Genomic DNA, 121,896 nt, shown 5'->3' on the forward strand with positions numbered 1-121,896 from the left:
TGTTTTAAGTTCAAAATCCCCTGTTCTGGGAAGGATGTTCTGAATCTTGAAAGAGTTCAGACAAGATTGACAAAGACTTTGCCAGGGTTGGAGGATTTGGGCTACGGAGAGGCTGGGGGTAATTTCCCTGGAGAGTCAAAGATTGAGAGGTGACTTCATGTAGATTTGTAAAATCATGAGGGGCATGGATAAGGTGAACAGCCAGGGTCTTTCCCCCCCAGGTTAGGTGGTTCCAAAACAAGATCACATGGGCTTAAGTCAAGAGAGCAAAGATTTAAAAGGGATCTGAGAAGCAAAGTTTTCAAGCTGTGTGTGGTGTGTGTATTGGATGAGCTGCCAGATGAAGTAGTGGAGGCTGATACAATTACAACATTTGAAAGGCATCTGATTGGGTACATGAATAGGAAGGGTTTCGAGGGATACGGATCAATAGCTGGGAATAGGATTCCATTAGTTTAGGATTCCTAGTTGGCATGGACAAATTGGACCAAAGGTCTGATTCTGTGCTGTACATCTCTATGACACGAATAAATGAAAATAAGATGTGTTCCTCTTTTGTAGAGAGCTAGCAGAAGCACAGATAATTGTCCTTGGAGCTGAGACGGTTAAGCAGTGAGTTTGACCAGTTGCAAATTTGTGTCTTGGATATTTAATTTGCAGAGAGAAGGGAATTGTGAACAATGCCACAATTTTAGTAACTATTTTCAGGTAATTGGCAAATAATATGTGAACATGTGAACATTATTTTATTCAGTAAAGTCTGAGCATCTGGAACTGTCTGATTGACAGCTGGACACAGACTCAGCAGTTATTCATAAACAGATCTGGAATTTTACTTTTTAGGGGATGATTTGGGGGGCTATGGGCAAATGGGAAGGGGATTAGGACAGATTTGCAGCATCTCCAGAGGGAGAGAGTACAGTCCCAATGGGCTGAATAGCCCCCAGCCCCTGTGCTCTGAGATACTGCCCCATTCACTGTGAATGATGAAGCTCATCACAGGGCAGAGAGAGGGAGGATCCCACCACTCACCTCACAATGGTTCTCGTGTGATTGATGTCAGCGCAGGCCAATAGGGGGCAGAGGGCAGTACTAGAGGACCAGGTCGTACCAGTTTGTCTTCCAACCAATCGGAGTGAATGAGGGCATCCTCAAGGCTGGAACTAAAGAAAGGCACATGTAGCAGAGATCTGAGAAACTGGAGGACATGAGATAGGGAGCGTTCTGTGGCTGGTGAGGAATTATATAAATAAGGAAGAGTTGTGAGGCTGGATGAGGTGACAATGATCAGGAGAGTTGAGGATGGAGGAATTTAGAGTTAGTGAGGATTAAAGTCATAATGTTATACAGCAAGGAAACAGGCCCTGTGGTGCAACCAGTCCATGCCAACCATAATTCCAAACTGAACTAAGTGTACGTGCCTCCGCTTGGTCCACATCCATCCAAATATTTCCTATTTATGTACTTATCTGAATGTATTTTAAATATTGTAATTGTATTCACAGCTACCACTTCCTCTGGAAATTCATTCCACACGTATGTTTTTTTTTAAAAACCCTTATGTCTTTTCTCAAACCTTTCTCATTTCTTCTCAAAATGAATGCACCCGAGTTTTGAATCCCCCTCTCCCCCGGCTATTCACCTTATCTGCACTCTTTTTCTGATTTTATAAACCTCTAATAAGGTCACCCCTCAACCTCAAGCTCTGCAGTGGAAAACATTCCCAGCCTATCCAGCCTCTCCTTAGAACACAATCCCTCCATTCATGGCAACATGCTGGTAAATCTCTTCTGAACCTGTTCCAATTTAATAATATCCTTCCTATAACAGCACAACCAGAACTGGACAGAGTATTCCAGAAAAGGCCTCTCCAACATCCTGTACATCCTCAACATAACGTCCCAACTCCTGTATTCAAAGGTCTGAACAATGAAGGTAAGTGTGCTAAGCACCTTAACCACCCTGTCTACATGTGACACAAACTTCCAAGACGTGAAGCCCTCTGTCTCTTCGTTCCCATATCACTACTCAAGGTCCTACTTTTATTGAGTGTCAGTCCTACCCTGGATTGTTTTATCAAGATGTAATATTTTGCATTTATTCCAATCCAAAACATTTTCAAGTATAAAGGCAGTAGGAGTATAATTAAGAGGGAAATCAGGAGACAAAAAGGGGACGTGAGATAGCTTTGGCGAATAGGGTTAAGGATAATCCAAAGGGCTTTTGTAAATACATTAAGAACAAAAGGCTAACTAGGAGAAAATAGAGATCAGCAAGGCAGTCTTTGTGTGGGGCTTCAGGTGATGGGTGAGATAGGGAAACAAGTACTTTGCATCAGTGTTTACTGTGAAGAAGTACATGGGAGATATAGAATGTGGTGAAATAAATGGTGATATCTTGAAAAATGTCCATATTACAGAAGAGGAGGTGGTGCTGGAAGGAGCTGGTGCAGGGGAAAATGATTCACATTTTTGCATCATTGTGATCTCCTCTGGAGTAGAGTTGACCTGCATAAGAAGGATGGATTGTACCTGATTTGGAAGGTGTCTAATATCTGGGCAGGGAGATTTGTTAATGCTACTCAGGAGGCATTAAACCAGTGAGGGAGTGGGTGTGATTGCAAATAGATAGTGAGAAAAGAGGTATGTCTGAGGCTGGTACAGTTCTGAGGTCAAATACTCAAGGCAGGCAAGGGCAAAGCAGAGAATGAGGTCAGACTGAGTAGTTACACTGCATTTATTTCAATGCAAGAGGCCTGACAGGGTAGGCAGGTGGGCTTAGGGTATGGTTTTGAACATAGCACTGGGATATCATGGGTATTACAGAAACGTGGCTTAGGGATGGATAGGACTGGCAGCTTAATGTTTCAGAGTATAGATGCTATAGGAAGAATAGAAACGGGGCCAAGAGAGGAGGGGGAGTAGTGTTTTTGATTAGGGATAGCATTATGTTTGTGCTTAGGGAGGATATTCATGGGAGTCCGCCCAGTGAAGTTATTTGTGTGGAACTGAATTTTTGCTAAGATTAAGAGACTGTAGAGTTCCATATTGTTTGCATCAGTTGATGTATTGAGCCATAGCTCCACATCTACAGCTGGAGATGTTGGATTTCAACAATGATTACCGATTAGACATTGAAAATAATTAGTTTTAAAATGGTTGATAACAAATTTAAGAATGATGAGAAATCCCTTATTGCAATGTAATTGTGCAATATGTTGTGAAAATATGAAATATTTATGTGAAAAATAGTTAACCATCTCTTAATTGATAAAACTGATTAATGATCCTTGCATTAATATGAGAATTCAAATGAAAGAGAATGAGATAGTTACTATGAGTGTTGGGTGAGAAAACGTTGGTTGATTGCAGGTGTGTTGACCTGAAAAGAATGTTAATATTTCATTATGATACTGGCACTAAGAAATAATGGATTCAACTAAAATGTGAATCTCATGATGGTGTGTGAATTGAAATAACAATTAAATAATAATTAATGTTAGAACTCAACGCTTAAAATGATTCAATGTATTCAAAGCAGTTTGTCCTGCATATTAATTAAGATCAGTAAACTGAGAATTAAAACATTGGGTTAATTTATAACCAAAAAAATCACACCTTAGAAGATTATTCATCAGAATTGTTGTGTCATTGAAAAAACCTAATTTCTTCAAGAATTCTGCATTTCCCTCATTTTCTGTCTTTTTTCCACAGGTATCTGTACTGGAACCCTTTTGTTTGTGATACAAATATATTGAAGTGAAACGGAATAAAATCTAATTGGGGGAGTTAATAAGATTGTAGATGATATAGCGTTCAGTGCAGTTGGGGACAATGTAGAGGGTTGTCAAATAATGCAGCAGGAAAAAGATAAATTGCAGATATGGGCAGATAAATTAAAGGTGAGGTTTAATCCATACAAGTGTGAGGTGTCTCACTTTGGAAGCTCAAATGTTAAGGAAAAGTAGATAGTTAATGGCAGGACCCGAACAGCTTTATTATTCAAAGGGATCTTGGCGTTCAAGACCATGGCTCCTTGAAAGTGACCATGCAAGTAATTAGGTGGTTAGGAAGGCAAATGGCGTGCTTGCCTTTATTGGTCAGGGAACTGGTTACAAGAGGCAGGAAGTCATGTTGTAACTTTATAAGACTTTGGTTAAGGCATACTTGAAGAATTGTATTCACTTTTATTCGTCACATTACAGGATGCATATGGAGGCTTTGGAGAGGGTACAGGATGCTGCCTGGATTCGGAGAGGCGAGAAAAACTCAGATTGTTTTTTGTGGAGTGGCGGAGACTGAGGGAAGACTTGATGGATATCTGTACAATCATGAGATACATAGTTAGGGTTGATGATCAGAAAGTTTTTCCCAGAGTTGAAACGTCAAAATCTATGTGACATGCGTTTTAGGTTTAGGGGGAATGTTCAAGGGGCACATAAGGGGCAATTTGTTTTTACACAGGGAGTGGTAGGTGACTGGAATGAACTTCCAGGGTTGAGGTGGAGGAAGATACATTAAGGCTCTTTAATGTTCATTTCGATAATTTGGAAGGAAATGGACCAAGAGTAGGCAGAAGGGATGAGTTTCTTTTGCATTACGTTCAGCACAACGTTACGTGCCAAATGACCAATTCCTGTGAATGAATACTGATTAGTTTTCATTTGAGTAATCACAATTGATTATAATCCCACCCTTCCTTGTTCTGAACATAATGAAAGACGCTTGTGGATCTCTAGTAGTGTCACTCCTATGAGACCAGGAGGTGTGGGTTCAGTTCCCTTCTCCAACAGAGGTACTCCAGAGCAGTTTAGAATGGTGATTAGAAAATATCTAGGCAGAGTTTGAATTGATTTTCAATCCAGGTTTGGATCAGCTTCTGCATGTTGTTCATTCCAATAATCTCTCAATCTGCAATTTATTATCTTAAGGTCATTAATACCATTATGTATCACATTACATTATATCTACATTTTAGATTTGAGGACACTGCAGTTTTTAACATTTTAAAGTATGTAAGTAATGAAATTCATTTTATTTAATCAAAATACATTCGGGTATTGTTCATATGGTGGGCAACAGGATTTTACTTCCAGTCAGCTCATGAATGATCAAATTTGGTTTATTCTGGAACTTAATGCTGCAGAAAAGTTTCAATAAACATTTAAAACATCATTATTGTGCATTTCAACACCTCACCTACACCAATCCTTATTCTTTTGTCTGAGCAGATGAAGAGATGAAGATTGCCTGATGAAGAGGCAGTACCTTGAAAGCTAATGCTTCCCAATAAACCTGGTGTCATGAGATTTTTTAACTTTGCTCACCCCAGTCCAACTCCAGCATCTCTAAACCATTGTTTCACAAAGGAATTCCCATAATTTTAAAAAAGAAAATATGACTTTAATTAAGAACATTAACACGCGATTATTATTCCCTTCCGATATTAGTAAAATATCTCAATGTCAGTGAAATCAATGCTCACACAAAAGGGCACTTACAGCCACACAAATGTTTTCCTTGTCATCTAATTACTGCTCAGGAGAAAACCGGAGTAAGTATCTTATCGTTCCTGAGAACAAGAGCCACAATAAACATTTGATGACCAGTTCCATCCAATAGATGCATTTGATTTCTTACAGTTTGGTTCAGTAATTGCACACAAAATATTTAGCTAAAACCAATGACCATGCTTTATTATAAATGACAGAGGATGCTAATATCAACATATGTAGCAGCTTGCCAATCAAGGTTCCAGTTGATGTATCGCGCGATAAAATAAATTAATTTCGGCTTAGTACAACTGTAGATGAAAACATGTTGATTTTGCGCAATAAAACCTTTATCTGCTTATTCAGAGAAAATAACGAAAGGTGGCACTGTAAATTTAATTTATTTTGAGTTTCTTTCACGAAAACAATCATGTGAATTGCTTCTCATTTTCTTTCTAGTTCTGATACAAATGTCAAAATATTTACGATATTAACTCTTTCTGCATAATGAAAGAGTTTTCTCTGCAAGAACGACATGAAGATTTCAAGGTCCTCTAATTCTAATTCTAAGCAGAATACTCTTCATAAGGGTCTTATTATCTTGAACCAATGCTTTTTATGACCTTGATTTTATTTCTGACTGGTGTTTTTGCGACTGATGTGTTTTCAAACCATGTGCAACGCATAAGGATTTCTTTCAATTTGTTATAAGAAAAAAGCTGCTTTGAACATGTTGATTTCTAACTATTTTCTACTCCCAAGTTATTTATCGATGTACAATACTCACAAAATTATGGAAGATCCCTGTATCTTATGTTCACTGCAATGTGCACTTTCACTATCTACTTATTTACTTCCTACGTCTGACATGAATGTCTAAGCATTGGTCATGAACAAAAAGTTGTAAATTAAAGTAACATCTCAATAAGCAATCCAATGGATGGAAACATGTAATTCTTGTAATCCTGTATTTTTGAACCAAAAGCAATTCTGCTGAATAATCACTGAATGGCTCATTTTTGTGAATCCATAAAGCTAGCTACCATATTATATTTCTCAGTTTACCGAGTTTAATGAATATCCAATCGTCATCACAACAAAGTGCTTTTAAAATATTGAATCAATTTGTTTTTTTAGATTACAACGTAATTTTCCAGTCACTGCCATGACAATAATTGCACAATTATTGGAGTTAGTCGTTCTAACACATATAGTGCGATTCGCATTTTAATTGCATCAATTGTTTCTTAGTACGAACACTACAATGTATAAATCAATTTACTTTTCAGGTGAACGATCCTATATTGGAACCAATGACTTCCCATTCGATGTCTCATTGTTAAATATCTGATGATTGCTCATTTGAATGATCGCGGTAATCTCAGCCTGAAGGGTTCAGAGAACTGCAATTATTTTCATCAGAACAATTCCTGGTCGTTTCTCCACATTGCTCAGTTAAATAATTAACTGAGATTTCTCAGTATTCTTAAACGAAATGATATAATTTTGACAATTCAATTGTTACTATTACCTAATCGTTGCTCAATATAGTTCAGGGCATGACTACGAAATTATGGCTTATAAATTAAATAATGTAAAGATTTCGCAGTGGGCATTGTGGATATCAATTTTTTATTTTAACCGTGGTAACAGTTGAATTGATTTAATTATGTTTAACTTCAATGTTAACATTTACTGTATTTATAAACGCAATACAAGTTAATCACTTTTCATGGAACAAAATCATTTAAAATTTTTGTGACTATTTGAAGGACAACAGAAGGAACTAACATCTCTTTATTGTTTCATGAAATAGTCACAGTACATTTTGGGAACTTTGGGAAGTTGAACATTTCTGGAAAGAAGGGAAGTTGTCTTCAGATGAGGAACCGGATTGAGTGACTAATTTATTTTCCTAATCATTTATGTTGCAAATGCATGTTAATGTTCTTTTCATTCTGTGACAAACTGCATTGAACATATGGAACTAATTGATAGATTGAGTTTCGTTCATTCGTGTACACTGATCAAATGTTTAGATTTTTTCTTATCATAAATAATCACGAGATTCATATTTAATTAAAGTCATTATCGCTTTGTTACATCATTACTGTAAATTACTAATTCGTTTTGTCAGTTAATTACACACAGGAAATACGCAATTAATTCTCATTCAAATAATTACAAGAAACATCTGATTAATATTCATTTGAGTTGCCGCCATAAGCATGTGACTATACACCTGCCCTTCCCGGATGGTAACGTTATGACGGGTCCTAGTGGAGCTCCGACAGTGTCTCTACGACAAGATCAGGAGGAATGATTTCAATTTCCACCTTCAGCGGAGATGTGTCAGAGCAGCTCTGAAATTTCATTAGAAAATATCTGCATATTGATTGAACTGCTTTTCAAAACAACATTAGATATCCTTCAATCTGTTCTGCATTTCAATTATCACCATATTTCCTATTTATTTTCTTCAGTTCACTAATAAAATGATGCATCTAATTCTGCTGGTTCTACATTCCTTGGAAAGTAGTTGAAGATGTTGCAAACTTTAAGTTGGAAGAGTCTAAGACATGGTAATCATGATTTGTTTTACTGTTCAAAGGAACCTAGTTCAAACATTTCAAGCACATAAATCCTTATTCTCCGGTATTATAAAGATGAAAATATTAACAGTCGAAATTCCTCTTTAGCAAAATAACCAAATGCAACTTCATGTTGTTCATTGATCAGCTGATCACCTACATTTGTAACTAAATATTTCAATTCATCTAAATAATGGTATGTTCTTTGATCAAATTTATCTTCTAATTATTACTTATTCATGAATTGTCAGGAATTTATTTTTATTTTCCATTCAACTATTCATATTGAATGTAAGATTGATATGCTGTGAAACTATTGGCATGTTTTCATTTGAACATTTAATTTGTCTCTCTCTCTCGCACACACTAATCTCACATCATGCATGATGGCTTCAATGTACCTTGCTAAACCTAAAAGATTTTGTTGACTTTAAGTAGTGTCTTTAGCACTCACTTATCAATTTAATCCATAATCATAGAATCATAGAGTCATAGAATCCCTACAATGTTGAAACAGGCTATTTGGCCCAACAGTCCACACTGACCATCCAAAGAGTAACCCACCCAGACACTCCCTTGCTCTATTACTCGACATTTCCCCTGACTAATGCACCTAACCTAGGTAAAAACAATGACTGCAGATACTGGAAACCAGAGTTTAGATTAGAGTGGTGCTGGAAAAGCACAGCAGTTCAGGTAGCATCCGAGGAGCAGTAAAGTCAACGTTTTGGGCAAAAGCCCTTCATGAGGAATGCAGGCTGTATTCCTCATGAAGGGCTTTTGTCTGAAACGTCGATTTCACTGCTCCTCGGATGCTGCCTGAACTGCTGTGCTTTTCCAGCACTACTCTAACAAAGTCTAAAGTACCTAACCTGAAACATCCATGCATCATGGGCAATTTAGCATGGCCAACTCACCTCCGCTGCACACTTGTACACTATCACAATGTTATTGAAATCAATGCTCACACAAAGCACGATACATAAAGCCACACAATGGTCTTCATGACCGTCTAATTACTGTTCAGGAAATAATCTGAGTAATTGTCTTATTGTTCCTGAGATTAATCACCACAGTAAGCATCTGGTCATCATTTCCTCCAATAAATACAATGGGTGTCCTCTGAAATTTCTGTTCAGTAATTATCCATGATACTTGTTGCTCAAAGCAGTGTTTATTCTTCATTCCGAATGGCCAATGATTCTAACAGCCATTGATCTTGATCTTATTATTACTGAGTGCAGTAACCACAGTAACCATCTGGTTATCATTCTTGCCAATAAATGCAAGAGCTATCCTCTTACTTTTCAGTTCAGTAATTACACATGATACTTGTTGCTGAAAGTGGTATTTATTCTTTATGACAATTAGCCGAGGACACTGACAGCAAGACATGTTGATAGTCCTGATTTGTTCATGTTTTCAAACAGGTTTTAAGGCCATGTATTTCAAAAAGAAGTAAGTTGAGTTCGTTCAAAATTAAATGTAAACATTTTCAGATATTTTCCATTCAAAATGTTTATTTGCTTATTCAGATCAAATTTGAATCTTGCTTCTGTAAAGTGTGCTTTCCATTCATGGAAGTACTCATTAATTGGTCCTCATTTTCATCTTAGATCCGATGGAAATTTGAATTACAAATTACAGTGAAAAATATATGAATTATACATGAGTGTTCTCTAAAAGAAAATCACGGAAGGCTAGATAGAATTCTTGAACAGTCTGTATATTTGAATAAAAGAAAACATTCCTTCCAAAAAACAAAGTTAAAAATCACACAACACCAGGCTATAGACCAACATGTTTATTTGGAAGCACTGGCTTTTTGAGCGCTGCTCCTTCAACCACCTGAAGAACGAGCAGCACTCTGAAAGCTAGTTCTTCTAAATAAACATGTTGGTTAATAACCTGGTGCTGTTTGATTTATAACTTTGCACAGCCCAGTCCAACACTGGCGCCTTCAAATTCATTCCAAAAATACTCTTAAATCTGTGGTTTAACAATTCAATAATCCTGCAACTAGATTATAATTCTCAGTTTATCTATCTTAATAAATATCTAATCAATGTCAGTATATATTTCTGGAAAACATCAAATCGTTTTGTTTGTTAAAACACAAACTTTAATTGAAAATTCATTGTTTTCACAATATGTGAATTATATTTTAACTCTACAGTGATGTGAAGTGACCCTTGGACAGAAATTGAACGTTCTAAATTCACCTACAGGCAGAGAAATCGGGGCAAATACAAAATTAATCCAACTAAGTCAAACAGCAGCTAGAATCAATCAGCTCCAGGATGAATCAGATTTTCATGCACCTTGACTTCCAGCCAGTGCCTGAGCATTTTCCACCTTGCTTGCAAATGTCAACAATGAAGGGTTTTCACACCAATACATTGGATTCTTTAAATCCAGCTCATGACCACATGTGGACGTTTGTCACAAAATTATTAATCATTTTACAAATCATGGAAAATATCTCAAAGATCTTGTAATAAAAGTAATCACTGCACATAAAGCCACACGATGGTATTCAAGGTCACCTAATTACTGTTCAGTGCAAAACCTTTTGGCAGTATTGTATTGTTCTCAAGATGAATAACCACAGCAAACATCACGCTTTCACACCATCCCAAATATATGCAAGAGATACCTTCTTATAATTTACACACTACATCTTTCCCACACCAATAATCATACTTCATTATTTACGACGAAGGATGCTGATAGTAACATGTTTTGAGACTAAGGAATTCCTAAGTATAGGCGAGTTTTCTGATAGCTTCCCCCCAGTCATGATGATAAAAATGTAATTGCGGCTCAGTACATTCTAACAGTTCCCCATTAAACTTTTTCATGTATCTACTCAGAGACAATGTTTAAATCTTTCCTCTATAAATGCTGTTGACTGTTTTTTGCTATGGTGCCCATGTTCCTGGTCGATTTATTTTCTTTGTAATGCTGACACAAATGTCTGAATATTCATGACATGAAAAGTTGCATGGATTATATATTGTATTTCCACAGAAGAAAAGCTGAGACAGCAAGTACAGATTGCAGGAGTATCTGAGAATGTTGAATGATCAACAATGACTGCATATCGAATGTATTTTCCAAAACATCATGCCAGCATTCTAATACTCAGGTCACTGATACTAATTATTATGTAATCAATATCACAGCAAATCCTTTTGGAAATATTGAATCACTTAATGTGTCAGTATTCTAAAATAGATTACCAATTCATTGTTAGTCCAACAATCAGACAGTAATTCAAGTTTAGGTTTTGTAACAAATATCGTGAGATTCACATTTCAATTTAAATCATTATTTCTTAGTGCCAATTTCACAAAGAAAAATTGATCTTTTATTCCATGTCAACACAACCACAAACCAAGCAATGATTCCTCATTCAACACTGACAGGAAATATCTGATATCTTCTCATTTGAATGTTCACAGAAATAATTGGATTAATATTCGGCCATACAAATGAAGATACGTCTGATTGTTTTAGACTCCAATAATTAATGTTCAACTCTACATGTTATGGATAGTAATATGACATTTCTAGTCATTTTAAGTTTACATTGACCAGTTTTAACACTAATTGTTACTTATATCTAATACATAATCACTGATCAAATACAATATAGTCAGGTTTAAGTGTGGAATTATGTCTCAGTGACGTAAGCATATTGCATGGTACTGTTTCCTAATGGTAGCGAATGCTGATTTTTATTTTAGTGCTGAAATCCTTATTGATTTGCTGCTGTAGGGATGCCCCGATCAGCCTGGCTTGGAATTAAAACACAAATGGTGGAGGGGAGATAAATAAGATTAACAGTCTGTTTCAGTCTTAAGGAAAAAAGAGAACATTTTTGTGCAATCCTACTCCAAGTCCATAAGTATGCCATTCCAAACAGTCATATTCCAGGTAGTGATAAGACAATGCCAGCATACAGAAAAATGACCCACCCTGACTTTCATTAATGAAAGAATAATTGTCCCAGTGAATGAATAAACACCAGCTGTAGGATAGAGCCCAGCTAACTTCCACAGCTGCAATCAGGGAAACAGACAGGGTTTGATTGTCAGAAATAGTTACTATTTTAAAGTTGCTCAGAACATTTAAAACGTTTCTAATTACATATTCTTGAGAATCGTAAATAAGGCAGAGTGAGAGGCCCAAAGGAGTGCAGCAATTAATTTTGTAATCTGAGGAAATAAAATGCACAGAGAGATCCCAAGGCCTGATTATAGCACCTGTAAAATACCTTGAAACAATAGGAAGCTGGGGCTATCCATAGCAATGTCCATCTGAGATTAGGTGTTCTACTGGATCGGGTGTCTGTATAAGGAGGGAAGGACTGTAACCACATTACATGTGGCCATTATAATATAGAACGTGTATAAAAATACTGCTTTTTACTGTACATATTACAGTGTGTCATGGATCTCCCTTCCGAGATTGGCCTCGGGGGATGATCCCTGCATTAACTGATTGCAGCATGAGTAGCCATCTTCCACTTGCCTGCGTTCTACCTATCTCCTCAGTCTTCATTCCCCTGTCAGGGGAAATCACTCCTACAGCTATGGTGACATTTAAATTCAATACAAACACTTATTATCTGTGAAATGATGACTTGCAGAGCGATATCATTTCTATGTTAATTTTTTTAAAGTTTTTTTTTGTGTGCGTGAAAACAATGTAGGTATATCCATTTGTCATTTAGTTTAACTAATACTAAATTTTAAATTATTGAGAAGACTCCGGGGGGGGGGAGGGAAGAGCGATTCTTCAGCTCAAATGTCACATTAACTGACAATTTCCGTTTTTCAAATCATGTGACCTCCAAAATGATATTTATTTTAATTTCATTTTGAGATAGCTTTATTTTCTTCCAACATTAGTTGCCAATGAGCAATAATCACACAATTATTAGTCATTTCCTACAAAATGACTTCCTGTACCAAATGTCATTAACTTGATGTCTTGTTCATAATAATACTCACTTTCCCGGCCTAATTATTTTCTTCCTAGATCTGATATTTGTCTAACCATTTATCATGATTAAAGTTACATTAATAAAATAGACATGAACCGACCAAAAAAAATGTTGAACTGCGTGCAATTGTTGCTGAGTTTTTTTTAATTATTAAAGCCACGTTTTATATTTTAATTTTCAGTTTATTAATCTTAATGAATATTTAATCGTCGTCAGAGCAAAGTGCATTCAAAATATTTAGTCAATTTATTTTTCAGGATTTTAGAAACAATTATCAGTTACAATAATTATGCAATACTTCAACTTAGGCTTTCTCACAAGCACAATGTGCATTTTATATCTTCCATATTTCTTAGTGTTTGCTACAATATTAAAACCTGTTTCATACGACCAATACACCCACAAAAGATCAATAATTGCCATTGCAGCATCATTTGTAAATATCTGACTTTTGCACATTTGAAAGATCACAGTCATTTCAGCCATTGAAATTCAGAGAATACCAGTTAATTTGCACTGCAATATTTCTCTTCATTTTTGAACATTCTTCAGTTGAATAGTAAGAGGAGATACCTCATTATTCTTACATTCATTAATAAAAGTTTTCAAATCGATTTGTTGCCAATACCTAATAATTGTTCAATTGGGTAAGGGGTGTACATGTGAAACTATGTTTTGTTATAATAACTAATGCAAGGCCATTGCAATGTACAATCTCGAAATCATTCTGAATATTGCTTTTCATTTTAAACTTGGAAACACTTTTGAATTGGTATGATTGGAAATCACTTCAATGTTAACATTTATTGTGTTTTTTATCACAACAACAATTGAATATTTTTCATGTGCAAAATCATTTAAATCCCCATGAATTTTTTGAAGCACACAAACAAGGGCTGGCATCGCTCTTATTTCATTAAACAACCAAGGAAATGGTGACTTCTTAGAAATCATACATTTTCAGAAAAAATGAAAGTTGTCTTCAGCTGAATAGGCACATTGACTGACCAACTCATCATTTTGTTTCAATTTCCGTGTAGATCAAAAACATTTTAATTTGCATTTCAGGAAACGAGAAACTTATGAACATATAGAATAATTGTATTCATTTTTATTTATAATGCACAGTAATCACACAATTCTGTCAATTTGTCGTTCCACAAGTGATCGTAAAAATCATGTTTAATTAAGACATTTGTTAACTCCCATCATTATTGTAAATTGCTACTGAATTTTCAGTAGATTACACACAGTACCTAACCATTTATTTTCAATCCAATCATCACAATAAACATCTGATTAGTTTTCAGCCCTGCCCAGCTTTGTTGGTAATGTTATGAATGAATCTTTTGCAACTATGGTAGTGTCTCTGTTCCCAGATCAGCGGGTACAATTTCTATTCCCACCTTGCATAGGGCTGTGCCAGAGCAGCTCTGAATGTTGATTAGAAAATATCTAAGAATCGATAGAGTTGCCTTTCAATTCAACATTAGATATGCTTCCATTTGTTGTTCATTCCAATAATCACAGTATCTCCTATATATTTTCTTCAGTTCGCTAACAAAACAATGTATCTAATTCCACACAATCAATATTCTTTCCAAAATATTTGATAATGTTGCACTCACAAAGATGAAATATGCAAAGTAAATATATTCCTTGATTTTCTTTTGTTCTGAAGAGCTGAGTTCAGACTGCACATTGAAATTGATGCTTCAAAGGTATAAATATGAGAAAAAAAAATCAAGTTCTTCTTCAGTAAAATAAACAAATGCCACTCCCTACTATATATCATTTTTTTGTTACTGATCTGTTTATGAACTGTTTGAAATTTGTTTTTAGTTTTCCAATCACCTATTTATATTGAATTTAAGATTGAAATGCTGTGAAATTATCCGAGTGCATGCATTTGAAAATTGAATTTGCATATTTCTCTCTAATCTCATTTATTGCATGATGTCTTAAGTGTGTTTTGTTCAGCAAATCTAGTGAAGACTAAAAATTGCCTAATCTTAAATAAGATCTTTCACACCCAGTTATCTGTCTGTTCCTAATTCATGTAAATATCTAAATTTATTGAAATCAATGTTCACCCAAAATAGTGCACATAAAGCGACACAAAAATATTCGTCATCAGCTGATTACTATTCAGTGGAATAACCTGAGGAAGTATCTTATTGTTCCTAGGACAAATGACAACAGTCAGCATTTACTTACTATTCTATGCAGTTAATGCAATTGATGTGCTATATTTCAGTTCAGTCGTTAATGTTGATTTATATTGTTTAAACCAATAATTCTACTTTATCACGGATATTGACTGGACTACAATAGCATTGTGAAGCACATTTTTGTCATTCTAACAATCTTTAAGCTCCTTTTTTGTTGTGTGTGTACAAGAGACAATTCAAATTATAACCATTTTCATTACAAATTGAACAAACACTGCATTTTCAATTTGTGAAATTCCTACATTTTTGCAAAAAGGTTAATCTTCACTGTATATGTCACATTGAAAAACTGCTATTTCAAATCATGCATGCTACAAAATGATTATTGTTTTCATTTCATTGTAAGAAAAGAACTGCTTTGACGGTGTTGATTTTTTGTCATTTCTATTCCTACATTATTCATCATTGTACAATAATGACAATATTATTAAAATTGCTTATATACCACATGTCATTGACTACATTGTTTGTTTAGTTTCAGGCTCACTTTCATGATCTACTAATCCTCTTTCTAAATCTGACACAACTCTTTAAACAATGATCATAATATTAATCATAAAATCGATGTAACATATCTCTACAAGGAATCCAGTGGAAGGAAATTCACAATTCTGCATTACGTACATTTTTGACTTTAAAAAGAAGAAGCATTTCGCTCAAAAGTCACTGAATGGCTCATTTTTCTTCAATCCATAAAGCTAGGTACGATGTTTTATTCCTCACTTTACTAATCTTAATAAATATCCAATCAACATCACAGCAAAGTGCTCTTGAAATATTGAATCATTTTAATTCTTCAAAAGACAGCATTACTTATCAAGTCATTGCCGTTACAATAATGGCACAATTATTTAAGAAAGTCTTTTGAACAAGTCTAGTGAGATTCACATTTAGATTTAATCCATTATTTCTGAGTACTAATAGTACAGTATGAAAATGCATTTATTTTTCAGGTCAACTATCCCACATTGACTTCCCATCCAACGTCATTGTAAATATCTGACGTTTTGCTCATTTGAATGTTCATGGCAATCTCAGCCTTAAAATTCAGGAAAATGTAATTAGTTTTCACTGAATTAATTCCAGTTCATTTCCAGATATTGCTCAATCACTTGTAAAAATAGATTTTTCATTCTTTCTTAATGCATTGACAGATTTTGATAAATCAATTGTTGCTGATTTATAATAAAAAATAATAATTATGCAATCTAATAGGTTGCGCAAATGTGGAATTATGGGACAGTACATGAACCATTGTATAGATATTGCAGTGCACAATCTCTCAATCATTGTAAATATCAATTTTTACTTTACCGTTGAAACATAGTTGAATTCAATTAATTATTTGACTTCAATGCTCACATTTATTGTGTTTGTAATCAAAATGCAACTTACGGATGTTCCATGAAACAAAATCAAATGAAAAAGAATTAGCACCTCTTTATTCTTTCATTCAACAATGGCAATAAATTTTGATTTTTTAAATTTTGAACATTTTTGGAAAGAAGGGATGTTGTCTTCAGTTGAATGCTTGCACTGACTCACTAATTCTCAGTGTCTGCTACCTACTCTCTTTGGGTTCCTATGAAAAGAAATTATCATATTGTTCTGGTTGTAAATTCCTGTAAAATATTTGAGAATGTTGTGGTCTTAAAGGTGACAATGCTAAGTGATCGTAAGTCATTAGTTATTTTGTTAGAAAGAGCTTGATTCAAACATTTCGAACATGCACATACACACATTGTTATTCTGCTGTGTCACAAGGGAAAAACAAGTCGCTCTCTTCAGCGTTAAGTAAATGTATGCCACTTCCAATTATTCATTACTCAGCTAATTACCTACATTTGTTATTAAAAGTTGCAATTCATCGAAATATTGTTATGACCTTTGATTAAATTAAATTTTTAATTATTGTTCATTCATGCATTGGCGGGATTTTGTTTTTTTTTGCTTTCCATAAACCTATTCGTATTGAATGCAAGATTTACATGCTTTGACAATATCGGAGAGTGTTCATTTGAAACTTGTTTTTTTTCGAATCTTTCACTGATTTTACTTATTGCATAAGATTACATGATACCTCAGAGGTTAGCAATGCTTCCTCTCAGCGCCAGGGACATCGATTTGATTTCCTCATCGGGTGATTGTGAGGAGTTTGCACGTTCTCCCCAATTCTATGTGACTTTGCTGTGGTGTCCTCCACAATTCAAAGATGTGCAGGTTAGGTGAGCTGGCCATGATAAATTGCACATTGTGTTCATGAAAATGTGTATTAGTCAGCAGTAAATGTGAAGAAATATGATCGGGAAAAGTGTTTGGGTGATTTAATCTTTAGAGGGTCATTTTTTTCAAACAAGTGGCCTGTTACCACACTGAGGTAACAGGGGTGCTTTCATAGCGTCGCTCGTATTAAGGTGCGCCCCGTGATCTACGCCATGTTGGAACTGAAAGGGAGGAATCAACAGAGAGGCTACAGAATGACATCGCATCCATTTGGTTTTCTTTAAATCACTGACGAGCAGGATAATGTAAACGGGGAGGGCGAGTGGGGAAGTGAGGCAGTTGCAGCCCTGGTGAAAATTGCAAAGGTAATCGGTTGAGTTTCTTGATAGGAAGCGTTTAGAGGGATTGGGGCCAAATGCTGGGGAACGGGACTTGTTTAATTTTGGCTATGTGGTGAGCATGGACGAGGTCCACCGAAGTATCTTTTTCCACGGTGTACCCCAATAACGTCGTGTTGCTTCCACCGGCTTTAAAGGATTACTTTTTAGCGGAGCTTGCCATCGCAGTCTGTGGCACAATCATTTAGTCTGTTCGACTGCTCACGGGAAAGGTAGTATTGTGAAACACTGCAGAAACGAACGCCTTCCTTAGTTTAGCTCCGACTGACCATATTCTGTGAAATTTTCCCAGATCCTCAGCTGAGGATATTTGCTGCTGAAAGTTACCTCAGAAACCCTGTTAAATCGAAATGTATTGAGCGAATCGCAAAACAGAAAGCATTTAACACGGAACACAGACAAAACTGGCATACCTCATGCATTTTCAGACACAGAGATGCATGAATGCTAAATGTGATACAGTCTGAGGGCATGAGTCATAAAGTAATCTCACAACTAACAACAGGGCATTTCCAAACGGCTCTTTCAAACATACTGCAGCCTTAGTGCACCACCGCTTTCCAGACAATGCTGAAATGAGAGAAAGAAAGAACATAATAAGAATTGGCCGATAAAAAGTGAATTTCACCAATCACAGTCTCGATTAGATTATCTTTCCCTTCCGATGTTCCCAAGTCGGAAATGAAGGAAGTGGGAGAAATTCAATAAGGTATGACATCGAAATTCATTGGAACGATTTTCCCATTAGCTAGAAACCCAATAACAACGCGTAGAGTCACCGTAGGACTTCGTTTCACAACAGCGATGAAATAACAGTCTCCATTCGGTTCCAGTAAAAGCTCAACTTGCCTGGGACGGCAGAACTGTTTGGGATTTTCCGCGCGGGAGGCGAACACGATCATGACAGTAGAGACATTTTGAAATACTTGGCAGTATCTCACACCACAGTTAATTCCCTGGGAAGCAAACCCATTTTACTTTTGTTTTCAACATCAATATACAGTGGGCACCGAAACAGCATTTTAACAAGCTGCAGCGTTGGAGTGGATCAGCAGAAATGGCACTGGTGGGATTCGAACCAGTTTCGAGACTGGAACCTGGATCCAGCGCCTTAGACCGCTCGGCCAAACTACAAGCCGGCCGCGCCGCCTCATTTTCTTGTATTTCCAATTGTGCTCCTGCATAACAACAGATGCAAAGTCACATGAAATGGGGTTCCATGATTCCTCTCGGACTCGCACAGCTGCTGGGATGTGCCCGGCGACAATGTCAATTTCGCAGCAGATATTGATAGCCCATCAATCCAGACAAAAATCAATGGTAAGCTGAGTCTATCTTCTCAGACTCTTTTCAGCTACAAATGTATCTGTCAGTGCGTGAGAATATGGGTTCGCTTATGATTTGGTAAAATAACCATGAGCTGCTTGACATTACGGGAATTTCCATTCTTGCTTTGCTAAATGATTTCACCCATTGCTCGAAACAGGACGACTTTCACGTTTACACGGAATACGAAACACACCGGACTACAGTGAAAATGCACAAACCTGAGCAGGCCGTGTTCCACATCATTCCGTGCAGCATAGTTTCAGTCACTGTGTCTGTTTTTTTTTTCAGAATAAGAGTCCCAAAGAATGTTCTCCACCCTAAAACCGGAGGTAGCATTACAATCCGAGAACGACAGATCACATTGTGAGAATGCTCTGACCTCGGAGCCAGTTCGAGATGCCACTTTCCTTGCCTTTTACCTTAACCGTGCAATTTGCTGCTGAGATGTTCACTCCTGGACATGAGCCACATGGATACCAACTGAGTTGGAAACCTGTGTGGGAATCGAGGAGAAGCGACTCAATAAATTTTGCTAAATTCGGTGGTGCTTTTTAGAAATGCAGTTTCTGTTCACCTCAATCTAAAAGCCAGTTTCTGAACATAGTGACAGAAGTCAAAAGGTAATTACCTCACCCCACCCCCACTCCGGAAGAGGCGCTAACTGCCCTTGAGTGCTTTTTGTTCTCGATGTGAAGAGCTTTCACGCCTGAGTCACCTTCACTTCTCTGGTTGCTGAGTGAATCACAAAGAAGGAATTTCACCAGAGCTGCAACTGCCTCACTTCTCCACTCGCCCTCCCCGTTTACATTTTCCTGCTCGTCAGTGATTTGAAGAAAACCAAATGGAAGCGATGTCATTCTATAGCCTCTCTGTCGATTCCTCCGTTTCAGTTCCAACATGACTTAGATCTCGGGGCGGACCTTAATACTAGAGACGCTATGAATGCGCAAGTCGAAAGGTTCCTCTGAGAGTGTAATTTCTTTAATTGCTATTGTTGATTGAATGAGCCACTAACGTGCGAATTGCTCCAGAACATCTGATTCAAGACATCTGGTGCCAATTCTCGCACGTTGAATAACGATTGACAGCTTCCAAATGAGGTCTTTCTGAGACTACCTTGGGGTACATTTGACAGACAGACAAGTTCAGGAATTCGTGGTGCGCTGTGACACCAGAGCATCTGCATCTTTCCTGTCTGTGAACCGAGCCGCCTGCACAAGGAATGCAAATGCGGTACTGCTTTTCGTGGAAGGATCCGAAGGCGGTAAATACACTCTCAAACAGAGTGGCATGTAATCAGAACCAGGTTGGAGAAAAAGTTAACAACGCTTTGCACTGTAATTAAATGGAATTGCATAACATTTCACTACGAGAGCAGATTTGTTCAAGCAAATTCGAAGGCAGGTTTGCAGATGTGAAAGCATGCAAGAAAGCTCAGCTCTTGTCCATGTAAAAGGCTGCAGTTGAAGAACAAAGCAGTTTCTGCCCAGTTTCGAACTGGGGACCTTTCGCGTGTGAGGCGAACGTGATGACCACTACACTACAGAAACAAGCCACAGCCGGCCGTGCGGCGGCTCCGTGGCGTGCAGCACTGAAAGCTGAATCCGTTTCACCTTTCTGTTTCCAATAGCTCGTTGTTGTCCAGCGTAATTGACATCTTGAAAACGTAAAAAAAAAAGACACGTTACATTGATGACAAAATATAGACAAAGATGTCGTCGATGTTTGTACCGTAGGGCGAGGTGGAATAGGCTGGGACGACTTTCCTTGCAGCGTAACAGCTGCGACATGACCTTATGGAAGGGTGGTAAACTGAGTATTTCCGTGTTTTACCCAAGTTGGTGTGAGTTGAAAACTCGACAGCATAGCTTTAAGGTGAGTGTGCTGAAAGTGACAAAGGACCTGAGGCACATTTCTCACAAAGAAGGTTGTGCGTGTTTGGAATGATCACCAGAGGAAGTGGAGAAGGCTATTACACTCAGAAAATTGCAAAGGTTGAGTTTCTTGATAGGAAGCGTTTAGAGGGATTGCGGCCAAATGCTGGGGAACGCGACTTGTTTAATTTTGGCTATGTGGTGAGCATGGACGAGGTCCACCGAAGTATCTTTTTCCACGGTGTACCCCAATAACGTCGTGTTGCTTCCACCGGCTTTAAAGGATTACTTTTTAGCGGAGCTTGCCATCGCAGTCTGTGGCACAATCATTTAGTCTGTTCGACTGCTCACGGGAAAGGTAGTATTGTGAAACACTGCAGAAACGAACGCCTTCCTTAGTTTAGCTCCGACTGACCATGTTCTGTGAAATTTTCCCAGATCCTCAGCTGAGGATATTTGCTGCTGAAAGTTACCTCAGAAACCCTGTTAAATCGAAATGTATTGAGCGAATCGCAAAACAGAAAGCATTTAACACGGAACACAGACAAAACTGGCATACCTCATGCATTTTCAGACACAGAGATGCATGAATGCTAAATGTGATACAGTCTGAGGGCATGAGTCATAAAGTAATCTCACAACTAACAACAGGGCATTTCCAAACGGCTCTTTCAAACATACTGCAGCCTTAGTGCACCACCGCTTTCCAGACAATGCTGAAATGAGAGAAAGAAAGAACATAATAAGAATTGGCCGATAAAAAGTGAATTTCACCAATCACAGTCTCGATTAGATTATCTTTCCCTTCCGATGTTCCCAAGTCGGAAATGAAGGAAGTGGGAGAAATTCAATAAGGTATGACATCGAAATTCATTGGAACGATTTTCCCATTAGCTAGAAACCCAATAACAACGCGTAGAGTCACCGTAGGACTTCGTTTCACAACAGCGATGAAATAACAGTCTCCATTCGGTTCCAGTAAAAGCTCAACTTGCCTGGGACGGCAGAACTGTTTGGGATTTTCCGCGCGGGAGGCGAACACGATCATGACAGTAGAGACATTTTGAAATACTTGGCAGTATCTCACACCACAGTTAATTCCCTGGGAAGCAAACCCATTTTACTTTTGTTTTCAACATCAATATACAGTGGGCACCGAAACAGCATTTTAACAAGCTGCAGCGTTGGAGTGGATCAGCAGAAATGGCACTGGTGGGATTCGAACCAGTTTCGAGACTGGAACCTGGATCCAGCGCCTTAGACCGCTCGGCCAAACTACAAGCCGGCCGCGCCGCCTCATTTTCTTGTATTTCCAATTGTGCTCCTGCATAACAACAGATGCAAAGTCACATGAAATGGGGTTCCATGATTCCTCTCGGACTCGCACAGCTGCTGGGATGTGCCCGGCGACAATGTCAATTTCGCAGCAGATATTGATAGCCCATCAATCCAGACAAAAATCAATGGTAAGCTGAGTCTATCTTCTCAGACTCTTTTCAGCTACAAATGTATCTGTCAGTGCGTGAGAATATGGGTTCGCTTATGATTTGGTAAAATAACCATGAGCTGCTTGACATTACGGGAATTTCCATTCTTGCTTTGCTAAATGATTTCACCCATTGCTCGAAACAGGACGACTTTCACGTTTACACGGAATACGAAACACACCGGACTACAGTGAAAATGCACAAACCTGAGCAGGCCGTGTTCCACATCATTCCGTGCAGCATAGTTTCAGTCACTGTGTCTGTTTTTTTTTCAGAATAAGAGTCCCAAAGAATGTTCTCCACCCTAAAACCGGAGGTAGCATTACAATCCGAGAACGACAGATCACATTGTGAGAATGCTCTGACCTCGGAGCCAGTTCGAGATGCCACTTTCCTTGCCTTTTACCTTAACCGTGCAATTTGCTGCTGAGATGTTCACTCCTGGACATGAGCCACATGGATACCAACTGAGTTGGAAACCTGTGTGGGAATCGAGGAGAAGCGACTCAATAAATTTTGCTAAATTCGGTGGTGCTTTTTAGAAATGCAGTTTCTGTTCACCTCAATCTAAAAGCCAGTTTCTGAACATAGTGACAGAAGTCAAAAGGTAATTACCTCACCCCACCCCCACTCCGGAAGAGGCGCTAACTGCCCTTGAGTGCTTTTTGTTCTCGATGTGAAGAGCTTTCACGCCTGAGTCACCTTCACTTCTCTGGTTGCTGAGTGAATCACAAAGAAGGAATTTCACCAGAGCTGCAACTGCCTCACTTCTCCACTCGCCCTCCCCGTTTACATTTTCCTGCTCGTCAGTGATTTGAAGAAAACCAAATGGAAGCGATGTCATTCTATAGCCTCTCTGTCGATTCCTCCGTTTCAGTTCCAACATGACTTAGATCTCGGGGCGGACCTTAATACTAGAGACGCTATGAATGCGCAAGTCGAAAGGTTCCTCTGAGAGTGTAATTTCTTTAATTGCTATTGTTGATTGAATGAGCCACTAACGTGCGAATTGCTCCAGAACATCTGATTCAAGACATCTGGTGCCAATTCTCGCACGTTGAATAACGATTGACAGCTTCCAAATGAGGTCTTTCTGAGACTACCTTGGGGTACATTTGACAGACAGACAAGTTCAGGAATTCGTGGTGCGCTGTGACACCAGAGCATCTGCATCTTTCCTGTCTGTGAACCGAGCCGCCTGCACAAGGAATGCAAATGCGGTACTGCTTTTCGTGGAAGGATCCGAAGGCGGTAAATACACTCTCAAACAGAGTGGCATGTAATCAGAACCAGGTTGGAGAAAAAGTTAACAACGCTTTGCACTGTAATTAAATGGAATTGCATAACATTTCACTACGAGAGCAGATTTGTTCAAGCAAATTCGAAGGCAGGTTTGCAGATGTGAAAGCATGCAAGAAAGCTCAGCTCTTGTCCATGTAAAAGGCTGCAGTTGAAGAACAAAGCAGTTTCTGCCCAGTTTCGAACTGGGGACCTTTCGCGTGTGAGGCGAACGTGATGACCACTACACTACAGAAACAAGCCACAACCGGCCGTGCGGCGGCTCCGTGGCGTGCAGCACTGAAAGCTGAATCCGTTTCACCTTTCTGTTTCCAATAGCTCGTTGTTGTCCAGCGTAATTGACATCTTGAAAACGTAAAAAAAAAAGACACGTTAAATTGATGACAAAATATAGACAAAGATGTCGTCGATGTTTGTACCGTAGGGCGAGGTGGAATAGGCTGGGACGACTTTCCTTGCAGCGTAACAGCTGCGACATGACCTTATGGAAGGGTGGTAAACTGAGTATTTCCGTGTTTTACCCAAGTTGGTGTGAGTTGAAAACTCGACAGCATAGCTTTAAGGTGAGTGTGCTGAAAGTGACAAAGGACCTGAGGCACATTTCTCACAAAGAAGGTTGTGCGTGTTTGGAATGATCACCAGAGGAAGTGGAGAAGGCTATTACACTCAGAAAATTGCAAAGGTAATCGGTTGAGTTTCTTGATAGGAAGCGTTTAGAGGGATTGCGGCCAAATGCTGGGGAACGCGACTTGTTTAATTTTGGCTATGTGGTGAGCATGGACGAGGTCCACCGAAGTATCTTTTTCCACGGTGTACCCCAATAACGTCGTGTTGCTTCCACCGGCTTTAAAGGATTACTTTTTAGCGGAGCTTGCCATCGCAGTCTGTGGCACAATCATTTAGTCTGTTCGACTGCTCACGGGAAAGGTAGTATTGTGAAACACTGCAGAAACGAACGCCTTCCTTAGTTTAGCTCCGACTGACCATATTCTGTGAAATTTTCCCAGATCCTCAGCTGAGGATATTTGCTGCTGAAAGTTACCTCAGAAACCCTGTTAAATCGAAATGTATTGAGCGAATCGCAAAACAGAAAGCATTTAACACGGAACACAGACAAAACTGGCATACCTCATGCATTTTCAGACACAGAGATGCATGAATGCTAAATGTGATACAGTCTGAGGGCATGAGTCATAAAGTAATCTCACAACTAACAACAGGGCATTTCCAAACGGCTCTTTCAAACATACTGCAGCCTTAGTGCACCACCGCTTTCCAGACAATGCTGAAATGAGAGAAAGAAAGAACATAATAAGAATTGGCCGATAAAAAGTGAATTTCACCAATCACAGTCTCGATTAGATTATCTTTCCCTTCCGATGTTCCCAAGTCGGAAATGAAGGAAGTGGGAGAAATTCAATAAGGTATGACATCGAAATTCATTGGAACGATTTTCCCATTAGCTAGAAACCCAATAACAACGCGTAGAGTCACCGTAGGACTTCGTTTCACAACAGCGATGAAATAACAGTCTCCATTCGGTTCCAGTAAAAGCTCAACTTGCCTGGGACGGCAGAACTGTTTGGGATTTTCCGCGCGGGAGGCGAACACGATCATGACAGTAGAGACATTTTGAAATACTTGGCAGTATCTCACACCACAGTTAATTCCCTGGGAAGCAAACCCATTTTACTTTTGTTTTCAACATCAATATACAGTGGGCACCGAAACAGCATTTTAACAAGCTGCAGCGTTGGAGTGGATCAGCAGAAATGGCACTGGTGGGATTCGAACCAGTTTCGAGACTGGAACCTGGATCCAGCGCCTTAGACCGCTCGGCCAAACTACAAGCCGGCCGCGCCGCCTCATTTTCTTGTATTTCCAATTGTGCTCCTGCATAACAACAGATGCAAAGTCACATGAAATGGGGTTCCATGATTCCTCTCGGACTCGCACAGCTGCTGGGATGTGCCCGGCGACAATGTCAATTTCGCAGCAGATATTGATAGCCCATCAATCCAGACAAAAATCAATGGTAAGCTGAGTCTATCTTCTCAGACTCTTTTCAGCTACAAATGTATCTGTCAGTGCGTGAGAATATGGGTTCGCTTATGATTTGGTAAAATAACCATGAGCTGCTTGACATTACGGGAATTTCCATTCTTGCTTTGCTAAATGATTTCACCCATTGCTCGAAACAGGACGACTTTCACGTTTACACGGAATACGAAACACACCGGACTACAGTGAAAATGCACAAACCTGAGCAGGCCGTGTTCCACATCATTCCGTGCAGCATAGTTTCAGTCACTGTGTCTGTTTTTTTTTTTCAGAATAAGAGTCCCAAAGAATGTTCTCCACCCTAAAACCGGAGGTAGCATTACAATCCGAGAACGACAGATCACATTGTGAGAATGCTCTGACCTCGGAGCCAGTTCGAGATGCCACTTTCCTTGCCTTTTACCTTAACCGTGCAATTTGCTGCTGAGATGTTCACTCCTGGACATGAGCCACATGGATACCAACTGAGTTGGAAACCTGTGTGGGAATCGAGGAGAAGCGACTCAATAAATTTTGCTAAATTCGGTGGTGCTTTTTAGAAATGCAGTTTCTGTTCACCTCAATCTAAAAGCCAGTTTCTGAACATAGTGACAGAAGTCAAAAGGTAATTACCTCACCCCACCCCCACTCCGGAAGAGGCGCTAACTGCCCTTGAGTGCTTTTTGTTCTCGATGTGAAGAGCTTTCACGCCTGAGTCACCTTCACTTCTCTGGTTGCTGAGTGAATCACAAAGAAGGAATTTCACCAGAGCTGCAACTGCCTCACTTCTCCACTCGCCCTCCCCGTTTACATTTTCCTGCTCGTCAGTGATTTGAAGAAAACCAAATGGAAGCGATGTCATTCTATAGCCTCTCTGTCGATTCCTCCGTTTCAGTTCCAACATGACTTAGATCTCGGGGCGGACCTTAATACTAGAGACGCTATGAATGCGCAAGTCGAAAGGTTCCTCTGAGAGTGTAATTTCTTTAATTGCTATTGTTGATTGAATGAGCCACTAACGTGCGAATTGCTCCAGAACATCTGATTCAAGACATCTGGTGCCAATTCTCGCACGTTGAATAACGATTGACAGCTTCCAAATGAGGTCTTTCTGAGACTACCTTGGGGTACATTTGACAGACAGACAAGTTCAGGAATTCGTGGTGCGCTGTGACACCAGAGCATCTGCATCTTTCCTGTCTGTGAACCGAGCCGCCTGCACAAGGAATGCAAATGCGGTACTGCTTTTCGTGGAAGGATCCGAAGGCGGTAAATACACTCTCAAACAGAGTGGCATGTAATCAGAACCAGGTTGGAGAAAAAGTTAACAACGCTTTGCACTGTAATTAAATGGAATTGCATAACATTTCACTACGAGAGCAGATTTGTTCAAGCAAATTCGAAGGCAGGTTTGCAGATGTGAAAGCATGCAAGAAAGCTCAGCTCTTGTCCATGTAAAAGGCTGCAGTTGAAGAACAAAGCAGTTTCTGCCCAGTTTCGAACTGGGGACCTTTCGCGTGTGAGGCGAACGTGATGACCACTACACTACAGAAACAAGCCACAACCGGCCGTGCGGCGGCTCCGTGGCGTGCAGCACTGAAAGCTGAATCCGTTTCACCTTTCTGTTTCCAATAGCTCGTTGTTGTCCAGCGTAATTGACATCTTGAAAACGTAAAAAAAAAAGACACGTTAAATTGATGACAAAATATAGACAAAGATGTCGTCGATGTTTGTACCGTAGGGCGAGGTGGAATAGGCTGGGACGACTTTCCTTGCAGCGTAACAGCTGCGACATGACCTTATGGAAGGGTGGTAAACTGAGTATTTCCGTGTTTTACCCAAGTTGGTGTGAGTTGAAAACTCGACAGCATAGCTTTAAGGTGAGTGTGCTGAAAGTGACAAAGGACCTGAGGCACATTTCTCACAAAGAAGGTTGTGCGTGTTTGGAATGATCACCAGAGGAAGTGGAGAAGGCTATTACACTCAGAAAATTGCAAAGGTAATCGGTTGAGTTTCTTGATAGGAAGCGTTTAGAGGGATTGCGGCCAAATGCTGGGGAACGCGACTTGTTTAATTTTGGCTATGTGGTGAGCATGGACGAGGTCCACCGAAGTATCTTTTTCCACGGTGTACCCCAATAACGTCGTGTTGCTTCCACCGGCTTTAAAGGATTACTTTTTAGCGGAGCTTGCCATCGCAGTCTGTGGCACAATCATTTAGTCTGTTCGACTGCTCACGGGAAAGGTAGTATTGTGAAACACTGCAGAAACGAACGCCTTCCTTAGTTTAGCTCCGACTGACCATATTCTGTGAAATTTTCCCAGATCCTCAGCTGAGGATATTTGCTGCTGAAAGTTACCTCAGAAACCCTGTTAAATCGAAATGTATTGAGCGAATCGCAAAACAGAAAGCATTTAACACGGAACACAGACAAAACTGGCATACCTCATGCATTTTCAGACACAGAGATGCATGAATGCTAAATGTGATACAGTCTGAGGGCATGAGTCATAAAGTAATCTCACAACTAACAACAGGGCATTTCCAAACGGCTCTTTCAAACATACTGCAGCCTTAGTGCACCACCGCTTTCCAGACAATGCTGAAATGAGAGAAAGAAAGAACATAATAAGAATTGGCCGATAAAAAGTGAATTTCACCAATCACAGTCTCGATTAGATTATCTTTCCCTTCCGATGTTCCCAAGTCGGAAATGAAGGAAGTGGGAGAAATTCAATAAGGTATGACATCGAAATTCATTGGAACGATTTTCCCATTAGCTAGAAACCCAATAACAACGCGTAGAGTCACCGTAGGACTTCGTTTCACAACAGCGATGAAATAACAGTCTCCATTCGGTTCCAGTAAAAGCTCAACTTGCCTGGGACGGCAGAACTGTTTGGGATTTTCCGCGCGGGAGGCGAACACGATCATGACAGTAGAGACATTTTGAAATACTTGGCAGTATCTCACACCACAGTTAATTCCCTGGGAAGCAAACCCATTTTACTTTTGTTTTCAACATCAATATACAGTGGGCACCGAAACAGCATTTTAACAAGCTGCAGCGTTGGAGTGGATCAGCAGAAATGGCACTGGTGGGATTCGAACCAGTTTCGAGACTGGAACCTGGATCCAGCGCCTTAGACCGCTCGGCCAAACTACAAGCCGGCCGCGCCGCCTCATTTTCTTGTATTTCCAATTGTGCTCCTGCATAACAACAGATGCAAAGTCACATGAAATGGGGTTCCATGATTCCTCTCGGACTCGCACAGCTGCTGGGATGTGCCCGGCGACAATGTCAATTTCGCAGCAGATATTGATAGCCCATCAATCCAGACAAAAATCAATGGTAAGCTGAGTCTATCTTCTCAGACTCTTTTCAGCTACAAATGTATCTGTCAGTGCGTGAGAATATGGGTTCGCTTATGATTTGGTAAAATAACCATGAGCTGCTTGACATTACGGGAATTTCCATTCTTGCTTTGCTAAATGATTTCACCCATTGCTCGAAACAGGACGACTTTCACGTTTACACGGAATACGAAACACACCGGACTACAGTGAAAATGCACAAACCTGAGCAGGCCGTGTTCCACATCATTCCGTGCAGCATAGTTTCAGTCACTGTGTCTGTTTTTTTTTCAGAATAAGAGTCCCAAAGAATGTTCTCCACCCTAAAACCGGAGGTAGCATTACAATCCGAGAACGACAGATCACATTGTGAGAATGCTCTGACCTCGGAGCCAGTTCGAGATGCCACTTTCCTTGCCTTTTACCTTAACCGTGCAATTTGCTGCTGAGATGTTCACTCCTGGACATGAGCCACATGGATACCAACTGAGTTGGAAACCTGTGTGGGAATCGAGGAGAAGCGACTCAATAAATTTTGCTAAATTCGGTGGTGCTTTTTAGAAATGCAGTTTCTGTTCACCTCAATCTAAAAGCCAGTTTCTGAACATAGTGACAGAAGTCAAAAGGTAATTACCTCACCCCACCCCCACTCCGGAAGAGGCGCTAACTGCCCTTGAGTGCTTTTTGTTCTCGATGTGAAGAGCTTTCACGCCTGAGTCACCTTCACTTCTCTGGTTGCTGAGTGAATCACAAAGAAGGAATTTCACCAGAGCTGCAACTGCCTCACTTCTCCACTCGCCCTCCCCGTTTACATTTTCCTGCTCGTCAGTGATTTGAAGAAAACCAAATGGAAGCGATGTCATTCTATAGCCTCTCTGTCGATTCCTCCGTTTCAGTTCCAACATGACTTAGATCTCGGGGCGGACCTTAATACTAGAGACGCTATGAATGCGCAAGTCGAAAGGTTCCTCTGAGAGTGTAATTTCTTTAATTGCTATTGTTGATTGAATGAGCCACTAACGTGCGAATTGCTCCAGAACATCTGATTCAAGACATCTGGTGCCAATTCTCGCACGTTGAATAACGATTGACAGCTTCCAAATGAGGTCTTTCTGAGACTACCTTGGGGTACATTTGACAGACAGACAAGTTCAGGAATTCGTGGTGCGCTGTGACACCAGAGCATCTGCATCTTTCCTGTCTGTGAACCGAGCCGCCTGCACAAGGAATGCAAATGCGGTACTGCTTTTCGTGGAAGGATCCGAAGGCGGTAAATACACTCTCAAACAGAGTGGCATGTAATCAGAACCAGGTTGGAGAAAAAGTTAACAACGCTTTGCACTGTAATTAAATGGAATTGCATAACATTTCACTACGAGAGCAGATTTGTTCAAGCAAATTCGAAGGCAGGTTTGCAGATGTGAAAGCATGCAAGAAAGCTCAGCTCTTGTCCATGTAAAAGGCTGCAGTTGAAGAACAAAGCAGTTTCTGCCCAGTTTCGAACTGGGGACCTTTCGCGTGTGAGGCGAACGTGATGACCACTACACTACAGAAACAAGCCACAACCGGCCGTGCGGCGGCTCCGTGGCGTGCAGCACTGAAAGCTGAATCCGTTTCACCTTTCTGTTTCCAATAGCTCGTTGTTGTCCAGCGTAATTGACATCTTGAAAACGTAAAAAAAAAAGACACGTTAAATTGATGACAAAATATAGACAAAGATGTCGTCGATGTTTGTACCGTAGGGCGAGGTGGAATAGGCTGGGACGACTTTCCTTGCAGCGTAACAGCTGCGACATGACCTTATGGAAGGGTGGTAAACTGAGTATTTCCGTGTTTTACCCAAGTTGGTGTGAGTTGAAAACTCGACAGCATAGCTTTAAGGTGAGTGTGCTGAAAGTGACAAAGGACCTGAGGCACATTTCTCACAAAGAAGGTTGTGCGTGTTTGGAATGATCACCAGAGGAAGTGGAGAAGGCTATTACACTCAGAAAATTGCAAAGGTAATCGGTTGAGTTTCTTGATAGGAAGCGTTTAGAGGGATTGCGGCCAAATGCTGGGGAACGCGACTTGTTTAATTTTGGCTATGTGGTGAGCATGGACGAGGTCCACCGAAGTATCTTTTTCCACGGTGTACCCCAATAACGTCGTGTTGCTTCCACCGGCTTTAAAGGATTACTTTTTAGCGGAGCTTGCCATCGCAGTCTGTGGCACAATCATTTAGTCTGTTCGACTGCTCACGGGAAAGGTAGTATTGTGAAACACTGCAGAAACGAACGCCTTCCTTAGTTTAGCTCCGACTGACCATATTCTGTGAAATTTTCCCAGATCCTCAGCTGAGGATATTTGCTGCTGAAAGTTACCTCAGAAACCCTGTTAAATCGAAATGTATTGAGCGAATCGCAAAACAGAAAGCATTTAACACGGAACACAGACAAAACTGGCATACCTCATGCATTTTCAGACACAGAGATGCATGAATGCTAAATGTGATACAGTCTGAGGGCATGAGTCATAAAGTAATCTCACAACTAACAACAGGGCATTTCCAAACGGCTCTTTCAAACATACTGCAGCCTTAGTGCACCACCGCTTTCCAGACAATGCTGAAATGAGAGAAAGAAAGAACATAATAAGAATTGGCCGATAAAAAGTGAATTTCACCAATCACAGTCTCGATTAGATTATCTTTCCCTTCCGATGTTCCCAAGTCGGAAATGAAGGAAGTGGGAGAAATTCAATAAGGTATGACATCGAAATTCATTGGAACGATTTTCCCATTAGCTAGAAACCCAATAACAACGCGTAGAGTCACCGTAGGACTTCGTTTCACAACAGCGATGAAATAACAGTCTCCATTCGGTTCCAGTAAAAGCTCAACTTGCCTGGGACGGCAGAACTGTTTGGGATTTTCCGCGCGGGAGGCGAACACGATCATGACAGTAGAGACATTTTGAAATACTTGGCAGTATCTCACACCACAGTTAATTCCCTGGGAAGCAAACCCATTTTACTTTTGTTTTCAACATCAATATACAGTGGGCACCGAAACAGCATTTTAACAAGCTGCAGCGTTGGAGTGGATCAGCAGAAATGGCACTGGTGGGATTCGAACCAGTTTCGAGACTGGAACCTGGATCCAGCGCCTTAGACCGCTCGGCCAAACTACAAGCCGGCCGCGCCGCCTCATTTTCTTGTATTTCCAATTGTGCTCCTGCATAACAACAGATGCAAAGTCACATGAAATGGGGTTCCATGATTCCTCTCGGACTCGCACAGCTGCTGGGATGTGCCCGGCGACAATGTCAATTTCGCAGCAGATATTGATAGCCCATCAATCCAGACAAAAATCAATGGTAAGCTGAGTCTATCTTCTCAGACTCTTTTCAGCTACAAATGTATCTGTCAGTGCGTGAGAATATGGGTTCGCTTATGATTTGGTAAAATAACCATGAGCTGCTTGACATTACGGGAATTTCCATTCTTGCTTTGCTAAATGATTTCACCCATTGCTCGAAACAGGACGACTTTCACGTTTACACGGAATACGAAACACACCGGACTACAGTGAAAATGCACAAACCTGAGCAGGCCGTGTTCCACATCATTCCGTGCAGCATAGTTTCAGTCACTGTGTCTGTTTTTTTTTCAGAATAAGAGTCCCAAAGAATGTTCTCCACCCTAAAACCGGAGGTAGCATTACAATCCGAGAACGACAGATCACATTGTGAGAATGCTCTGACCTCGGAGCCAGTTCGAGATGCCACTTTCCTTGCCTTTTACCTTAACCGTGCAATTTGCTGCTGAGATGTTCACTCCTGGACATGAGCCACATGGATACCAACTGAGTTGGAAACCTGTGTGGGAATCGAGGAGAAGCGACTCAATAAATTTTGCTAAATTCGGTGGTGCTTTTTAGAAATGCAGTTTCTGTTCACCTCAATCTAAAAGCCAGTTTCTGAACATAGTGACAGAAGTCAAAAGGTAATTACCTCACCCCACCCCCACTCCGGAAGAGGCGCTAACTGCCCTTGAGTGCTTTTTGTTCTCGATGTGAAGAGCTTTCACGCCTGAGTCACCTTCACTTCTCTGGTTGCTGAGTGAATCACAAAGAAGGAATTTCACCAGAGCTGCAACTGCCTCACTTCTCCACTCGCCCTCCCCGTTTACATTTTCCTGCTCGTCAGTGATTTGAAGAAAACCAAATGGAAGCGATGTCATTCTATAGCCTCTCTGTCGATTCCTCCGTTTCAGTTCCAACATGACTTAGATCTCGGGGCGGACCTTAATACTAGAGACGCTATGAATGCGCAAGTCGAAAGGTTCCTCTGAGAGTGTAATTTCTTTAATTGCTATTGTTGATTGAATGAGCCACTAACGTGCGAATTGCTCCAGAACATCTGATTCAAGACATCTGGTGCCAATTCTCGCACGTTGAATAACGATTGACAGCTTCCAAATGAGGTCTTTCTGAGACTACCTTGGGGTACATTTGACAGACAGACAAGTTCAGGAATTCGTGGTGCGCTGTGACACCAGAGCATCTGCATCTTTCCTGTCTGTGAACCGAGCCGCCTGCACAAGGAATGCAAATGCGGTACTGCTTTTCGTGGAAGGATCCGAAGGCGGTAAATACACTCTCAAACAGAGTGGCATGTAATCAGAACCAGGTTGGAGAAAAAGTTAACAACGCTTTGCACTGTAATTAAATGGAATTGCATAACATTTCACTACGAGAGCAGATTTGTTCAAGCAAATTCGAAGGCAGGTTTGCAGATGTGAAAGCATGCAAGAAAGCTCAGCTCTTGTCCATGTAAAAGGCTGCAGTTGAAGAACAAAGCAGTTTCTGCCCAGTTTCGAACTGGGGACCTTTCGCGTGTGAGGCGAACGTGATGACCACTACACTACAGAAACAAGCCACAACCGGCCGTGCGGCGGCTCCGTGGCGTGCAGCACTGAAAGCTGAATCCGTTTCACCTTTCTGTTTCCAATAGCTCGTTGTTGTCCAGCGTAATTGACATCTTGAAAACGTAAAAAAAAAGACACGTTAAATTGATGACAAAATATAGACAAAGATGTCGTCGATGTTTGTACCGTAGGGCGAGGTGGAATAGGCTGGGACGACTTTCCTTGCAGCGTAACAGCTGCGACATGACCTTATGGAAGGGTGGTAAACTGAGTATTTCCGTGTTTTACCCAAGTTGGTGTGAGTTGAAAACTCGACAGCATAGCTTTAAGGTGAGTGTGCTGAAAGTGACAAAGGACCTGAGGCACATTTCTCACAAAGAAGGTTGTGCGTGTTTGGAATGATCACCAGAGGAAGTGGAGAAGGCTATTACACTCAGAAAATTGCAAAGGTAATCGGTTGAGTTTCTTGATAGGAAGCGTTTAGAGGGATTGCGGCCAAATGCTGGGGAACGCGACTTGTTTAATTTTGGCTATGTGGTGAGCATGGACGAGGTCCACCGAAGTATCTTTTTCCACGGTGTACCCCAATAACGTCGTGTTGCTTCCACCGGCTTTAAAGGATTACTTTTTAGCGGAGCTTGCCATCGCAGTCTGTGGCACAATCATTTAGTCTGTTCGACTGCTCACGGGAAAGGTAGTATTGTGAAACACTGCAGAAACGAACGCCTTCCTTAGTTTAGCTCCGACTGACCATATTCTGTGAAATTTTCCCAGATCCTCAGCTGAGGATTTTTGCTGCTGAAAGTTACCTCAGAAACCCTGTTAAATCGAAATGTATTGAGCGAATCGCAAAACAGAAAGCATTTAACACGGAACACAAACAAAACTGGCATACCTCATGCATTTTCAGACACAGAGATGCATGAATGCTAAATGTGATACAGTCTGAGGGCATGAGTCATAAAGTAATCTCACAACTAACAACAGGGCATTTCCAAACGGCTCTTTCAAACATACTGCAGCCTTAGTGCACCACCGCTTTCCAGACAATGCTGAAATGAGAGAAAGAAAGAACATAATAAGAATTGACCGATAAAAAGTGAATTTCACCAATCACAGTCTCGATTAGATTACCTTTCCCTTCCGATGTTCCCAAGTCGGAAATGAAGGAAGTGGGAGAAATTCAATAAGGTATGACATCGAAATTCATTGGAACGATTTTCCCATTAGCTAGAAACCCAATAACAACGCGTAGAGTCACCGTAGGACTTCGTTTCACAACAGCGATGAAATAACAGTCTCCATTCGGTTCCAGTAAAAGCTCAACTTGCCTGGGACGGCAGAACTGTTTGGGATTTTCCGCGCGGGAGGCGAACACGATCATGACAGTAGAGACATTTTGAAATACTTGGCAGTATCTCACACCACAGTTAATTCCCTGGGAAGCAAACCCATTTTACTTTTGTTTTCAACATCAATATACAGTGGGCACCGAAACAGCATTTTAACAAGCTGCAGCGTTGGAGTGGATCAGCAGAAATGGCACTGGTGGGATTCGAACCAGTTTCGAGACTGGAACCTGGATCCAGCGCCTTAGACCGCTCGGCCAAACTACAAGCCGGCCGCGCCGCCTCATTTTCTTGTATTTCCAATTGTGCTCCTGCATAACAACAGATGCAAAGTCACATGAAATGGGGTTCCATGATTCCTCTCGGACTCGCACAGCTGCTGGGATGTGCCCGGCTACAATGTCAATTTCGCAGCAGATATTGATAGCCCATCAATCCAGACAAAAATCAATGGTAAGCTGAGTCTATCTTCTCAGACTCTTTTCAGCTACAAATGTATCTGTCAGTGCGTGAGAATATGGGTTCGCTTATGATTTGGTAAAATAACCATGAGCTGCTTGACATTACGGGAATTTCCATTCTTGCTTTGCTAAATGATTTCACCCATTGCTCGAAACAGGACGACTTTCACGTTTACACGGAATACGAAACACACCGGACTACAGTGAAAATGCACAAACCTGAGCAGGCCGTGTTCCACATCATTCCGTGCAGCATAGTTTCAGTCACTGTGTCTGTTTTTTTTTTTCAGAATAAGAGTCCCAAAGAATGTTCTCCACCCTAAAACCGGAGGTAGCATTACAATCCGAGAACGACAGATCACATTGTGAGAATGCTCTGACCTCGGAGCCAGTTCGAGATGCCACTTTCCTTGCCTTTTACCTTAACCGTGCAATTTGCTGCTGAGATGTTCACTCCTGGACATGAGCCACATGGATACCAACTGAGTTGGAAACCTGTGTGGGAATCGAGGAGAAGCGACTCAATAAATTTTGCTAAATTCGGTGGTGCTTTTTAGAAATGCAGTTTCTGTTCACCTCAATCTAAAAGCCAGTTTCTGAACATAGTGACAGAAGTCAAAAGGTAATTACCTCACCCCACCCCCACTCCGGAAGAGGCGCTAACTGCCCTTGAGTGCTTTTTGTTCTCGATGTGAAGAGCTTTCACGCCTGAGTCACCTTCACTTCTCTGGTTGCTGAGTGAATCACAAAGAAGGAATTTCACCAGAGCTGCAACTGCCTCACTTCTCCACTCGCCCTCCCCGTTTACATTTTCCTGCTCGTCAGTGATTTGAAGAAAACCAAATGGAAGCGATGTCATTCTATAGCCTCTCTGTCGATTCCTCCGTTTCAGTTCCAACATGACTTAGATCTCGGGGCGGACCTTAATACTAGAGACGCTATGAATGCGCAAGTCGAAAGGTTCCTCTGAGAGTGTAATTTCTTTAATTGCTATTGTTGATTGAATGAGCCACTAACGTGCGAATTGCTCCAGAACATCTGATTCAAGACATCTGGTGCCAATTCTCGCACGTTGAATAACGATTGACAGCTTCCAAATGAGGTCTTTCTGAGACTACCTTGGGGTACATTTGACAGACAGACAAGTTCAGGAATTCGTGGTGCGCTGTGACACCAGAGCATCTGCATCTTTCCTGTCTGTGAACCGAGCCGCCTGCACAAGGAATGCAAATGCGGTACTGCTTTTCGTGGAAGGATCCGAAGGCGGTAAATACACTCTCAAACAGAGTGGCATGTAATCAGAACCAGGTTGGAGAAAAAGTTAACAACGCTTTGCACTGTAATTAAATGGAATTGCATAACATTTCACTACGAGAGCAGATTTGTTCAAGCAAATTCGAAGGCAGGTTTGCAGATGTGAAAGCATGCAAGAAAGCTCAGCTCTTGTCCATGTAAAAGGCTGCAGTTGAAGAACAAAGCAGTTTCTGCCCAGTTTCGAACTGGGGACCTTTCGCGTGTGAGGCGAACGTGATGACCACTACACTACAGAAACAAGCCACAACCGGCCGTGCGGCGGCTCCGTGGCGTGCAGCACTGAAAGCTGAATCCGTTTCACCTTTCTGTTTCCAATAGCTCGTTGTTGTCCAGCGTAATTGACATCTTGAAAACGTAAAAAAAAAAGACACGTTAAATTGATGACAAAATATAGACAAAGATGTCGTCGATGTTTGTACCGTAGGGCGAGGTGGAATAGGCTGGGACGACTTTCCTTGCAGCGTAACAGCTGCGACATGACCTTATGGAAGGGTGGTAAACTGAGTATTTCCGTGTTTTACCCAAGTTGGTGTGAGTTGAAAACTCGACAGCATAGCTTTAAGGTGAGTGTGCTGAAAGTGACAAAGGACCTGAGGCACATTTCTCACAAAGAAGGTTGTGCGTGTTTGGAATGATCACCAGAGGAAGTGGAGAAGGCTATTACACTCAGAAAATTGCAAAGGTAATCGGTTGAGTTTCTTGATAGGAAGCGTTTAGAGGGATTGCGGCCAAATGCTGGGGAACGCGACTTGTTTAATTTTGGCTATGTGGTGAGCATGGACGAGGTCCACCGAAGTATCTTTTTCCACGGTGTACCCCAATAACGTCGTGTTGCTTCCACCGGCTTTAAAGGATTACTTTTTAGCGGAGCTTGCCATCGCAGTCTGTGGCACAATCATTTAGTCTGTTCGACTGCTCACGGGAAAGGTAGTATTGTGAAACACTGCAGAAACGAACGCCTTCCTTAGTTTAGCTCCGACTGACCATATTCTGTGAAATTTTCCCAGATCCTCAGCTGAGGATATTTGCTGCTGAAAGTTACCTCAGAAACCCTGTTAAATCGAAATGTATTGAGCGAATCGCAAAACAGAAAGCATTTAACACGGAACACAGACAAAACTGGCATACCTCATGCATTTTCAGACACAGAGATGCATGAATGCTAAATGTGATACAGTCTGAGGGCATGAGTCATAAAGTAATCTCACAACTAACAACAGGGCATTTCCAAACGGCTCTTTCAAACATACTGCAGCCTTAGTGCACCACCGCTTTCCAGACAATGCTGAAATGAGAGAAAGAAAGAACATAATAAGAATTGGCCGATAAAAAGTGAATTTCACCAATCACAGTCTCGATTAGATTATCTTTCCCTTCCGATGTTCCCAAGTCGGAAATGAAGGAAGTGGGAGAAATTCAATAAGGTATGACATCGAAATTCATTGGAACGATTTTCCCATTAGCTAGAAACCCAATAACAACGCGTAGAGTCACCGTAGGACTTCGTTTCACAACAGCGATGAAATAACAGTCTCCATTCGGTTCCAGTAAAAGCTCAACTTGCCTGGGACGGCAGAACTGTTTGGGATTTTCCGCGCGGGAGGCGAACACGATCATGACAGTAGAGACATTTTGAAATACTTGGCAGTATCTCACACCACAGTTAATTCCCTGGGAAGCAAACCCATTTTACTTTTGTTTTCAACATCAATATACAGTGGGCACCGAAACAGCATTTTAACAAGCTGCAGCGTTGGAGTGGATCAGCAGAAATGGCACTGGTGGGATTCGAACCAGTTTCGAGACTGGAACCTGGATCCAGCGCCTTAGACCGCTCGGCCAAACTACAAGCCGGCCGCGCCGCCTCATTTTCTTGTATTTCCAATTGTGCTCCTGCATAACAACAGATGCAAAGTCACATGAAATGGGGTTCCATGATTCCTCTCGGACTCGCACAGCTGCTGGGATGTGCCCGGCGACAATGTCAATTTCGCAGCAGATATTGATAGCCCATCAATCCAGACAAAAATCAATGGTAAGCTGAGTCTATCTTCTCAGACTCTTTTCAGCTACAAATGTATCTGTCAGTGCGTGAGAATATGGGTTCGCTTATGATTTGGTAAAATAACCATGAGCTGCTTGACATTACGGGAATTTCCATTCTTGCTTTGCTAAATGATTTCACCCATTGCTCGAAACAGGACGACTTTCACGTTTACACGGAATACGAAACACACCGGACTACAGTGAAAATGCACAAACCTGAGCAGGCCGTGTTCCACATCATTCCGTGCAGCATAGTTTCAGTCACTGTGTCTGTTTTTTTTTTTCAGAATAAGAGTCCCAAAGAATGTTCTCCACCCTAAAACCGGAGGTAGCATTACAATCCGAGAACGACAGATCACATTGTGAGAATGCTCTGACCTCGGAGCCAGTTCGAGATGCCACTTTCCTTGCCTTTTACCTTAACCGTGCAATTTGCTGCTGAGATGTTCACTCCTGGACATGAGCCACATGGATACCAACTGAGTTGGAAACCTGTGTGGGAATCGAGGAGAAGCGACTCAATAAATTTTGCTAAATTCGGTGGTGCTTTTTAGAAATGCAGTTTCTGTTCACCTCAATCTAAAAGCCAGTTTCTGAACATAGTGACAGAAGTCAAAAGGTAATTACCTCACCCCACCCCCACTCCGGAAGAGGCGCTAACTGCCCTTGAGTGCTTTTTGTTCTCGATGTGAAGAGCTTTCACGCCTGAGTCACCTTCACTTCTCTGGTTGCTGAGTGAATCACAAAGAAGGAATTTCACCAGAGCTGCAACTGCCTCACTTCTCCACTCGCCCTCCCCGTTTACATTTTCCTGCTCGTCAGTGATTTGAAGAAAACCAAATGGAAGCGATGTCATTCTATAGCCTCTCTGTCGATTCCTCCGTTTCAGTTCCAACATGACTTAGATCTCGGGGCGGACCTTAATACTAGAGACGCTATGAATGCGCAAGTCGAAAGGTTCCTCTGAGAGTGTAATTTCTTTAATTGCTATTGTTGATTGAATGAGCCACTAACGTGCGAATTGCTCCAGAACATCTGATTCAAGACATCTGGTGCCAATTCTCGCACGTTGAATAACGATTGACAGCTTCCAAATGAGGTCTTTCTGAGACTACCTTGGGGTACATTTGACAGACAGACAAGTTCAGGAATTCGTGGTGCGCTGTGACACCAGAGCATCTGCATCTTTCCTGTCTGTGAACCGAGCCGCCTGCACAAGGAATGCAAATGCGGTACTGCTTTTCGTGGAAGGATCCGAAGGCGGTAAATACACTCTCAAACAGAGTGGCATGTAATCAGAACCAGGTTGGAGAAAAAGTTAACAACGCTTTGCACTGTAATTAAATGGAATTGCATAACATTTCACTACGAGAGCAGATTTGTTCAAGCAAATTCGAAGGCAGGTTTGCAGATGTGAAAGCATGCAAGAAAGCTCAGCTCTTGTCCATGTAAAAGGCTGCAGTTGAAGAACAAAGCAGTTTCTGCCCAGTTTCGAACTGGGGACCTTTCGCGTGTGAGGCGAACGTGATGACCACTACACTACAGAAACAAGCCACAACCGGCCGTGCGGCGGCTCCGTGGCGTGCAGCACTGAAAGCTGAATCCGTTTCACCTTTCTGTTTCCAATAGCTCGTTGTTGTCCAGCGTAATTGACATCTTGAAAACGTAAAAAAAAAGACACGTTAAATTGATGACAAAATATAGACAAAGATGTCGTCGATGTTTGTACCGTAGGGCGAGGTGGAATAGGCTGGGACGACTTTCCTTGCAGCGTAACAGCTGCGACATGACCTTATGGAAGGGTGGTAAACTGAGTATTTCCGTGTTTTACCCAAGTTGGTGTGAGTTGAAAACTCGACAGCATAGCTTTAAGGTGAGTGTGCTGAAAGTGACAAAGGACCTGAGGCACATTTCTCACAAAGAAGGTTGTGCGTGTTTGGAATGATCACCAGAGGAAGTGGAGAAGGCTATTACACTCAGAAAATTGCAAAGGTAATCGGTTGAGTTTCTTGATAGGAAGCGTTTAGAGGGATTGCGGCCAAATGCTGGGGAACGCGACTTGTTTAATTTTGGCTATGTGGTGAGCATGGACGAGGTCCACCGAAGTATCTTTTTCCACGGTGTACCCCAATAACGTCGTGTTGCTTCCACCGGCTTTAAAGGATTACTTTTTAGCGGAGCTTGCCATCGCAGTCTGTGGCACAATCATTTAGTCTGTTCGACTGCTCACGGAAAAGGTAGTATTGTGAAACACTGCAGAAACGAACGCCTTCCTTAGTTTAGCTCCGACTGACCATATTCTGTGAAATTTTCCCAGATCCTCAGCTGAGGATTTTTGCTGCTGAAAGTTACCTCAGAAACCATGTTAAATCGAAATGTATTGAGCGAATCGCAAAACAGAAAGCATTTAACACGGAACACAAACAAAACTGGCATACCTCATGCATTTTCAGACACAGAGATGCATGAATGCTAAATGTGATACAGTCTGAGGGCATGAGTCATAAAGTAATCTCACAACTAACAACAGGGCATTTCCAAACGGCTCTTTCAAACATACTGCAGCCTTAGTGCACCACCGCTTTCCAGACAATGCTGAAATGAGAGAAAGAAAGAACATAATAAGAATTGGCCGTAAAAAGTGAATTTCACCAATCACAGTCTCGATTAGATTATTTTTCCCTTCCGATGTTCCCAAGTCGGAAATGAAGGAAGTGGGAGAAATTCAATAAGGTATGACATCGAAATTCATTGGAATGATTTTCCCATTAGCTAGAAACCCAATAACAACGAGTAGAGTCACCGTAGGACTTCGTTTCACAACAGCGATGAAATAACAGTCTCCATTCGGTTCCAGTAAAAACTCAACTTGCCTGGGACGGCAGAACTGTTTGGGATTTTCCGCGCGGGAGGCGAACACGATCATGACAGTAGAGACATTTTGAAATACTTGGCAGTATCCCACACCACAGTTAATTCCCTGGGAAGCAAACCCATTTTACTTTTGTTTTCAACATCAATATACAGTGGGCACCGAAACAGCATTTTAACAAGCTGCAGCGTTGGAGTGGATCAGCAGAAATGGCACTGGTGGGATTCGAACCAGTTTCGAGACTGGAACCTGGATCCAGCGCCTTAGACCGCTCGGCCAAACTACAAGCCGGCCGCGCCGCCTCATTTTCTTGTATTTCCAATTGTGCTCCTGCATAACAACAGCTGCAAAGTCACATGAAATGGGGTTCCATGATTCCTCTCGGACTCGCACAGCTGCTGGGATGTGCCCGGCTACAATGTCAATTTCGCAGCAGATATTGATAGCCCATCAATCCAGACAAAAATCAATGGTAAGCTGAGTCTATCTTCTCAGACTCTTTTCAGCTACAAATGTATCTGTCAGTGCGTGAGAATATGGGTTCGCTTATGATTTGGTAAAATAACCATGAGCTGCTTGACATTACGGGAATTTCCATTCTTGCTTTGCTAAATGATTTCACCCATTGCTCGAAACAGGACGACTTTCACGTTTACACGGAATACGAAACACACCGGACTACAGTGAAAATGCACAAACCTGAGCAGGCCGTGTTCCACATCATACCGTGCAGCATAGTTTCAGTCACTGTGTCTGTTTTTTTTTTCAGAATAAGAGTCCCAAAGAATGTTCTCCACCCTAAAACCGGAGGTAGCATTACAATCCGAGAACGACAGATCACATTGTGAGAATGCTCTGACCTCGGAGCCAGTTCGAGATGCCACTTTCCTTGCCTTTTACCTTAACCGTGCAATTTGCTGCTGAGATGTTCACTCCTGGACATGAGCCACATGGATACCAACTGAGTTGGAAACCTGTGTGGGAATCGAGGAGAAGCGACTCAATAAATTTTGCTAAATTCGGTGGTGCTTTTTAGAAATGCAGTTTCTGTTCACCTCAATCTAAAAGCCAGTTTCTGAACATAGTGACAGAAGTCAAAAGGTAATTACCTCACCCCACCCCCACTCCGGAAGAGGCGCTAACTGCCCTTGAGTGCTTTTTGTTCTCGATGTGAAGAGCTTTCACGCCTGAGTCACCTTCACTTCTCTGGTTGCTGAGTGAATCACAAAGAAGGAATTTCACCAGAGCTGCAACTGCCTCACTTCTCCACTCGCCCTCCCCGTTTACATTTTCCTGCTCGTCAGTGATTTGAAGAAAACCAAATGGAAGCGATGTCATTCTATAGCCTCTCTGTCGATTCCTCCGTTTCAGTTCCAACATGACTTAGATCTCGGGGCGGACCTTAATACTAGAGACGCTATGAATGCGCAAGTCGAAAGGTTCCTCTGAGAGTGTAATTTCTTTAATTGCTATTGTTGATTGAATGAGCCACTAACGTGCGAATTGCTCCAGAACATCTGATTCAAGACATCTGGTGCCAATTCTCGCACGTTGAATAACGATTGACAGCTTCCAAATGAGGTCTTTCTGAGACTACCTTGGGGTACATTTGACAGACAGACAAGTTCAGGAATTCGTGGTGCGCTGTGACACCAGAGCATCTGCATCTTTCCTGTCTGTGAACCGAGCCGCCTGCACAAGGAATGCAAATGCGGTACTGCTTTTCGTGGAAGGATCCGAAGGCGGTAAATACACTCTCAAACAGAGTGGCATGTAATCAGAACCAGGTTGGAGAAAAAGTTAACAACGCTTTGCACTGTAATTAAATGGAATTGCATAACATTTCACTACGAGAGCAGATTTGTTCAAGCAAATTCGAAGGCAGGTTTGCAGATGTGAAAGCATGCAAGAAAGCTCAGCTCTTGTCCATGTAAAAGGCTGCAGTTGAAGAACAAAGCAGTTTCTGCCCAGTTTCGAACTGGGGACCTTTCGCGTGTGAGGCGAACGCGATGACCACTACACTACAGAAACAAGCCACAGCCGGCCGTGCGGCGGCTCCGTGGCGTGCAGCACTGAAAGCTGAATCCGTTTCACCTTTCTGTTTCCAATAGCTCGTTGTTGTCCAGCGTAATTGACATCTTGAAAACGTAAAAAAAAAGACACGTTAAATTGATGACAAAATATAGACAAAGATGTCGTCGATGTTTGTACCGTAGGGCGAGGTGGAATAGGCTGGGACGACTTTCCTTGCAGCGTAACAGCTGCGACATGACCTTATGGAAGGGTGGTAAACTGAGTATTTACGTGTTTTACCCAAGTTGGTGTGAGTTGAAAACTCGACAGCATAGCTTTAAGGTGAGTGTGCTGAAAGTGACAAAGGACCTGAGGCACATTTCTCACAAAGAAGGTTGTGCGTGTTTGGAATGATCACCAGAGGAAGTGGAGAAGGCTATTACACTCAGAAAATTGCAAAGGTAATCGGTTGAGTTTCTTGATAGGAAGCGTTTAAAGGGATTGCGGCCAAATGCTGGGGAACGCGACTTGTTTAATTTTGGCTATGTGGTGAGCATGGACGAGGTCCACCGAAGTATCTTTTTCCACGGTGTACCCCAATAACGTCGTGTTGCTTCCACCGGCTTTAAAGGATTACTTTTTAGCGGAGCTTGCCATCGCAGTCTGTGGCACAATCATTTAGTGTGTTCGACTGCTCACGGGAAAGGTAGTATTGTGAAACACTGCAGAAACGAACGCCTTCCTTAGTTTAGCTCCGACTGACCATATTCTGTGAAATTTTCCCAGATCCTCAGCTGAGGATTTTTGCTGCTGAAAGTTACCTCAGAAACCCTGTTAAATCGAAATGTATTGAGCGAATCGCAAAACAGAAAGCATTTAACACGGAACACAAACAAAACTGGCATACCTCATGCATTTTCAGACACAGAGATGCATGAATGCTAAATGTGATACAGTCTGAGGGCATGAGTCATAAAGTAATCTCACAACTAACAACAGGGCATTTCCAAACGGCTCTTTCAAACATACTGCAGCCTTAGTGCACCACCGCTTTCCAGACAATGCTGAAATGAGAGAAAGAAAGAACATAATAAGAATTGGCCGTAAAAAGTGAATTTCACCAATCACAGTCTCGATTAGATTATCTTTCCCTTCCGATGTTCCCAAGTCGGAAATGAAGGAAGTGGGAGAAATTCAATAAGGTATGACATCGAAATTCATTGGAACGATTTTCCCATTAGCTAGAAACCCAATAACAACGAGTAGAGTCACCGTAGGACTTCGTTTCACAACAGCGATGAAATAACAGTCTCCATTCGGTTCCAGTAAAAGCTCAACTTGCCTGGGACGGCAGAACTGTTTGGGATTTTCCGCGCGGGAGGCGAACACGATCATGACAGTAGAGACATTTTGAAATACTTGGCAGTATCCCACACCACAGTTAATTCCCTGGGAAGCAAACCCATTTTACTTTTGTTTTCAACATCAATATACAGTGGGCACCGAAACAGCATTTTAACAAGCTGCAGCGTTGGAGTGGATCAGCAGAAATGGCACTGGTGGGATTCGAACCAGTTTCGAGACTGGAACCTGGATCCAGCGCCTTAGACCGCTCGGCCAAACTACAAGCCGGCCGCGTCGCCTCATTTTCTTGTATTTCCAATTGTGCTCCTGCATAACAACAGATGCAAAGTCACATGAAATGGGGTTCCATGATTCCTCTCGGACTCGCACAGCTGCTGGGATGTGCCCGGCTACAATGTCAATTTCGCAGCAGATATTGATAGCCCATCAATCCAGACAAAAATCAATGGTAAGCTGAGTCTATCTTCTCAGACTCTTTTCAGCTACAAATGTATCTGTCAGTGCGTGAGAATATGGGTTCGCTTATGATTTGGTAAAATAACCATGAGCTGCTTGACATTACGGGAATTTCCATTCTTGCTTTGCTAAATGATTTCACCCATTGCTCGAAACAGGACGACTTTCACGTTTACACGGAATACGAAACACACCGGACTACAGTGAAAATGCACAAACCTGAGCAGGCCGTGTTCCACATCATACCGTGCAGCATAGTTTCAGTCACTGTGTCTGTTTTTTTTTCAGAATAAGAGTCCCAAAGAATGTTCTCCACCCTAAAACCGGAGGTAGCATTACAATCCGAGAACGACAGATCACATTGTGAGAATGCTCTGACCTCGGAGCCAGTTCGAGATGCCACTTTCCTTGCCTTTTACCTTAACCGTGCAATTTGCTGCTGAGATGTTCACTCCTGGACATGAGCCACATGGATACCAACTGAGTTGGAAACCTGTGTGGGAATCGAGGAGAAGCGACTCAATAAATTTTGCTAAATTCGGTGGTGCTTTTTAGAAATGCAGTTTCTGTTCACCTCAATCTAAAAGCCAGTTTCTGAACATAGTGACAGAAGTCAAAAGGTAATTACCTCACCCCACCCCCACTCCGGAAGAGGCGCTAACTGCCCTTGAGTGCTTTTTGTTCTCGATGTGAAGAGCTTTCACGCCTGAGTCACCTTCACGTCTCTGGTTGCTGAGTGAATCACAAAGAAGGAATTTCACCAGAGCTGCAACTGCCTCACTTCTCCACTCGCCCTCCCCGTTTACATTTTCCTGCTCGTCAGTGATTTGAAGAAAACCAAATGGAAGCGATGTCATTCTATAGCCTCTCTGTCGATTCCTCCGTTTCAGTTCCAACATGACTTAGATCTCGGGGCGGACCTTAATACTAGAGACGCTATGAATGCGCAAGTCGAAAGGTTCCTCTGAGAGTGTAATTTCTTTAATTGCTATTGTTGATTGAATGAGCCACTAACGTGCGAATTGCTCCAGAACATCTGATTCAAGACATCTGGTGCCAATTCTCGCACGTTGAATAACGATTGACAGCTTCCAAATGAGGTCTTTCTGAGACTACCTTGGGGTACATTTGACAGACAGACAAGTTCAGGAATTCGTGGTGCGCTGTGACACCAGAGCATCTGCATCTTTCCTGTCTGTGAACCGAGCCGCCTGCACAAGGAATGCAAATGCGGTACTGCTTTTCGCGGAAGGATCCGAAGGCGGTAAATACACTCTCAAACAGAGTGGCATGTAATCAGAACCAGGTTGGAGAAAAAGTTAACAACGCTTTGCACTGTAATTAAATGGAATTGCATAACATTTCACTACGAGAGCAGATTTGTTCAAGCAAATTCGAAGGCAGGTTTGCAGATGTGAAAGCATGCAAGAAAGCTCAGCTCTTGTCCATGTAAAAGGCTGCAGTTGAAGAACAAAGCAGTTTCTGCCCAGTTTCGAACTGGGGACCTTTCGCGTGTGAGGCGAACGTGATGACCACTACACTACAGAAACAAGCCACAGCCGGCCGTGCGGCGGCTCCGTGGCATGCAGCACTGAAAGCTGAATCCGTTTCACCTTTCTGTTTCCAATAGCTCGTTGTTGTCCAGCGTAATTGACATCTTGAAAACGTAAAAAAAAAGACACGTTAAATTGATGACAAAATATAGACAAAGATGTCGTCGATGTTTGTACCGTAGGGCGAGGTGGAATAGGCTGGGACGACTTTCCTTGCAGCGTAACAGCTGCGACATGACCTTATGGAAGGGTGGTAAACTGAGTATTTACGTGTTTTACCCAAGTTGGTGTGAGTTGAAAACTCGACAGCATAGCTTTAAGGTGAGTGTGCTGAAAGTGACAAAGGACCTGAGGCACATTTCTCACAAAGAAGGTTGTGCGTGTTTGGAATGATCACCAGAGGAAGTGGAGAAGGCTATTACACTCAGAAAATTGCAAAGGTAATCGGTTGAGTTTCTTGATAGGAAGCGTTTAAAGGGATTGCGGCCAAATGCTGGGGAACGCGACTTGTTTAATTTTGGCTATGTGGTGAGCATGGACGAGGTCCACCGAAGTATCTTTTTCCACGGTGTACCCCAATAACGTCGTGTTGCTTCCACCGGCTTTAAAGGATTACTTTTTAGCGGAGCTTGCCATCGCAGTCTGTGGCACAATCATTTAGTCTGTTCGACTGCTCACGGGAAAGGTAGTATTGTGAAACACTGCAGAAACGAACGCCTTCCTTAGTTTAGCTCCGACTGACCATATTCTGTGAAATTTTCCCAGATCCTCAGCTGAGGATTTTTGCTGCTGAAAGTTACCTCAGAAACCCTGTTAAATCGAAATGTATTGAGCGAATCGCAAAACAGAAAGCATTTAACACGGAACACAAACAAAACTGGCATACCTCATGCATTTTCAGACACAGAGATGCATGAATGCTAAATGTGATACAGTCTGAGGGCATGAGTCATAAAGTAATCTCACAACTAACAACAGGGCATTTCCAAACGGCTCTTTCAAACATACTGCAGCCTTAGTGCACCACCGCTTTCCAGACAATGCTGAAATGAGAGAAAGAAAGAACATAATAAGAATTGGCCGTAAAAAGTGAATTTCACCAATCACAGTCTCGATTAGATTATCTTTCCCTTCCGATGTTCCCAAGTCGGAAATGAAGGAAGTGGGAGAAATTCAATAAGGTATGACATCGAAATTCATTGGAACGATTTTCCCATTAGCTAGAAACCCAATAACAACGAGTAGAGTCACCGTAGGACTTCGTTTCACAACAGCGATGAAATAACAGTCTCCATTCGGTTCCAGTAAAAGCTCAACTTGCCTGGGACGGCAGAACTGTTTGGGATTTTCCGCGCGGGAGGCGAACACGATCATGACAGTAGAGACATTTTGAAATACTTGGCAGTATCCCACACCACAGTTAATTCCCTGGGAAGCAAACCCATTTTACTTTTGTTTTCAACATCAATATACAGTGGGCACCGAAACAGCATTTTAACAAGCTGCAGCGTTGGAGTGGATCAGCAGAAATGGCACTGGTGGGATTCGAACCAGTTTCGAGACTGGAACCTGGATCCAGCGCCTTAGACCGCTCGGCCAAACTACAAGCCGGCCGCGCCGCCTCATTTTCTTGTATTTCCAATTGTGCTCCTGCATAACAACAGATGCAAAGTCACATGAAATGGGGTTCCATGATTCCTCTCGGACTCGCACAGCTGCTGGGATGTGCCCGGCTACAATGTCAATTTCGCAGCAGATATTGATAGCCCATCAATCCAGACAAAAATCAATGGTAAGCTGAGTCTATCTTCTCAGACTCTTTTCAGCTACAAATGTATCTGTCAGTGCGTGAGAATATGAGTTCGCTTATGATTTGGTAAAATAACCATGAGCTGCTTGACATTACGGGAATTTCCATTCTTGCTTTGCTAAATGATTTCACCCATTGCTCGAAACAGGACGACTTTCACGTTTACACGGAATACGAAACACACCGGACTACAGTGAAAATGCACAAACCTGAGCAGGCCGTGTTCCACATCATACCGTGCAGCATAGTTTCAGTCACTGTGTCTGTTTTTTTTTTCAGAATAAGAGTCCCAAAGAATGTTCTCCACCCTAAAACCGGAGGTAGCATTACAATCCGAGAACGACAGATCACATTGTGAGAATGCTCTGACCTCGGAGCCAGTTCGAGATGCCACTTTCCTTGCCTTTTACCTTAACCGTGCAATTTGCTGCTGAGATGTTCACTCCTGGACATGAGCCACATGGATACCAACTGAGTTGGAAACCTGTGTGGGAATCGAGGAGAAGCGACTCAATAAATTTTGCTAAATTCGGTGGTGCTTTTTAGAAATGCAGTTTCTGTTCACCTCAATCTAAAAGCCAGTTTCTGAACATAGTGACAGAAGTCAAAAGGTAATTACCTCACCCCACCCCCACTCCGGAAGAGGCGCTAACTGCCCTTGAGTGCTTTTTGTTCTCGATGTGAAGAGCTTTCACGCCTGAGTCACCTTCACTTCTCTGGTTGCTGAGTGAATCACAAAGAAGGAATTTCACCAGAGCTGCAACTGCCTCACTTCTCCACTCGCCCTCCCCGTTTACATTTTCCTGCTCGTCAGTGATTTGAAGAAAACCAAATGGAAGCGATGTCATTCTATAGCCTCTCTGTCGATTCCTCCGTTTCAGTTCCAACATGACTTAGATCTCGGGGCGGACCTTAATACTAGAGACGCTATGAATGCGCAAGTCGAAAGGTTCCTCTGAGAGTGTAATTTCTTTAATTGCTATTGTTGATTGAATGAGCCACTAACGTGCGAATTGCTCCAGAACATCTGATTCAAGACATCTGGTGCCAATTCTCGCACGTTGAATAACGATTGACAGCTTCCAAATGAGGTCTTTCTGAGACTACCTTGGGGTACATTTGACAGACAGACAAGTTCAGGAATTCGTGGTGCGCTGTGACACCAGAGCATCTGCATCTTTCCTGTCTGTGAACCGAGCCGCCTGCACAAGGAATGCAAATGCGGTACTGCTTTTCGCGGAAGGATCCGAAGGCGGTAAATACACTCTCAAACAGAGTGGCATGTAATCAGAACCAGGTTGGAGAAAAAGTTAACAACGCTTTGCACTGTAATTAAATGGAATTGCATAACATTTCACTACGAGAGCAGATTTGTTCAAGCAAATTCGAAGGCAGGTTTGCAGATGTGAAAGCATGCAAGAAAGCTCAGCTCTTGTCCATGTAAAAGGCTGCAGTTGAAGAACAAAGCAGTTTCTGCCCAGTTTCGAACTGGGGACCTTTCGCGTGTGAGGCGAACGTGATGACCACTACACTACAGAAACAAGCCACAGCCGGCCGTGCGGCGGCTCCGTGGCATGCAGCACTGAAAGCTGAATCCGTTTCACCTTTCTGTTTCCAATAGCTCGTTGTTGTCCAGCGTAATTGACATCTTGAAAACGTAAAAAAAAAGACACGTTAAATTGATGACAAAATATAGACAAAGATGTCGTCGATGTTTGTACCGTAGGGCGAGGTGGAATAGGCTGGGACGACTTTCCTTGCAGCGTAACAGCTGCGACATGACCTTATGGAAGGGTGGTAAACTGAGTATTTACGTGTTTTACCCAAGTTGGTGTGAGTTGAAAACTCGACAGCATAGCTTTAAGGTGAGTGTGCTGAAAGTGACAAAGGACCTGAGGCACATTTCTCACAAAGAAGGTTGTGCGTGTTTGGAATGATCACCAGAGGAAGTGGAGAAGGCTATTACACTCAGAAAATTGCAAAGGTAATCGGTTGAGTTTCTTGATAGGAAGCGTTTAAAGGGATTGCGGCCAAATGCTGGGGAACGCGACTTGTTTAATTTTGGCTATGTGGTGAGCATGGACGAGGTCCACCGAAGTATCTTTTTCCACGGTGTACCCCAATAACGTCGTGTTGCTTCCACCGGCTTTAAAGGATTACTTTTTAGCGGAGCTTGCCATCGCAGTCTGTGGCACAATCATTTAGTCTGTTCGACTGCTCACGGGAAAGGTAGTATTGTGAAACACTGCAGAAACGAACGCCTTCCTTAGTTTAGCTCCGACTGACCATATTCTGTGAAATTTTCCCAGATCCTCAGCTGAGGATTTTTGCTGCTGAAAGTTACCTCAGAAACCCTGTTAAATCGAAATGTATTGAGCGAATCGCAAAACAGAAAGCATTTAACACGGAACACAAACAAAACTGGCATACCTCATGCATTTTCAGACACAGAGATGCATGAATGCTAAATGTGATACAGTCTGAGGGCATGAGTCATAAAGTAATCTCACAACTAACAACAGGGCATTTCCAAACGGCTCTTTCAAACATACTGCAGCCTTAGTGCACCACCGCTTTCCAGACAATGCTGAAATGAGAGAAAGAAAGAACATAATAAGAATTGGCCGTAAAAAGTGAATTTCACCAATCACAGTCTCGATTAGATTATCTTTCCCTTCCGATGTTCCCAAGTCGGAAATGAAGGAAGTGGGAGAAATTCAATAAGGTATGACATCGAAATTCATTGGAACGATTTTCCCATTAGCTAGAAACCCAATAACAACGAGTAGAGTCACCGTAGGACTTCGTTTCACAACAGCGATGAAATAACAGTCTCCATTCGGTTCCAGTAAAAGCTCAACTTGCCTGGGACGGCAGAACTGTTTGGGATTTTCCGCGCGGGAGGCGAACACGATCATGACAGTAGAGACATTTTGAAATACTTGGCAGTATCCCACACCACAGTTAATTCCCTGGGAAGCAAACCCATTTTACTTTTGTTTTCAACATCAATATACAGTGGGCACCGAAACAGCATTTTAACAAGCTGCAGCGTTGGAGTGGATCAGCAGAAATGGCACTGGTGGGATTCGAACCAGTTTCGAGACTGGAACCTGGATCCAGCGCCTTAGACCGCTCGGCCAAACTACAAGCCGGCCGCGCCGCCTCATTTTCTTGTATTTCCAATTGTGCTCCTGCATAACAACAGATGCAAAGTCACATGAAATGGGGTTCCATGATTCCTCTCGGACTCGCACAGCTGCTGGGATGTGCCCGGCTACAATGTCAATTTCGCAGCAGATATTGATAGCCCATCAATCCAGACAAAAATCAATGGTAAGCTGAGTCTATCTTCTCAGACTCTTTTCAGCTACAAATGTATCTGTCAGTGCGTGAGAATATGAGTTCGCTTATGATTTGGTAAAATAACCATGAGCTGCTTGACATTACGGGAATTTCCATTCTTGCTTTGCTAAATGATTTCACCCATTGCTCGAAACAGGACGACTTTCACGTTTACACGGAATACGAAACACACCGGACTACAGTGAAAATGCACAAACCTGAGCAGGCCGTGTTCCACATCATACCGTGCAGCATAGTTTCAGTCACTGTGTCTGTTTTTTTTTTCAGAATAAGAGTCCCAAAGAATGTTCTCCACCCTAAAACCGGAGGTAGCATTACAATCCGAGAACGACAGATCACATTGTGAGAATGCTCTGACCTCGGAGCCAGTTCGAGATGCCACTTTCCTTGCCTTTTACCTTAACCGTGCAATTTGCTGCTGAGATGTTCACTCCTGGACATGAGCCACATGGATACCAACTGAGTTGGAAACCTGTGTGGGAATCGAGGAGAAGCGACTCAATAAATTTTGCTAAATTCGGTGGTGCTTTTTAGAAATGCAGTTTCTGTTCACCTCAATCTAAAAGCCAGTTTCTGAACATAGTGACAGAAGTCAAAAGGTAATTACCTCACCCCACCCCCACTCCGGAAGAGGCGCTAACTGCCCTTGAGTGCTTTTTGTTCTCGATGTGAAGAGCTTTCACGCCTGAGTCACCTTCACTTCTCTGGTTGCTGAGTGAATCACAAAGAAGGAATTTCACCAGAGCTGCAACTGCCTCACTTCTCCACTCGCCCTCCCCGTTTACATTTTCCTGCTCGTCAGTGATTTGAAGAAAACCAAATGGAAGCGATGTCATTCTATAGCCTCTCTGTCGATTCCTCCGTTTCAGTTCCAACATGACTTAGATCTCGGGGCGGACCTTAATACTAGAGACGCTATGAATGCGCAAGTCGAAAGGTTCCTCTGAGAGTGTAATTTCTTTAATTGCTATTGTTGATTGAATGAGCCACTAACGTGCGAATTGCTCCAGAACATCTGATTCAAGACATCTGGTGCCAATTCTCGCACGTTGAATAACGATTGACAGCTTCCAAATGAGGTCTTTCTGAGACTACCTTGGGGTACATTTGACAGACAGACAAGTTCAGGAATTCGTGGTGCGCTGTGACACCAGAGCATCTGCATCTTTCCTGTCTGTGAACCGAGCCGCCTGCACAAGGAATGCAAATGCGGTACTGCTTTTCGTGGAAGGATCCGAAGGCGGTAAATACACTCTCAAACAGAGTGGCATGTAATCAGAACCAGGTTGGAGAAAAAGTTAACAACGCTTTGCACTGTAATTAAATGGAATTGCATAACATTTCACTACGAGAGCAGATTTGTTCAAGCAAATTCGAAGGCAGGTTTGCAGATGTGAAAGCATGCAAGAAAGCTCAGCTCTTGTCCATGTAAAAGGCTGCAGTTGAAGAACAAAGCAGTTTCTGCCCAGTTTCGAACTGGGGACCTTTCGCGTGTGAGGCGAACGCGATGACCACTACACTACAGAAACAAGCCACAGCCGGCCGTGCGGCGGCTCCGTGGCGTGCAGCACTGAAAGCTGAATCCGTTTCACCTTTCTGTTTCCAATAGCTCGTTGTTGTCCAGCGTAATTGACATCTTGAAAACGTAAAAAAAAAGACACGTTAAATTGATGACAAAATATAGACAAAGATGTCGTCGATGTTTGTACCGTAGGGCGAGGTGGAATAGGCTGGGACGACTTTCCTTGCAGCGTAACAGCTGCGACATGACCTTATGGAAGGGTGGTAAACTGAGTATTTACGTGTTTTACCCAAGTTGGTGTGAGTTGAAAACTCGACAGCATAGCTTTAAGGTGAGTGTGCTGAAAGTGACAAAGGACCTGAGGCACATTTCTCACAAAGAAGGTTGTGCGTGTTTGGAATGATCACCAGAGGAAGTGGAGAAGGCTATTACACTCAGAAAATTGCAAAGGTAATCGGTTGAGTTTCTTGATAGGAAGCGTTTAAAGGGATTGCGGCCAAATGCTGGGGAACGCGACTTGTTTAATTTTGGCTATGTGGTGAGCATGGACGAGGTCCACCGAAGTATCTTTTTCCACGGTGTACCCCAATAACGTCGTGTTGCTTCCACCGGCTTTAAAGGATTACTTTTTAGCGGAGCTTGCCATCGCAGTCTGTGGCACAATCATTTAGTGTGTTCGACTGCTCACGGGAAAGGTAGTATTGTGAAACACTGCAGAAACGAACGCCTTCCTTAGTTTAGCTCCGACTGACCATATTCTGTGAAATTTTCCCAGATCCTCAGCTGAGGATTTTTGCTGCTGAAAGTTACCTCAGAAACCCTGTTAAATCGAAATGTATTGAGCGAATCGCAAAACAGAAAGCATTTAACACGGAACACAAACAAAACTGGCATACCTCATGCATTTTCAGACACAGAGATGCATGAATGCTAAATGTGATACAGTCTGAGGGCATGAGTCATAAAGTAATCTCACAACTAACAACAGGGCATTTCCAAACGGCTCTTTCAAACATACTGCAGCCTTAGTGCACCACCGCTTTCCAGACAATGCTGAAATGAGAGAAAGAAAGAACATAATAAGAATTGGCCGTAAAAAGTGAATTTCACCAATCACAGTCTCGATTAGATTATCTTTCCCTTCCGATGTTCCCAAGTCGGAAATGAAGGAAGTGGGAGAAATTCAATAAGGTATGACATCGAAATTCATTGGAACGATTTTCCCATTAGCTAGAAACCCAATAACAACGAGTAGAGTCACCGTAGGACTTCGTTTCACAACAGCGATGAAATAACAGTCTCCATTCGGTTCCAGTAAAAGCTCAACTTGCCTGGGACGGCAGAACTGTTTGGGATTTTCCGCGCGGGAGGCGAACACGATCATGACAGTAGAGACATTTTGAAATACTTGGCAGTATCCCACACCACAGTTAATTCCCTGGGAAGCAAACCCATTTTACTTTTGTTTTCAACATCAATATACAGTGGGCACCGAAACAGCATTTTAACAAGCTGCAGCGTTGGAGTGGATCAGCAGAAATGGCACTGGTGGGATTCGAACCAGTTTCGAGACTGGAACCTGGATCCAGCGCCTTAGACCGCTCGGCCAAACTACAAGCCGGCCGCGTCGCCTCATTTTCTTGTATTTCCAATTGTGCTCCTGCATAACAACAGATGCAAAGTCACATGAAATGGGGTTCCATGATTCCTCTCGGACTCGCACAGCTGCTGGGATGTGCCCGGCTACAATGTCAATTTCGCAGCAGATATTGATAGCCCATCAATCCAGACAAAAATCAATGGTAAGCTGAGTCTATCTTCTCAGACTCTTTTCAGCTACAAATGTATCTGTCAGTGCGTGAGAATATGGGTTCGCTTATGATTTGGTAAAATAACCATGAGCTGCTTGACATTACGGGAATTTCCATTCTTGCTTTGCTAAATGATTTCACCCATTGCTCGAAACAGGACGACTTTCACGTTTACACGGAATACGAAACACACCGGACTACAGTGAAAATGCACAAACCTGAGCAGGCCGTGTTCCACATCATACCGTGCAGCATAGTTTCAGTCACTGTGTCTGTTTTTTTTTTCAGAATAAGAGTCCCAAAGAATGTTCTCCACCCTAAAACCGGAGGTAGCATTACAATCCGAGAACGACAGATCACATTGTGAGAATGCTCTGACCTCGGAGCCAGTTCGAGATGCCACTTTCCTTGCCTTTTACCTTAACCGTGCAATTTGCTGCTGAGATGTTCACTCCTGGACATGAGCCACATGGATACCAACTGAGTTGGAAACCTGTGTGGGAATCGAGGAGAAGCGACTCAATAAATTTTGCTAAATTCGGTGGTGCTTTTTAGAAATGCAGTTTCTGTTCACCTCAATCTAAAAGCCAGTTTCTGAACATAGTGACAGAAGTCAAAAGGTAATTACCTCACCCCACCCCCACTCCGGAAGAGGCGCTAACTGCCCTTGAGTGCTTTTTGTTCTCGATGTGAAGAGCTTTCACGCCTGAGTCACCTTCACGTCTCTGGTTGCTGAGTGAATCACAAAGAAGGAATTTCACCAGAGCTGCAACTGCCTCACTTCTCCACTCGCCCTCCCCGTTTACATTTTCCTGCTCGTCAGTGATTTGAAGAAAACCAAATGGAAGCGATGTCATTCTATAGCCTCTCTGTCGATTCCTCCGTTTCAGTTCCAACATGACTTAGATCTCGGGGCGGACCTTAATACTAGAGACGCTATGAATGCGCAAGTCGAAAGGTTCCTCTGAGAGTGTAATTTCTTTAATTGCTATTGTTGATTGAATGAGCCACTAACGTGCGAATTGCTCCAGAACATCTGATTCAAGACATCTGGTGCCAATTCTCGCACGTTGAATAACGATTGACAGCTTCCAAATGAGGTCTTTCTGAGACTACCTTGGGGTACATTTGACAGACAGACAAGTTCAGGAATTCGTGGTGCGCTGTGACACCAGAGCATCTGCATCTTTCCTGTCTGTGAACCGAGCCGCCTGCACAAGGAATGCAAATGCGGTACTGCTTTTCGCGGAAGGATCCGAAGGCGGTAAATACACTCTCAAACAGAGTGGCATGTAATCAGAACCAGGTTGGAGAAAAAGTTAACAACGCTTTGCACTGTAATTAAATGGAATTGCATAACATTTCACTACGAGAGCAGATTTGTTCAAGCAAATTCGAAGGCAGGTTTGCAGATGTGAAAGCATGCAAGAAAGCTCAGCTCTTGTCCATGTAAAAGGCTGCAGTTGAAGAACAAAGCAGTTTCTGCCCAGTTTCGAACTGGGGACCTTTCGCGTGTGAGGCGAACGTGATGACCACTACACTACAGAAACAAGCCACAGCCGGCCGTGCGGCGGCTCCGTGGCATGCAGCACTGAAAGCTGAATCCGTTTCACCTTTCTGTTTCCAATAGCTCGTTGTTGTCCAGCGTAATTGACATCTTGAAAACGTAAAAAAAAAGACACGTTAAATTGATGACAAAATATAGACAAAGATGTCGTCGATGTTTGTACCGTAGGGCGAGGTGGAATAGGCTGGGACGACTTTCCTTGCAGCGTAACAGCTGCGACATGACCTTATGGAAGGGTGGTAAACTGAGTATTTACGTGTTTTACCCAAGTTGGTGTGAGTTGAAAACTCGACAGCATAGCTTTAAGGTGAGTGTGCTGAAAGTGACAAAGGACCTGAGGCACATTTCTCACAAAGAAGGTTGTGCGTGTTTGGAATGATCACCAGAGGAAGTGGAGAAGGCTATTACACTCAGAAAATTGCAAAGGTAATCGGTTGAGTTTCTTGATAGGAAGCGTTTAAAGGGATTGCGGCCAAATGCTGGGGAACGCGACTTGTTTAATTTTGGCTATGTGGTGAGCATGGACGAGGTCCACCGAAGTATCTTTTTCCACGGTGTACCCCAATAACGTCGTGTTGCTTCCACCGGCTTTAAAGGATTACTTTTTAGCGGAGCTTGCCATCGCAGTCTGTGGCACAATCATTTAGTCTGTTCGACTGCTCACGGGAAAGGTAGTATTGTGAAACACTGCAGAAACGAACGCCTTCCTTAGTTTAGCTCCGACTGACCATATTCTGTGAAATTTTCCCAGATCCTCAGCTGAGGATTTTTGCTGCTGAAAGTTACCTCAGAAACCCTGTTAAATCGAAATGTATTGAGCGAATCGCAAAACAGAAAGCATTTAACACGGAACACAAACAAAACTGGCATACCTCATGCATTTTCAGACACAGAGATGCATGAATGCTAAATGTGATACAGTCTGAGGGCATGAGTCATAAAGTAATCTCACAACTAACAACAGGGCATTTCCAAACGGCTCTTTCAAACATACTGCAGCCTTAGTGCACCACCGCTTTCCAGACAATGCTGAAATGAGAGAAAGAAAGAACATAATAAGAATTGGCCGTAAAAAGTGAATTTCACCAATCACAGTCTCGATTAGATTATCTTTCCCTTCCGATGTTCCCAAGTCGGAAATGAAGGAAGTGGGAGAAATTCAATAAGGTATGACATCGAAATTCATTGGAACGATTTTCCCATTAGCTAGAAACCCAATAACAACGAGTAGAGTCACCGTAGGACTTCGTTTCACAACAGCGATGAAATAACAGTCTCCATTCGGTTCCAGTAAAAGCTCAACTTGCCTGGGACGGCAGAACTGTTTGGGATTTTCCGCGCGGGAGGCGAACACGATCATGACAGTAGAGACATTTTGAAATACTTGGCAGTATCCCACACCACAGTTAATTCCCTGGGAAGCAAACCCATTTTACTTTTGTTTTCAACATCAATATACAGTGGGCACCGAAACAGCATTTTAACAAGCTGCAGCGTTGGAGTGGATCAGCAGAAATGGCACTGGTGGGATTCGAACCAGTTTCGAGACTGGAACCTGGATCCAGCGCCTTAGACCGCTCGGCCAAACTACAAGCCGGCCGCGCCGCCTCATTTTCTTGTATTTCCAATTGTGCTCCTGCATAACAACAGATGCAAAGTCACATGAAATGGGGTTCCATGATTCCTCTCGGACTCGCACAGCTGCTGGGATGTGCCCGGCTACAATGTCAATTTCGCAGCAGATATTGATAGCCCATCAATCCAGACAAAAATCAATGGTAAGCTGAGTCTATCTTCTCAGACTCTTTTCAGCTACAAATGTATCTGTCAGTGCGTGAGAATATGAGTTCGCTTATGATTTGGTAAAATAACCATGAGCTGCTTGACATTACGGGAATTTCCATTCTTGCTTTGCTAAATGATTTCACCCATTGCTCGAAACAGGACGACTTTCACGTTTACACGGAATACGAAACACACCGGACTACAGTGAAAATGCACAAACCTGAGCAGGCCGTGTTCCACATCATACCGTGCAGCATAGTTTCAGTCACTGTGTCTGTTTTTTTTTTCAGAATAAGAGTCCCAAAGAATGTTCTCCACCCTAAAACCGGAGGTAGCATTACAATCCGAGAACGACAGATCACATTGTGAGAATGCTCTGACCTCGGAGCCAGTTCGAGATGCCACTTTCCTTGCCTTTTACCTTAACCGTGCAATTTGCTGCTGAGATGTTCACTCCTGGACATGAGCCACATGGATACCAACTGAGTTGGAAACCTGTGTGGGAATCGAGGAGAAGCGACTCAATAAATTTTGCTAAATTCGGTGGTGCTTTTTAGAAATGCAGTTTCTGTTCACCTCAATCTAAAAGCCAGTTTCTGAACATAGTGACAGAAGTCAAAAGGTAATTACCTCACCCCACCCCCACTCCGGAAGAGGCGCTAACTGCCCTTGAGTGCTTTTTGTTCTCGATGTGAAGAGCTTTCACGCCTGAGTCACCTTCACTTCTCTGGTTGCTGAGTGAATCACAAAGAAGGAATTTCACCAGAGCTGCAACTGCCTCACTTCTCCACTCGCCCTCCCCGTTTACATTTTCCTGCTCGTCAGTGATTTGAAGAAAACCAAATGGAAGCGATGTCATTCTATAGCCTCTCTGTCGATTCCTCCGTTTCAGTTCCAACATGACTTAGATCTCGGGGCGGACCTTAATACTAGAGACGCTATGAATGCGCAAGTCGAAAGGTTCCTCTGAGAGTGTAATTTCTTTAATTGCTATTGTTGATTGAATGAGCCACTAACGTGCGAATTGCTCCAGAACATCTGATTCAAGACATCTGGTGCCAATTCTCGCACGTTGAATAACGATTGACAGCTTCCAAATGAGGTCTTTCTGAGACTACCTTGGGGTACATTTGACAGACAGACAAGTTCAGGAATTCGTGGTGCGCTGTGACACCAGAGCATCTGCATCTTTCCTGTCTGTGAACCGAGCCGCCTGCACAAGGAATGCAAATGCGGTACTGCTTTTCGCGGAAGGATCCGAAGGCGGTAAATACACTCTCAAACAGAGTGGCATGTAATCAGAACCAGGTTGGAGAAAAAGTTAACAACGCTTTGCACTGTAATTAAATGGAATTGCATAACATTTCACTACGAGAGCAGATTTGTTCAAGCAAATTCGAAGGCAGGTTTGCAGATGTGAAAGCATGCAAGAAAGCTCAGCTCTTGTCCATGTAAAAGGCTGCAGTTGAAGAACAAAGCAGTTTCTGCCCAGTTTCGAACTGGGGACCTTTCGCGTGTGAGGCGAACGTGATGACCACTACACTACAGAAACAAGCCACAGCCGGCCGTGCGGCGGCTCCGTGGCATGCAGCACTGAAAGCTGAATCCGTTTCACCTTTCTGTTTCCAATAGCTCGTTGTTGTCCAGCGTAATTGACATCTTGAAAACGTAAAAAAAAAGACACGTTAAATTGATGACAAAATATAGACAAAGATGTCGTCGATGTTTGTACCGTAGGGCGAGGTGGAATAGGCTGGGACGACTTTCCTTGCAGCGTAACAGCTGCGACATGACCTTATGGAAGGGTGGTAAACTGAGTATTTACGTGTTTTACCCAAGTTGGTGTGAGTTGAAAACTCGACAGCATAGCTTTAAGGTGAGTGTGCTGAAAGTGACAAAGGACCTGAGGCACATTTCTCACAAAGAAGGTTGTGCGTGTTTGGAATGATCACCAGAGGAAGTGGAGAAGGCTATTACACTCAGAAAATTGCAAAGGTAATCGGTTGAGTTTCTTGATAGGAAGCGTTTAAAGGGATTGCGGCCAAATGCTGGGGAACGCGACTTGTTTAATTTTGGCTATGTGGTGAGCATGGACGAGGTCCACCGAAGTATCTTTTTCCACGGTGTACCCCAATAACGTCGTGTTGCTTCCACCGGCTTTAAAGGATTACTTTTTAGCGGAGCTTGCCATCGCAGTCTGTGGCACAATCATTTAGTCTGTTCGACTGCTCACGGGAAAGGTAGTATTGTGAAACACTGCAGAAACGAACGCCTTCCTTAGTTTAGCTCCGACTGACCATATTCTGTGAAATTTTCCCAGATCCTCAGCTGAGGATTTTTGCTGCTGAAAGTTACCTCAGAAACCCTGTTAAATCGAAATGTATTGAGCGAATCGCAAAACAGAAAGCATTTAACACGGAACACAAACAAAACTGGCATACCTCATGCATTTTCAGACACAGAGATGCATGAATGCTAAATGTGATACAGTCTGAGGGCATGAGTCATAAAGTAATCTCACAACTAACAACAGGGCATTTCCAAACGGCTCTTTCAAACATACTGCAGCCTTAGTGCACCACCGCTTTCCAGACAATGCTGAAATGAGAGAAAGAAAGAACATAATAAGAATTGGCCGTAAAAAGTGAATTTCACCAATCACAGTCTCGATTAGATTATCTTTCCCTTCCGATGTTCCCAAGTCGGAAATGAAGGAAGTGGGAGAAATTCAATAAGGTATGACATCGAAATTCATTGGAACGATTTTCCCATTAGCTAGAAACCCAATAACAACGAGTAGAGTCACCGTAGGACTTCGTTTCACAACAGCGATGAAATAACAGTCTCCATTCGGTTCCAGTAAAAGCTCAACTTGCCTGGGACGGCAGAACTGTTTGGGATTTTCCGCGCGGGAGGCGAACACGATCATGACAGTAGAGACATTTTGAAATACTTGGCAGTATCCCACACCACAGTTAATTCCCTGGGAAGCAAACCCATTTTACTTTTGTTTTCAACATCAATATACAGTGGGCACCGAAACAGCATTTTAACAAGCTGCAGCGTTGGAGTGGATCAGCAGAAATGGCACTGGTGGGATTCGAACCAGTTTCGAGACTGGAACCTGGATCCAGCGCCTTAGACCGCTCGGCCAAACTACAAGCCGGCCGCGCCGCCTCATTTTCTTGTATTTCCAATTGTGCTCCTGCATAACAACAGATGCAAAGTCACATGAAATGGGGTTCCATGATTCCTCTCGGACTCGCACAGCTGCTGGGATGTGCCCGGCTACAATGTCAATTTCGCAGCAGATATTGATAGCCCATCAATCCAGACAAAAATCAATGGTAAGCTGAGTCTATCTTCTCAGACTCTTTTCAGCTACAAATGTATCTGTCAGTGCGTGAGAATATGAGTTCGCTTATGATTTGGTAAAATAACCATGAGCTGCTTGACATTACGGGAATTTCCATTCTTGCTTTGCTAAATGATTTCACCCATTGCTCGAAACAGGACGACTTTCACGTTTACACGGAATACGAAACACACCGGACTACAGTGAAAATGCACAAACCTGAGCAGGCCGTGTTCCACATCATACCGTGCAGCATAGTTTCAGTCACTGTGTCTGTTTTTTTTTTCAGAATAAGAGTCCCAAAGAATGTTCTCCACCCTAAAACCGGAGGTAGCATTACAATCCGAGAACGACAGATCACATTGTGAGAATGCTCTGACCTCGGAGCCAGTTCGAGATGCCACTTTCCTTGCCTTTTACCTTAACCGTGCAATTTGCTGCTGAGATGTTCACTCCTGGACATGAGCCACATGGATACCAACTGAGTTGGAAACCTGTGTGGGAATCGAGGAGAAGCGACTCAATAAATTTTGCTAAATTCGGTGGTGCTTTTTAGAAATGCAGTTTCTGTTCACCTCAATCTAAAAGCCAGTTTCTGAACATAGTGACAGAAGTCAAAAGGTAATTACCTCACCCCACCCCCACTCCGGAAGAGGCGCTAACTGCCCTTGAGTGCTTTTTGTTCTCGATGTGAAGAGCTTTCACGCCTGAGTCACCTTCACTTCTCTGGTTGCTGAGTGAATCACAAAGAAGGAATTTCACCAGAGCTGCAACTGCCTCACTTCTCCACTCGCCCTCCCCGTTTACATTTTCCTGCTCGTCAGTGATTTGAAGAAAACCAAATGGAAGCGATGTCATTCTATAGCCTCTCTGTCGATTCCTCCGTTTCAGTTCCAACATGACTTAGATCTCGGGGCGGACCTTAATACTAGAGACGCTATGAATGCGCAAGTCGAAAGGTTCCTCTGAGAGTGTAATTTCTTTAATTGCTATTGTTGATTGAATGAGCCACTAACGTGCGAATTGCTCCAGAACATCTGATTCAAGACATCTGGTGCCAATTCTCGCACGTTGAATAACGATTGACAGCTTCCAAATGAGGTCTTTCTGAGACTACCTTGGGGTACATTTGACAGACAGACAAGTTCAGGAATTCGTGGTGCGCTGTGACACCAGAGCATCTGCATCTTTCCTGTCTGTGAACCGAGCCGCCTGCACAAGGAATGCAAATGCGGTACTGCTTTTCGTGGAAGGATCCGAAGGCGGTAAATACACTCTCAAACAGAGTGGCATGTAATCAGAACCAGGTTGGAGAAAAAGTTAACAACGCTTTGCACTGTAATTAAATGGAATTGCATAACATTTCACTACGAGAGCAGATTTGTTCAAGCAAATTCGAAGGCAGGTTTGCAGATGTGAAAGCATGCAAGAAAGCTCAGCTCTTGTCCATGTAAAAGGCTGCAGTTGAAGAACAAAGCAGTTTCTGCCCAGTTTCGAACTGGGGACCTTTCGCGTGTGAGGCGAACGCGATGACCACTACACTACAGAAACAAGCCACAGCCGGCCGTGCGGCGGCTCCGTGGCGTGCAGCACTGAAAGCTGAATCCGTTTCACCTTTCTGTTTCCAATAGCTCGTTGTTGTCCAGCGTAATTGACATCTTGAAAACGTAAAAAAAAAGACACGTTAAATTGATGACAAAATATAGACAAAGATGTCGTCGATGTTTGTACCGTAGGGCGAGGTGGAATAGGCTGGGACGACTTTCCTTGCAGCGTAACAGCTGCGACATGACCTTATGGAAGGGTGGTAAACTGAGTATTTACGTGTTTTACCCAAGTTGGTGTGAGTTGAAAACTCGACAGCATAGCTTTAAGGTGAGTGTGCTGAAAGTGACAAAGGACCTGAGGCACATTTCTCACAAAGAAGGTTGTGCGTGTTTGGAATGATCACCAGAGGAAGTGGAGAAGGCTATTACACTCAGAAAATTGCAAAGGTAATCGGTTGAGTTTCTTGATAGGAAGCGTTTAAAGGGATTGCGGCCAAATGCTGGGGAACGCGACTTGTTTAATTTTGGCTATGTGGTGAGCATGGACGAGGTCCACCGAAGTATCTTTTTCCACGGTGTACCCCAATAACGTCGTGTTGCTTCCACCGGCTTTAAAGGATTACTTTTTAGCGGAGCTTGCCATCGCAGTCTGTGGCACAATCATTTAGTGTGTTCGACTGCTCACGGGAAAGGTAGTATTGTGAAACACTGCAGAAACGAACGCCTTCCTTAGTTTAGCTCCGACTGACCATATTCTGTGAAATTTTCCCAGATCCTCAGCTGAGGATTTTTGCTGCTGAAAGTTACCTCAGAAACCCTGTTAAATCGAAATGTATTGAGCGAATCGCAAAACAGAAAGCATTTAACACGGAACACAAACAAAACTGGCATACCTCATGCATTTTCAGACACAGAGATGCATGAATGCTAAATGTGATACAGTCTGAGGGCATGAGTCATAAAGTAATCTCACAACTAACAACAGGGCATTTCCAAACGGCTCTTTCAAACATACTGCAGCCTTAGTGCACCACCGCTTTCCAGACAATGCTGAAATGAGAGAAAGAAAGAACATAATAAGAATTGGCCGTAAAAAGTGAATTTCACCAATCACAGTCTCGATTAGATTATCTTTCCCTTCCGATGTTCCCAAGTCGGAAATGAAGGAAGTGGGAGAAATTCAATAAGGTATGACATCGAAATTCATTGGAACGATTTTCCCATTAGCTAGAAACCCAATAACAACGAGTAGAGTCACCGTAGGACTTCGTTTCACAACAGCGATGAAATAACAGTCTCCATTCGGTTCCAGTAAAAGCTCAACTTGCCTGGGACGGCAGAACTGTTTGGGATTTTCCGCGCGGGAGGCGAACACGATCATGACAGTAGAGACATTTTGAAATACTTGGCAGTATCCCACACCACAGTTAATTCCCTGGGAAGCAAACCCATTTTACTTTTGTTTTCAACATCAATATACAGTGGGCACCGAAACAGCATTTTAACAAGCTGCAGCGTTGGAGTGGATCAGCAGAAATGGCACTGGTGGGATTCGAACCAGTTTCGAGACTGGAACCTGGATCCAGCGCCTTAGACCGCTCGGCCAAACTACAAGCCGGCCGCGTCGCCTCATTTTCTTGTATTTCCAATTGTGCTCCTGCATAACAACAGATGCAAAGTCACATGAAATGGGGTTCCATGATTCCTCTCGGACTCGCACAGCTGCTGGGATGTGCCCGGCTACAATGTCAATTTCGCAGCAGATATTGATAGCCCATCAATCCAGACAAAAATCAATGGTAAGCTGAGTCTATCTTCTCAGACTCTTTTCAGCTACAAATGTATCTGTCAGTGCGTGAGAATATGGGTTCGCTTATGATTTGGTAAAATAACCATGAGCTGCTTGACATTACGGGAATTTCCATTCTTGCTTTGCTAAATGATTTCACCCATTGCTCGAAACAGGACGACTTTCACGTTTACACGGAATACGAAACACACCGGACTACAGTGAAAATGCACAAACCTGAGCAGGCCGTGTTCCACATCATACCGTGCAGCATAGTTTCAGTCACTGTGTCTGGTTTTTTTTTCAGAATAAGAGTCCCAAAGAATGTTCTCCACCCTAAAACCGGAGGTAGCATTACAATCCGAGAACGACAGATCACATTGTGAGAATGCTCTGACCTCGGAGCCAGTTCGAGATGCCACTTTCCTTGCCTTTTACCTTAACCGTGCAATTTGCTGCTGAGATGTTCACTCCTGGACATGAGCCACATGGATACCAACTGAGTTGGAAACCTGTGTGGGAATCGAGGAGAAGCGACTCAATAAATTTTGCTAAATTCGGTGGTGCTTTTTAGAAATGCAGTTTCTGTTCACCTCAATCTAAAAGCCAGTTTCTGAACATAGTGACAGAAGTCAAAAGGTAATTACCTCACCCCACCCCCACTCCGGAAGAGGCGCTAACTGCCCTTGAGTGCTTTTTGTTCTCGATGTGAAGAGCTTTCACGCCTGAGTCACCTTCACGTCTCTGGTTGCTGAGTGAATCACAAAGAAGGAATTTCACCAGAGCTGCAACTGCCTCACTTCTCCACTCGCCCTCCCCGTTTACATTTTCCTGCTCGTCAGTGATTTGAAGAAAACCAAATGGAAGCGATGTCATTCTATAGCCTCTCTGTCGATTCCTCCGTTTCAGTTCCAACATGACTTAGATCTCGGGGCGGACCTTAATACTAGAGACGCTATGAATGCGCAAGTCGAAAGGTTCCTCTGAGAGTGTAATTTCTTTAATTGCTATTGTTGATTGAATGAGCCACTAACGTGCGAATTGCTCCAGAACATCTGATTCAAGACATCTGGTGCCAATTCTCGCACGTTGAATAACGATTGACAGCTTCCAAATGAGGTCTTTCTGAGACTACCTTGGGGTACATTTGACAGACAGACAAGTTCAGGAATTCGTGGTGCGCTGTGACACCAGAGCATCTGCATCTTTCCTGTCTGTGAACCGAGCCGCCTGCACAAGGAATGCAAATGCGGTACTGCTTTTCGCGGAAGGATCCGAAGGCGGTAAATACACTCTCAAACAGAGTGGCATGTAATCAGAACCAGGTTGGAGAAAAAGTTAACAACGCTTTGCACTGTAATTAAATGGAATTGCATAACATTTCACTACGAGAGCAGATTTGTTCAAGCAAATTCGAAGGCAGGTTTGCAGATGTGAAAGCATGCAAGAAAGCTCAGCTCTTGTCCATGTAAAAGGCTGCAGTTGAAGAACAAAGCAGTTTCTGCCCAGTTTCGAACTGGGGACCTTTCGCGTGTGAGGCGAACGTGATGACCACTACACTACAGAAACAAGCCACAGCCGGCCGTGCGGCGGCTCCGTGGCATGCAGCACTGAAAGCTGAATCCGTTTCACCTTTCTGTTTCCAATAGCTCGTTGTTGTCCAGCGTAATTGACATCTTGAAAACGTAAAAAAAAAGACACGTTAAATTGATGACAAAATATAGACAAAGATGTCGTCGATGTTTGTACCGTAGGGCGAGGTGGAATAGGCTGGGACGACTTTCCTTGCAGCGTAACAGCTGCGACATGACCTTATGGAAGGGTGGTAAACTGAGTATTTACGTGTTTTACCCAAGTTGGTGTGAGTTGAAAACTCGACAGCATAGCTTTAAGGTGAGTGTGCTGAAAGTGACAAAGGACCTGAGGCACATTTCTCACAAAGAAGGTTGTGCGTGTTTGGAATGATCACCAGAGGAAGTGGAGAAGGCTATTACACTCAGAAAATTGCAAAGGTAATCGGTTGAGTTTCTTGATAGGAAGCGTTTAAAGGGATTGCGGCCAAATGCTGGGGAACGCGACTTGTTTAATTTTGGCTATGTGGTGAGCATGGACGAGGTCCACCGAAGTATCTTTTTCCACGGTGTACCCCAATAACGTCGTGTTGCTTCCACCGGCTTTAAAGGATTACTTTTTAGCGGAGCTTGCCATCGCAGTCTGTGGCACAATCATTTAGTCTGTTCGACTGCTCACGGGAAAGGTAGTATTGTGAAACACTGCAGAAACGAACGCCTTCCTTAGTTTAGCTCCGACTGACCATATTCTGTGAAATTTTCCCAGATCCTCAGCTGAGGATTTTTGCTGCTGAAAGTTACCTCAGAAACCCTGTTAAATCGAAATGTATTGAGCGAATCGCAAAACAGAAAGCATTTAACACGGAACACAAACAAAACTGGCATACCTCATGCATTTTCAGACACAGAGATGCATGAATGCTAAATGTGATACAGTCTGAGGGCATGAGTCATAAAGTAATCTCACAACTAACAACAGGGCATTTCCAAACGGCTCTTTCAAACATACTGCAGCCTTAGTGCACCACCGCTTTCCAGACAATGCTGAAATGAGAGAAAGAAAGAACATAATAAGAATTGGCCGTAAAAAGTGAATTTCACCAATCACAGTCTCGATTAGATTATCTTTCCCTTCCGATGTTCCCAAGTCGGAAATGAAGGAAGTGGGAGAAATTCAATAAGGTATGACATCGAAATTCATTGGAACGATTTTCCCATTAGCTAGAAACCCAATAACAACGAGTAGAGTCACCGTAGGACTTCGTTTCACAACAGCGATGAAATAACAGTCTCCATTCGGTTCCAGTAAAAGCTCAACTTGCCTGGGACGGCAGAACTGTTTGGGATTTTCCGCGCGGGAGGCGAACACGATCATGACAGTAGAGACATTTTGAAATACTTGGCAGTATCCCACACCACAGTTAATTCCCTGGGAAGCAAACCCATTTTACTTTTGTTTTCAACATCAATATACAGTGGGCACCGAAACAGCATTTTAACAAGCTGCAGCGTTGGAGTGGATCAGCAGAAATGGCACTGGTGGGATTCGAACCAGTTTCGAGACTGGAACCTGGATCCAGCGCCTTAGACCGCTCGGCCAAACTACAAGCCGGCCGCGCCGCCTCATTTTCTTGTATTTCCAATTGTGCTCCTGCATAACAACAGATGCAAAGTCACATGAAATGGGGTTCCATGATTCCTTTCGGACTCGCACAGCTGCTGGGATGTGCCCGGCTACAATGTCAATTTCGCAGCAGATATTGATAGCCCATCAATCCAGACAAAAATCAATGGTAAGCTGAGTCTATCTTCTCAGACTCTTTTCAGCTACAAATGTATCTGTCAGTGCGTGAGAATATGGGTTCGCTTATGATTTGGTAAAATAACCATGAGCTGCTTGACATTACGGGAATTTCCATTCTTGCTTTGCTAAATGATTTCACCCATTGCTCGAAACAGGACGACTTTCACGTTTACACGGAATACGAAACACACCGGACTACAGTGAAAATGCACAAACCTGAGCAGGCCGTGTTCCACATCATACCGTGCAGCATAGTTTCAGTCACTGTGTCTGTTTTTTTTTTCAGAATAAGAGTCCCAAAGAATGTTCTCCACCCTAAAACCGGAGGTAGCATTACAATCCGAGAACGACAGATCACATTGTGAGAATGCTCTGACCTCGGAGCCAGTTCGAGATGCCACTTTCCTTGCCTTTTACCTTAACCGTGCAATTTGCTGCTGAGATGTTCACTCCTGGACATGAGCCACATGGATACCAACTGAGTTGGAAACCTGTGTGGGAATCGAGGAGAAGCGACTCAATAAATTTTGCTAAATTCGGTGGTGCTTTTTAGAAATGCAGTTTCTGTTCACCTCAATCTAAAAGCCAGTTTCTGAACATAGTGACAGAAGTCAAAAGGTAATTACCTCACCCCACCCCCACTCCGGAAGAGGCGCTAACTGCCGTTGAGTGCTTTTTGTTCTCGATGTGAAGAGCTTTCACGCCTGAGTCACCTTCACGTCTCTGGTTGCTGAGTGAATCACAAAGAAGGAATTTCACCAGAGCTGCAACTGCCTCACTTCTCCACTCGCCCTCCCCGTTTACATTTTCCTGCTCGTCAGTGATTTGAAGAAAACCAAATGGAAGCGATGTCATTCTATAGCCTCTCTGTCGATTCCTCCGTTTCAGTTCCAACATGACTTAGATCTCGGGGCGGACCTTAATACTAGAGACGCTATGAATGCGCAAGTCGAAAGGTTCCTCTGAGAGTGTAATTTCTTTAATTGCTATTGTTGATTGAATGAGCCACTAACGTGCGAATTGCTCCAGAACATCTGATTCAAGACATCTGGTGCCAATTCTCGCACGTTGAATAACGATTGACAGCTTCCAAATGAGGTCTTTCTGAGACTACCTTGGGGTACATTTGACAGACAGACAAGTTCAGGAATTCGTGGTGCGCTGTGACACCAGAGCATCTGCATCTTTCCTGTCTGTGAACCGAGCCGCCTGCACAAGGAATGCAAATGCGGTACTGCTTTTCGCGGAAGGATCCGAAGGCGGTAAATACACTCTCAAACAGAGTGGCATGTAATCAGAACCAGGTTGGAGAAAAAGTTAACAACGCTTTGCACTGTAATTAAATGGAATTGCATAACATTTCACTACGAGAGCAGATTTGTTCAAGCAAATTCGAAGGCAGGTTTGCAGATGTGAAAGCATGCAAGAAAGCTCAGCTCTTGTCCATGTAAAAGGCTGCAGTTGAAGAACAAAGCAGTTTCTGCCCAGTTTCGAACTGGGGACCTTTCGCGTGTGAGGCGAACGTGATGACCACTACACTACAGAAACAAGCCACAGCCGGCCGTGCGGCGGCTCCGTGGCATGCAGCACTGAAAGCTGAATCCGTTTCACCTTTCTGTTTCCAATAGCTCGTTGTTGTCCAGCGTAATTGACATCTTGAAAACGTAAAAAAAAAGACACGTTAAATTGATGACAAAATATAGACAAAGATGTCGTCGATGTTTGTACCGTAGGGCGAGGTGGAATAGGCTGGGACGACTTTCCTTGCAGCGTAACAGCTGCGACATGACCTTATGGAAGGGTGGTAAACTGAGTATTTACGTGTTTTACCCAAGTTGGTGTGAGTTGAAAACTCGACAGCATAGCTTTAAGGTGAGTGTGCTGAAAGTGACAAAGGACCTGAGGCACATTTCTCACAAAGAAGGTTGTGCGTGTTTGGAATGATCACCAGAGGAAGTGGAGAAGGCTATTACACTCAGAAAATTGCAAAGGTAATCGGTTGAGTTTCTTGATAGGAAGCGTTTAAAGGGATTGCGGCCAAATGCTGGGGAACGCGACTTGTTTAATTTTGGCTATGTGGTGAGCATGGACGAGGTCCACCGAAGTATCTTTTTCCACGGTGTACCCCAATAACGTCGTGTTGCTTCCACCGGCTTTAAAGGATTACTTTTTAGCGGAGCTTGCCATCGCAGTCTGTGGCACAATCATTTAGTGTGTTCGACTGCTCACGGGAAAGGTAGTATTGTGAAACACTGCAGAAACGAACGCCTTCCTTAGTTTAGCTCCGACTGACCATATTCTGTGAAATTTTCCCAGATCCTCAGCTGAGGATTTTTGCTGCTGAAAGTTACCTCAGAAACCCTGTTAAATCGAAATGTATTGAGCGAATCGCAAAACAGAAAGCATTTAACACGGAACACAAACAAAACTGGCATACCTCATGCATTTTCAGACACAGAGATGCATGAATGCTAAATGTGATACAGTCTGAGGGCATGAGTCATAAAGTAATCTCACAACTAACAACAGGGCATTTCCAAACGGCTCTTTCAAACATACTGCAGCCTTAGTGCACCACCGCTTTCCAGACAATGCTGAAATGAGAGAAAGAAAGAACATAATAAGAATTGGCCGTAAAAAGTGAATTTCACCAATCACAGTCTCGATTAGATTATCTTTCCCTTCCGATGTTCCCAAGTCGGAAATGAAGGAAGTGGGAGAAATTCAATAAGGTATGACATCGAAATTCATTGGAACGATTTTCCCATTAGCTAGAAACCCAATAACAACGAGTAGAGTCACCGTAGGACTTCGTTTCACAACAGCGATGAAATAACAGTCTCCATTCGGTTCCAGTAAAAGCTCAACTTGCCTGGGACGGCAGAACTGTTTGGGATTTTCCGCGCGGGAGGCGAACACGATCATGACAGTAGAGACATTTTGAAATACTTGGCAGTATCCCACACCACAGTTAATTCCCTGGGAAGCAAACCCATTTTACTTTTGTTTTCAACATCAATATACAGTGGGCACCGAAACAGCATTTTAACAAGCTGCAGCGTTGGAGTGGATCAGCAGAAATGGCACTGGTGGGATTCGAACCAGTTTCGAGACTGGAACCTGGATCCAGCGCCTTAGACCGCTCGGCCAAACTACAAGCCGGCCGCGCCGCCTCATTTTCTTGTATTTCCAATTGTGCTCCTGCATAACAACAGATGCAAAGTCACATGAAATGGGGTTCCATGATTCCTCTCGGACTCGCACAGCTGCTGGGATGTGCCCGGCTACAATGTCAATTTCGCAGCAGATATTGATAGCCCATCAATCCAGACAAAAATCAATGGTAAGCTGAGTCTATCTTCTCAGACTCTTTTCAGCTACAAATGTATCTGTCAGTGCGTGAGAATATGGGTTCGCTTATGATTTGGTAAAATAACCATGAGCTGCTTGACATTACGGGAATTTCCATTCTTGCTTTGCTAAATGATTTCACCCATTGCTCGAAACAGGACGACTTTCACGTTTACACGGAATACGAAACACACCGGACTACAGTGAAAATGCACAAACCTGAGCAGGCCGTGTTCCACATCATACCGTGCAGCATAGTTTCAGTCACTGTGTCTGTTTTTTTTTCAGAATAAGAGTCCCAAAGAATGTTCTCCACCCTAAAACCGGAGGTAGCATTACAATCCGAGAACGACAGATCACATTGTGAGAATGCTCTGACCTCGGAGCCAGTTCGAGATGCCACTTTCCTTGCCTTTTACCTTAACCGTGCAATTTGCTGCTGAGATGTTCACTCCTGGACATGAGCCACATGGATACCAACTGAGTTGGAAACCTGTGTGGGAATCGAGGAGAAGCGACTCAATAAATTTTGCTAAATTCGGTGGTGCTTTTTAGAAATGCAGTTTCTGTTCACCTCAATCTAAAAGCCAGTTTCTGAACATAGTGACAGAAGTCAAAAGGTAATTACCTCACCCCACCCCCACTCCGGAAGAGGCGCTAACTGCCGTTGAGTGCTTTTTGTTCTCGATGTGAAGAGCTTTCACGCCTGAGTCACCTTCACGTCTCTGGTTGCTGAGTGAATCACAAAGAAGGAATTTCACCAGAGCTGCAACTGCCTCACTTCTCCACTCGCCCTCCCCGTTTACATTTTCCTGCTCGTCAGTGATTTGAAGAAAACCAAATGGAAGCGATGTCATTCTATAGCCTCTCTGTCGATTCCTCCGTTTCAGTTCCAACATGACTTAGATCTCGGGGCGGACCTTAATACTAGAGACGCTATGAATGCGCAAGTCGAAAGGTTCCTCTGAGAGTGTAATTTCTTTAATTGCTATTGTTGATTGAATGAGCCACTAACGTGCGAATTGCTCCAGAACATCTGATTCAAGACATCTGGTGCCAATTCTCGCACGTTGAATAACGATTGACAGCTTCCAAATGAGGTCTTTCTGAGACTACCTTGGGGTACATTTGACAGACAGACAAGTTCAGGAATTCGTGGTGCGCTGTGACACCAGAGCATCTGCATCTTTCCTGTCTGTGAACCGAGCCGCCTGCACAAGGAATGCAAATGCGGTACTGCTTTTCGCGGAAGGATCCGAAGGCGGTAAATACACTCTCAAACAGAGTGGCATGTAATCAGAACCAGGTTGGAGAAAAAGTTAACAACGCTTTGCACTGTAATTAAATGGAATTGCATAACATTTCACTACGAGAGCAGATTTGTTCAAGCAAATTCGAAGGCAGGTTTGCAGATGTGAAAGCATGCAAGAAAGCTCAGCTCTTGTCCATGTAAAAGGCTGCAGTTGAAGAACAAAGCAGTTTCTGCCCAGTTTCGAACTGGGGACCTTTCGCGTGTGAGGCGAACGTGATGACCACTACACTACAGAAACAAGCCACAGCCGGCCGTGCGGCGGCTCCGTGGCATGCAGCACTGAAAGCTGAATCCGTTTCACCTTTCTGTTTCCAATAGCTCGTTGTTGTCCAGCGTAATTGACATCTTGAAAACGTAAAAAAAAAGACACGTTAAATTGATGACAAAATATAGACAAAGATGTCGTCGATGTTTGTACCGTAGGGCGAGGTGGAATAGGCTGGGACGACTTTCCTTGCAGCGTAACAGCTGCGACATGACCTTATGGAAGGGTGGTAAACTGAGTATTTACGTGTTTTACCCAAGTTGGTGTGAGTTGAAAACTCGACAGCATAGCTTTAAGGTGAGTGTGCTGAAAGTGACAAAGGACCTGAGGCACATTTCTCACAAAGAAGGTTGTGCGTGTTTGGAATGATCACCAGAGGAAGTGGAGAAGGCTATTACACTCAGAAAATTGCAAAGGTAATCGGTTGAGTTTCTTGATAGGAAGCGTTTAAAGGGATTGCGGCCAAATGCTGGGGAACGCGACTTGTTTAATTTTGGCTATGTGGTGAGCATGGACGAGGTCCACCGAAGTATCTTTTTCCACGGTGTACCCCAATAACGTCGTGTTGCTTCCACCGGCTTTAAAGGATTACTTTTTAGCGGAGCTTGCCATCGCAGTCTGTGGCACAATCATTTAGTCTGTTCGACTGCTCACGGGAAAGGTAGTATTGTGAAACACTGCAGAAACGAACGCCTTCCTTAGTTTAGCTCCGACTGACCATATTCTGTGAAATTTTCCCAGATCCTCAGCTGAGGATTTTTGCTGCTGAAAGTTACCTCAGAAACCCTGTTAAATCGAAATGTATTGAGCGAATCGCAAAACAGAAAGCATTTAACACGGAACACAAACAAAACTGGCATACCTCATGCATTTTCAGACACAGAGATGCATGAATGCTAAATGTGATACAGTCTGAGGGCATGAGTCATAAAGTAATCTCACAACTAACAACAGGGCATTTCCAAACGGCTCTTTCAAACATACTGCAGCCTTAGTGCACCACCGCTTTCCAGACAATGCTGAAATGAGAGAAAGAAAGAACATAATAAGAATTGGCCGTAAAAAGTGAATTTCACCAATCACAGTCTCGATTAGATTATCTTTCCCTTCCGATGTTCCCAAGTCGGAAATGAAGGAAGTGGGAGAAATTCAATAAGGTATGACATCGAAATTCATTGGAACGATTTTCCCATTAGCTAGAAACCCAATAACAACGAGTAGAGTCACCGTAGGACTTCGTTTCACAACAGCGATGAAATAACAGTCTCCATTCGGTTCCAGTAAAAGCTCAACTTGCCTGGGACGGCAGAACTGTTTGGGATTTTCCGCGCGGGAGGCGAACACGATCATGACAGTAGAGACATTTTGAAATACTTGGCAGTATCCCACACCACAGTTAATTCCCTGGGAAGCAAACCCATTTTACTTTTGTTTTCAACATCAATATACAGTGGGCACCGAAACAGCATTTTAACAAGCTGCAGCGTTGGAGTGGATCAGCAGAAATGGCACTGGTGGGATTCGAACCAGTTTCGAGACTGGAACCTGGATCCAGCGCCTTAGACCGCTCGGCCAAACTACAAGCCGGCCGCGCCGCCTCATTTTCTTGTATTTCCAATTGTGCTCCTGCATAACAACAGATGCAAAGTCACATGAAATGGGGTTCCATGATTCCTCTCGGACTCGCACAGCTGCTGGGATGTGCCCGGCTACAATGTCAATTTCGCAGCAGATATTGATAGCCCATCAATCCAGACAAAAATCAATGGTAAGCTGAGTCTATCTTCTCAGACTCTTTTCAGCTACAAATGTATCTGTCAGTGCGTGAGAATATGGGTTCGCTTATGATTTGGTAAAATAACCATGAGCTGCTTGACATTACGGGAATTTCCATTCTTGCTTTGCTAAATGATTTCACCCATTGCTCGAAACAGGACGACTTTCACGTTTACACGGAATACGAAACACACCGGACTACAGTGAAAATGCACAAACCTGAGCAGGCCGTGTTCCACATCATACCGTGCAGCATAGTTTCAGTCACTGTGTCTGTTTTTTTTTTTCAGAATAAGAGTCCCAAAGAATGTTCTCCACCCTAAAACCGGAGGTAGCATTACAATCCGAGAACGACAGATCACATTGTGAGAATGCTCTGACCTCGGAGCCAGTTCGAGATGCCACTTTCCTTGCCTTTTACCTTAACCGTGCAATTTGCTGCTGAGATGTTCACTCCTGGACATGAGCCACATGGATACCAACTGAGTTGGAAACCTGTGTGGGAATCGAGGAGAAGCGACTCAATAAATTTTGCTAAATTCGGTGGTGCTTTTTAGAAATGCAGTTTCTGTTCACCTCAATCTAAAAGCCAGTTTCTGAACATAGTGACAGAAGTCAAAAGGTAATTACCTCACCCCACCCCCACTCCGGAAGAGGCGCTAACTGCCGTTGAGTGCTTTTTGTTCTCGATGTGAAGAGCTTTCACGCCTGAGTCACCTTCACGTCTCTGGTTGCTGAGTGAATCACAAAGAAGGAATTTCACCAGAGCTGCAACTGCCTCACTTCTCCACTCGCCCTCCCCGTTTACATTTTCCTGCTCGTCAGTGATTTGAAGAAAACCAAATGGAAGCGATGTCATTCTATAGCCTCTCTGTCGATTCCTCCGTTTCAGTTCCAACATGACTTAGATCTCGGGGCGGACCTTAATACTAGAGACGCTATGAATGCGCAAGTCGAAAGGTTCCTCTGAGAGTGTAATTTCTTTAATTGCTATTGTTGATTGAATGAGCCACTAACGTGCGAATTGCTCCAGAACATCTGATTCAAGACATCTGGTGCCAATTCTCGCACGTTGAATAACGATTGACAGCTTCCAAATGAGGTCTTTCTGAGACTACCTTGGGGTACATTTGACAGACAGACAAGTTCAGGAATTCGTGGTGCGCTGTGACACCAGAGCATCTGCATCTTTCCTGTCTGTGAACCGAGCCGCCTGCACAAGGAATGCAAATGCGGTACTGCTTTTCGCGGAAGGATCCGAAGGCGGTAAATACACTCTCAAACAGAGTGGCATGTAATCAGAACCAGGTTGGAGAAAAAGTTAACAACGCTTTGCACTGTAATTAAATGGAATTGCATAACATTTCACTACGAGAGCAGATTTGTTCAAGCAAATTCGAAGGCAGGTTTGCAGATGTGAAAGCATGCAAGAAAGCTCAGCTCTTGTCCATGTAAAAGGCTGCAGTTGAAGAACAAAGCAGTTTCTGCCCAGTTTCGAACTGGGGACCTTTCGCGTGTGAGGCGAACGTGATGACCACTACACTACAGAAACAAGCCACAGCCGGCCGTGCGGCGGCTCCGTGGCATGCAGCACTGAAAGCTGAATCCGTTTCACCTTTCTGTTTCCAATAGCTCGTTGTTGTCCAGCGTAATTGACATCTTGAAAACGTAAAAAAAAAGACACGTTAAATTGATGACAAAATATAGACAAAGATGTCGTCGATGTTTGTACCGTAGGGCGAGGTGGAATAGGCTGGGACGACTTTCCTTGCAGCGTAACAGCTGCGACATGACCTTATGGAAGGGTGGTAAACTGAGTATTTACGTGTTTTACCCAAGTTGGTGTGAGTTGAAAACTCGACAGCATAGCTTTAAGGTGAGTGTGCTGAAAGTGACAAAGGACCTGAGGCACATTTCTCACAAAGAAGGTTGTGCGTGTTTGGAATGATCACCAGAGGAAGTGGAGAAGGCTATTACACTCAGAAAATTGCAAAGGTAATCGGTTGAGTTTCTTGATAGGAAGCGTTTAAAGGGATTGCGGCCAAATGCTGGGGAACGCGACTTGTTTAATTTTGGCTATGTGGTGAGCATGGACGAGGTCCACCGAAGTATCTTTTTCCACGGTGTACCCCAATAACGTCGTGTTGCTTCCACCGGCTTTAAAGGATTACTTTTTAGCGGAGCTTGCCATCGCAGTCTGTGGCACAATCATTTAGTCTGTTCGACTGCTCACGGGAAAGGTAGTATTGTGAAACACTGCAGAAACGAACGCCTTCCTTAGTTTAGCTCCGACTGACCATATTCTGTGAAATTTTCCCAGATCCTCAGCTGAGGATTTTTGCTGCTGAAAGTTACCTCAGAAACCCTGTTAAATCGAAATGTATTGAGCGAATCGCAAAACAGAAAGCATTTAACACGGAACACAAACAAAACTGGCATACCTCATGCATTTTCAGACACAGAGATGCATGAATGCTAAATGTGATACAGTCTGAGGGCATGAGTCATAAAGTAATCTCACAACTAACAACAGGGCATTTCCAAACGGCTCTTTCAAACATACTGCAGCCTTAGTGCACCACCGCTTTCCAGACAATGCTGAAATGAGAGAAAGAAAGAACATAATAAGAATTGGCCGATAAAAAGTGAATTTCACCAATCACAGTCTCGATTAGATTACCTTTCCCTTCCGATGTTCCCAAGTCGGAAATGAAGGAAGTGGGAGAAATTCAATAAGGTATGACATCGAAATTCATTGGAACGATTTTCCCATTAGCTAGAAACCCAATAACAACGCGTAGAGTCACCGTAGGACTTCGTTTCACAACAGCGATGAAATAACAGTCTCCATTCGGTTCCAGTAAAAGCTCAACTTGCCTGGGACGGCAGAATTGTTTGGGATTTTCCGCGCGGGAGGCGAACACGATCATGACAGTAGAGACATTTTGAAATACTTGGCAGTATCCCACACCACAGTTAATTCCCTGGGAAGCAAACCCATTTTACTTTTGTTTTCAACATCAATATACAGTGGGCACCGAAACAGCATTTTAACAAGCTGCAGCGTTGGAGTGGATCAGCAGAAATGGCACTGGTGGGATTCGAACCAGTTTCGAGACTGGAACCTGGATCCAGCGCCTTAGACCGCTCGGCCAAACTACAAGCCGGCCGCGCCGCCTCATTTTCTTGTATTTCCAATTGTGCTCCTGCATAACAACAGATGCAAAGTCACATGAAATGGGGTTCCATGAGTCCTCTCGGACTCGCACAGCTGCTGGGATGTGCCCGGCTACAATGTCAATTTCGCAGCAGATATTGATAGCCCATCAATCCAGACAAAAATCAATGGTAAGCTGAGTCTATCTTCTCAGACTCTTTTCAGCTACAAATGTATCTGTCAGTGCGTGAGAATATGGGTTCGCTTATGATTTGGTAAAATAACCATGAGCTGCTTGACATTACGGGAATTTCCATTCTTGCTTTGCTAAATGATTTCACCCATTGCTCGAAACAGGACGACTTTCACGTTTACACGGAATACGAAACACACCGGACTACAGTGAAAATGCACAAACCTGAGCAGGCCGTGTTCCACATCATACCGTGCAGCATAGTTTCAGTCACTGTGTCTGTTTTTTTTTCAGAATAAGAGTCCCAAAGAATGTTCTCCACCCTAAAACCGGAGGTAGCATTACAATCCGAGAACGACAGATCACATTGTGAGAATGCTCTGACCTCGGAGCCAGTTCGAGATGCCACTTTCCTTGCCTTTTACCTTAACCGTGCAATTTGCTGCTGAGATGTTCACTCCTGGACATGAGCCACATGGATACCAACTGAGTTGGAAACCTGTGTGGGAATCGAGGAGAAGCGACTCAATAAATTTTGCTAAATTCGGTGGTGCTTTTTAGAAATGCAGTTTCTGTTCACCTCAATCTAAAAGCCAGTTTCTGAACATAGTGACAGAAGTCAAAAGGTAATTACCTCACCCCACCCCCACTCCGGAAGAGGCGCTAACTGCCCTTGAGTGCTTTTTGTTCTCGATGTGAAGAGCTTTCACGCCTGAGTCACCTTCACGTCTCTGGTTGCTGAGTGAATCACAAAGAAGGAATTTCACCAGAGCTGCAACTGCCTCACTTCTCCACTCGCCCTCCCCGTTTACATTTTCCTGCTCGTCAGTGATTTGAAGAAAACCAAATGGAAGCGATGTCATTCTATAGCCTCTCTGTCGATTCCTCCGTTTCAGTTCCAACATGACTTAGATCTCGGGGCGGACCTTAATACTAGAGACGCTATGAATGCGCAAGTCGAAAGGTTCCTCTGAGAGTGTAATTTCTTTAATTGCTATTGTTGATTGAATGAGCCACTAACGTGCGAATTGCTCCAGAACATCTGATTCAAGACATCTGGTGCCAATTCTCGCACGTTGAATAACGATTGACAGCTTCCAAATGAGGTCTTTCTGAGACTACCTTGGGGTACATTTGACAGACAGACAAGTTCAGGAATTCGTGGTGCGCTGTGACACCAGAGCATCTGCATCTTTCCTGTCTGTGAACCGAGCCGCCTGCACAAGGAATGCAAATGCGGTACTGCTTTTCGTGGAAGGATCCGAAGGCTGTAAATACACTCTCAAACAGAGTGGCATGTAATCAGAACCAGGTTGGAGAAAAAGTTAACAACGCTTTGCACTGTAATTAAATGGAATTGCATAACATTTCACTACGAGAGCAGATTTGTTCAAGCAAATTCGAAGGCAGGTTTGCAGATGTGAAAGCATGCAAGAAAGCTCAGCTCTTGTCCATGTAAAAGGCTGCAGTTGAAGAACAAAGCAGTTTCTGCCCAGTTTCGAACTGGGGACCTTTCGCGTGTGAGGCGAACGTGATGACCACTACACTACAAAAACAAGCCACAGCCGGCCGTGCGGCGGCTCCGTGGCGTGCAGCACTGAAAGCTGAATCCGTTTCACCTTTCTGTTTCCAATAGCTCGTTGTTGTCCAGCGTAATTGACATCTTGAAAACGTAAAAAAAAAGACACGTTAAATTGATGACAAAATATAGACAAAGATGTCGTCGATGTTTGTACCGTAGGGCGAGGTGGAATAGGCTGGGACGACTTTCCTTGCAGCGTAACAGCTGCGACATGACCTTATGGAAGGGTGGTAAACTGAGTATTTACGTGTTTTACCCAAGTTGGTGTGAGTTGAAAACTCGACAGCATAGCTTTAAGGTGAGTGTGCTGAAAGTGACAAAGGACCTGAGGCACATTTCTCACAAAGAAGGTTGTGCGTGTTTGGAATGATCACCAGAGGAAGTGGAGAAGGCTATTACACTCAGAAAATTGCAAAGGTAATCGGTTGAGTTTCTTGATAGGAAGCGTTTAGAGGGATTGCGGCCAAATGCTGGGGAACGCGACTTGTTTAATTTTGGCTATGTGGTGAGCATGGACGAGGTCCACCGAAGTATCTTTTTCCACGGTGTACCCCAATAACGTCGTGTTGCTTCCACCGGCTTTAAAGGATTACTTTTTAGCGGAGCTTGCCATCGCAGTCTGTGGCACAATCATTTAGTCTGTTCGACTGCTCACGGGAAAGGTAGTATTGTGAAACACTGCAGAAACGAACGCCTTCCTTAGTTTAGCTCCGACTGACCATATTCTGTGAAATTTTCCCAGATCCTCAGCTGAGGATTTTTGCTGCTGAAAGTTACCTCAGAAACCCTGTTAAATCGAAATGTATTGAGCGAATCGCAAAACAGAAAGCATTTAACACGGAACACAAACAAAACTGGCATACCTCATGCATTTTCAGACACAGAGATGCATGAATGCTAAATGTGATACAGTCTAAGGGCATGAGTCATAAAGTAATCTCACAACTAACAACAGGGCATTTCCAAACGGCTCTTTCAAACATACTGCAGCCTTAGTGCACCACCGCTTTCCAGACAATGCTGAAATGAGAGAAAGAAAGAACATAATAAGAATTGGCCGATAAAAAGTGAATTTCACCAATCACAGTCTCGATTAGATTACCTTTCCCTTCCGATGTTCCCAAGTCGGAAATGAAGGAAGTGGGAGAAATTCAATAAGGTATGACATCGAAATTCATTGGAACGATTTTCCCATTAGCTAGAAACCCAATAACAACGCGTAGAGTCACCGTAGGACTTCGTTTCACAACAGCGATGAAATAACAGTCTCCATTCGGTTCCAGTAAAAGCTCAACTTGCCTGGGACGGCAGAACTGTTTGGGATTTTCCGCGCGGGAGGCGAACACGATCATGACAGTAGAGACATTTTGAAATACTTGGCAGTATCCCACACCACAGTTAATTCCCTGGGAAGCAAACCCATTTTACTTTTGTTTTCAACATCAATATACAGTGGGCACCGAAACAGCATTTTAACAAGCTGCAGCGTTGGAGTGGATCAGCAGAAATGGCACTGGTGGGATTCGAACCAGTTTCGAGACTGGAACCTGGATCCAGCGCCTTAGACCGCTCGGCCAAACTACAAGCCGGCCGCGCCGCCTCATTTTCTTGTATTTCCAATTGTGCTCCTGCATAACAACAGATGCAAAGTCACATGAAATGGGGTTCCATGATTCCTCTCGGACTCGCACAGCTGCTGGGATGTGCCCGGTTACAATGTCAATTTCGCAGCAGATATTGATAGCCCATCAATCCAGACAAAAATCAATGGTAAGCTGAGTCTATCTTCTCAGACTCTTTTCAGCTACAAATGTATCTGTCAGTGCGTGAGAATATGGGTTCGCTTATGATTTGGTAAAATAACCATGAGCTGCTTGACATTACGGGAATTTCCATTCTTGCTTTGCTAAATGATTTCACCCATTGCTCGAAACAGGACGACTTTCACGTTTACACGGAATACGAAACACACCGGACTACAGTGAAAATGCACAAACCTGAGCAGGCCGTGTTCCACATCATACCGTGCAGCATAGTTTCAGTCACTGTGTCTGTTTTTTTTTCAGAATAAGAGTCCCAAAGAATGTTCTCCACCCTAAAACCGGAGGTAGCATTACAATCCGAGAACGACAGATCACATTGTGAGAATGCTCTGACCTCGGAGCCAGTTCGAGATGCCACTTTCCTTGCCTTTTACCTTAACCGTGCAATTTGCTGCTGAGATGTTCACTCCTGGACATGAGCCACATGGATACCAACTGAGTTGGAAACCTGTGTGGGAATCGAGGAGAAGCGACTCAATAAATTTTGCTAAATTCGGTGGTGCTTTTTAGAAATGCAGTTTCTGTTCACCTCAATCTAAAAGCCAGTTTCTGAACATAGTGACAGAAGTCAAAAGGTAATTACCTCACCCCACCCCCACTCCGGAAGAGGCGCTAACTGCCCTTGAGTGCTTTTTGTTCTCGATGTGAAGAGCTTTCACGCCTGAGTCACCTTCACGTCTCTGGTTGCTGAGTGAATCACAAAGAAGGAATTTCACCAGAGCTGCAACTGCCTCACTTCTCCACTCGCCCTCCCCGTTTACATTTTCCTGCTCGTCAGTGATTTGAAGAAAACCAAATGGAAGCGATGTCATTCTATAGCCTCTCTGTCGATTCCTCCGTTTCAGTTCCAACATGACTTAGATCTCGGGGCGGACCTTAATACTAGAGACGCTATGAATGCGCAAGTCGAAAGGTTCCTCTGAGAGTGTAATTTCTTTAATTGCTATTGTTGATTGAATGAGCCACTAACGTGCGAATTGCTCCAGAACATCTGATTCAAGACATCTGGTGCCAATTCTCGCACGTTGAATAACGATTGACAGCTTCCAAATGAGGTCTTTCTGAGACTACCTTGGGGTACATTTGACAGACAGACAAGTTCAGGAATTCGTGGTGCGCTGTGACACCAGAGCATCTGCATCTTTCCTGTCTGTGAACCGAGCCGCCTGCACAAGGAATGCAAATGCGGTACTGCTTTTCGTGGAAGGATCAGAAGGCGGTAAATACACTCTCAAACAGAGTGGCATGTAATCAGAACCAGGTTGGAGAAAAAGTTAACAACGCTTTGCACTGTAATTAAATGGAATTGCATAACATTTCACTACGAGAGCAGATTTGTTCAAGCAAATTCGAAGGCAGGTTTGCAGATGTGAAAGCATGCAAGAAAGCTCAGCTCTTGTCCAGGTAAAAGGCTGCAGTTGAAGAACAAAGCCGTTTCTGCCCAGTTTCGAACTGGGGACCTTTCGCGTGTGAGGCGAACGTGATGACCACTACACTACAGAAACAAGCCACAGCCGGCCGTGCGGCGGCTCCGTGGCGTGCAGCACTGAAAGCTGAATCCGTTTCACCTTTCTGTTTCCAATAGCTCGTTGTTGTCCAGCGTAATTGACATCTTGAAAACGTAAAAAAAAAGACACGTTAAATTGATGACAAAATATAGACAAAGATGTCGTCGATGTTTGTACCGTAGGGCGAGGTGGAATAGGCTGGGACGACTTTCCTTGCAGCGTAACAGCTGTGACATGACCTTATGGAAGGGTGGTAAACTGAGTATTTACGTGTTTTACCCAAGTTGGTGTGAGTTGAAAACTCGACAGCATAGCTTTAAGGTGAGTGTGCTGAAAGTGACAAAGGACCTGAGGCACATTTCTCACAAAGAAGGTTGTGCGTGTTTGGAATGATCACCAGAGGAAGTGGAGAAGGCTATTACACTCAGAAAATTGCAAAGGTAATCGGTTGAGTTTCTTGATAGGAAGCGTTTAGAGGGATTGCGGCCAAATGCTGGGGAACGCGACTTGTTTAATTTTGGCTATGTTGTGAGCATGGACGAGGTCCACCGAAGTATCTTTTTCCACGGTGTACCCCAATAACGTCGTGTTGCTTCCACCGGCTTTAAAGGATTACTTTTTAGCGGAGCTTGCCATCGCAGTCTGTGGCACAATCATTTAGTCTGTTCGACTGCTCACGGAAAAGGTAGTATTGTGAAACACTGCAGAAACGAACGCCTTCCTTAGTTTAGCTCCGACTGACCATATTCTGTGAAATTTTCCCAGATCCTCAGCTGAGGATTTTTGCTGCTGAAAGTTACCTCAGAAACCCTGTTAAATCGAAATGTATTGAGCGAATCGCAAAACAGAAAGCATTTAACACGGAACACAAACAAAACTGGCATACCTCATGCATTTTCAGACACAGAGATGCATGAATGCTAAATGTGATACAGTCTGAGGGCATGAGTCATAAAGTAATCTCACAACTAACAACAGGGCATTTCCAAACGGCTCTTTCAAACATACTGCAGCCTTAGTGCACCACCGCTTTCCAGACAATGCTGAAATGAGAGAAAGAAAGAACATAATAAGAATTGGCCGTAAAAAGTGAATTTCACCAATCACAGTCTCGATTAGATTATCTTTCCCTTCCGATGTTCCCAAGTCGGAAATGAAGGAAGTGGGAGAAATTCAATAAGGTATGACATCGAAATTCATTGGAACGATTTTCCCATTAGCTAGAAACCCAATAACAACGCGTAGAGTCACCGTAGGACTTCGTTTCACAACAGCGATGAAATAACAGTCTCCATTCGGTTCCAGTAAAAGCTCAACTTGCCTGGGACGGCAGAACTGTTTGGGATTTTCCGCGCGGGAGGCGAACACGATCATGACAGTAGAGACATTTTGAAATACTTGGCAGTATCCCACACCACAGTTAATTCCCTGGGAAGCAAACCCATTTTACTTTTGTTTTCAACATCAATATACAGTGGGCACCGAAACAGCATTTTAACAAGCTGCAGCGTTGGAGTGGATCAGCAGAAATGGCACTGGTGGGATTCGAACCAGTTTCGAGACTGGAACCTGGATCCAGCGCCTTAGACCGCTCGGCCAAACTACAAGCCGGCCGCGCCGCCTCATTTTCTTGTATTTCCAATTGTGCTCCTGCATAACAACAGATGCAAAGTCACATGAAATGGGGTTCCATGATTCCTCTCGGACTCGCACAGCTGCTGGGATGTGCCCGGCTACAATGTCAATTTCGCAGCAGATATTGATAGCCCATCAATCCAGACAAAAATCAATGGTAAGCTGAGTCTATCTTCTCAGACTCTTTTCAGCTACAAATGTATCTGTCAGTGCGTGAGAATATGGGTTCGCTTATGATTTGGTAAAATAACCATGAGCTGCTTGACATTACGGGAATTTCCATTCTTGCTTTGCTAAATGATTTCACCCATTGCTCGAAACAGGACGACTTTCACGTTTACACGGAATACGAAACACACCGGACTACAGTGAAAATGCACAAACCTGAGCAGGCCGTGTTCCACATCATACCGTGCAGCATAGTTTCAGTCACTGTGTCTGTTTTTTTTTTCAGAATAAGAGTCCCAAAGAATGTTCTCCACCCTAAAACCGGAGGTAGCATTACAATCCGAGAACGACAGATCACATTGTGAGAATGCTCTGACCTCGGAGCCAGTTCGAGATGCCACTTTCCTTGCCTTTTACCTTAACCGTGCAATTTGCTGCTGAGATGTTCACTCCTGGACATGAGCCACATGGATACCAACTGAGTTGGAAACCTGTGTGGGAATCGAGGAGAAGCGACTCAATAAATTTTGCTAAATTCGGTGGTGCTTTTTAGAAATGCAGTTTCTGTTCACCTCAATCTAAAAGCCAGTTTCTGAACATAGTGACAGAAGTCAAAAGGTAATTACCTCACCCCACCCCCACTCCGGAAGAGGCGCTAACTGCCCTTGAGTGCTTTTTGTTCTCGATGTGAAGAGCTTTCACGCCTGAGTCACCTTCACGTCTCTGGTTGCTGAGTGAATCACAAAGAAGGAATTTCACCAGAGCTGCAACTGCCTCACTTCTCCACTCGCCCTCCCCGTTTACATTTTCCTGCTCGTCAGTGATTTGAAGAAAACCAAATGGAAGCGATGTCATTCTATAGCCTCTCTGTCGATTCCTCCGTTTCAGTTCCAACATGACTTAGATCTCGGGGCGGACCTTAATACTAGAGACGCTATGAATGCGCAAGTCGAAAGGTTCCTCTGAGAGTGTAATTTCTTTAATTGCTATTGTTGATTGAATGAGCCACTAACGTGCGAATTGCTCCAGAACATCTGATTCAAGACATCTGGTGCCAATTCTCGCACGTTGAATAACGATTGACAGCTTCCAAATGAGGTCTTTCTGAGACTACCTTGGGGTACATTTGACAGACAGACAAGTTCAGGAATTCGTGGTGCGCTGTGACACCAGAGCATCTGCATCTTTCCTGTCTGTGAACCGAGCCGCCTGCACAAGGAATGCAAATGCGGTACTGCTTTTCGTGGAAGGATCAGAAGGCGGTAAATACACTCTCAAACAGAGTGGCATGTAATCAGAACCAGGTTGGAGAAAAAGTTAACAACGCTTTGCACTGTAATTAAATGGAATTGCATAACATTTCACTACGAGAGCAGATTTGTTCAAGCAAATTCGAAGGCAGGTTTGCAGATGTGAAAGCATGCAAGAAAGCTCAGCTCTTGTCCAGGTAAAAGGCTGCAGTTGAAGAACAAAGCAGTTTCTGCCCAGTTTCGAACTGGGGACCTTTCGCGTGTGAGGCGAACGTGATGACCACTACACTACAGAAACAAGCCACAGCCGGCCGTGCGGCGGCTCCGTGGCGTGCAGCACTGAAAGCTGAATCCGTTTCACCTTTCTGTTTCCAATAGCTCGTTGTTGTCCAGCGTAATTGACATCTTGAAAACGTAAAAAAAAAGACACGTTAAATTGATGACAAAATATAGACAAAGATGTCGTCGATGTTTGTACCGTAGGGCGAGGTGGAATAGGCTGGGACGACTTTCCTTGCAGCGTAACAGCTGTGACATGACCTTATGGAAGGGTGGTAAACTGAGTATTTACGTGTTTTACCCAAGTTGGTGTGAGTTGAAAACTCGACAGCATAGCTTTAAGGTGAGTGTGCTGAAAGTGACAAAGGACCTGAGGCACATTTCTCACAAAGAAGGTTGTGCGTGTTTGGAATGATCACCAGAGGAAGTGGAGAAGGCTATTACACTCAGAAAATTGCAAAGGTAATCGGTTGAGTTTCTTGATAGGAAGCGTTTAGAGGGATTGCGGCCAAATGCTGGGGAACGCGACTTGTTTAATTTTGGCTATGTTGTGAGCATGGACGAGGTCCACCGAAGTATCTTTTTCCACGGTGTACCCCAATAACGTCGTGTTGCTTCCACCGGCTTTAAAGGATTACTTTTTAGCGGAGCTTGCCATCGCAGTCTGTGGCACAATCATTTAGTCTGTTCGACTGCTCACGGAAAAGGTAGTATTGTGAAACACTGCAGAAACGAACGCCTTCCTTAGTTTAGCTCCGACTGACCATATTCTGTGAAATTTTCCCAGATCCTCAGCTGAGGATTTTTGCTGCTGAAAGTTACCTCAGAAACCCTGTTAAATCGAAATGTATTGAGCGAATCGCAAAACAGAAAGCATTTAACACGGAACACAAACAAAACTGGCATACCTCATGCATTTTCAGACACAGAGATGCATGAATGCTAAATGTGATACAGTCTGAGGGCATGAGTCATAAAGTAATCTCACAACTAACAACAGGGCATTTCCAAACGGCTCTTTCAAACATACTGCAGCCTTAGTGCACCACCGCTTTCCAGACAATGCTGAAATGAGAGAAAGAAAGAACATAATAAGAATTGGCCGTAAAAAGTGAATTTCACCAATCACAGTCTCGATTAGATTATCTTTCCCTTCCGATGTTCCCAAGTCGGAAATGAAGGAAGTGGGAGAAATTCAATAAGGTATGACATCGAAATTCATTGGAACGATTTTCCCATTAGCTAGAAACCCAATAACAACGAGTAGAGTCACCGTAGGACTTCGTTTCACAACAGCGATGAAATTACAGTCTCCATTCGGTTCCAGTAAAAGCTCAACTTGCCTGGGACGGCAGAACTGTTTGGGATTTTCCGCGCGGGAGGCGAACACGATCATGACAGTAGAGACATTTTGAAATACTTGGCAGTATCCCACACCACAGTTAATTCCCTGGGAAGCAAACCCATTTTACTTTTGTTTTCAACATCAATATACAGTGGGCACCGAAACAGCATTTTAACAAGCTGCAGCGTTGGAGTGGATCAGCAGAAATGGCACTGGTGGGATTCGAACCAGTTTCGAGACTGGAACCTGGATCCAGCGCCTTAGACCGCTCGGCCAAACTACAAGCCGGCCGCGCCGCCTCATTTTCTTGTATTTCCAATTGTGCTCCTGCATAACAACAGATGCAAAGTCACATGAAATGGGGTTCCATGATTCCTCTCGGACTCGCACAGCTGCTGGGATGTGCCCGGCTACAATGTCAATTTCGCAGCAGATATTGATAGCCCATCAATCCAGACAAAAATCAATGGTAAGCTGAGTCTATCTTCTCAGACTCTTTTCAGCTACAAATGTATCTGTCAGTGCGTGAGAATATGGGTTCGCTTATGATTTGGTAAAATAACCATGAGCTGCTTGACATTACGGGAATTTCCATTCTTGCTTTGCTAAATGATTTCACCCATTGCTCGAAACAGGACGACTTTCACGTTTACACGGAATACGAAACACACCGGACTACAGTGAAAATGCACAAACCTGAGCAGGCCGTGTTCCACATCATACCGTGCAGCATAGTTTCAGTCACTGTGTCTGTTTTTTTTTTCAGAATAAGAGTCCCAAAGAATGTTCTCCACCCTAAAACCGGAGGTAGCATTACAATCCGAGAACGACAGATCACATTGTGAGAATGCTCTGACCTCGGAGCCAGTTCGAGATGCCACTTTCCTTGCCTTTTACCTTAACCGTGCAATTTGCTGCTGAGATGTTCACTCCTGGACATGAGCCACATGGATACCAACTGAGTTGGAAACCTGTGTGGGAATCGAGGAGAAGCGACTCAATAAATTTTGCTAAATTCGGTGGTGCTTTTTAGAAATGCAGTTTCTGTTCACCTCAATCTAAAAGCCAGTTTCTGAACATAGTGACAGAAGTCAAAAGGTAATTACCTCACCCCACCCCCACTCCGGAAGAGGCGCTAACTGCCCTTGAGTGCTTTTTGTTCTCGATGTGAAGAGCTTTCACGCCTGAGTCACCTTCACGTCTCTGGTTGCTGAGTGAATCACAAAGAAGGAATTTCACCAGAGCTGCAACTGCCTCACTTCTCCACTCGCCCTCCCCGTTTACATTTTCCTGCTCGTCAGTGATTTGAAGAAAACCAAATGGAAGCGATGTCATTCTATAGCCTCTCTGTCGATTCCTCCGTTTCAGTTCCAACATGACTTAGATCTCGGGGCGGCCCTTAATACTAGAGACGCTATGAATGCGCAAGTCGAAAGGTTCCTCTGAGAGTGTAATTTCTTTAATTGCTATTGTTGATTGAATGAGCCACTAACGTGCGAATTGCTCCAGAACATCTGATTCAAGACATCTGGTGCCAATTCTCGCACGTTGAATAACGATTGACAGCTTCCAAATGAGGTCTTTCTGAGACTACCTTGGGGTACATTTGACAGACAGACAAGTTCAGGAATTCGTGGTGCGCTGTGACACCAGAGCATCTGCATCTTTCCTGTCTGTGAACCGAGCCGCCTGCACAAGGAATGCAAATGCGGTACTGCTTTTCGTGGAAGGATCCGAAGGCGGTAAATACACTCTCAAACAGAGTGGCATGTAATCAGAACCAGGTTGGAGAAAAAGTTAACAACGCTTTGCACTGTAATTAAATGGAATTGCATAACATTTCACTACGAGAGCAGATTTGTTCAAGCAAATTCGAAGGCAGGTTTGCAGATGTGAAAGCATGCAAGAAAGCTCAGCTCTTGTCCATGTAAAAGGCTGCAGTTGAAGAACAAAGCAGTTTCTGCCCAGGTTCGAACTGGGGACCTTTCGCGTGTGAGGCGAACGTGATGACCACTACACTACAGAAACAAGCCACAGCCGGCCGTGCGGCGGCTCCGTGGCGTGCAGCACTGAAAGCTGAATCCGTTTCACCTTTCTGTTTCCAATAGCTCGTTGTTGTCCAGCGTAATTGACATCTTGAAAACGTAAAAAAAAAGACACGTTAAATTGATGACAAAATATAGACAAAGATGTCGTCGATGTTTGTACCGTAGGGCGAGGTGGAATAGGCTGGGACGACTTTCCTTGCAGCGTAACAGCTGCGACATGACCTTATGGAAGGGTGGTAAACTGAGTATTTCCGTGTTTTACCCAAGTTGGTGTGAGTTGAAAACTCGACAGCATAGCTTTAAGGTGAGTGTGCTGAAAGTGACAAAGGACCTGAGGCACATTTCTCACAAAGAAGGTTGTGCGTGTTTGGAATGATCACCAGAGGAAGTGGAGAAGGCTATTACACTCAGAAAATTGCAAAGGTAATCGGTTGAGTTTCTTGATAGGAAGCGTTTAGAGGGATTGCGGCCAAATGCTGGGGAACGCGACTTGTTTAATTTTGGCTATGTGGTGAGTATGGACGAGGTCCACCGAAGTATCTTTTTCCACGGTGTACCCCAATAACGTCGTGTTGCTTCCACCGGCTTTAAAGGATTACTTTTTAGCGGAGCTTGCCATCGCAGTCTGTGGCACAATCATTTAGTCTGTTCGACTGCTCACGGGAAAGGTAGTATTGTGAAACACTGCAGAAACGAACGCCTTCCTTAGTTTAGCTCCGACTGACCATATTCTGTGAAATTTTCCCAGATCCTCAGCTGAGGATTTTTGCTGCTGAAAGTTACCTCAGAAACCCTGTTAAATCGAAATGTATTGAGCGAATCGCAAAACAGAAAGCATTTAACACGGAACACAAACAAAACTGGCATACCTCATGCATTTTCAGACACAGAGATGCATGAATGCTAAATGTGATACAGTCTGAGGGCATGAGTCATAAAGTAATCTCACAACTAACAACAGGGCATTTCCAAACGGCTCTTTCAAACATACTGCAGCCTTAGTGCACCACCGCTTTCCAGACAATGCTGAAATGAGAGAAAGAAAGAACATAATAAGAATTGGCCGTAAAAAGTGAATTTCACCAATCACAGTCTCGATTAGATTATCTTTCCCTTCCGATGTTCCCAAGTCGGAAATGAAGGAAGTGGGAGAAATTCAATAAGGTATGACATCGAAATTCATTGGAACGATTTTCCCATTAGCTAGAAACCCAATAACAACGCGTAGAGTCACCGTAGGACTTCGTTTCACAACAGCGATGAAATAACAGTCTCCATTCGGTTCCAGTAAAAGCTCAACTTGCCTGGGACGGCAGAACTGTTTGGGATTTTCCGCGCGGGAGGCGAACACGATCATGACAGTAGAGACATTTTGAAATACTTGGCAGTATCCCACACCACAGTTAATTCCCTGGGAAGCAAACCCATTTTACTTTTGTTTTCAACATCAATATACAGTGGGCACCGAAACAGCATTTTAACAAGCTGCAGCGTTGGAGTGGATCAGCAGAAATGGCACTGGTGGGATTCGAACCAGTTTCGAGACTGGAACCTGGATCCAGCGCCTTAGACCGCTCGGCCAAACTACAAGCCGGCCGCGCCGCCTCATTTTCTTGTATTTCCAATTGTGCTCCTGCATAACAACAGATGCAAAGTCACATGAAATGGGGTTCCATGATTCCTCTCGGACTCGCACAGCTGCTGGGATGTGCCCGGCTACAATGTCAATTTCGCAGCAGATATTGATAGCCCATCAATCCAGACAAAAATCAATGGTAAGCTGAGTCTATCTTCTCAGACTCTTTTCAGCTACAAATGTATCTGTCAGTGCGTGAGAATATGGGTTCGCTTATGATTTGGTAAAATAACCATGAGCTGCTTGACATTACGGGAATTTCCATTCTTGCTTTGCTAAATGATTTCACCCATTGCTCGAAACAGGACGACTTTCACGTTTACACGGAATACGAAACACACCGGACTACAGTGAAAATGCACAAACCTGAGCAGGCCGTGTTCCACATCATACCGTGCAGCATAGTTTCAGTCACTGTGTCTGTTTTTTTTTTCAGAATAAGAGTCCCAAAGAATGTTCTCCACCCTAAAACCGGAGGTAGCATTACAATCCGAGAACGACAGATCACATTGTGAGAATGCTCTGACCTCGGAGCCAGTTCGAGATGCCACTTTCCTTGCCTTTTACCTTAACCGTGCAATTTGCTGCTGAGATGTTCACTCCTGGACATGAGCCACATGGATACCAACTGAGTTGGAAACCTGTGTGGGAATCGAGGAGAAGCGACTCAATAAATTTTGCTAAATTCGGTGGTGCTTTTTAGAAATGCAGTTTCTGTTCACCTCAATCTAAAAGCCAGTTTCTGAACATAGTGACAGAAGTCAAAAGGTAATTACCTCACCCCACCCCCACTCCGGAAGAGGCGCTAACTGCCCTTGAGTGCTTTTTGTTCTCGATGTGAAGAGCTTTCACGCCTGAGTCACCTTCACGTCTCTGGTTGCTGAGTGAATCACAAAGAAGGAATTTCACCAGAGCTGCAACTGCCTCACTTCTCCACTCGCCCTCCCCGTTGACATTTTCCTGCTCGTCAGTGATTTGAAGAAAACCAAATGGAAGCGATGTCATTCTATAGCCTCTCTGTCGATTCCTCCGTTTCAGTTCCAACATGACTTAGATCTCGGGGCGGACCTTAATACTAGAGACGCTATGAATGCGCAAGTCGAAAGGTTCCTCTGAGAGTGTAATTTCTTTAATTGCTATTGTTGATTGAATGAGCCACTAACGTGCGAATTGCTCCAGAACATCTGATTCAAGACATCTGGTGCCAATTCTCGCACGTTGAATAACGATTGACAGCTTCCAAATGAGGTCTTTCTGAGACTACCTTGGGGTACATTTGACAGACAGACAAGTTCAGGAATTCGTGGTGCGCTGTGACACCAGAGCATCTGCATCTTTCCTGTCTGTGAACCGAGCCGCCTGCACAAGGAATGCAAATGCGGTACTGCTTTTCGTGGAAGGATCCGAAGGCGGTAAATACACTCTCAAACAGAGTGGCATGTAATCAGAACCAGGTTGGAGAAAAAGTTAACAACGCTTTGCACTGTAATTAAATGGAATTGCATAACATTTCACTACGAGAGCAGATTTGTTCAAGCAAATTCGAAGGCAGGTTTGCAGATGTGAAAGCATGCAAGAAAGCTCAGCTCTTGTCCATGTAAAAGGCTGCAGTTGAAGAACAAAGCAGTTTCTGCCCAGTTTCGAACTGGGGACCTTTCGCGTGTGAGGCGAACGTGATGACCACTACACTACAGAAACAAGCCACAGCCGGCCGTGCGGCGGCTCCGTGGCGTGCAGCACTGAAAGCTGAATCCGTTTCACCTTTCTGTTTCCAATAGCTCGTTGTTGTCCAGCGTAATTGACATCTTGAAAACGTAAAAAAAAAGACACGTTAAATTGATGACAAAATATAGACAAAGATGTCGTCGATGTTTGTACCGTAGGGCGAGGTGGAATAGGCTGGGACGACTTTCCTTGCAGCGTAACAGCTGCGACATGACCTTATGGAAGGGTGGTAAACTGAGTATTTACGTGTTTTACCCAAGTTGGTGTGAGTTGAAAACTCGACAGCATAGCTTTAAGGTGAGTGTGCTGAAAGTGACAAAGGACCTGAGGCACATTTCTCACAAAGAAGGTTGTGCGTGTTTGGAATGATCACCAGAGGAAGTGGAGAAGGCTATTACACTCAGAAAATTGCAAAGGTAATCGGTTGAGTTTCTTGATAGGAAGCGTTTAGAGGGATTGCGGCCAAATGCTGGGGAACGCGACTTGTTTAATTTTGGCTATGTGGTGAGTATGGACGAGGTCCACCGAAGTATCTTTTTCCACGGTGTACCCCAATAACGTCGTGTTGCTTCCACCGGCTTTAAAGGATTACTTTTTAGCGGAGCTTGCCATCGCAGTCTGTGGCACAATCATTTAGTCTGTTCGACTGCTCACGGGAAAGGTAGTATTGTGAAACACTGCAGAAACGAACGCCTTCCTTAGTTTAGCTCCGACTGACCATATTCTGTGAAATTTTCCCAGATCCTCAGCTGAGGATTTTTGCTGCTGAAAGTTACCTCAGAAACCCTGTTAAATCGAAATGTATTGAGCGAATCGCAAAACAGAAAGCATTTAACACGGAACACAAACAAAACTGGCATACCTCATGCATTTTCAGACACAGAGATGCATGAATGCTAAATGTGATACAGTCTGAGGGCATGAGTCATAAAGTAATCTCACAACTAACAACAGGGCATTTCCAAACGGCTCTTTCAAACATACTGCAGCCTTAGTGCACCACCGCTTTCCAGACAATGCTGAAATGAGAGAAAGAAAGAACATAATAAGAATTGGCCGTAAAAAGTGAATTTCACCAATCACAGTCTCGATTAGATTATCTTTCCCTTCCGATGTTCCCAAGTCGGAAATGAAGGAAGTGGGAGAAATTCAATAAGGTATGACATCGAAATTCATTGGAACGATTTTCCCATTAGCTAGAAACCCAATAACAACGCGTAGAGTCACCGTAGGACTTCGTTTCACAACAGCGATGAAATAACAGTCTCCATTCGGTTCCAGTAAAAGCTCAACTTGCCTGGGACGGCAGAACTGTTTGGGATTTTCCGCGCGGGAGGCGAACACGATCATGACAGTAGAGACATTTTGAAATACTTGGCAGTATCCCACACCACAGTTAATTCCCTGGGAAGCAAACCCATTTTACTTTTGTTTTCAACATCAATATACAGTGGGCACCGAAACAGCATTTTAACAAGCTGCAGCGTTGGAGTGGATCAGCAGAAATGGCACTGGTGGGATTCGAACCAGTTTCGAGACTGGAACCTGGATCCAGCGCCTTAGACCGCTCGGCCAAACTACAAGCCGGCCGCGCCGCCTCATTTTCTTGTATTTCCAATTGTGCTCCTGCATAACAACAGATGCAAAGTCACATGAAATGGGGTTCCATGATTCCTCTCGGACTCGCACAGCTGCTGGGATGTGCCCGGCTACAATGTCAATTTCGCAGCAGATATTGATAGCCCATCAATCCAGACAAAAATCAATGGTAAGCTGAGTCTATCTTCTCAGACTCTTTTCAGCTACAAATGTATCTGTCAGTGCGTGAGAATATGGGTTCGCTTATGATTTGGTAAAATAACCATGAGCTGCTTGACATTACGGGAATTTCCATTCTTGCTTTGCTAAATGATTTCACCCATTGCTCGAAACAGGACGACTTTCACGTTTACACGGAATACGAAACACACCGGACTACAGTGAAAATGCACAAACCTGAGCAGGCCGTGTTCCACATCATACCGTGCAGCATAGTTTCAGTCACTGTGTCTGTTTTTTTTTCAGAATAAGAGTCCCAAAGAATGTTCTCCACCCTAAAACCGGAGGTAGCATTACAATCCGAGAACGACAGATCACATTGTGAGAATGCTCTGACCTCGGAGCCAGTTCGAGATGCCACTTTCCTTGCCTTTTACCTTAACCGTGCAATTTGCTGCTGAGATGTTCACTCCTGGACATGAGCCACATGGATACCAACTGAGTTGGAAACCTGTGTGGGAATCGAGGAGAAGCGACTCAATAAATTTTGCTAAATTCGGTGGTGCTTTTTAGAAATGCAGTTTCTGTTCACCTCAATCTAAAAGCCAGTTTCTGAACATAGTGACAGAAGTCAAAAGGTAATTACCTCACCCCACCCCCACTCCGGAAGAGGCGCTAACTGCCCTTGAGTGCTTTTTGTTCTCGATGTGAAGAGCTTTCACGCCTGAGTCACCTTCACGTCTCTGGTTGCTGAGTGAATCACAAAGAAGGAATTTCACCAGAGCTGCAACTGCCTCACTTCTCCACTCGCCCTCCCCGTTTACATTTTCCTGCTCGTCAGTGATTTGAAGAAAACCAAATGGAAGCGATGTCATTCTATAGCCTCTCTGTCGATTCCGCCGTTTCAGTTCCAACATGACTTTGATCTCGGGGCGGACCTTAATACTAGAGACGCTATGAATGCGCAAGTCGAAAGGTTCCTCTGAGAGTGTAATTTCTTTAATTGCTATTGTTGATTGAATGAGCCACTAACGTGCGAATTGCTCCAGAACATCTGATTCAAGACATCTGGTGCCAATTCTCGCACGTTGAATAACGATTGACAGCTTCCAAATGAGGTCTTTCTGAGACTACCTTGGGGTACATTTGACAGACAGACAAGTTCAGGAATTCGTGGTGCGCTGTGACACCAGAGCATCTGCATCTTTCCTGTCTGTGAACCGAGCCGCCTGCACAAGGAATGCAAATGCGGTACTGCTTTTCGTGGAAGGATCAGAAGGCGGTAAATACACTCTCAAACAGAGTGGCATGTAATCAGAACCAGGTTGGAGAAAAAGTTAACAACGCTTTGCACTGTAATTAAATGGAATTGCATAACATTTCACTACGAGAGCAGATTTGTTCAAGCAAATTCGAAGGCAGGTTTGCAGATGTGAAAGCATGCAAGAAAGCTCAGCTCTTGTCCAGGTAAAAGGCTGCAGTTGAAGAACAAAGCAGTTTCTGCCCAGTTTCGAACTGGGGACCTTTCGCGTGTGAGGCGAACGTGATGACCACTACACTACAGAAACAAGCCACAGCCGGCCGTGCGGCGGCTCCGTGGCGTGCAGCACTGAAAGCTGAATCCGTTTCACCTTTCTGTTTCCAATAGCTCGTTGTTGTCCAGCGTAATTGACATCTTGAAAACGTAAAAAAAAAGACACGTTAAATTGATGACAAAATATAGACAAAGATGTCGTCGATGTTTGTACCGTAGGGCGAGGTGGAATAGGCTGGGACGACTTTCCTTGCAGCGTAACAGCTGCGACATGACCTTATGGAAGGGTGGTAAACTGAGTATTTCCGTGTTTTACCCAAGTTGGTGTGAGTTGAAAACTCGACAGCATAGCTTTAAGGTGAGTGTGCTGAAAGTGACAAAGGACCTGAGGCACATTTCTCACAAAGAAGGTTGTGCGTGTTTGGAATGATCACCAGAGGAAGTGGAGAAGGCTATTACACTCAGAAAATTGCAAAGGTAATCGGTTGAGTTTCTTGATAGGAAGCGTTTAGAGGGATTGCGGCCAAATGCTGGGGAACGCGACTTGTTTAATTTTGGCTATGTGGTGAGCATGGACGAGGTCCACCGAAGTATCTTTTTCCACGGTGTACCCCAATAACGTCGTGTTGCTTCCACCGGCTTTAAAGGATTACTTTTTAGCGGAGCTTGCCATCGCAGTCTGTGGCACAATCATTTAGTCTGTTCGACTGCTCACGGGAAAGGTAGTATTGTGAAACACTGCAGAAACGAACGCCTTCCTTAGTTTAGCTCCGACTGACCATATTCTGTGAAATTTTCCCAGATCCTCAGCTGAGGATTTTTGCTGCTGAAAGTTACCTCAGAAACCCTGTTAAATCGAAATGTATTGAGCGAATCGCAAAACAGAAAGCATTTAACACGGAACACAAACAAAACTGGCATACCTCATGCATTTTCAGACACAGAGATGCATGAATGCTAAATGTGATACAGTCTGAGGGCATGAGTCATAAAGTAATCTCACAACTAACAACAGGGCATTTCCAAACGGCTCTTTCAAACATACTGCAGCCTTAGTGCACCACCGCTTTCCAGACAATGCTGAAATGAGAGAAAGAAAGAACATAATAAGAATTGGCCGTAAAAAGTGAATTTCACCAATCACAGTCTCGATTAGATTATCTTTCCCTTCCGATGTTCCCAAGTCGGAAATGAAGGAAGTGGGAGAAATTCAATAAGGTATGACATCGAAATTCATTGGAACGATTTTCCCATTAGCTAGAAACCCAATAACAACGCGTAGAGTCACCGTAGGACTTCGTTTCACAACAGCGATGAAATAACAGTCTCCATTCGGTTCCAGTAAAAGCTCAACTTGCCTGGGACGGCAGAACTGTTTGGGATTTTCCGCGCGGGAGGCGAACACGATCATGACAGTAGAGACATTTTGAAATACTTGGCAGTATCCCACACCACAGTTAATTCCCTGGGAAGCAAACCCATTTTACTTTTGTTTTCAACATCAATGTACAGTGGGCACCGAAACAGCATTTTAACAAGCTGCAGCGTTGGAGTGGATCAGCAGAAATGGCACTGGTGGGATTCGAACCAGTTTCGAGACTGGAACCTGGATCCAGCGCCTTAGACCGCTCGGCCAAACTACAAGCCGGCCGCGCCGCCTCATTTTCTTGTATTTCCAATTGTGCTCCTGCATAACAACAGATGCAAAGTCACATGAAATGGGGTTCCATGATTCCTCTCGGACTCGCACAGCTGCTGGGATGTGCCCGGCTACAATGTCAATTTCGCAGCAGATATTGATAGCCCATCAATCCAGACAAAAATCAATGGTAAGCTGAGTCTATCTTCTCAGACTCTTTTCAGCTACAAATGTATCTGTCAGTGCGTGAGAATATGGGTTCGCTTATGATTTGGTAAAATAACCATGAGCTGCTTGACATTACGGGAATTTCCATTCTTGCTTTGCTAAATGATTTCACCCATTGCTCGAAACAGGACGACTTTCACGTTTACACGGAATACGAAACACACCGGACTACAGTGAAAATGCACAAACCTGAGCAGGCCGTGTTCCACATCATACCGTGCAGCATAGTTTCAGTCACTGTGTCTGTTTTTTTTTTCAGAATAAGAGTCCCAAAGAATGTTCTCCACCCTAAAACCGGAGGTAGCATTACAATCCGAGAACGACAGATCACATTGTGAGAATGCTCTGACCTCGGAGCCAGTTCGAGATGCCACTTTCCTTGCCTTTTACCTTAACCGTGCAATTTGCTGCTGAGATGTTCACTCCTGGACATGAGCCACATGGATACCAACTGAGTTGGAAACCTGTGTGGGAATCGAGGAGAAGCGACTCAATAAATTTTGCTAAATTCGGTGGTGCTTTTTAGAAATGCAGTTTCTGTTCACCTCAATCTAAAAGCCAGTTTCTGAACATAGTGACAGAAGTCAAAAGGTAATTACCTCACCCCACCCCCACTCCGGAAGAGGCGCTAACTGCCCTTGAGTGCTTTTTGTTCTCGATGTGAAGAGCTTTCACGCCTGAGTCACCTTCACGTCTCTGGTTGCTGAGTGAATCACAAAGAAGGAATTTCACCAGAGCTGCAACTGCCTCACTTCTCCACTCGCCCTCCCCGTTTACATTTTCCTGCTCGTCATTGATTTGAAGAAAACCAAATGGAAGCGATGTCATTCTATAGCCTCTCTGTCGATTCCTCCGTTTCAGTTCCAACATGACTTAGATCTCGGGGCGGACCTTAATACTAGAGACGCTATGAATGCGCAAGTCGAAAGGTTCCTCTGAGAGTGTAATTTCTTTAATTGCTATTGTTGATTGAATGAGCCACTAACGTGCGAATTGCTCCAGAACATCTGATTCAAGACATCTGGTGCCAATTCTCGCACGTTGAATAACGATTGACAGCTTCCAAATGAGGTCTTTCTGAGACTACCTTGGGGTACATTTGACAGACAGACAAGTTCAGGAATTCGTGGTGCGCTGTGACACCAGAGCATCTGCATCTTTCCTGTCTGTGAACCGAGCCGCCTGCACAAGGAATGCAAATGCGGTACTGCTTTTCGTGGAAGGATCCGAAGGCGGTAAATACACTCTCAAACAGAGTGGCATGTAATCAGAACCAGGTTGGAGAAAAAGTTAACAACGCTTTGCACTGTAATTAAATGGAATTGCATAACATTTCACTACGAGAGCAGATTTGTTCAAGCAAATTCGAAGGCAGGTTTGCAGATATGAAAGCATGCAAGAAAGCTCAGCTCTTGTCCATGTAAAAGGCTGCAGTTGAAGAACAAAGCAGTTTCTGCCCAGTTTCGAACTGGCGACCTTTCGCGTGTGAGGCGAACGTGATGACCACTACACTACAGAAACAAGCCACAGCCGGCCGTGCGGCGGCTCCGTGGCGTGCAGCACTGAAAGCTGAATCCGTTTCACCTTTCTGTTTCCAATAGCTCGTTGTTGTCCAGCGTAATTGACATCTTGAAAACGTAAAAAAAAAGACACGTTAAATTGATGACAAAATATAGACAAAGATGTCGTCGATGTTTGTACCGTAGGGCGAGGTGGAATAGGCTGGGACGACTTTCCTTGCAGCGTAACAGCTGTGACATGACCTTATGGAAGGGTGGTAAACTGAGTATTTACGTGTTTTACCCAAGTTGGTGTGAGTTGAAAACTCGACAGCATAGCTTTAAGGTGAGTGTGCTGAAAGTGACAAAGGACCTGAGGCACATTTCTCACAAAGAAGGTTGTGCGTGTTTGGAATGATCACCAGAGGAAGTGGAGAAGGCTATTACACTCAGAAAATTGCAAAGGTAATCGGTTGAGTTTCTTGATAGGAAGCGTTTAGAGGGATTGCGGCCAAATGCTGGGGAACGCGACTTGTTTAATTTTGGCTATGTTGTGAGCATGGACGAGGTCCACCGAAGTATCTTTTTCCACGGTGTACCCCAATAACGTCGTGTTGCTTCCACCGGCTTTAAAGGATTACTTTTTAGCGGAGCTTGCCATCGCAGTCTGTGGCACAATCATTTAGTCTGTTCGACTGCTCACGGAAAAGGTAGTATTGTGAAACACTGCAGAAACGAACGCCTTCCTTAGTTTAGCTCCGACTGACCATATTCTGTGAAATTTTCCCAGATCCTCAGCTGAGGATTTTTGCTGCTGAAAGTTACCTCAGAAACCCTGTTAAATCGAAATGTATTGAGCGAATCGCAAAACAGAAAGCATTTAACACGGAACACAAACAAAACTGGCATACCTCATGCATTTTCAGACACAGAGATGCATGAATGCTAAATGTGATACAGTCTGAGGGCATGAGTCATAAAGTAATCTCACAACTAACAACAGGGCATTTCCAAACGGCTCTTTCAAACATACTGCAGCCTTAGTGCACCACCGCTTTCCAGACAATGCTGAAATGAGAGAAAGAAAGAACATAATAAGAATTGGCCGTAAAAAGTGAATTTCACCAATCACAGTCTCGATTAGATTATCTTTCCCTTCCGATGTTCCCAAGTCGGAAATGAAGGAAGTGGGAGAAATTCAATAAGGTATGACATCGAAATTCATTGGAACGATTTTCCCATTAGCTAGAAACCCAATAACAACGAGTAGAGTCACCGTAGGACTTCGTTTCACAACAGCGATGAAATAACAGTCTCCATTCGGTTCCAGTAAAAGCTCAACTTGCCTGGGACGGCAGAACAGTTTGGGATTTTCCGCGCGGGAGGCGAACACGATCATGACAGTAGAGACATTTTGAAATACTTGGCAGTATCCCACACCACAGTTAATTCCCTGGGAAGCAAACCCATTTTACTTTTGTTTTCAACATCAATATACAGTGGGCACCGAAACAGCATTTTAACAAGCTGCAGCGTTGGAGTGGATCAGCAGAAATGGCACTGGTGGGATTCGAACCAGTTTCGAGACTGGAACCTGGATCCAGCGCCTGAGACCGCTCGGCCAAACTACAAGCCGGCCGCGCCGCCTCATTTTCTTGTATTTCCAATTGTGCTCCTGCATAACAACAGATGCAAAGTCACATGAAATGGGGTTCCATGATTCCTCTCGGACTCGCACAGCTGCTGGGATGTGCCCGGCTACAATGTCAATTTCGCAGCAGATATTGATAGCCCATCAATCCAGACAAAAATCAATGGTAAGCTGAGTCTATCTTCTCAGACTCTTTTCAGCTACAAATGTATCTGTCAGTGCGTGAGAATATGGGTTCGCTTATGATTTGGTAAAATAACCATGAGCTGCTTGACATTACGGGAATTTCCATTCTTGCTTTGCTAAATGATTTCACCCATTGCTCGAAACAGGACGACTTTCACGTTTACACGGAATACGAAACACACCGGACTACAGTGAAAATGCACAAACCTGAGCAGGCCGTGTTCCACATCATACCGTGCAGCATAGTTTCAGTCACTGTGTCTGTTTTTTTTTTCAGAATAAGAGTCCCAAAGAATGTTCTCCACCCTAAAACCGGAGGTAGCATTACAATCCGAGAACGACAGATCACATTGTGAGAATGCTCTGACCTCGGAGCCAGTTCGAGATGCCACTTTCCTTGCCTTTTACCTTAACCGTGCAATTTGCTGCTGAGATGTTCACTCCTGGACATGAGCCACATGGATACCAACTGAGTTGGAAACCTGTGTGGGAATCGAGGAGAAGCGACTCAATAAATTTTGCTAAATTCGGTGGTGCTTTTTAGAAATGCAGTTTCTGTTCACCTCAATCTAAAAGCCAGTTTCTGAACATAGTGACAGAAGTCAAAAGGTAATTACCTCACCCCACCCCCACTCCGGAAGAGGCGCTAACTGCCCTTGAGTGCTTTTTGTTCTCGATGTGAAGAGCTTTCACGCCTGAGTCACCTTCACTTCTCTGGTTGCTGAGTGAATCACAAAGAAGGAATTTCACCAGAGCTGCAACTGCCTCACTTCTCCACTCGCCCTCCCCGTTAACATTTTCCTGCTCGTCAGTGATTTGAAGAAAACCAAATGGAAGCGATGTCATTCTATAGCCTCTCTGTCGATTCCTCCGTTTCAGTTCCAACATGACTTAGATCTCGGGGCGGACCTTAATACTAGAGACGCTATGAATGCGCAAGTCGAAAGGTTCCTCTGAGAGTGTAATTTCTTTAATTGCTATTGTTGATTGAATGAGCCACTAACGTGCGAATTGCTCCAGAACATCTGATTCAAGACATCTGGTGCCAATTCTCGCACGTTGAATAACGATTGACAGCTTCCAAATGAGGTCTTTCTGAGACTACCTTGGGGTACATTTGACAGACAGACAAGTTCAGGAATTCGTGGTGCGCTGTGACACCAGAGCATCTGCATCTTTCCTGTCTGTGAACCGAGCCGCCTGCACAAGGAATGCAAATGCGGTACTGCTTTTCGTGGAAGGATCAGAAGGCGGTAAATACACTCTCAAACAGAGTGGCATGTAATCAGAACCAGGTTGGAGAAAAAGTTAACAACGCTTTGCACTGTAATTAAATGGAATTGCATAACATTTCACTACGAGAGCAGATTTGTTCAAGCAAATTCGAAGGCAGGTTTGCAGATGTGAAAGCATGCAAGAAAGCTCAGCTCTTGTCCATGTAAAAGGCTGCAGTTGAAGAACAAAGCAGTTTCTGCCCAGTTTCGAACTGGGGACCTTTCGCGTGTGAGGCGAACGTGATGACCACTACACTACAGAAACAAGCCACAGCCGGCCGTGCGGCGGCTCCGTGGCGTGCAGCACTGAAAGCTGAATCCGTTTCACCTTTCTGTTTCCAATAGCTCGTTGTTGTCCAGCGTAATTGACATCTTGAAAACGTAAAAAAAAAGACACGTTAAATTGATGACAAAATATAGACAAAGATGTCGTCGATGTTTGTACCGTAGGGCGAGGTGGAATAGGCTGGGACGACTTTCCTTGCAGCGTAACAGCTGCGACATGACCTTATGGAAGGGTGGTAAACTGAGTATTTACGTGTTTTACCCAAGTTGGTGTGAGTTGAAAACTCGACAGCATAGCTTTAAGGTGAGTGTGCTGAAAGTGACAAAGGACCTGAGGCACATTTCTCACAAAGAAGGTTGTGCGTGTTTGGAATGATCACCAGAGGAAGTGGAGAAGGCTATTACACTCAGAAAATTGCAAAGGTAATCGGTTGAGTTTCTTGATAGGAAGCGTTTAGAGGGATTGCGGCCAAATGCTGGGGAACGCGACTTGTTTAATTTTGGCTATGTGGTGAGCATGGACGAGGTCCACCGAAGTATCTTTTTCCACGGTGTACCCCAATAACGTCGTGTTGCTTCCACCGGCTTTAAAGGATTACTTTTTAGCGGAGCTTGCCATCGCAGTCTGTGGCACAATCATTTAGTCTGTTCGACTGCTCACGGAAAAGGTAGTATTGTGAAACACTGCAGAAACGAACGCCTTCCTTAGTTTAGCTCCGACTGACCATATTCTGTGAAATTTTCCCAGATCCTCAGCTGAGGATTTTTGCTGCTGAAAGTTACCTCAGAAACCCTGTTAAATCGAAATGTATTGAGCGAATCGCAAAACAGAAAGCATTTAACACGGAACACAAACAAAACTGGCATACCTCATGCATTTTCAGACACAGAGATGCATGAATGCTAAATGTGATACAGTCTGAGGGCATGAGTCATAAAGTAATCTCACAACTAACAACAGGGCATTTCCAAACGGCTCTTTCAAACATACTGCAGCCTTAGTGCACCACCGCTTTCCAGACAATGCTGAAATGAGAGAAAGAAAGAACATAATAAGAATTGGCCGTAAAAAGTGAATTTCACCAATCACAGTCTCGATTAGATTATCTTTCCCTTCCGATGTTCCCAAGTCGGAAATGAAGGAAGTGGGAGAAATTCAATAAGGTATGACATCGAAATTCATTGGAACGATTTTCCCATTAGCTAGAAACCCAATAACAACGAGTAGAGTCACCGTAGGACTTCGTTTCACAACAGCGATGAAATAACAGTCTCCATTCGGTTCCAGTAAAAGCTCAACTTGCCTGGGACGGCAGAACAGTTTGGGATTTTCCGCGCGGGAGGCGAACACGATCATGACAGTAGAGACATTTTGAAATACTTGGCAGTATCCCACACCACAGTTAATTCCCTGGGAAGCAAACCCATTTTACTTTTGTTTTCAACATCAATATACAGTGGGCACCGAAACAGCATTTTAACAAGCTGCAGCGTTGGAGTGGATCAGCAGAAATGGCACTGGTGGGATTCGAACCAGTTTCGAGACTGGAACCTGGATCCAGCGCCTGAGACCGCTCGGCCAAACTACAAGCCGGCCGCGCCGCCTCATTTTCTTGTATTTCCAATTGTGCTCCTGCATAACAACAGATGCAAAGTCACATGAAATGGGGTTCCATGATTCCTCTCGGACTCGCACAGCTGCTGGGATGTGCCCGGCTACAATGTCAATTTCGCAGCAGATATTGATAGCCCATCAATCCAGACAAAAATCAATGGTAAGCTGAGTCTATCTTCTCAGACTCTTTTCAGCTACAAATGTATCTGTCAGTGCGTGAGAATATGGGTTCGCTTATGATTTGGTAAAATAACCATGAGCTGCTTGACATTACGGGAATTTCCATTCTTGCTTTGCTAAATGATTTCACCCATTGCTCGAAACAGGACGACTTTCACGTTTACACGGAATACGAAACACACCGGACTACAGTGAAAATGCACAAACCTGAGCAGGCCGTGTTCCACATCATACCGTGCAGCATAGTTTCAGTCACTGTGTCTGTTTTTTTTTCAGAATAAGAGTCCCAAAGAATGTTCTCCACCCTAAAACCGGAGGTAGCATTACAATCCGAGAACGACAGATCACATTGTGAGAATGCTCTGACCTCGGAGCCAGTTCGAGATGCCACTTTCCTTGCCTTTTACCTTAACCGTGCAATTTGCTGCTGAGATGTTCACTCCTGGACATGAGCCACATGGATACCAACTGAGTTGGAAACCTGTGTGGGAATCGAGGAGAAGCGACTCAATAAATTTTGCTAAATTCGGTGGTGCTTTTTAGAAATGCAGTTTCTGTTCACCTCAACCTAAAAGCCAGTTTCTGAACATAGTGACAGAAGTCAAAAGGTAATTACCTCACCCCACCCCCACTCCGGAAGAGGCGCTAACTGCCCTTGAGTGCTTTTTGTTCTCGATGTGAAGAGCTTTCACGCCTGAGTCACCTTCACGTCTCTGGTTGCTGAGTGAATCACAAAGAAGGAATTTCACCAGAGCTGCAACTGCCTCACTTCTCCACTCGCCCTCCCCGTTTACATTTTCCTGCTCGTCAGTGATTTGAAGAAAACCAAATGGAAGCGATGTCATTCTATAGCCTCTCTGTCGATTCCTCCGTTTCAGTTCCAACATGACTTAGATCTCGGGGCGGACCTTAATACTAGAGACGCTATGAATGCGCAAGTCGAAAGGTTCCTCTGAGAGTGTAATTTCTTTAATTGCTATTGTTGATTGAATGAGCCACTAACGTGCGAATTGCTCCAGAACATCTGATTCAAGACATCTGGTGCCAATTCTCGCACGTTGAATAACGATTGACAGCTTCCAAATGAGGTCTTTCTGAGACTACCTTGGGGTACATTTGACAGACAGACAAGTTCAGGAATTCGTGGTGCGCTGTGACACCAGAGCATCTGCATCTTTCCTGTCTGTGAACCGAGCCGCCTGCACAAGGAATGCAAATGCGGTACTGCTTTTCGTGGAAGGATCAGAAGGCGGTAAATACACTCTCAAACAGAGTGGCATGTAATCAGAACCAGGTTGGAGAAAAAGTTAACAACGCTTTGCACTGTAATTAAATGGAATTGCATAACATTTCACTACGAGAGCAGATTTGTTCAAGCAAATTCGAAGGCAGGTTTGCAGATGTGAAAGCATGCAAGAAAGCTCAGCTCTTGTCCAGGTAAAAGGCTGCAGTTGAAGAACAAAGCAGTTTCTGCCCAGTTTCGAACTGGGGACCTTTCGCGTGTGAGGCGAACGTGATGACCACTACACTACAGAAACAAGCCACAGCCGGCCGTGCGGCGGCTCCGTGGCGTGCAGCACTGAAAGCTGAATCCGTTTCACCTTTCTGTTTCCAATAGCTCGTTGTTGTCCAGCGTAATTGACATCTTGAAAACGTAAAAAAAAAGACACGTTAAATTGATGACAAAATATAGACAAAGATGTCGTCGATGTTTGTACCGTAGGGCGAGGTGGAATAGGCTGGGACGACTTTCCTTGCAGCGTAACAGCTGTGACATGACCTTATGGAAGGGTGGTAAACTGAGTATTTACGTGTTTTACCCAAGTTGGTGTGAGTTGAAAACTCGACAGCATAGCTTTAAGGTGAGTGTGCTGAAAGTGACAAAGGACCTGAGGCACATTTCTCACAAAGAAGGTTGTGCGTGTTTGGAATGATCACCAGAGGAAGTGGAGAAGGCTATTACACTCAGAAAATTGCAAAGGTAATCGGTTGAGTTTCTTGATAGGAAGCGTTTAGAGGGATTGCGGCCAAATGCTGGGGAACGCGACTTGTTTAATTTTGGCTATGTTGTGAGCATGGACGAGGTCCACCGAAGTATCTTTTTCCACGGTGTACCCCAATAACGTCGTGTTGCTTCCACCGGCTTTAAAGGATTACTTTTTAGCGGAGCTTGCCATCGCAGTCTGTGGCACAATCATTTAGTCTGTTCGACTGCTCACGGAAAAGGTAGTATTGTGAAACACTGCAGAAACGAACGCCTTCCTTAGTTTAGCTCCGACTGACCATATTCTGTGAAATTTTCCCAGATCCTCAGCTGAGGATTTTTGCTGCTGAAAGTTACCTCAGAAACCCTGTTAAATCGAAATGTATTGAGCGAATCGCAAAACAGAAAGCATTTAACACGGAACACAAACAAAACTGGCATACCTCATGCATTTTCAGACACAGAGATGCATGAATGCTAAATGTGATACAGTCTGAGGGCATGAGTCATAAAGTAATCTCACAACTAACAACAGGGCATTTCCAAACGGCTCTTTCAAACATACTGCAGCCTTAGTGCACCACCGCTTTCCAGACAATGCTGAAATGAGAGAAAGAAAGAACATAATAAGAATTGGCCGTAAAAAGTGAATTTCACCAATCACAGTCTCGATTAGATTATCTTTCCCTTCCGATGTTCCCAAGTCGGAAATGAAGGAAGTGGGAGAAATTCAATAAGGTATGACATCGAAATTCATTGGAACGATTTTCCCATTAGCTAGAAACCCAATAACAACGAGTAGAGTCACCGTAGGACTTCGTTTCACAACAGCGATGAAATAACAGTCTCCATTCGGTTCCAGTAAAAGCTCAACTTGCCTGGGACGGCAGAACAGTTTGGGATTTTCCGCGCGGGAGGCGAACACGATCATGACAGTAGAGACATTTTGAAATACTTGGCAGTATCCCACACCACAGTTAATTCCCTGGGAAGCAAACCCATTTTACTTTTGTTTTCAACATCAATATACAGTGGGCACCGAAACAGCATTTTAACAAGCTGCAGCGTTGGAGTGGATCAGCAGAAATGGCACTGGTGGGATTCGAACCAGTTTCGAGACTGGAACCTGGATCCAGCGCCTGAGACCGCTCGGCCAAACTACAAGCCGGCCGCGCCGCCTCATTTTCTTGTATTTCCAATTGTGCTCCTGCATAACAACAGATGCAAAGTCACATGAAATGGGGTTCCATGATTCCTCTCGGACTCGCACAGCTGCTGGGATGTGCCCGGCTACAATGTCAATTTCGCAGCAGATATTGATAGCCCATCAATCCAGACAAAAATCAATGGTAAGCTGAGTCTATCTTCTCAGACTCTTTTCAGCTACAAATGTATCTGTCAGTGCGTGAGAATATGGGTTCGCTTATGATTTGGTAAAATAACCATGAGCTGCTTGACATTACGGGAATTTCCATTCTTGCTTTGCTAAATGATTTCACCCATTGCTCGAAACAGGACGACTTTCACGTTTACACGGAATACGAAACACACCGGACTACAGTGAAAATGCACAAACCTGAGCAGGCCGTGTTCCACATCATACCGTGCAGCATAGTTTCAGTCACTGTGTCTGTTTTTTTTTTCAGAATAAGAGTCCCAAAGAATGTTCTCCACCCTAAAACCGGAGGTAGCATTACAATCCGAGAACGACAGATCACATTGTGAGAATGCTCTGACCTCGGAGCCAGTTCGAGATGCCACTTTCCTTGCCTTTTACCTTAACCGTGCAATTTGCTGCTGAGATGTTCACTCCTGGACATGAGCCACATGGATACCAACTGAGTTGGAAACCTGTGTGGGAATCGAGGAGAAGCGACTCAATAAATTTTGTTAAATTCGGTGGTGCTTTTTAGAAATGCAGTTTCTGTTCACCTCAATCTAAAAGCCAGTTTCTGAACATAGTGACAGAAGTCAAAAGGTAATTACCTCACCCCACCCCCACTCCGGAAGAGGCGCTAACTGCCCTTGAGTGCTTTTTGTTCTCGATGTGAAGAGCTTTCACGCCTGAGTCACCTTCACTTCTCTGGTTGCTGAGTGAATCACAAAGAAGGAATTTCACCAGAGCTGCAACTGCCTCACTTCTCCACTCGCCCTCCCCGTTTACATTTTCCTGCTCGTCAGTGATTTGAAGAAAACCAAATGGAAGCGATGTCATTCTATAGCCTCTCTGTCGATTCCTCCGTTTCAGTTCCAACATGACTTAGATCTCGGGGCGGATCTTAATACTAGAGACGCTATGAATGCGCAAGTCGAAAGGTTCCTCTGAGAGTGTAATTTCTTTAATTGCTATTGTTGATTGAATGAGCCACTAACGTGCGAATTGCTCCAGAACATCTGATTCAAGACATCTGGTGCCAATTCTCGCACGTTGAATAACGATTGACAGCTTCCAAATGAGGTCTTTCTGAGACTACCTTGGGGTACATTTGACAGACAGACAAGTTCAGGAATTCGTGGTGCGCTGTGACACCAGAGCATCTGCATCTTTCCTGTCTGTGAACCGAGCCGCCTGCACAAGGAATGCAAATGCGGTACTGCTTTTCGTGGAAGGATCAGAAGGCGGTAAATACACTCTCAAACAGAGTGGCATGTAATCAGAACCAGGTTGGAGAAAAAGTTAACAACGCTTTGCACTGTAATTAAATGGAATTGCATAACATTTCACTACGAGAGCAGATTTGTTCAAGCAAATTCGAAGGCAGGTTTGCAGATGTGAAAGCATGCAAGAAAGCTCAGCTCTTGTCCATGTAAAAGGCTGCAGTTGAAGAACAAAGCAGTTTCTGCCCAGTTTCGAACTGGGGACCTTTCGCGTGTGAGGCGAACGTGATGACCACTACACTACAGAAACAAGCCACAGCCGGCCGTGCGGCGGCTCCGTGGCGTGCAGCACTGAAAACTGAATCCGTTTCACCTTTCTGTTTCCAATAGCTCGTTGTTGTCCAGCGTAATTGACATCTTGAAAACGTAAAAAAAAAAGACACGTTAAATTGATGACAAAATATAGACAAAGATGTCGTCGATGTTTGTACCGTAGGGCGAGGTGGAATAGGCTGGGACGACTTTCCTTGCAGCGTAACAGCTGCGACATGACCTTATGGAAGGGTGGTAAACTGAGTATTTACGTGTTTTACCCAAGTTGGTGTGAGTTGAAAACTCGACAGCATAGCTTTAAGGTGAGTGTGCTGAAAGTGACAAAGGACCTGAGGCACATTTCTCACAAAGAAGGTTGTGCGTGTTTGGAATGATCACCAGAGGAAGTGGAGAAGGCTATTACACTCAGAAAATTGCAAAGGTAATCGGTTGAGTTTCTTGATAGGAAGCGTTTAGAGGGATTGCGGCCAAATGCTGGGGAACGCGACTTGTTTAATTTTGGCTATGTGGTGAGCATGGACGAGGTCCACCGAAGTATCTTTTTCCACGGTGTACCCCAATAACGTCGTGTTGCTTCCACCGGCTTTAAAGGATTACTTTTTAGCGGAGCTTGCCATCGCAGTCTGTGGCACAATCATTTAGTCTGTTCGACTGCTCACGGGAAAGGTAGTATTGTGAAACACTGCAGAAACGAACGCCTTCCTTAATTTAGCTCCGACTGACCATATTCTGTGAAATTTTCCCAGATCCTCAGCTGAGGATTTTTGCTGCTGAAAGTTACCTCAGAAACCCTGTTAAATCGAAATGTATTGAGCGAATCGCAAAACAGAAAGCATTTAACACGGAACACAAACAAAACTGGCATACCTCATGCATTTTCAGACACAGAGATGCATGAATGCTAAATGTGATACAGTCTGAGGGCATGAGTCATAAAGTAATCTCACAACTAACAACAGGGCATTTCCAAACGGCTCTTTCAAACATACTGCAGCCTTAGTGCACCACCGCTTTCCAGACAATGCTGAAATGAGAGAAAGAAAGAACATAATAAGAATTGGCCGATAAAAAGTGAATTTCACCAATCACAGTCTCGATTAGATTACCTTTCCCTTCCGATGTTCCCAAGTCGGAAATGAAGGAAGTGGGAGAAATTCAATAAGGTATGACATCGAAATTCATTGGAACGATTTTCCCATTAGCTAGAAACCCAATAACAACGCGTAGAGTCACCGTAGGACTTCGTTTCACAACAGCGATGAAATAACAGTCTCCATTGGGTTCCAGTAAAAGCTCAACTTGCCTGGGACGGCAGAACTGTTTGGGATTTTCCGCGCGGGAGGCGAACACGATCATGACAGTAGAGACATTTTGAAATACTTGGCAGTATCCCACACCACAGTTAATTCCCTGGGAAGCAAACCCATTTTACTTTTGTTTTCAACATCAATATACAGTGGGCACCGAAACAGCATTTTAACAAGCTGCAGCGTTGGAGTGGATCAGCAGAAATGGCACTGGTGGGATTCGAACCAGTTTCGAGACTGGAACCTGGATCCAGCGCCTTAGACCGCTCGGCCAAACTACAAGCCGGCCGCGCCGCCTCATTTTCTTGTATTTCCAATTGTGCTCCTGCATAACAACAGATGCAAAGTCACATGAAATGGGGTTCCATGATTCCTCTCGGACTCGCACAGCTGCTGGGATGTGCCCGGCTACAATGTCAATTTCGCAGCAGATATTGATAGCCCATCAATCCAGACAAAAATCAATGGTAAGCTGAGTCTATCTTCTCAGACTCTTTTCAGCTACAAATGTATCTGTCAGTGCGTGAGAATATGGGTTCGCTTATGATTTGGTAAAATAACCATGAGCTGCTTGACATTACGGGAATTTCCATTCTTGCTTTGCTAAATGATTTCACCCATTGCTCGAAACAGGACGACTTTCACGTTTACACGGAATACGAAACACACCGGACTACAGTGAAAATGCACAAACCTGAGCAGGCCGTGTTCCACATCATACCGTGCAGCATAGTTTCAGTCACTGTGTCTGTTTTTTTTTCAGAATAAGAGTCCCAAAGAATGTTCTCCACCCTAAAACCGGAGGTAGCATTACAATCCGAGAACGACAGATCACATTGTGAGAATGCTCTGACCTCGGAGCCAGTTCGAGATGCCACTTTCCTTGCCTTTTACCTTAACCGTGCAATTTGCTGCTGAGATGTTCACTCCTGGACATGAGCCACATGGATACCAACTGAGTTGGAAACCTGTGTGGGAATCGAGGAGAAGCGACTCAATAAATTTTGCTAAATTCGGTGGTGCTTTTTAGAAATGCAGTTTCTGTTCACCTCAACCTAAAAGCCAGTTTCTGAACATAGTGACAGAAGTCAAAAGGTAATTACCTCACCCCACCCCCACTCCGGAAGAGGCGCTAACTGCCCTTGAGTGCTTTTTGTTCTCGATGTGAAGAGCTTTCACGCCTGAGTCACCTTCACGTCTCTGGTTGCTGAGTGAATCACAAAGAAGGAATTTCACCAGAGCTGCAACTGCCTCACTTCTCCACTCGCCCTCCCCGTTTACATTTTCCTGCTCGTCAGTGATTTGAAGAAAACCAAATGGAAGCGATGTCATTCTATAGCCTCTCTGTCGATTCCTCCGTTTCAGTTCCAACATGACTTAGATCTCGGGGCGGACCTTAATACTAGAGACGCTATGAATGCGCAAGTCGAAAGGTTCCTCTGAGAGTGTAATTTCTTTAATTGCTATTGTTGATTGAATGAGCCACTAACGTGCGAATTGCTCCAGAACATCTGATTCAAGACATCTGGTGCCAATTCTCGCACGTTGAATAACGATTGACAGCTTCCAAATGAGGTCTTTCTGAGACTACCTTGGGGTACATTTGACAGACAGACAAGTTCAGGAATTCGTGGTGCGCTGTGACACCAGAGCATCTGCATCTTTCCTGTCTGTGAACCGAGCCGCCTGCACAAGGAATGCAAATGCGGTACTGCTTTTCGTGGAAGGATCCGAAGGCGGTAAATACACTCTCAAACAGAGTGGCATGTAATCAGAACCAGGTTGGAGAAAAAGTTAACAACGCTTTGCACTGTAATTAAATGGAATTGCATAACATTTCACTACGAGAGCAGATTTGTTCAAGCAAATTCGAAGGCAGGTTTGCAGATGTGAAAGCATACAAGAAAGCTCAGCTCTTGTCCAGGTAAAAGGCTGCAGTTGAAGAACAAAGCAGTTTCTGCCCAGTTTCGAACTGGGGACCTTTCGCGTGTGAGGCGAACGTGATGACCACTACACTACAGAAACAAGCCACAGCCGGCCGTGCGGCGGCTCCGTGGCGTGCAGCACTGAAAGCTGAATCCGTTTCACCTTTCTGTTTCCAATAGCTCGTTGTTGTCCAGCGTAATTGACATCTTGAAAACGTAAAAAAAAAAAGACACGTTAAATTGATGACAAAATATAGACAAAGATGTCGTCGATGTTTGTACCGTAGGGCGAGGTGGAATAGGCTGGGACGACTTTCCTTGCAGCGTAACAGCTGTGACATGACCTCATGGAAGGGTGGTAAACTGAGTATTTACGTGTTTTACCCAAGTTGGTGTGAGTTGAAAACTCGACAGCATAGCTTTAAGGTGAGTGTGCTGAAAGTGACAAAGGACCTGAGGCACATTTCTCACAAAGAAGGTTGTGCGTGTTTGGAATGATCACCAGAGGAAGTGGAGAAGGCTATTACACTCAGAAAATTGCAAAGGTAATCGGTTGAGTTTCTTGATAGGAAGCGTTTAGAGGGATTGCGGCCAAATGCTGGGGAACGCGACTTGTTTAATTTTGGCTATGTGGTGAGCATGGACGAGGTCCACCGAAGTATCTTTTTCCACGGTGTACCCCAATAACGTCGTGTTGCTTCCACCGGCTTTAAAGGATTACTTTTTAGCGGAGCTTGCCATCGCAGTCTGTGGCACAATCATTTAGTCTGTTCGACTGCTCACGGGAAAGGTAGTATTGTGAAACACTGCAGAAACGAACGACTTCCTTAATTTAGCTCCGACTGACCATATTCTGTGAAATTTTCCCAGATCCTCAGCTGAGGATTTTTGCTGCTGAAAGTTACCTCAGAAACCCTGTTAAATCGAAATGTATTGAGCGAATCGCAAAACAGAAAACATTTAACACGGAACACAAACAAAACTGGCATACCTCATGCATTTTCAGACACAGAGATGCATGAATGCTAAATGTGATACAGTCTGAGGGCATGAGTCATAAAGTAATCTCACAACTAACAACAGGGCATTTCCAAACGGCTCTTTCAAACATACTGCAGCCTTAGTGCACCACCGCTTTCCAGACAATGCTGAAATGAGAGAAAGAAAGAACATAATAAGAATTGGCCGATAAAAAGTGAATTTCACCAATCACAGTCTCGATTAGATTACCTTTCCCTTCCGATGTTCCCAAGTCGGAAATGAAGGAAGTGGGAGAAATTCAATAAGGTATGACATCGAAATTCATTGGAACGATTTTCCCATTAGCTAGAAACCCAATAACAACGCGTAGAGTCACCGTAGGACTTCGTTTCACAACAGCGATGAAATAACAGTCTCCATTGGGTTCCAGTAAAAGCTCAACTTGCCTGGGACGGCAGAACTGTTTGGGATTTTCCGCGCGGGAGGCGAACACGATCATGACAGTAGAGACATTTTGAAATACTTGGCAGTATCCCACACCACAGTTAATTCCCTGGGAAGCAAACCCATTTTACTTTTGTTTTCAACATCAATATACAGTGGGCACCGAAACAGCATTTTAACAAGCTGCAGCGTTGGAGTGGATCAGCAGAAATGGCACTGGTGGGATTCGAACCAGTTTCGAGACTGGAACCTGGATCCAGCGCCTTAGACCGCTCGGCCAAACTACAAGCCGGCCGCGCCGCCTCATTTTCTTGTATTTCCAATTGTGCTCCTGCATAACAACAGATGCAAAGTCACGTGAAATGGGGTTCCATGATTCCTCTCGGACTCGCACAGCTGCTGGGATGTGCCCGGCTACAATGTCAATTTCGCAGCAGATATTGATAGCCCATCAATCCAGACAAAAATCAATGGTAAGCTGAGTCTATCTTCTCAGACTCTTTTCAGCTACAAATGTGTCTGTCAGTGCGTGAGAATATGGGTTCGCTTATGATTTGGTAAAATAACCATGAGCTGCTTGACATTACGGGAATTTCCATTCTTGCTTTGCTAAATGATTTCACCCATTGCTCGAAACAGGACGACTTTCACGTTTACACGGAATACGAAACACACCGGACTACAGTGAAAATGCACAAACCTGAGCAGGCCGTGTTCCACATCATACCGTGCAGCATAGTTTCAGTCACTGTGTCTGTTTTTTTTTTCAGAATAAGAGTCCCAAAGAATGTTCTCCACCCTAAAACCGGAGGTAGCATTACAATCCGAGAACGACAGATCACATTGTGAGAATGCTCTGACCTCGGAGCCAGTTCGAGATGCCACTTTCCTTGCCTTTTACCTTAACCGTGCAATTTGCTGCTGAGATGTTCACTCCTGGACATGAGCCACATGGATACCAACTGAGTTGGAAACCTGTGTGGGAATCGAGGAGAAGCGACTCAATAAATTTTGCTAAATTCGGTGGTGCTTTTTAGAAATGCAGTTTCTGTTCACCTCAACCTAAAAGCCAGTTTCTGAACATAGTGACAGAAGTCAAAAGGTAATTACCTCACCCCACCCCCACTCCGGAAGAGGCGCTAACTGCCCTTGAGTGCTTTTTGTTCTCGATGTGAAGAGCTTTCACGCCTGAGTCACCTTCACGTCTCTGGTTGCTGAGTGAATCACAAAGAAGGAATTTCACCAGAGCTGCAACTGCCTCACTTCTCCACTCGCCCTCCCCGTTTACATTTTCCTGCTCGTCAGTGATTTGAAGAAAACCAAATGGAAGCGATGTCATTCTATAGCCTCTCTGTCGATTCCTCCGTTTCAGTTCCAACATGACTTAGATCTCGGGGCGGACCTTAATACTAGAGACGCTATGAATGCGCAAGTCGAAAGGTTCCTCTGAGAGTGTAATTTCTTTAATTGCTATTGTTGATTGAATGAGCCACTAACGTGCGAATTGCTCCAGAACATCTGATTCAAGACATCTGGTGCCAATTCTCGCACGTTGAATAACGATTGACAGCTTCCAAATGAGGTCTTTCTGAGACTACCTTGGGGTACATTTGACAGACAGACAAGTTCAGGAATTCGTGGTGCGCTGTGACACCAGAGCATCTGCATCTTTCCTGTCTGTGAACCGAGCCGCCTGCACAAGGAATGCAAATGCGGTACTGCTTTTCGTGGAAGGATCCGAAGGCGGTAAATACACTCTCAAACAGTGGCATGTAATCAGAACCAGGTTGGAGAAAAAGTTAACAACGCTTTGCACTGTAATTAAATGGAATTGCATAACATTTCACTACGAGAGCAGATTTGTTCAAGCAAATTCGAAGGCAGGTTTGCAGATGTGAAAGCATGCAAGAAAGCTCAGCTCTTGTCCAGGTAAAAGGCTGCAGTTGAAGAACAAAGCAGTTTCTGCCCAGTTTCGAACTGGGGACCTTTCGCGTGTGAGGCGAACGTGATGACCACTTCACTACAGAAACAAGCCACAGCCGGCCGTGCGGCGGCTCCGTGGCGTGCAGCACTGAAAGCTGAATCCGTTTCACCTTTCTGTTTCCAATAGCTCGTTGTTGTCCAGCGTAATTGACATCTTGAAAACGTAAAAAAAAAGACACGTTAAATTGATGACAAAATATAGACAAAGATGTCGTCGATGTTTGTACCGTAGGGCGAGGTGGAATAGGCTGGGACGACTTTCCTTGCAGCGTAACAGCTGTGACATGACCTCATGGAAGGGTGGTAAACTGAGTATTTAGGTGTTTTACCCAAGTTGGTGTGAGTTGAAAACTCGACAGCATAGCTTTAAGGTGAGTGTGCTGAAAGTGACAAAGGACCTGAGGCACATTTCTCACAAAGAAGGTTGTGCGTGTTTGGAATGATCACCAGAGGAAGTGGAGAAGGCTATTACACTCAGAAAATTGCAAAGGTAATCGGTTGAGTTTCTTGATAGGAAGCGTTTAGAGGGATTGCGGCCAAATGCTGGGGAACGCGACTTGTTTAATTTTGGCTATGTGGTGAGCATGGACGAGGTCCACCGAAGTATCTTTTTCCACGGTGTACCCCAATAACGTCGTGTTGCTTCCACCGGCTTTAAAGGATTACTTTTTAGCGGAGCTTGCCATCGCAGTCTGTGGCACAATCATTTAGTCTGTTCGACTGCTCACGGGAAAGGTAGTATTGTGAAACACTGCAGAAACGAACGCCTTCCTTAGTTTAGCTCCGACTGACCATATTCTGTGAAATTTTCCCAGATCCTCAGCTGAGGATTTTTGCTGCTGAAAGTTACCTCAGAAACCCTGTTAAATCGAAATGTATTGAGCGAATCGCAAAACAGAAAGCATTTAACACGGAACACAAACAAAACTGGCATACCTCATGCATTTTCAGACACAGAGATGCATGAATGCTAAATGTGATACAGTCTGAGGGCATGAGTCATAAAGTAATCTCACAACTAACAACAGGGCATTTCCAAACGACTCTTTCAAACATACTGCAGCCTTAGTGCACCACCGCTTTCCAGACAATGCTGAAATGAGAGAAAGAAAGAACATAATAAGAATTGGCCGTAAAAAGTGAATTGCACCAATCACAGTCTCGATTAGATTACCTTTCCCTTCCGATGTTCCCAAGTCGGAAATGAAGGAAGTGGGAGAAATTCAATAAGGTATGACATCGAAATTCATTGGAACGATTTTCCCATTAGCTAGAAACCCAATAACAACGAGTAGAGTCACCGTAGGACTTCGTTTCACAACAGCGATGAAATAACAGTCTCCATTCGGTTCCAGTAAAAGCTCAACTTGCCTGGGACGGCAGAAATGTTTGGGATTTTCCGCGCGGGAGGCGAACACGATCATGACAGTAGAGACATTTTGAAATACTTGGCAGTATCCCACACCACAGTTAATTCCCTGGGAAGCAAACCCATTTTACTTTTGTTTTCAACATCAATATACAGTGGGCACCGAAACAGCATTTTAACAAGCTGCAGCGTTGGAGTGGATCAGCAGAAATGGCACTGGTGGGATTCGAACCCACGCCCCTTTCGAGACTGGAACCTGGATCCAGCGCCTTAGACCGCTCGGCCAAACTACAAGCCGGCCGCGCCGCCTCATTTTCTTGTATTTCAAATTGTGCTCCTGCATAACAACAGATGCAAAGTCACATGAAATGGGGTTCCATGATTCCTCTCGGACTCGCACAGCTGCTGGGATGTGCCCGGCTACAATGTCAATTTCGCAGCAGATATTGATAGCCCATCAATCCAGACAAAAATCAATGGTAAGCTGAGTCTATCTTCTCAGACTCTTTTCAGCTACAAATGTATCTGTCAGTGCGTGAGAATATGGGTTCGCTTATGATTTGGTAAAATAACCATGAGCTGCTTGACATTACGGGAATTTCCATTCTTGCTTTGCTAAATGATTTCACCCATTGCTCGAAACAGGACGACTTTCACGTTTACACGGAATACGAAACACACCGGACTACAGTGAACATGCACAAACCTGAGCAGGCCGTGTTCCACATCATACCGTGCAGTATAGTTTCAGTCACTGTGTCTGTTTTTTTTTCAGAATAAGAGTCCCAAAGAATGTTCTCCACCCTAAAACCGGAGGTAGCATTACAATCCGAGAACGACAGATCACATTGTGAGAATGCTCTGACCTCGGAGCCAGTTCGAGATGCCACTTTCCTTGCCTTTTACCTTAACCGTGCAATTTGCTGCTGAGATGTTCACTCCTGGACATGAGTCACATGGATACCAACTGAGTTGGAAACCTGTGTGGGAATCGAGGAGAAGCGACTCAATAAATTTTGCTAAATTCGGTGGTGTTTTTTAGAAATGCAGTTTCTGTTCACCTCAATCTAAAAGCCAGTTTCTGAACATAGTGACAGAAGTCAAAAGGTAATTACCTCACCCCACCCCCACTCCGGAAGAGGCGCTAACTGCCCTTGAGTGCTTTTTGTTCTCGATGTGAAGAGCTTTCACGCCTGAGTCACCTTCACGTCTCTGGTTGCTGAGTGAATCACAAAGAAGGAATTTCACCAGAGCTGCAACTGCCTCACTTCTCCACTCGCCCTCCCCGTTTACATTTTCCTGCTCGTCAGTGATTTGAAGAAAACCAAATGGAAGCGATGTCATTCTATAGCCTCTCTGTCGATTCCTCCGTTTCAGTTCCAACATGACTTAGATCTCGGGGCGGACCTTAATACTAGAGACGCTATGAATGCGCAAGTCGAAAGGTTCCTCTGAGAGTGTAATTTCTTTAATTGCTATTGTTGATTGAATGAGCCACTAACGTGCGAATTGCTCCAGAACATCTGATTCAAGACATCTGGTGCCAATTCTCGCACGTTGAATAACGATTGACAGCTTCCAAATGAGGTCTTTCTGAGACTACCTTGGGGTACATTTGACAGACAGACAAGTTCAGGAATTCGTGGTGCGCTGTGACACCAGAGCATCTGCATCTTTCCTGTCTGTGAACCGAGCCGCCTGCACAAGGAATGCAAATGCGGTACTGCTTTTCGTGGAAGGATCAGAAGGCGGTAAATACACTCTCAAACAGAGTGGCATGTAATCAGAACCAGGTTGGAGAAAAAGTTAACAACGCTTTGCACTGTAATTAAATGGAATTGCATAACATTTCACTACGAGAGCAGATTTGTTCAAGCAAATTCGAAGGCAGGTTTGCAGATGTGAAAGCATGCAAGAAAGCTCAGCTCTTGTCCATGTAAAAGGCTGCAGTTGAAGAACAAAGCAGTTTCTGCCCAGTTTCGAACTGGGGACCTTTCGCGTGTAAGGCGAACGTGATGACCACTACACTACAGAAACAAGCCACAGCCGGCCGTGCGGCGGCTCCGTGGCGTGCAGCACTGAAAGCTGAATCCGTTTCACCTTTCTGTTTCCAATAGCTCGTTGTTGTCCAGCGTAATTGACATCTTGAAAACGTAAAAAAAAAGACACGTTAAATTGATGACAAAATATAGACAAAGATGTCGTCGATGTTTGTACCGTAGGGCGAGGTGGAATAGGCTGGGACGACTTTCCTTGCAGCGTAACAGCTGCGACATGACCTTATGGAAGGGTGGTAAACTGAGTATTTAGGTGTTTTACCCAAGTTGGTGTGAGTTGAAAACTCGACAGCATAGCTTTAAGGTGAGTGTGCTGAAAGTGACAAAGGACCTGAGGCACATTTCTCACAAAGAAGGTTGTGCGTGTTTGGAATGATCACCAGAGGAAGTGGAGAAGGCTATTACACTCAGAAAATTGCAAAGG

General features: G+C 43.6%; 25 non-coding genes across 25 annotated transcripts; all 25 read right to left on the minus strand.

The window, feature by feature from the left end:
- Positions 1-20,751: 20,751 nt before the first annotated feature.
- Positions 20,752-20,824, minus strand: trnav-cac (transfer RNA valine (anticodon CAC)). Its single transcript has one exon. It is a non-coding gene; the product is annotated as a tRNA-Val (tRNA).
- Positions 20,825-24,099: 3,275 nt separating this feature from the next.
- trnav-cac (transfer RNA valine (anticodon CAC)) lies at positions 24,100-24,172 on the minus strand. The gene has a single exon. It is a non-coding gene; the product is annotated as a tRNA-Val (tRNA).
- Positions 24,173-27,456: 3,284 nt separating this feature from the next.
- Positions 27,457-27,529, minus strand: trnav-cac (transfer RNA valine (anticodon CAC)). The gene has a single exon. It is a non-coding gene; the product is annotated as a tRNA-Val (tRNA).
- A 3,282-nt stretch (positions 27,530-30,811) lies between these two features.
- Positions 30,812-30,884, minus strand: trnav-cac (transfer RNA valine (anticodon CAC)). The gene has a single exon. It is a non-coding gene; the product is annotated as a tRNA-Val (tRNA).
- A 3,282-nt stretch (positions 30,885-34,166) lies between these two features.
- On the minus strand, positions 34,167-34,239 carry trnav-cac (transfer RNA valine (anticodon CAC)). Its single transcript has one exon. It is a non-coding gene; the product is annotated as a tRNA-Val (tRNA).
- Positions 34,240-37,522: 3,283 nt separating this feature from the next.
- On the minus strand, positions 37,523-37,595 carry trnav-cac (transfer RNA valine (anticodon CAC)). The gene has a single exon. It is a non-coding gene; the product is annotated as a tRNA-Val (tRNA).
- A 3,284-nt stretch (positions 37,596-40,879) lies between these two features.
- trnav-cac (transfer RNA valine (anticodon CAC)) lies at positions 40,880-40,952 on the minus strand. The gene has a single exon. It is a non-coding gene; the product is annotated as a tRNA-Val (tRNA).
- A 6,634-nt stretch (positions 40,953-47,586) lies between these two features.
- Positions 47,587-47,659, minus strand: trnav-cac (transfer RNA valine (anticodon CAC)). The gene has a single exon. It is a non-coding gene; the product is annotated as a tRNA-Val (tRNA).
- A 3,281-nt stretch (positions 47,660-50,940) lies between these two features.
- Positions 50,941-51,013, minus strand: trnav-cac (transfer RNA valine (anticodon CAC)). The gene has a single exon. It is a non-coding gene; the product is annotated as a tRNA-Val (tRNA).
- A 6,635-nt stretch (positions 51,014-57,648) lies between these two features.
- trnav-cac (transfer RNA valine (anticodon CAC)) lies at positions 57,649-57,721 on the minus strand. Its single transcript has one exon. It is a non-coding gene; the product is annotated as a tRNA-Val (tRNA).
- Positions 57,722-61,002: 3,281 nt separating this feature from the next.
- trnav-cac (transfer RNA valine (anticodon CAC)) lies at positions 61,003-61,075 on the minus strand. Its single transcript has one exon. It is a non-coding gene; the product is annotated as a tRNA-Val (tRNA).
- A 6,635-nt stretch (positions 61,076-67,710) lies between these two features.
- Positions 67,711-67,783, minus strand: trnav-cac (transfer RNA valine (anticodon CAC)). The gene has a single exon. It is a non-coding gene; the product is annotated as a tRNA-Val (tRNA).
- Positions 67,784-71,064: 3,281 nt separating this feature from the next.
- Positions 71,065-71,137, minus strand: trnav-cac (transfer RNA valine (anticodon CAC)). Its single transcript has one exon. It is a non-coding gene; the product is annotated as a tRNA-Val (tRNA).
- Positions 71,138-74,417: 3,280 nt separating this feature from the next.
- Positions 74,418-74,490, minus strand: trnav-cac (transfer RNA valine (anticodon CAC)). The gene has a single exon. It is a non-coding gene; the product is annotated as a tRNA-Val (tRNA).
- Positions 74,491-77,772: 3,282 nt separating this feature from the next.
- trnav-cac (transfer RNA valine (anticodon CAC)) lies at positions 77,773-77,845 on the minus strand. The gene has a single exon. It is a non-coding gene; the product is annotated as a tRNA-Val (tRNA).
- A 6,635-nt stretch (positions 77,846-84,480) lies between these two features.
- trnav-cac (transfer RNA valine (anticodon CAC)) lies at positions 84,481-84,553 on the minus strand. Its single transcript has one exon. It is a non-coding gene; the product is annotated as a tRNA-Val (tRNA).
- A 3,281-nt stretch (positions 84,554-87,834) lies between these two features.
- On the minus strand, positions 87,835-87,907 carry trnav-cac (transfer RNA valine (anticodon CAC)). The gene has a single exon. It is a non-coding gene; the product is annotated as a tRNA-Val (tRNA).
- A 3,281-nt stretch (positions 87,908-91,188) lies between these two features.
- trnav-cac (transfer RNA valine (anticodon CAC)) lies at positions 91,189-91,261 on the minus strand. Its single transcript has one exon. It is a non-coding gene; the product is annotated as a tRNA-Val (tRNA).
- A 3,281-nt stretch (positions 91,262-94,542) lies between these two features.
- On the minus strand, positions 94,543-94,615 carry trnav-cac (transfer RNA valine (anticodon CAC)). Its single transcript has one exon. It is a non-coding gene; the product is annotated as a tRNA-Val (tRNA).
- A 3,280-nt stretch (positions 94,616-97,895) lies between these two features.
- trnav-cac (transfer RNA valine (anticodon CAC)) lies at positions 97,896-97,968 on the minus strand. The gene has a single exon. It is a non-coding gene; the product is annotated as a tRNA-Val (tRNA).
- A 6,635-nt stretch (positions 97,969-104,603) lies between these two features.
- trnav-cac (transfer RNA valine (anticodon CAC)) lies at positions 104,604-104,676 on the minus strand. Its single transcript has one exon. It is a non-coding gene; the product is annotated as a tRNA-Val (tRNA).
- Positions 104,677-107,956: 3,280 nt separating this feature from the next.
- Positions 107,957-108,029, minus strand: trnav-cac (transfer RNA valine (anticodon CAC)). The gene has a single exon. It is a non-coding gene; the product is annotated as a tRNA-Val (tRNA).
- A 3,281-nt stretch (positions 108,030-111,310) lies between these two features.
- Positions 111,311-111,383, minus strand: trnav-cac (transfer RNA valine (anticodon CAC)). Its single transcript has one exon. It is a non-coding gene; the product is annotated as a tRNA-Val (tRNA).
- A 3,282-nt stretch (positions 111,384-114,665) lies between these two features.
- On the minus strand, positions 114,666-114,738 carry trnav-cac (transfer RNA valine (anticodon CAC)). The gene has a single exon. It is a non-coding gene; the product is annotated as a tRNA-Val (tRNA).
- A 6,641-nt stretch (positions 114,739-121,379) lies between these two features.
- Positions 121,380-121,452, minus strand: trnav-uac (transfer RNA valine (anticodon UAC)). Its single transcript has one exon. It is a non-coding gene; the product is annotated as a tRNA-Val (tRNA).
- Between the last annotated feature and the right edge of the window lie 444 nt (positions 121,453-121,896).

This window comes from Chiloscyllium plagiosum, unplaced genomic scaffold (assembly GCF_037043375.1).
Source record: "Chiloscyllium plagiosum isolate Xiang-an unplaced genomic scaffold, Cpla_swu_hap1 HiC_scaffold_42, whole genome shotgun sequence".
NCBI classification, from domain to species: Eukaryota; Metazoa; Chordata; class Chondrichthyes; order Orectolobiformes; family Hemiscylliidae; genus Chiloscyllium; species Chiloscyllium plagiosum.